The sequence below is a fragment of the Poecilia reticulata genome, chromosome 7 (genome assembly GCF_904066995.2).
Source record: "Poecilia reticulata chromosome 7, P_reticulata-male-v2, whole genome shotgun sequence".
Classification (NCBI taxonomy): Eukaryota; Metazoa; Chordata; class Actinopteri; order Cyprinodontiformes; family Poeciliidae; genus Poecilia; species Poecilia reticulata.
Genome location: NC_088836.1, coordinates 6,434,903 through 6,551,519, shown reverse-complemented (window position 1 = coordinate 6,551,519; position 116,617 = coordinate 6,434,903). Strand labels below are relative to the sequence as shown.

The 116,617-nt window shown below is 39.6% G+C and overlaps 7 protein-coding genes across 18 annotated transcripts in view; 1 reads left to right on the top strand and 6 right to left on the bottom strand.

Moving 5' to 3' along the window:
• Positions 1-26,417: 26,417 nt before the first annotated feature.
• Positions 26,418-31,827, top strand: pex10 (peroxisomal biogenesis factor 10). Of its 2 annotated transcripts, none has more exons than XM_081608694.1 (6): positions 26,418-26,709; positions 28,219-28,299; positions 28,382-28,782; positions 29,732-29,933; positions 30,055-30,196; positions 31,004-31,827. In XM_081608694.1, exons 1-6 carry the CDS (start codon positions 26,598-26,600, stop codon positions 31,056-31,058), a joined length of 993 nt encoding a protein of 330 aa, XP_081464820.1. In that variant the 5' UTR covers positions 26,418-26,597; the 3' UTR covers positions 31,059-31,827. The 2 variants fall into 2 exon arrangements, with proteins under 2 accessions (XP_081464820.1, XP_008411142.1); XM_008412920.3 differs by having other exon boundaries at positions 26,425-26,709; positions 29,732-29,898.
• A 560-nt stretch (positions 31,828-32,387) lies between these two features.
• Positions 32,388-46,896, bottom strand: stk38a (serine/threonine kinase 38a). 3 transcript variants are annotated; one of them, XM_008412917.3, is made up of 14 exons: positions 46,748-46,896; positions 44,775-44,912; positions 42,930-42,981; positions 42,547-42,669; positions 42,103-42,186; positions 41,886-42,009; positions 41,320-41,474; positions 39,879-39,990; positions 39,151-39,212; positions 37,270-37,387; positions 37,069-37,192; positions 36,856-36,951; positions 35,511-35,605; positions 32,388-35,411 (listed from the first exon to the last, which is right to left on the bottom strand). In XM_008412917.3, exons 2-14 carry the CDS (start codon positions 44,903-44,905, stop codon positions 35,275-35,277), a joined length of 1,413 nt encoding a protein of 470 aa, XP_008411139.1. In that variant the 5' UTR covers positions 44,906-44,912; positions 46,748-46,896; the 3' UTR covers positions 32,388-35,274. The 3 variants fall into 3 exon arrangements, with proteins under 3 accessions (XP_008411139.1, XP_017161431.1, XP_008411140.1); XM_017305942.2 differs by having other exon boundaries at positions 39,888-39,990; XM_008412918.3 differs by lacking the exon at positions 46,748-46,896 and adding an exon at positions 46,367-46,444.
• Positions 46,897-49,004: 2,108 nt separating this feature from the next.
• Positions 49,005-76,705, bottom strand: dennd2da (DENN/MADD domain containing 2Da). 4 transcript variants are annotated; one of them, XM_008412915.2, is made up of 18 exons: positions 76,469-76,705; positions 71,790-71,856; positions 71,601-71,687; positions 69,613-69,675; positions 69,417-69,476; positions 61,294-61,344; positions 60,749-60,844; positions 56,318-56,496; positions 55,267-55,379; positions 55,101-55,170; positions 54,932-55,009; positions 54,637-54,777; positions 52,337-52,485; positions 50,964-51,135; positions 50,379-50,429; positions 50,200-50,281; positions 49,862-50,125; positions 49,005-49,533 (listed from the first exon to the last, which is right to left on the bottom strand). In XM_008412915.2, exons 1-18 carry the CDS (start codon positions 76,496-76,498, stop codon positions 49,469-49,471), a joined length of 1,818 nt encoding a protein of 605 aa, XP_008411137.2. In that variant the 5' UTR covers positions 76,499-76,705; the 3' UTR covers positions 49,005-49,468. The 4 variants fall into 4 exon arrangements, with proteins under 4 accessions (XP_008411137.2, XP_081464817.1, XP_008411138.2 ...); XM_081608691.1 differs by having other exon boundaries at positions 69,613-69,672; XM_008412916.3 differs by lacking the exons at positions 69,417-69,476; positions 69,613-69,675; positions 71,601-71,687; positions 71,790-71,856; positions 76,469-76,705 and adding an exon at positions 65,608-65,948.
• Positions 76,706-88,550: 11,845 nt separating this feature from the next.
• Positions 88,551-99,096, bottom strand: igf3 (insulin-like growth factor 3). Of its 2 annotated transcripts, XM_008412913.3 has the most exons (4): positions 98,032-99,096; positions 96,291-96,435; positions 93,471-93,682; positions 88,551-93,366 (listed from the first exon to the last, which is right to left on the bottom strand). In XM_008412913.3, the coding sequence occupies exons 1-4, from the start codon at positions 98,074-98,076 to the stop codon at positions 93,178-93,180; spliced, it is 591 nt and encodes a 196-aa protein (XP_008411135.1). In that variant the 5' UTR covers positions 98,077-99,096; the 3' UTR covers positions 88,551-93,177. The 2 variants fall into 2 exon arrangements, with proteins under 2 accessions (XP_008411135.1, XP_008411134.2); XM_008412912.3 differs by lacking the exon at positions 98,032-99,096 and having other exon boundaries at positions 96,291-97,071.
• Positions 99,097-100,895: 1,799 nt separating this feature from the next.
• LOC103466957 (uncharacterized) lies at positions 100,896-103,499 on the bottom strand. Of its 4 annotated transcripts, none has more exons than XM_008412909.3 (3): positions 103,369-103,499; positions 102,187-102,738; positions 100,896-101,507 (listed from the first exon to the last, which is right to left on the bottom strand). In XM_008412909.3, the coding sequence occupies exons 2-3, from the start codon at positions 102,724-102,726 to the stop codon at positions 101,145-101,147; spliced, it is 903 nt and encodes a 300-aa protein (XP_008411131.2). In that variant the 5' UTR covers positions 102,727-102,738; positions 103,369-103,499; the 3' UTR covers positions 100,896-101,144. The 4 variants fall into 4 exon arrangements, with proteins under 4 accessions (XP_008411131.2, XP_008411132.2, XP_008411130.2 ...); XM_008412910.3 differs by having other exon boundaries at positions 103,356-103,470; XM_008412908.2 differs by lacking the exon at positions 103,369-103,499 and adding an exon at positions 103,146-103,279.
• Positions 103,500-104,766: 1,267 nt separating this feature from the next.
• Positions 104,767-111,307, bottom strand: lrif1 (ligand dependent nuclear receptor interacting factor 1). Its single transcript, XM_081608690.1, has 3 exons — positions 110,149-111,307; positions 107,915-109,463; positions 104,767-106,110 (listed from the first exon to the last, which is right to left on the bottom strand). The coding sequence occupies exons 1-3, from the start codon at positions 110,154-110,156 to the stop codon at positions 105,379-105,381; spliced, it is 2,289 nt and encodes a 762-aa protein (XP_081464816.1). The 5' UTR covers positions 110,157-111,307; the 3' UTR covers positions 104,767-105,378.
• Positions 111,308-113,735: 2,428 nt separating this feature from the next.
• The window catches only part of renbp (renin binding protein), an 8,811-nt gene continuing 5,929 nt past the window's right edge, over positions 113,736-116,617 (bottom strand). The window contains exons 10-11 of one of the 2 annotated variants that reach the window (XM_081608684.1): positions 115,585-115,672; positions 113,736-114,285 (exon numbers count right to left, since the gene is read on the bottom strand). In XM_081608684.1, the coding sequence (XP_081464810.1) occupies positions 114,212-114,285; positions 115,585-115,672 (162 nt within the window). In that variant the 3' untranslated portion in view covers positions 113,736-114,211. Of the gene's footprint in view, positions 114,286-115,584; positions 115,673-116,617 lie in introns of those variants that run through there. The other variant, XM_081608685.1, reaches the window with a different exon arrangement.

Genomic DNA, 116,617 nt, shown 5'->3' with positions numbered 1-116,617 from the left:
GAAACTGGGTAATCGTGACATAAAATCGAATATGTTATGTTTTATATATTTGAAATGCACTAAAACACTGACTGGGAAATGTTTATTATATACTCTGAAAGCCCTCAGGCTTTAAGAAGTTCCTATGCAGAAGTTGTTGAGTCTGAATATTAATTGCTGTGGAAATGTAAATGCAACAAGAGTGTGATTCAATATAATCCTGGAGCCCCTGAACTCTGAAAGGTAAAAACTCACAAGCATTTCAAGTTCTATATTCCTCATCATTTCCTGCAGCTGATAACTAAGGACCTCAGGTGGCTGTTGATCTGGATGAGCTGCAGCTGATAACAGAGTTAAGATGAGGATTTCATGCCAGCACAACGCTACACCAAATACATAAAGCATGAGCATATCTGGAATAACAGAATGGCCCTAACAGTTCAGTGTGTGTGTCAGCCTGGTCTTGTTCTATTAGTATTCAGCTACAAATACTTGATATTCTGCTACACAGCACAAACAAAACATCTTACAAAGTAGTTTGTCTAGTTTATTGTGAAAATACTTTAGCATAGGAGCTTGTTTGAACTCAATAATGTCTAAATAATGAGTTTTAAAACATTTTATGATTCCAAAATGGGAAATCTCCAAACAACCAAATCTCTTTTGTTTCAGGAAAGGAAAGAGCTCAGGGGTTTTCTCCTTTATTTGGGTATCATATACACCTGGTTGATTGCTCACAGCAACAGAGTGGTGAGATTATATATTCTTCTCTGGGTCAGGATCTTGGGTTGTTTGTGTTGTTTTGGGTTTGATTATTTCTGTGTTCCTCAGTTTCTATTCTTTAATTAAATAAGATGTTTCCGTTTTCATTTGCTTCAGTCCTTTCTTAGTTGCTCCAGTCTATTTATGTCTCTTTTGTTGAGTTATTTTTTATTGTTAGAATAATTTTCCAGTCCCCAGTGTAGATCAGCTTTATTTCTCTTTTACCTTAGTTCAGTCCTTTATTTACTTTAGCTCTATTATATCCCTTGTCTAGTTGTTTGTTAGTGTTAGAGTCATATTCCTAGATACCCACTTTGTGTTCTCTCCCTCGCCCCCTGTGTCACTTTCTCTCTCTCTCTCTCTCCTCACACCAATCAGCCATCTGCTCCATGTTCACTAATCAAGCTCCCTAGTACATATACAGCCCATTCTCAGTCATTCCTTTCTGGTTTGTCCTGTTATCTCTCCATTATTCATATGTTAATTAATTGCCAATAGCCTGCTGTTGTTTCTCCTGGATTTATGTTTTTTGCTCTGCTTTGGCTCCCTGCATGTCCTGTGGTTTTTGTCGTACATTTTCCATTACACTTAAAGGATCTACTTTATGCCTCTGCCTGCTGAATTTGCGTCCACCATCACAACACATGTCTTGACACTAATCTACTGGAGAAAACGTCACTGTCTATAGAAACTCATTAAAAAGATTTTGAACCAAGAGTACATAGTGGAAACAATGTATATAATGTAAAAGACTTCAAGAATTGATGCAAATGCATTTTCTTAACCCCATCTTTACAGTTGATGTTTAATTTTCCTAACTAGGAAAACAAAAGATAAAGCGTAACTAAGACAATTAGCTCTTCAACTTTTTGAAGCAGAAATTGTCAAACCCATGATCCTGCTCCCAGCATTCAGAAAACATGCTGCTGCTTGTGCGACAAGAACTTTGAGCTCAGTAATATGAAGGTGCATTCGAGGACAAAATGTCTTTGTGCTCAGATGGCAGATGCTACACATTCCCTCCAGGCCTGTACAGAACACTGGAAACATCCTCTTTCTTCTCCTCTGATGTTGGTTTCTGTTGAAGATTTCATATCCGACCTCAGTTTGCTCCTCGTCCTCTCTGTCTCCCATTATTACCCTTAAATATTTTCATGGGATTTACCACTACTGTTTTTTAACTTTCTTCCATCTTTATTTTTTCTGACATCGCTTTCACACACAGTCAGTTCAGTATCAGTTCAGCACTTAGCTTTTTAGATAGTTGGAGAGATTCTAAATGCAGCTTGCCTCCTGAGTCTTTTCTTATATATTTACTTATGGACCCAGTGGAAGGTGACAATATTTCTAAAGTTTATTCAACAGTTATTGACACAGCAAAGAAGCAGCATGGCCGACAGCCACAGGCCCGCCATCATCAGAGATGAACAAAACACACTTTAGAAGACCAGGAATCTGCTAGTGAGCCCCTTATCAGAATTATTAGATCAGCTCAGAGATTAAACATGAGCTGAATGGCTTCGCAAGATACAAATTCTTTAATGTGCTTTTATTCTGTACAATTTAACTCTAAAACAAATCAGTAGTCTATCTGCATTAGTATGAAACTATTTTGTTGAAGCACATTTTGATTGAGTTTTGACATTTAGGCTTCTTTGTTAGGAGCATCCAACACCTTGTCTTGGCATTCTTCGCCCAATCAAATGTTCTCCAAAGATCTCAGATTGGGAGGGAATCTCTTTCATGTAACCCGTTCCAAAATGGCTGAAAACTCTCAAGTTTTCTAGGTTGAGAATAAATAATTCTGTGTTTCTCCTTCCATCTCGTTTAGCTAGTAGCAAAGCTAAAGGAAATGACATGTTAGGGAACGCCCTCATAGCTAATGGTAGAGGACATGACACACTAGGGAACGCCCTCTTTAAGGCCTAGCTAGATAGAGGCTAACAAAGGGAATGAAAAACTTTTGTTGCCATTTTGTTCTGCTAGCCTTAAGGAGAGTGTCGTGTAAACTGTGGGTGTTTTATTTTGCATGGCGCATTGCTGCCATCTGTTGGACTTTTAGGTAACGGCTTTACTTTTATGTTATTTAGTCAGTACGGTTGTTTGCTAGCGGTAGAGCAGATGAACCACGTGTCTGTTATGAACGCCGCATTCCAGGTCGAGTTCTTCAAAGCAATGCCTGTAAGTAGCAGCTTATACTTCAAAACGAGCCTTTATGTTAACATATGATAAAAGAAGCAACTTGTTTATTGAATTTATGTTTATTTAGTTTTGGAAATACCTGCGGGCGATTAGATTATGTGCTACGTCATTGCTAACTAGCAGGCCGCTAAGATTTCTTAGGTCGTTATGTAGCATTGCAGCTCATAGCATTCAGAGGTAGCTGTTGTATCAGTTGGACTTCTAATGTATGTATCTGAATGTAAAACTCTGTAAGCTGCTCTGAACTCATCCTGAGTCGTTTGTGTTTTGACAGTTTCACTCCATTCTACATGGAAATAAAGGAAGAACTAATTAATCCTGACTCATGTGAAAGGAGTTTGGCTGATGGTTAGTTTTGGTACAAGACACCATAGCGAGACCATTACACATGGCATAAACTATGAACTAGTTGTATTTTGATATTAATAAATGCAATTCATAAATTTAACTCGCTGTCTCTTCTTCAAACTGATACATGAAGAACTCAGCACGGAGAACAGATGAATTCTCCACAATATACAGGAAGATTACGAGTATTTGGAACTTCATAATGTTGATCAGCACAAAAACACCACAAAATGATGCTGCCAACACCGTATTTCCCTGCAGCTGTTTTTTTTTTTATTTTTTATGTTGTAACGGGTCAAAGATATCTTTTGGAACTGTGGCCCAGAAAGTTCTGTTGGCTCGTTATTTTCCTGCATTAGACTTCAAACTTCTTTTGATCCTTTGTTTTAGCTTTTAAAAGGACAGAAATAAATATATTGAAACCCCAGAATTGACAGATAATCTTATTTAACCTAAAATATTGAACTTTGCCTGTTCTACATGAAATATGTCCGTGACAGATTTATTCAGGTTTTTAGACATTGACATATGAAAACACTCACTGAATGTACCTTTATCATTGTCTTATGTTATCCAATCAAATTCATTTCCAGTTTAATTCAGTCTATATATAGAGCCACTTCACAACACATAATTTCAAGACACATAAATGTTAATTCAATTTGTTGATGTTGCAATATGTCAAATGTGTCAAACAATGCAGTCAAATTCAGTTTTATTATTGAGACTGGTTTAAGAGATTGCATCAGATCAGCACCATTCACTCCTGCTGGACTTTTTTTTTAATTTCTGTTAAGAAAATGTAAATATCAGCAAAAAACTATTGTTAAACTACATTGGGCCACAATAATCCACATAATTTTGTGTAAAAAAAAAAAAAAACAGTTTCTACCCCATATCTTCATGTCCTGGTACTCACAGAGGAAATGCCCCCAGAGACCAGTTTGACTGACTATAATTCAAACCTGGAAGCAATCTCTCTACATGTCTACAGCCGTGGTAGAGAAAATGAGGCCTCTGGTGAATCCAGGCCCTGTGTGCTGGTCCAGTGACAGCAGGTGAAATGAGGCTGAGCTTTAGCCGCATCCTCTCTCAGCAGAGCTTAAAGCTTCTGCACACAGATAAAGTTCAATAAATTCATTGTTCTTTCGTTAAAATGTATGCTGGCCCGGATTTTGTTTTCACATTGTTCAGGCTTATGGTGGCAGGGAGACTTATGATACTCCAGCGAAGGCTGTTTTCTGTAAAAGGAGTCTGGGTTTGCATTGTGTGGCAGTCTGCAGTGAGCTCAGGCTCCAATCACTGGAGAAAAGGGATTTATCACATGTGACTGACAGCCAAAAGAAATCACTTGACTCTTTTTATCAGCTGCTACTTTCAGACAAGAACGCACTGAAATAATTACTGTTTCTTCTCGTACCTGTATTTGTTTGACAGTATTTGTTTAAGAAGCCAAAACATAAAAGCATGAGAGTCTCCCTGGTTAGAAAGCAGGGTAATGTTTTAGTCAGCTTATCTTGAAGCCTTGAAATTCTCAAAAGGAAACTCATTTTAGTAGCTTAAATCTGGATTTTAGATATTTTCAGGCACTGCAGCTTTTGGGTGGGTCACCAAGACCCATCAGTCAAGTGACTATTAGGCCAAAATCAGACACCCGAGTACGTATTTCTGAGTATGAGGCATGCTGTCTGGTACAGGTGAGTTGTGAGTTGCTGTTTGGACCAGTATGTCAGGATCTTAGATTGTTATACTGTGTTGAGTTTGTTTATTATTTCTTTGTTCCTTCATTTCTATTCTTTGATTAGGTCAGTCATTTTTCTGTTTTCCTTTGCTCTAGTTCTTCCTTAGTTTCTCCAGTTCATGTTTTTTTAGGTCTATTTAGAGTCCAGGCTTTCTGAAAATCTTTCAGAGATTTGACTTTGGACTTTATCTGCCTTTCTCACATAGAAGTCCTGACCATACCTGACCATTTTCAGCTCCGACCAATCAATCTTTCAGACAGAAAAAAGATCCTAACCCTATGGGAAGGATTAATATCAGAAAGCCCAGCAACGTGTCCCAAAAACAGAATCTGTTGCCAGTTTGTTTGCAAGACCAAGACATTCACAAGGCTCTACTTCTGGGCTCAGCGTCAGTTTAGAGGAAAATTAAACTGCAGTAAAACATTGTGAGGCTTTGCATTAACATGGAAATTCACTGGTTATGATGACACATTTTTACATTTAAAAAATACATCATAATTTAACGTGCAAAGCAAATGAGAAAAAAATGTTGAACTGCGGTTTAAATTACCCAAAGAATTGCAATCTGAATATCAGCAGTACTGCCATGATGTGTTCAGGTGAAGTAGGACCCAAATGCAGAAGTGCCAGAAGTGGAGAGTTGATGTGAAACTAGAATCAATCAAACCAAAAACCCCAAAAACAAGTCAAAACAACCCGGGTCCTGACAGGTGCAGGTTTTATCTCTGTCCTTTGAAACAGGCTTATGAAACTCCAGCTGTTTTAATGAAATATATCCACAGAGAGAATGCATCACAATCTTTCTAACGCAACAAAATTCCAAGAAAATTTCAGTTTGCATTTCGACCATCGCTATAAATAGAACGGCTTCCAGAAACGGTTTGTTGCTGCGGTCAGGCACTGAGGGAAGCATCTCATTAACCCTGGAGCTCTTCATCCAGAGAGAAGGCAGAGCAACGAATCTCATCAGCCTTTCATCAGGAGAAATCTGAATTATTTAATCACAGCTCTGTGTTTTTCCTTCTTTTGTCAAATTACACTGAGAGGGTTTTAGGATAGCAAAGTGTCTGGCTTAAAAAAAACAGGTGCTTAACCGAGGGAGTTACACTGCCTCCATCTGGCTGTTTTCGTTTTGTAACACATTTAAAACTCATTTCTGCAGCCTTTCTCAGACTAATACAACATATTCAACATAATCATCTGAAATACTATAGATTTATTGCAGAAATAATGACAATTTAAAAAAACATATTTTGAATTACTAAAAGGAACAATGAAGAGTTTGGTCACCGGGACAAAGCTGCATGGCTGCACCTGTCATAGAGGTCCAGTCCTGAATGTAGAAGAGAATATAATAGAATATACTTTATTGATTCCCAAGGGGAAGTTGCTTATTAGTTGACAAGCTACTCCATCCAGGGTGCTAAATGTTAATAAAATATTTATTAGCATAAATGTTAATAAATTGAAATAAGGATTCACTTAAAAATGAATTCTGTTGTGCTTCGGTGCAATAACTACAGTAAAGCGTTCAGTCTTTCCTGGGTTTCTACAGGACATCTACTTCCTGAAGTAGTTTTTTAAGTGACAAAATGAACTGAAGCACCAGAAAAAGAAAAAAAAAACACACTCTTCTCAGGAATCTCTAGAGATCCAATCTGCCCAGACCAGCAGTAGGCAAGACTTCAGGGATCTGATTGCGAACGCTCCTGGTCACAAAGGCCACAAAGAAGGCTGGTTCTGGGACATTCAAGCACAAAGCAGAAGACAAGACGGTGAACCGCCGACTCACACAGACCCTCTGATCCCACATTCCCATAGAACACAACAACGAGCAGTAAGTTAGCAATTAACATGTAAAATGGCTTCATTTAGCTCCATTATGCTGAGTTAGATACGTCTAAGTCTGACAGAAATTACTTTCGGCGCTGCTCAACTTTCCGTGGCTTCATTTTCTTTGTGCTCTGTCAACATCAGCTCCTCGGCACACAGCCTCAGACTGACAGGCGACCGACGGCGCTGAGACACAGCAGATGGATTTTAATTACATCTGAAACAGCGTCAGCCTGCAGCAGATGCAGCAGTTGGACGTTTTGGGATGGAGGTAAAAACTGCAAATGTTTTCAATCGGTCTTCACGCACCTACAGCCATCAGCTCCAACCAGAACTAGAATCAAGGATTTGACAGATGTGCACACATGGCTACAATTCAAATTTAGAAAGAAAGAAGGGATGTTGAGATGAGATGGATTGTCAATCAGTGGAGGATGAACTATTTACTTGTTCTTCTGCTGCTCACCCTTTTCCACAAGCTGCTGCATTACTAATCTGTTTATCACCTTTTAAAAATACATTTGTAATCATTTACAATAATAATCATTCCAAAGGAATGAAGTTTCATTTTGACGAATGCATACTCCTTGGTAAAACACCAATAAGTACAATAAAGTTGCATTTAATTTGGTTTAGATATGAATAATAATTTGAATCCCTTTTATTGTTGCACCATACGAAACAAAAGTGCGTCTCGATATTTTTCAGTTTTTTATTCCCTTGATTCCCTTTTTAAATTTTTCGCAGAAAGTCAGTAAATCAGTCATAGAATAATAAAGTTCTGACTTTACTCCAAGAATATTGCCGGGGTTTTTGGCATCACAAAGCTTTGCTTTGAGAACAAGGCAAATATTCAATTTCCATAGTTTTAGAGTAAATATCTGAAATCACCTGAAGGGTTGTGAACATTTTCAAAATGCACACATTTTGTAATTTAGCAGATTAAAATGAAAGCAGACAAAAGTTATTTCTGTTTTTGCTGTTTGTCTTGGTTCCTTTAAGTCTAGTTATTAGATTCCTCCTTGTTAATATTCTCCAGTGGGCCTCTACCTACAAACACCATTTGAAGCACAGCCAGAGTGGGAGAGTTAGTGTATTCAGGGCATGCTCTGCTCTCCCTGTGGTGTTCCTGCAGCAGGACTCCACATCAGACTCTCTGACTGCTGCTGACTGACATTTGTGTCCTTTTCAGCCATTCAGACAAACAAAGCGCTGCGACTCCAACAGCAAGAAAATCAGTCTTTCCAGGACCACAAATGCTACTTCTGCCTGCTTGACCTTTATCGTGATTTCATTATTTAGGCAGCATTCGGCTCTCCAATGTCTTCACATATTTTTGCCTGATTAAGCAGCAGCAGTTCAGGGTTTTACTTTATATTCATTGAGTCTTGCTGATGCGTGCGGCTCTTCTGAACTAATGGTGCTATGAAATCCTTGATGAAACTAAAGGTCAGACTACTAATCAGTTCTTATTTGTAGTTAAAGGTGACAATGCTTGTTCACACTGATACACAATGTGTTTTTTAAAAATGTGTTAAATTCATCTACTGCAATCGGCACCATCAGCATGGGGCCTGCTGATGGGTTATATTTACATAATCAATTCTTTCACAATATTAAATCTGTGAAATGATCTAACGATGGTTTTCAAAAGCTGCTGAATAAAACGATGTATTAGGGATGTTGAATTTAGGAAAAAAAAGAGTCAATTGTTGCCTAAAAACTCTGAAATTCTGAGATTAATTTAAAAAAAAATTCTAGAAAAAACTTGGAAATTCAAAAAATTTAAAATGTGTAATGTTTTTTAGAAAATTTCAGAGATTAATCTCAAAATTTCTGATTATTTGGCCGAAATTGACTTTTTTTATTTTATTTTTTTCTCCAGCGGCCTTAATGTGTAGCTGTAGCTGGAGATTATGTTCATCTAAAACCAGGAAATGCACTGAGAGATGGCAAAACCAATTCTGTCGTCTTCAGAATTCGTTCAGATTGAATGAATTCAACAGATGGTTAATTAGGTAGCAGGACTTCAGTGTCCATGAGCATAAAGTGCTTTGATATCACTTGGCAAATAGTAAATGATTCATACATGTACTGATGCTTCACCTGGTCTGAAGGACACCAAATTCACTCATTCACACACACATTCACACGCTCGATAAATTATTCAAAACATCAGGCTGATTATTCTTGCATGGATGGTTCTGGACAGGAGAGGACAGAGGTCGGAGTCCCGGTACTGAAGAGACCATACCAAATCAGTTTCTAGTGATATTATGCGCAGGTACATTGGAATAAGAAGCTCTTGTGGATACAGTTTTATTTCAGACACAACGAAACCATTCCCTCATACCAGCACAGCATTCAAAACATAGCAGAGGATTATGAGAAGTAATTTAATCAGGAGACAAAAAGCAGTTCATGATATTCAGATGTCAACAGAACCAACCAATAAAACAAAGGTCAAGAGAAGAGAAGACGGAGAACAGGATATAAAGTCATAAATTAAAAAACTGAGTGAAGAAAGCTGTGGAGAGTGAATACATGAAGCAAACCCATCTGATTTGTAAAAAGTGATCAAGAAAAAGAAAAAAAAGTCAGATTGCTGAAAAATATGCATTTCCTCTTATGAGTGAAACTGTCACAAAAACTGCCTGTCTAAAAGAGCAGCTTTTGGAAGGACCAAAACAATGATGCAGGTGCAAACGTGTGTTTGTATTGAAGAAAAAAAGTATTTACACTCACACAGACCATGTTGCTTTGCTAGCACCGTCTTTGCTACAGCCAAAGCTGAAGTAAAGTTCCTATTTGTAAACCGTTAGCATCCACATCTGCCCCTCTAAGCTTTTCGGCTCTGATTCTTACCTTCTCTGCATGAATTGATTTTAGAATCTTTCCAGCAGAGAACATCAGCAACCCTGGCAGCTCCTTGACCTCTTGACCTCAGCACACAGAGAGAAACGCAGAGCCCACAGAAATACACAGAGGACAATCAGATGCACTCAGAGAGGGAGAACAGAAGCGGCGTAGCTGATGGTTTAAGGAGGTCCTTCGTTCCTGTGATAACACATTCAGGAGGAAGACGGTTCTGTGGGAAGACACAGATTTATCCAAATAATCATCTTGCACTATGTTATAAGTAACATAGTGTTGGATTGTGGATGGATTGTGCAATAAATGTTTGGTATTAAAAAACATTTGGTGATCTCCGATTCATATAAGTTTTGATTTAATCCGTATTGTTTACTCCCATCCGCCATCCTGTCCTTTTAGTTGTCTTTTTGTTGTTGTGTTATATCATTGAAAATGTTTTTACTTTAGATATGCCTCATTGTTTGAATTTTGCTGGATCCTGAACAGATTTGATCCTGTCAGTTAATAATTGTGATGTTATTAAAAAAATCCAAAATAAAGCACTTTTGCGCTTATGTTTACAATATGAAATTGTTAGATTATGTTCTGTCCCACCCTCCTTTTTTCATTGGCTGTGAGGTAACTTTGGGTCAGGAATGAGTTCATACTGCCGACTGTGTCCAGGTTTGTTGTTTTATGCAGCTGAGATTGTTTGGGGTTGGTTCTCCTCCCACCTTGCAGACTCACCTGTCTTTACTTCCTCTCACCAAAAAAAAAAAAAAACGTCTTATGGAGGGAACCATCACTTCAGAAGCTATTGCCACAAGAGAAAAGATATCAATAAAGTTAACCAAGTTAACTTTATCACTAGAACAGTGGTAGGCTCCAAGAGACAGAAGTGTTCATGTTAGCAGCTTCAGCTTTCTTCAACGCTGAAAAGTCCAGTAACTTTAGTTTGATTTCATCCAGAAAGCTACAGCACATCTAGTATCTTCAACATCTGCTCTATAATGTAAAAATAATTCACCGTAACTTCAAATCAAGCTTTTAAACGCAACAATAGGCTCACTTGGTGTTGTGTTGCATTCCAACCAACTTAACAGCATTAGCTTAAGCAACAGTTTGAACTCACCACAACACTCAACTTCACAGGTCCACACAACAACACACACACACACACACACACACACGCACACGCACACACACACACACACACACACACACACACACACAGAGAAAGAGCTTTAGCATATTGTCTTACTTAATTAGAGAAGCAAGCACTTATCATCACACTCAAAGCACCGGCAGGTCAGATGGGCAAACACTCACCAACAGCAGTGGAGTTTGCAGACAGGAAGTGGCTGCAGGGAAGGCTGACAGTGCTCACAAAAGAGTCTTCATCTGTTGTCATGGTAGTCCTAGATTTCAGCGACGGGTTGGGCGAGTCGGTCACCATGGCCATTCTAGCCGCCACAGATTCCATAATGGCTGACGTACAGTGTGGCTGGCAGCTCTGTGACACCGGGGGTCAAACGCTGTGATCAGATTGGAAGTGTGGCTGCTGACTTCACACCCCAAATAACCTGTCAGCGCATGAGAACAGTGCGATCCAGTCAAAATGTCAAAAGTCACTCAAGTCGGAACCCAGCAAACACCGAGTGGCGCTTTCAGAAATGTTCTCTGAAATCTGCAATCAAGGTGGAAAAAAAACACACGGAGGGGTTTCTGAAATTTAAAGCAGGATGAGGAGACTGAAGAAGTTTAGATTTATTAAATAAGCTCCAAGGCAGGTACTTTGAAATAGAAAGTATGGAATAAAAAAATCACATGTAAATGTTGTCGGAGCAAAACATCCCAAACATCACCCAGAAAGTGTTGATCCATATTTTGAACTTTTCCATTGAAATGCTGATTTGCGACAAAATCAATTCCTTGAGAGTCCTTTCAGACGACTGTTGAACATCTGTCAGATGCTGTCATTCAAGATCAGCATTAGTAACTTTAGTCCAAAACCGGCAGCTCAAGCAGTTCTCTTTTCCTACAGAAGAAAACAAAAAACAGAGTTTAAAATGAGACATACTTCAGATTGATTTTTCTTAGTACAAACAACATTTTGAATTAAATATCACACATTTGTGTCAAAAATAAATGTCAAGGAACTGGAGACATTTCTCTAGTGTGTCTGTTTCTCAAAGAACCTCAGATCCCTCAGAATACAGACCAGATTTCTGGACCGTGTTGCCAGAGGTTCCAATTCTCCCCCAAATATTGACTTCTCCAAAACTAAAGCATCAAGTCTGTGATTCATAAATGTGTCTCAGAAATACTTTTCTGCTATTCCACACTGAAGATTGTCCAACAACTATTTGCATATACATTTCTCTCTTTCAAGGATGTCTAATCTTCACCTGATTTAAGGCTTTAATTTGTTTGTTGTGTTTTTGAGCTCAATGAGATTTGAAAATGGTGGAATGCTGATGTAGATCCTCGGCTCTACAGAACGATCCAAAGTGTTTAAGTAGAAGGTAACTAGACTTCTCAAGTCTAGTTACCTTCTACAGACGTCAGTCTCTGTAACACACAGCTAAAGATGGAACCGGACATCCGTGGGTGTCCGGTTCCATCTTTCTAACAAGTAAAACAATGACATGCTTTCAAGAAACATGTGAGGAGTGATCTGCTATCATCTCAGTTTATTTCTCAGGGACAAAAGTCCTGGCAGGGGATAACTTCATTTGTTTAGTTTTTTTTTTCTGACTCTATTTTGAACAGAAACAGGGTCTCTTCTGCAGTGGAAATGAGTGAAAAGCTGCAATTCAGCTGTATGAACATAGGTGTATGTTTGTGTGTACGGTCCAAGCAGCTAACATTCATGGAGAGCTACGTCAAGGCCATCACACACCATAGCTCTGCAGTAACAATATTGTGGCATATTTTCATGCTGATTTCTTTTTAATTGAAAGCCTTCAGGCAGTGAAACAGATGCTTCCAGAGCTGTGATATACGGGGTTCCGGTGCTGCCGAAATTTGTGACTTTTGCGTCGTGTTATTGGCTCCGTGCAAAATGCTTAAAGATGGAAAGCACATTGTGACATTTGCCCTTAAGTTACGTTAGATTGAATCTCATCATCTTAGAACTGCCATCCATTACAGTCATGGAGCTAAAACGATTTAAAAGGTCATCAGCAGAGGCTAAAGGCAGAGTGGGTAATGATGTAAGACCTCGGTTAGAAGATCCGTGTCGTGTTCGTTAATGTGATGTTTTCAAATGATCTCTGATCAACTTTTATTGGTGGGAGATGTCTGTCTTAATCAGGACACACTGTGATCAACCACATCAGTGTTTTACTCAGACTTTTTAACATAATCAAATCCAAAATATGTCCTTTGTTTTGGTTTGCTTCTGTTACATGCAGAGAAAATTGAAGGTTATCTAGCAAAGCAACACCGCTTTCACACTTTTTGTCATAATGGATATTAAAATTGTCCTCTGTAAGAGCCCATAGTAATCAAAGTAAAAATCTGACTGTACACAAAACCAGAAATGGTCTAAATGAATTCAAAGACAGAAGGACCTGGACTGAACACATATCCTCACCTCTCCAACATAGGCTTCCTCTGTTTACCTACCTTCCTGCAATCATCCTTCCGGAGAATCTACCGACACAAAGCTGAACACACAAGAACGCAGCTGCCTCCCAGGGTGAAGGTTTCCAGTGAAACCACACCATGAGACCCACCACCCTGCTACAGACTAAAGAAACGGGTCAACTATAGCGCTTAAATGATGTGTGGCGTGGGTGTCAGCTAGAAGTGGAAGGTTGGCTGGAGAACATGTTGGGATTTGTCTTACAGAGGTTGTCCGTCAGCATTCAGGTATGGGCACGTTTCCTGCCAGAATCCAACACACACACACACACCCCGCCTGGACACAGGACTGGTTGTGTGTGTGTGTGTGTGTGTGCGTGCGTGTGTGTCTGCGTGTGTGTGTGTGCGTGTGTGTGTGTCATTCATGTGCAACACTTCAACTTGTTTTCTCTGGTAAGACATTTTCTGGTGCAGACGTCAGTCTCTGTAACACACAGCTACTTGGATAAACAAACACACACTGTGATGTAATGTGTCCTAGATAGGAGTAAAATGTTAGAGAGCCTTATTTTTTATTGATTGATGTCTGCTTGATGAACCCAGCCTCGCTTGAATTAAAACGATGCATTATGCAGTGTAATGTGGGCTACATTGATAACCGGCAGATATTTTGGAGGAAAACTTGCTCTGATCCAAACAGACAGCATCTATCCTACTTTGGATGTAGGATAGATGTTTCCTCTAGGAGTCAGGTTGGTTTTATTAGTTCTCCAAAACCCTGACAACTCAGGGTTTGGACCAGGAAGCTTAACACCACCTTTTAATTATTCACATTCATTGAGTTACTGGGAAAAAAAGGTGTCATTCCTTTGAAATCAGCAACTGGGTAGAGGTTGTTTAAGTCTTCAGTAGGGTTTTTATGGAGATTGATCCATAATCTCCATAAATTATGGAGATGTCCCAGTATCAAAGCTACTGGGACATCGCTGGCACCCAAGAGCTCTCAGGACAGAATCATTAACCATGAAGCTTAGCTTACATGATCTGTACAGATGATTGATAGCTGCAACTTGTCGTCCATCAATCATGGCTTGATGGATGACACCAGAAGCGTATTGGTTAACTTTGCATCTCAAGTTTTCCCACATCTCTTCATATAAGCTCTAGATCATCATTAGGGGAAGAAGGTTGCGTTATTTAACTACCAGTGGGATGCGTCGTTTCCAGAGAGTTTTCCAGGCTCCTGTAATGATTCTTACACCACTGGCACATGTTTAGCAAGGCTGTTACGAAGAGTAATCGCTGTCATCTGGAACAAAAGTTTCTGAAGCTCTTGGGTCAACACCCTTTTGTTGCACCGTGTAACAACTTCCAGGCATGCTCAAGCATGGTCGGGCTCCTCTGTTTCACAACCTCAGCTCTAACTAAACCTACGGGGGGGAAAGACAGCTGCACATTCATTTGATTTGAGGAGGAAATACAGAAATACCAGTTCCATGCAGCCTGCTGATAACAGTCCTATCGGTCCAATCAATCACACAGGATTCTGATAGAGTCTGAAAGTATAAGAGCTTTAGAATAATGTGCTGGGGGTGAGTCAGTCAGCTTTAGAGTGTTTCAGCTTGTTGCTCTGATTGTTGTGACTACCTGCTTGCACACTCACTGTTTTCCTAAGCTGCGGAGGAATGAGCAAGAGGCATGTGCAGACACACACACACACACACACACACAGGAGACACACACGGTGATGCAGTGAGAAAGCTGCTAACAGTGTTTGGACGATTAGCACCCTGGCAGTTATTTCATTCACTTGTTTACACGGCTTTACATTTTCTCGGTCAACATTATAGGCTGGTATTTGAAAAACACAATTAAAGTGTCTCCAACACATACAACGGGGGTTAAAAACTTTGGGTAGTTTCTATGTTGGTTCTGTGGCGCTTTAGGACATTAAGCATCCTCCAGGCAGTTTGTATCTTTCAGAGAAATGTCTTCTAAGAAAAACATGAAGAAAAACATGAAGAAATTTCCGTAGAGAAATTTCCCAGCAACTCGGTGTTCATCATCCTCTGTCCATTATATCAACTCTAACTCCTCTGTGCCTGTCCAAACCATCTCAGCTTTGGCTGGACCCACTTGCTCTAAAACCTTCTGCATGTTGGAGCTCACTAAGCTACAGCAGACTGAATGTTTCTATGTCAGCAGCAAACAGACAGTGGTGCCGTCCTGGTTAAATGAAGCCTTCAGTTGGTTTTATTCTGCAACTCAAATCCACACAACGGCCTCCCTGGAGGTGGCTTTTTCCTTCTCTGCCCTTTATACCAGGTAAGGTTTTTGGTTTCAGTGTTGTTAAATCCCCACTGACTGAGCTGAAAGCCGCTACAAACCAACTCCCGGCTGAAAGAGAAAAAAGAAACTCCTCCACAAAGGGACAGAGAAGAGTCTTTTCACATCAGGTCACAGAGCTCTGAGCTGCAGGGCTGCTACTGTTGACCGTCTCCGTTTGGTTCAGAAAACACACAGAATACTTTTAATTTGATTGAGTCTTCAGACGTGTACGTAAATGTGTTGGTGCAATAGGAAGGAAAATATTCAAATCCCAGTAAGTCTACAGGAAAAATAAAAAATTGCACAATTACAATAAAACTGACAAAGCCAAGAATATTATCAGTCCCTGATGTGAGGGAAATGGGCAGAAACGTGTGAAGATTGATTAATAAAATGACTACATCAAAAAGGGAAACAAAAGCAAAACCATGAACCATTACTGACTGAGAATCCAGAGAGGAGCGGGGGAAAAGAGGGAGTCTTTAAAGTCATAGTCAATAAACTGGAATATAATTAAAAAGTTGAATTATTTCTGCAACTTTATTCACCAAGTGAAACACATTATATAGACTAACTATGCAAAGACTGATGTTTTTACGCTTTCATTTTAGTTAATTATGATAATTTTCTGCAAACAGCTGATAAACCTTAAGATTACAGTAATCAGACCAATACAAAGAAAATCTGAATGCAGAAATATGGGCTAAATAAAAAACAAAGTACCACTTTATAGGTTATTTTTCATATTCTTTTAATCTGACATAATTATAATCTATATAATTCTATATAATCTATCAAATACGACTGAACATTTGGAGTAGTAATTTCTGGATGCTCAGCTTTTGGGTTTAAGATCTAACGGCTGATAAAACTAGGGTGACTTTGTTAAACACCAGTGAACAAAAGGGGAGCACAGGAATTGTGGATAAACTAAAATGAATATAATAATGTAGAACAATGACAAACAGGAACCACAATCCTTCACACAGTGAAGGATTGTTTTTAACCAAATACTAAATGAAATAAATGCTTGACCAATAAAAACAATACACCTATGAATGAAACATTTTTTAATTATGTATGTTATATTTTCTTTTGTTTACGACTTGTTGCTCAGTGGGCCTTTTGTCTGTCTTGTTATTTGCTTAGTTAAATCCTTCACAGTGTTAATAACTCTCCAGTACGCTGTCGGGTTGAAGCCGTATCCACACCGAGTCAAACGTTAGAACCTCCTGGCCCAGTTGGCAGCTGCCCGGTCCTCTCGCTGAGCATGTCCTGTTTATTACCTCTCTGTCTCATCTACTCACATAGTGTTGACTGTACATAAGAAAATATTTTTTCCATGTAATACCAGCATTTATTTATTTTATTTTTATTTTTTTTTTAACCAGCTTCCTGTGGGAAGATTTTATTTTGTCTCATGTCACTTCCTGACAATGTGCTGCCATGGGTGATCGCCCTTGTCACCCATATCAGAAACCGCCGCTGCTCAAGGAGCTGTTGGAAAGGTTGGTGATTGTGGAGCCAATGTGAGAGTTTTACACAGAACCCAGACAGACGGGTGACTTAAAAACTCCTTAAGCACACATGCAGGAGCCAGTGTGAATCCTGAAACCTGCTTTGCAAACCTACACTGATTCTGTTCACACCATCTTACTTTGCAAACCTTGTAAACAAACATTACTCTGCCATATTGAGCTAATCTGAGATTTCCCAGCCTCTACTTTCTTTGTATAATGATTAGTAAGAAGAACCAACACTGGCAATGTTTGGGGATTTTTTTTAATTATTTTTTTTTTACATCATTCAACATTTCTCCTGACCATGTTAAAATTAAAACTAATCTGTGTGTTGAATTATTCATGTGAAAGAATGAATCATTTTTTAAAAAATGAACAGCTGTACTCATCTTTAATGTGTGTTTTGACACATCTCTGGTGTTGATGTCAGAGCCTCTTACTGTGTTATTTTATCACATGTTCATTCTCTTTAACAAAGAATCATTTTCCCTTAAAGCAGAATGAAACATTAATGTATGAATGTACTAAAGCTGTATATCCAGTCTGGATAACCGAGGACAGGGAACAATCAAAAATCACAAAAACTCATTTTGCTGTTCCTGTTCACAGCATCAGACGTTTGACAGCCAAAGGAAGTTTGTGTCAGAAGTCAGATGTGGTTTTATTCGCCTGGGGTCAGAGCAGCCTGCAGTGAGCGAAGTGCATCTGTAAATGTCAAACCAACTGCTGAGCAGATGGACGAAATAAAAAGTAGGAAATGATTTGATATATAACAATAAACAATCATCTGCAACACCGAAAAGGTCGTGAAATGAGCCTAAAACTTACGGAAAAAACTGAAGGTATGTGTTTAATCATAATTCCCTTTAATATGTAGAGAAGAAGAAGAAAATCCCGTGCCGTCTCTGCGTGTGAAAGCAGTTGTTGTCATGTTTGAACCTGCAGGAACTTTCATCCTTGCTGCTGTTGCTTTTAACGCCTCAGACATGTTAATTGCTGCTCTGCTTGCACTTCGTTTGAGCTCAGTAAGACTGACTGTTGTGATAACCGCCGGGTGGTGGCACTGCAGTTTGCCAATGGACTCACAAAATCAGTGCTGATGACAGATACATAGAAAGCCCTCTGAAAACATTTCTGTGTTTTGGACTAAACAAAAGCTGAAACAGCCTACTTAGAACAATATGTTGTGATTAAAGCAAACTGGAGGTGAGGATTCTGCAACAGAGGAATTGCTTAAACTGCTAAAAGCAACGGAGGAGGAAGAATTTGTGACTTATAGCTTAAATTGCTCATTTTGCTTGGTTTATAACTCGTCTCCTTGGGTTTCCACTCTCTCGTTTTTTAATTTGCATTATATTTATCTATAATATTTCACAACTAATATTACCCAACAAAAACATTGGGACTAAATATACTGAAGCCACTCTCAATCAGTAAGATTTCCATCTGTTCAAAGGAAAGTCTTTGGTCGTGACCTCAAAATTGGCAATCTGAGATTGTTGGTGGGACATTCAAACCCGCAGCTGATTTACCCTCACAAAGACAACATTTCTAGAAAAACAATCTAATAAGATGAGCACAAAGCCATAACAATCCAGAACAACATAACATCAACTTTATGTGAAAATGCAATAAGGCCATCCAATGCTCTGCTTTGTTTGCCTCAGTTCTCTTAAATGTTGAACCATCTCTTGGTGTTGAGCACTTGATGAACAACTTCTGCATAAACGCAGACTGTGGAAGAACCACAGTGCTGTACTTTTGGACCTCAGTGCAGCATTCAGTGCCTTCAACGATGTTCCAGCTGGAGAGCTGGGCTGGACGCTCTTGTACAGATTGAGTAACTAGAAGGACTAAACAAAGAAATAACCTAATTAAACCTAATTAACCTGAACCCAGCCTAATTAAAACAGTTTCTCTGCGTTCACTATTATTCAGCCACCTAGCAAAATTCACAATTCATTGAGTTTAAAGAGGTGGATTATTGCATTTGACAATAAGGATACTTCAACTCAAACTACTATTAAACAAATCACACAAACATAAGTGATGTCTTTGGACAAGTTATAGTTTGGAAATCTCTGAGATTTACATAATACACCTCAGAGCTTCGTTATTTAAAAAGCTCTGTGTTTTATTATCTCTGAGCTTAGTTTGTTGAAACCTAAGGACTAATTTAGGTTTTTGCTTTAAAGTACCTACTGACTGCCTGACCATAAGCAACATTTTGGAGGAATCATAGACACAAAACCCCGTCTCTGCAGCAGCATATGAAAGTCCTATCAGCACACAATGCTTGTTTGTTTTATCTTATGGCCTAATAAAAGTCAGATAACACGACACCGATGAGGTAACCTCACACAGTCTGCATGGAGGATGTGGAACAGGTCTGCTCTTGCCTCCTGTTCACCGAAATAGGCTACTTACATTAAGCCAGGGGCTACATAAGATTTGCAATGAATACAGGCACTGTCTGCATGTTATGATGTATGACTTTCCTGCCTCCGGGTGCTGCCAGAGAAGAAGTCGGTGGTCTAACACAACATAATTACTCAGGATGTAAAAGATGCACTTGAATGAGACTCCATGATTCATTTGTCTGCAGTGGCACCTGACCAGATAAAGAGGCAGAATGGGAGGATAAAACCTTCTAGACGTGACTTCTTTAAAGTTAGAGATTGTGTTCCACTTATGAAAGTTGACAGTGGGAGTTGTGTAATTCCTTGACAAACACTGCATGAAGTGCACATAATCTGCTGTCCAATCAGACAGTGAGGTTTTAGGGGCCATCAGATCAGACAGAACTGTGCAAATGCTACTGTTACCTCAAAGTCACCACTTTGCCGAAGCTTATTTATACTTTCAGACAACTTCACATCACCCTCATGATTGTGACACCTGAGCTGAGGTTGCGTGGACCTGCAATACTCAAGACTATCTGGTAAACACAAACAGAAACTACCCTAGAAACCAGCCATCAGGAATGAAACGTTAGGAAACCGGGAGGCTGTTTTCGTGTTTGTTGCGTCTAATCTGCTAGTTAAAGCAGATCACTTACAGAGACGGTTTTTGTTTCATAAAAAGCTCTGAAACTAGACTCCGGACATGGAAAATTCCTCTTCAAGTACCAAGATATGCCTGTTCTGCTCTGATCTGATTGGGTGCAGTCTAAGGTGAGTGAAAAGCATGCTGACATTCACGTTATAGTTTTACTCTTATTCCATTTGAGTCGTCATGCGATACCAAAACAGGAACGTCAAAGAACAGAAACCCTTCAGCGAAGTCTCAGAATCGATAGCATTTAGCTTAAACCGCAACATAACTTGTTCCCTTTATGGTGGGACTAAATGTAAGGGGTTCTGAACAAAGTTCAGAACAAAACAACAACTTGAGTCCCAGACATGACGAGCCGGTGATGCTTCACGTGAAGCAGATGTTCCTGAGGTCATTAGGGAAACTTCCCACTGCCAGGTGTTGCGCTTCTTCTTTCTGACGAGTTTTGTAGGAGCATTAGTTGTTATTTGTTCATGTGCCAGAGAGGCTTGCTCAGGATTTCCCTTTTGCCAAGTTCACAAACAACCTGCCCACCTTCACACTATCTACAACAATGTCTACTCTGTTAGCATAGTGTTGCACAAAACAATCTCTTCAAACAGAGCCGCTAGCAGCGGATGTGAAAAAATGTAATTAATCAGTAGCAAGCAGGAACATCATTTTGTATGAAATTAGCAACAATAAAAACAAAGAAAAATGTAAAAGTAAAGAAGTGTTTTCTGATAAATCGGATGAAGATGAAAGAGATTTTTTTTAAAGTTTTTTTTCATTGACTGTAACCCAGAAGAGAATTTGACAGTATTTCTTCTTACATATTGTGATAATCAATCTCCTTCTTATGTCAGAGCTCTGATTGGACCACTTTCCTTCCAGACTGCAGGATTACTGCGGATTCCTCGAGGATCTAAAAGTAGAATAGGAGGCAGATCCTTTAGTTACCACACTCCTCCATAACCAACTCCCAGTTTTATTTCATAAGGCAAACATCCTGTCTTGAAACACTCCTTTTTGATAAAGTCTATGGTTAGACTGGCTTAGCCCTACAGCATTAGGGCTGCTGTAGGGCTTAAGCTGCTGGAGAATTGTTTTTCTCACTCTGCTTTTTTCCCATACTCTCCATTTATATATTGCTTATAGTCATTGTTGAAATTGTCTTTATGATCCTTTTTTGTTTTTGTTTGATTTTAGAGATTATTTCCTTAAGTATGTGCATTTCCTCTTGAGAAAACAATGGCGATTTTACTGAGATTACCAATGTCAACCTCTTAGTTTTTTCTGGCTCAGCACCTCTCTTTAATTGACTCCAAAATGAAGCAGCTAACAAAGGAACTATTCTTGTGTGTGTGTGTGCGTGTGTGTATGAGAGAGATAGAGAGAAAGAGAGAAAGAGAGAGAAAGAAAGCAAAAGTATGATGAATTAATTGGAGACATCCAACTCTCAGCCACCAACACCAGCAAAGGGTGCAGCATCCTCAGCCAGCCAACAAGGTGCTACCTCAGAAAAGCCACATGAGGTAAGTCATCAGTAAAGCTTGCTATGCAGGTCGAGCCTCAAACTGGTGCCCCTCGCCCTCCGTCCCCCAACAAGTAACACATTGGACTGGCACCAGCCAGAACTCTGAGGGATTACTAGGGCACATTACCTGTCCTTCGGGTTAGCCAGCTCCAAAGAGGTCAGGAGGGAGGGACTCCAACAAGAGCCGCTCCCTTAGTCCCGACATGCAACTTTCAACCTGACACATCCTCAACATCACAGTCACCCAATGGCAACTCAGTGGTTGGTTACCATTGGTGGCTTATGATCTGAACACCCACAAAAACAACACAACAAGGGGGGTAGACTCCCCCTACTCGTAGCTTTATGCGATCAGGTTTCCTGCTTCTACATAATCAGCTGACTGTAATTACACACAGACAGCATGGAATTGGAGCTAAACGCAACATCATCATGGATTTAACTAGAATAAACTGGAATTTTATACTTTTACTAGTCTGTAAACAGACATGAAGAAAATATCTGTTGTAAATGTGCAATACATATTTAAACTAAATTGAATTCAATTCTAAAATGAAGACATCGTCTTTGGAAAACAAAAAGCGTATTGTCTGATTACAGCGCGGCATGTCCTCCAAGAGCAGATTTGCATCGAGTCGTTGACTTGGAGGATTGTTTCCTACTAGATCAGCATGTAGTCACAGTAGATAATCGATTGAATAATGTTGCTGACTTTGCACCAATCCCTCATACTGCGCATACTCCCCTTTAACAGGAAGAAACATCCTGCAGAACCAAAGCAGTGTGTACAGCCATCTGACACAACTGACCATCATCTGTGTGAGTTGCTAAAGTTTCATTGAGCAACAATTCAAATGATCTATTGGCAAAGATGAGATATTCCTATTGTTATTATGTTGTTATCATAGAACTGACAGAAGCCAACTAACTTTACATAAAGCACTGCACCTCCTGTTCAGTCATGCAAACCCACAAATCAGTGAATTCATGAGATATGCCTCTTCTGGTGATTTTTCTTCAATTGATCTTACTCTAGAAAGTGCCAACATTTTAGATGCTTAGAGCGCAAACAACTTTAAAAAGCATTCAGTCACATTCCTGTATCTTTGTCTTCAAAACTTTCCCAACAAATCAGTTTCCAGAGTTGACGTTCTGACTAATGGACTCTCTTGACAGCACTGTGTGGCAACACAATCACTGTTTCCCATTTGATTTGTATGTGATTTTAAGTTGCCGCTCAATAAAATAAAAAAAATGTAGTTACTCGTTCAGCAAAGAAGTGTATGGAGTAAACTTCGTAGCACAATTTTCTTGATGAATGGATGTTTCTTATTTAGAAAATAATTCACACCATTGACATTTGTTACTTTATATGTTAAGAAGTCTGATGATTGTTTTTCCTGCTTGTCTAGCTGTCGACAAGCTCAAAGATGGTGAATAAAACACCTTTATACTGAATCATAAACATCCTAGAAGCTGAAGTGACTGATTTACCTTTCCTCAACACGACTGCAGCAGGAGCTCAGGTATACGCTGCAGATATACAGCTGCTGTGATCAGTAAAGCATTCTGAACCCTGAGGCTTTAAGTCAGAAACCTACATGTTGATTCATAATGACGCTAACTGGAGTAAACGCAGAGAGGCTTACCTGTAAAGTCACAGACTGTTCCATGGACGGTCTATTCCAAACACTGAAGCACTTCCCACACCTTCCACCTCTCCTCTGCAGCAACTTACAATTAGCTGCCAAGTTGAAGGAAGGAGGGAAAGGCAATCCGTTGACTCCTCCCCCCTCGCTTTGAACAAAGTTCAGCTTCCTGGTGAGTGGGATGGACGGGGCCCTGATCCAAGGGTTGATTCAAGCGCTCCGAAAAGTGTCTGCAACAAGATAGGAGTGGGTTTATAATGGGATGGAGGTTATAATACACCACCCTGGCAGCTCTGACTAGACAAAAGAACTGGTTCTGCAACTTTCCAAGCAGATCTCAGCTGCTCCGTATCAGCTCAGAATGAATGTATGAGGGAATTAACAGAGAGGTGAGCAAGTACCTCCTGGCAACGGGTTCATGAAGCCGGGTTGTATATCTGTAGGGCATTTTCTTATTTTATTTCACCCCATTAATGTTTTTACTTTATCTCAAACTGATATGAAATCTAACCCTCTGCTTCATTTACATGACTTGGTTTAACAGACACAAGAATTTGGATCTTAACTATTCATTTATGGAGCAGAGACATGAAACAAAACGTTCAGGCAACAAAAAACAGTTTGACCACTTTCTGCTGTTATCTGTGTTCAAACCAGGGAGACGTGATGCACTTGGCTGTAACGGTGTGTTCCCTTCATGCTCCACGCTTTGACCAAACTTGGATTCTCCATAAAACTCTGAAGTTAAAGCCAATATGGCCGACCATCTCCCCTTGGAAATTGCACCCAAACGTCTGGAATTAAACCATTTCTACTCACCAGATCACTTCAGTAGGTTACTTCAGTAGGTTTTTTTTCAGTAGGTACACTTGTTTAATTGCTTGTCAGCTCAGATGGTTATTGCTAACCACTGTTTTTTCTTAGATATGTTGGTGCTACTGTGTGAGTAATTCACGACATATTTTGCAAACTAATCTTAATTAACTTTCAGCTATTTAGACCTCATTTCCAAATAGCTGTAATGAGGTCACGAGAAACCCCTGAGTAAACCTGGTTTCTCATACTGAGAGTGTGACATTATTACATTGTTGTTGTTTTTTTGTGCTTGTTCGTTTTTTGTTTTTTTGGTAATTGGTTTTATTCTTATTTCTGTTAATAAACCTTTGGAGGAAAGTTGTCTTTGTTTATTCCTTACACATCCAGAGGCTTATAGCTTAAGAATGTCCGTTCTGAACTTAATCCTTCTTTTGTCATTTAATACCTAAACCTTCTCAGGCAGGTATTCAAAAGCAATAAGCGAGACTGAAAACTATTTGGCTGTTATTTCCAGATAATCAGGTGGTGACTGACTTGGTAATTAGTAATTTTGTTAATTATTCCTTTCAGCATTTATTATTAGTTATTCATAATAATAAAAAAACCTGTTTTTCACAACATCACATTATGGCAAATCTTTTTTTAAAAAAAAACAACTCTTCCATGAACATCTCATCCTTTCGCACATCCCCTGTAATTCCCTTCATGCCTGAATTCTCACACCTGATTAGTGATTATCCTTTTGAGTAGCTTATTGCTAGATTTAATATTGACACCATGCTGCTGTGTACTGGGATTATATTCAGTTCTACCTAATTCTGTTCATTTGGATGGTTATTTACACTTAAATTTGCTGCATGTGTTACATTCCAGTGAACTGTCTCTCCCTCATTTAGCATCTGGAATGCAGCAGTCAAATGAGAGTACAACAAACACACAAACAGCCTCTAGAACTGCTAAAGTGATTTCATCTACAGTTTGACTCCCTCCCCCAAACATCACAATCATCCCTCTTCCAAAGCTACAAGGAGTTCTCTCAGACGTTGTTCATGTTGTTCCATTTTGCTCCTGATTTAGGGTTGGGGCAACGAATAAAAGTTTACAATTTTCTGTGAAAGAAAATGACTAATACAAACAAGAAACAACCTGGTGTTTCCCCAAGAAAGATTTTGGGAAGTCTGTTTTGTCAGAGCCAGATGCTTTTCGCACTCGAGTACCGTGTTAGTGAGCAGGTAGGGGCAGTGAAAACTCCTCCAATGTGCAGTGTTGAAGGGCGATACAGGGGGATACGAGCGCTGGCTCTGCAGAAAACTGCTGGAGGCCAGTTAGTTATCAGCTAAATCTAAGGAGACATGAGGCGAGTCCTTCAGCAGTAAGCAGCTTAGAGGTAGCCGGAGAGAGAGGAGGAAAGCTAAGACACTGACTCACATTCACATGGAGATGGGAGAGACATGAAAACAAAGGAAAGGTTACTGACTTTTAATTTTGCCCACTGGTGTCCTGGGAGAGCAGCAGATAATGTAAGGTGCATGTGTGGACATGAGGCCACTGAATGTCTAGTATGACTAATCACTTTTAACACTTTAACCACCCACTCCCTTCCCAACCGGAGGAAAAACCCTTGTGGTTCTGGTGAGGTGTTTTCTGACAATACATACAGATGTTCTTGTGTTCTGGTCACCAGGAAATTCGCAGAACGTTTTCCATATGGGGTGAAAAATGATCTTTTCACTAACAAATTAAATTAAATTCCTTTGTAATACAGACATAAATAAGTGTACACAGTTACTAAGAGAGAAAAACAACATCCAGTGTCAGAGGCAAAAAGTGACGAGATCCACAAATTGAAATTGAAAGAAATATTTGGCAGCAAATCGCAAGTTTTCCATGTAGGTCCAGTAGGTGGCGGTAATGCCCTTTAAAGCTGGTCTATTACTGCCTAAATGGCTGAAGAACAAGAACTTTTTACTTTTTTTTAGCATTATAAAAATTAAATTAGACCTTATAACCCGAGATTATTGCAAAAAAAAAAAAAAAACAGGAAGTAAAAGTTATTATTATTATTATTATTAATAATAATAATAATAATAATAATAATAATAATAATAATGATTTATTTATTTATTTATTTATTTATTTATTTAATTTTTAAATTTTTATTTTACTACTCGTTATTTGGTCCACACTCCTTACCATAAACATGAACTCTCACTAGCTGGTGGCGGTAGTGTTTCCTAACGCTGTTTACCAACCGCCAATAACCAAAAAGACGAAGAAGAAATCAGGAAGTGACATCAACCACTCTGCTGTGTCTGGATACAACCCATGTTCTCCCCGCTACACGGGCGTTATGTCCGGAGGACGTGACTGTGCTGCAGCGAACCTTCCCGTCTGAGGTTCGGGGAAGATGCCTCTGGCTCCTGCAAACCAGGCCCAGCTGATCCGGTCCAGTCAGAAGGATGAATTCTACCGGAGCTTCCTGAGAAACAGCGCTAACGAAGCCTGCCAGAGTGTCGCAGGTAGCTGATCTCTGGCAGTTTCTCCTCGGTTTGGATCCAGAGCCAGAAATCCACTTGCTTCTGAAATGTTTCGGAAAGATCAAGAGAGTAAAACTGTCTGCTTTGCTCAGAAAACTGATCGGACTGGTCTATCAGTCAGCCCGCTTTCTTCTTTTTGTAGAAGGAACAACAAACTTTTTAGTTAACTTCATATTTATTGTCTCTCTTGGGGAATATGGTGTTGGACATTCAAAAGGGAACATGGCGTTGCTACCTTGACTTGATTTAAATGGATCTAACAGAGATATGTAACATTTACAATTTTATTTTCTTAATTCACATCCTTTCTTTTTTCATAGTCCTTCAGGACATTACAGGATGGCTGTAAACAGAGCGTCAGCATTATGGTCAATGCTGACGTTTGAACAGATTGGCTGATATCTGGTGCTTCAAGCTGAGTTGTTTTCATTTCAGTTTAATTCAGAGCTGCTTTATTCACCCCAAAAGAAAATGACTTGTTGTCATATTTCATTTCACCCAAGCACCTTCAAAAGAGTTGTTGTGGACGGTGATGCTGTGGGGAGGAAGAATCTCCAGTAGCAGTCAGTCTTCCGACAACTCTGAAGAGGCCTCTGACTGAAGACTGTTGCTGTATGGCAGCGTCCTGACTGTCATGACATGGTAACAGCTGAACATCAGGTAGCAGAGACGATATTCCACAGTAAAAATGTCGTTGGTCCTTATGAAGCACTGCTACTCCATCTAATTTGTTTTTGCTGCTCTCTTTGCTTTCACTCTGTCCGGTTAGAAAGCTGAGCAGAGAGACATTGGAGTCGGGATAAGACTCCGTTTCTCATTATGATACATGGAAGAGATGGTTTGAACTTCGTTTTCTACTCCTCCTTGGATTTGTGGCCGCAGTTTCCGCTTTTGAGCTTTGAGATGCTCCCGGGTGTAAATACCTGGGGATAGGTTCCCCCACCTGAGCTGTGGATCTCTGCAGTTGATCCAGAGTCACCATGGGCCTCTTGGCTGCCTCTCTGACCAGTGTTCTCCTTGTTCAGCCTGGAAGTTTAGGTGGACAGCCTTGTCTTGAACAGCACTCTGTGAAATCTGGTGTGTTCCTTGGACGTACGATGCTGTTTGCTCTCCGTTATTCTTTTAACTGACCTCTGAGGCGACACAGAGCCGTTGGATTTGTGCTTAGATTAGATTACACACAGGTGGACTCTATTCAGTCATTAGCAGTCATCGGTCAACTGATGGGGGGATGAATACTTAAGCACGTGACAACTTTCAGTTTTTTAGTTGTAAAACATATTTTGAATCATGTATAATTTTCTTTCTACTTCACAATTGCATGTGCCACTTTGTGTTGGTCTTTCACATGAAATTTAATTTATGTTTGTGGTTGTAATGTGAGAATATATGGAAAAGTTCAAGGGGTATGAATACTTTTACAAGCCGCAGTAGCATTTCCTTACAGTGTTTTTAGCTGGTCGTTGTGACAACTTTTTATCTTTGCTGCAGGATCCAAACACTGGCTGGACTGGAGGAGGGAGGTAGAGCTGCTGTCAGACTTGGCTTACTATGGTTTAACCACGCTCTCAGGTCATTATTGAATTTAAAAGTTGAGCTTTAACCTCATCGAATGAACGAAGCCGGCTAAACGATGGATCCGGACTGTGCTCAGGTTACCAGACTCTGGGCGAGGAGTATGTGGGGGTCGTCCAGGTGGATCCCTCCCGGCGGCAGATCCCGTCCCGGGCCAGGCGCTGCCTCTTCGTCCTCTGTCACGCCTTTGTGCCGTACCTCCTGGAGAAGGCCCTGGTGTGTCTGGAGAACGAGCTGGAAGGCGGGCCGGAGACGAGGAGGCGCCAGGCGACGTCGGAGGCCTGGAGCCTGGAGCGCTGGCTGCGGGGGGCGGCGCAGAGGGCGGTGGGGCTGCTGACAGAGCAGCAGAGGAAGGCCTGCCAGCCGGCCGTGTTTGTGATCCAGCAGAGCGTGGCCCTGCTGCACCGACTCCATGTTGCTCTGTTCTACGTCAGCAGCTCCTTCTACCACATGTCCAAGAGAGCAGCTGGGATCAGCTACGTAAGTCAGACCAGACAACCGACTGCCCCACCAAATACTTTCCATCAAACAAACAGGTCTGAGTCAGAACCAGGGAGCAGCAGGTCCAAGTCAGTTGATTTCCATCTCTACGTTAACACCAGCATTCAGTAAATTATTTAACCTTAAAGTATTTTTTCCCCTATTACAGTTACTTACACGTTAGGAGTTCAGCGACTGCAGTTTTTCTGGAAAATCGGCGATTACCCGATGTTTTAAAGCCTGATCTGCCGATTCCGATTTTAGTCAAAAGCATTTTTTTTTTCGTCTGAAATATTGTTAAGTTTAGCAATGAAGTCACTGAGTTGGCAACAGTGAGTTGACTATTGGTAACGGCAAACGTGCAGACATGACCAGGTGGGCGGGGCCAACAGTCAAACCCAGCAATAGCAGAGCAAAAGAAGATGGCGGCTGATTTTCAGCCTTCGTTGAGGTAGATAAGACCAGCTGATCGGCTTCACATGTAACTATCAGTCGATCACCGATCTCCCATAATTAAGGAAATCGGTTAGATAGATGAACTATTCATATTTATTACTGGGTGAATAAAATAATAAAAATGCAAATGGAAAATGTAAAATCTTTATTTTACTGAAATTATATTTGACATACCCGTTTTTATTTTTATTTTATTTTTTCAAACAAATTAACATTTAGTTGTTAGTTTTACTTAATTAAATATTCAACTTGAAGTTGAAAGTACCTTCCATATGATTCCATTTCTATATATTTCCTCCTGAAAGAAACTATTTCATGTATGTAAGTTCAGTCTTCTTCCACTCTGTTATTTTTAGGATGTAACTTTCAATGTTTCCAGTCAAATGAAACCAAAACAGCAACAGTTACAAATTTCAAGATGCTTTTAAGATCAGGGAGGGAACTAAATGTTGAGTTGTCGGTGGCGTGTGTGTGTTTGTGTGTGTGTGTTCAGTTGTGTGTGACGGGGCCGAACGCTGATGACTCGTCCATCAGGAGCAGCTACCGGCTGCTGGGTTGCGTGTCTTTCCTCCAGCTGCTCGTCACTCTGAGTCTGCAGCTCAACAACCTGAGGCAGAGGCAGAGAGCCAGGCAGGAGTGGCAGCTCTACAGGAGCCTCAGGTGGAGCGCCACAACACGACACGCTCACTTTCCTGGTTAAAAAGATTCTCAGTCATTTTAGAGCTTTTTTTTTTGGATAGAAATGTGTTAATCTTTCTATTTAAATGAGAACATTGTCATAAAAGGCCTTCATAAAAGCTTCCTGTGTGTCATTAGTCCTCGGCACCCAGCGAGCTCCGCCTCCACGCCCCAACCTGCGCGCTGCATCCTCTGCCTGGAGGCCCGCAGGAACTCCACCTGCACCCCCTGTGGACACCTGTTCTGCTGGGAGTGCATCGCCGAGTGGTGCAACACCAAGGTCAGACTCTCTGGCCAGCTCCAGACCTGCTGGATGTCACAGCTGACCCACCTCCATCCAGCCGTCTGATCACAAACACCAACTTCCTACTCTGCATCACTTCTTCTTCTGTGAACTCTCCTTTTCATTACGTGACTCAAACTTTTCCTGTTTTTTTATTTATTTATATATATATATATATATATATATATATATATATATATATATATATATATATACTGCTCAAAAAATAAAGGGAACACTTCAGTGTTCACTTAAATGTTAAAGTGTTCCCTTTATTTTTTTGAGCAGTGTATATATATATATATATATATATATGTGTGTGTGTGTATATATATCTCTAGCTCTGGAAAAAATTAGGAAACCACTTAAAATTATTCATTCTGTCGCTGTTTAATATTGCAATGACAATATTACTCACAATTAACCCATATTTACAGACACTTTTTGTTTCCGTGTGCAGAATTTTAGCTTTAGAAACCCGAGCAAAGGTTTCCTTCCCCTTCCCTCTCCCAAACCCCCTTCTTCAAATGAAACACAATTGGTGTCCAACATTTATGCAGCAAAAGGTTTTGTTTGTGCTTTAGATAAAATGTTAGTATATGTAGAGATAACCAAAAATCATCCATCTGATTGGGGTTGATCTCTGCTTACATCTGGGAACTCACAACTTTTTGCTGCACGAACGTCACATGGTTGTGCTGTGCAACATACACAAACGGCAATAAGATGGAAATAAATATTGTCTACAGAGAAGTGAGGTTATATGACACTGGTGTGTGTGTGCGTGTGTGTTGTGTGTTCCAGGCCGAGTGTCCTTTGTGTCGGGAGAAGTTCCTGCCCCATAGGCTGGTGTTTCTAAGGAACTACAGCTAGACGTCCAGCTGGAACACACACAGCTGGACTGAAGCTCGTCCTAATTTGTGTATTCAGTCGTCATGGAGACCAGAACCTTCCAGCCTGCTGAGATTTATCCGTCTGTCCTAAAGAGAGCAGGATATGTTTGGATTGTATCAATCAGATGATGTAAATGTCGATATCTGGGAATTCCATTCCATTGATTTAAATGTTTAACTTCATCATATTTCTTTTATGCTCAATTTATGCTGCGAGGATGTGCTTACAGTCAGCATTACTATTTAGAAATACTGAATGGATGATGAAACGATTGTTTTTAGCTTGTTCTAGTTCTAAAGTGGAACTTTTTTGGATCGGCTCTGCAGGAAGTTCAGGAACTGAGAAAAATTATTCATGAAAGATTCTGATTAAAAAATGAGTTTTTTTCTTTGACTAGCTAATTAAAAAATAAACATGTCACAATTGAAAGGAATCGTAAGGAGTTAGACGGATTGTTCTTGTGGAATATTTTTAGCGTCATAACGCTTCTGCTACATTAAGGATAAACTCGGATCTTTTTTGTGTTTTTGTTGTGAAAAGCCTAATATTTCATCTTCCTGTTCCACCTTGGATGCTTCATGGAAAACTCCATTCTGCAGTTTTTAATTACCATTAGAAAATAAAAGTGAAATTTATTTTTCTAAAAGTTTAGATTCAAATAAGATTTTTTTCTTGTTGAAAATCTTAATTTGTAAGAGCAATATACATTTAAAATAAATGAGCCTTTGTACTAATGTGACTGATTTAAATAACATTTTTACTATTTTCATGAAATTGTTTTGATTCTCTGATGGCAATGATGCTGACATTGGCCACAAGTATGCTAAATATGACTAAACCTGAATTGAATTTTATACCTATAGTTAAGTCCACAATTATTTATACCACTGGGAGGCTTGGGATTAAAGTAATCTTTTCATTTTACCAAACTGCTCGGCAATTATAACTAGGGCCTGTTTGCGGTTTTCACAGATTTTTTATATAATTTTTTTTAACATATAATTTTTAATGTCAACTTTTTTCTTGAGCTGATGCTTAATTTACGTTGCATTATGTTTTGAGCGATTCAAACAGAAACCTTGGATGTGTTGGATATGAAGGCGAATAAATCAAAAAAACTCTTTTGGGGCAATAAAATGGTAGCTGTTAAATTGGCTCTATTTGCCCATGAAAGTCAGTGTTTGGTTCTGGTCAGATCCATATGACTATATGTCTGATGATGTCACACACACACCAGAGTCCCCAGTAACTTCTAACCCCAATTAGAGCATGTGAATGAAAACAGGAGGCCAAATTAAGTGCAGAGTAATTCATTGTCAAATAGCAGAAAACAATACACCAGTCACACAATACATACCAAGTAGTTTAAATATTGTACACTCAGCTTCCCAAATCCCATCCGCCCCACTCAGACGCAACATATGTTACATGCACACATGAGCAACTTCTGCCAAAAATAAAGAAAAACAAAAAACACTCCACACAGACCCACATGCCATCCTGTCCCAGAGACTTAAAATCTCACCCACACGTTTTTCAGAAATCACTCCATGTGTTGTATTGCTTTCAGCGTACATGTTGCTGTTTGGTTAAAGCCTGAAAAGCACGAGCTCTTCAACAGCACAAGCAGTTTAAAAAATAGATTTATATTTATATATATATATAATTAAATAAAAAGCTCCACCACATGCTTCTCTAAAACATTGTATAATGTGCTGCTTCCCATCTATACACACTACCTGAACACACTATAGCACAACTGATATGGAAGACCATTCCTGCTGGACTGGATAGATTTTTAAAAAGTTGGAAATTAGACTAAAAGATACACATTGTAGGTCACTTAACGTTCTCTCTACATATCTGGAAATATCAGATTGTCCCCTTCTAAACATTTTTCATTTGGGTTTCTTTGTCACTTTTTTATGTGGGGAAAACGCAAAACATTTGACAAAAATAAAAGCATTTCCTACTTCCTGCATCTTGCTGGTGTCACGGGGCGGAAATGGGCTTCGACAGATCTTCACCTCATAACTTAAAGTGTCAAAGTCCAAATAAAATGAAAACATATGTGGTCCAGGCTTCATTTACAGCAACATATTTAAACTCCTGTGAGTGAAACTAAAAATCAAACTGCAAAAATGTACATTCATTTGTAAAAAATAAAATAAGACAGCATATTGGATATTGTGTTCACTGGAAAGTTTTCAGCCCTGTGCTACTAAAGAAACATCCAGACTGGATGTTCGTTGCTGTGCTTGAAGCGAATGCTCAGGAGGATTTCTTAGGAACAAACCAGCAACATGTGCAGATCCTCAGAGAGGCGACCCGACAGCTCGACACAGCTGGACCCTCAGCTAACGTTCCAGCTAGCTAAGCTAACGTGAGCAGGTGGAGAACGACTGCAATGCTGTGAGCAGTAAGAGGTTAAAGCAGCAGAAAGAGGGCGGGGCTTAGAGGGAAACCAGGAACTCTCTGCATGTGGAACCAACATTTTTCTTTAGGGGGTTCATTTACCATATAGTTACGTTAAAAATTATTAATATGCCTAACAGATTTACTGGTAGTTCTTTAGGATTATGGTTTATGATTGGAAACAGGCACTTCCTACAGCAGAGCCACTAAAATGGGAGATGAAATAAAAATGTCTTACAGTTTAACAAAAAAGAAAAACTTGGTAATCAATGGAAAAGCCTTTACTGGCTCTATTTATATTTGTTGACCAGCTTCTGCGTGTTTTTGCTTCCAGGTGTTTCTGATTTTTATGGAGGAGCTTCACGGTCCTCTGCTCCATCACTCTAATCTTTGGTTCTGTCAGATTCACGTCCCGTTGAGACCAAAAGATTACATTAAATCGGAACCTGCCAGGATGAGCAAGTCTGAGCCTAAATGAACGTGTTTTACTTCTTGTGGTTAATAAAACCCAGCAATTCATCTCTTAGGTCAAAACAATTCAAAGTAATGTGCTTTTTCTTCTTAATCTCTTTACAGGTTTATTAATTAGCTCCAATTAGCCATTTATCAATGAGTCAAATGAACTGTTTTAAATTAACCGAACCCCTTTGATGAACTGTTGGAGAACAGCAGGGTCAGAGGTGTGTGTGTGTGTGTGAGAGAGAGAACGTTCTGCTGGAAGAGCTTCTCAGCTAGAAGGCAGAAACAGCCGTTTCCTAGGCAACGAGCAAGTCTAAGCTGTACGTTTACTGAAATGCGTTCATGCGTGTATAATCTGATCTGGGATCTGATGTCACTTCTTAAAAGTAAAGAATGGTAGAAGAGTATTTATCTTTTTATTTTTATTTTATTGAAGCTTCTTCAACCAGGACCTGAACTATGAAAGTCTCTCGTTTTCATAGCGACGCCATTTACCCATTTTAAAATAATGAAATCCCCCTACTTATTATTAAAAGGTAATATTTTTAAAAAAGCTTTTACACAATGCGGGATCTAGCAGGCTGGGGGCGGTGCTAGCTGTGCTGGAGCTTCAGCCACTTCACCTAAGGTGCTGAAGTTTACATGCTTCATCACAAAAATGTAACAAGACCTTGTGTTTGTTCCACAAAATGCATAATTCGCCCACTTTTTGCATTCGTTAAAGAGCGAACTCGTGCAAATCTGGATCCTAGAAAAATACAAAGTTGGAAGTTTAGAAAAAAAAAAAAGTTCCAAGAGGAAGATGGAGCAGAAGTCCTTTCAGTCTTTGGTTAGGTGATGTTGAGGAAGAAAAGAATGAGGACAGGATCCCTGAAGAGCGCCCGGTTCACTTCAAAGCGATGACTCGATACGATGTCTGAGCTGATGAAGCCCCCAGAGCGGGCCGAGAAGAGAGCGCTCCCGTCTGGAGGAAGAGCCCTTAGTAGATCCGAGCCAAACGATGCTGGTACAGAGAGGGAATGTGATGATGCTGGTTACCTGGAGACAAAATGCACCATTCCCCGGTGCAGAGGAAGAAAGTCCGACTCATCCCAGTTCAACAGGAAGTGGAGAGGTACCCTCAGAAGCTTGGACTAAAGTGAAGGCAGCAAGTTTCCATGAAGGTTCCTATGGAAAGCAATGAATGAGGATGAGCTGTGTTGGTTCTCTGCTGGCTGCTGCTCTGATAACTGAGCAGAGGTGGGTGTGTGTGTTAACACACACACACACACAGCAGCAGCACTCCTTCAGGGTCCGCTTCCAGCCAGTCATCTCTTCCCTGACTTCATGTAGGATGGGATGGCTCCTCGAGCCGTCAGACCCTCAAAGCGCTTGTAGGTGTAGTTGATGAAGACCCAGTCCTTGTTCTTCAGGTCAGCCTCGCTGTGATTGGACACTTGGGTGGCTGAAGAAAAAAAACAAAAAAAACAGAAAGAATTTAAACCACTTTCCCCATTTGGGCACAAAGTGTGACGTGGTAACCAGAAAACGGTGTGAGGCTTACTAGTTGGAGTGAGGATGTCCGATTCGGGGAACTCATCGAAGTTGGACGTGTCGTCAATGCTTTTGATGTTTATGGGAATGGCAGCAGGTCTTTCTCTGCAGGACGAGAGGAGGAGAGGGTCTGCTGACTGGGAGGCACGGCTCATCTGAGACGCAATCACGTTAAACAAAACGCACAGCGCAGCGGACTGGAAAACGTATCGCCACGTAGGGGTTTCATTTCACGCCAAATACAGAATTGTCCATTATTTTTGTTGCAATAAGCAATCAATCAATTAATTGCATGTAAGCGTTTTATATCATCATTTCTATCATGTAAATAGACATAAAAACAATTTCTCTTGCCATAATTTGTTTTTCTGTTTTCTCTTTTCTACCAAAAACTGGATAACAAAAGTTATCAGTCTGGTGCTTTGGTCTCATCTAAATATACTATATATATATATATATATATATATTTTTTTTAAGGGTGATTTGTTTACAGGAATTTCATAATTCATTTATGAAGCATGTTATTTGTTGTTTTGTTTATTTTTTATTTTCGACTTCTTGCTTATCCCACCCTGTCTGATGCCGCCCTGGACACATGCCAATACAGCCCATATCAAAAACCGTCATTTTATTCACTTTTTCAAAAAAAAACGCACGCACAGTTTTTTGAAAACATTCATACATTCTTAATGTGCACAAAGTTAAACTGTTTTATTGTCTCAAACTAAACATTTCTGAAGATTCTCAGGAAGAACTGATCAGGTGAAATCTCAATAACTAAGAATGATTTTGTGTGTTAAATGTAATGAACATGTTTTGAACAGGCCACAGACTATCTTAGGTTGTTCAATGGAGCACAATAGTGAACCTTTACACATTAATTAAATATGTCTCTGTCCATAATTTCCTATGGAATTTGTATGGTGAAGCGGTAGCTGCTTGTCCTCATCCAGCTGAGTGATTGACGTAATTCGTGCATGTGAAATTTTGAGCTTGTGCATGTAGACGTGCACACATGGGCTAATGGAGCAACACAAGAAAGTTGAAAAAGGTTCAACCTTTTGCTGTCACTCCTCTTGTGTGTAGTCCATAACTGAGCTGAACGAGGCAGCCCTCCATGAGAGAGAGGCTTTCAGGTCAAAATAAGGTAGTTTGATTAATCTGCACTATGCAAAATTAACACCTTGAAATCTTCAGGTTAATACGTTAATGCTGACCGGCCTAGTAAAACATAAGACATCCATGTATAAACGGTAAAGTCCCAATTAGTCTGAAGACGCAGAAGCCTTGACCCGTTTGCTGAAATGCTGAACATCAACATTTGTTTCACGGCGCCGAGCAGCCAGCTGTCCTACCTGATGTGGTCGTAGTCCACCCCCTCAAAGAACGGGTTGGACTTGATCTCCTCCACGCTGGCAGCACCGATCCTGTTCTCCTCCTCACAGCAGAACCTGAACACACACATCTGATCAGCAGCTGGATCAGCAGCTTTACTGCACATTCTTTCACAAATCAAAACTCATCATTCAGTAGAGCTGGTGCAAAGTGAATGAGGTCTGTTCTCCTGCCTGAGAATGAGGTCTTTAGCCTTCTCTGATATTGGCACTTCTGGGGGAAAGCTGAGCGTCTCTCTCCAGTTCATCACCTTCCTGTAGGTCTCCTGAGGCGTCTCGGAGCAGAACGGAGGGTACCCTGCAGCAGACCGGCCGCACGTCACTTAACACCACAACAACACACTGGCACACAGTGGCAGGCAGCCCCAGCATTACCTATCAGCATCTCATACATGATGACACCAAGGCTCCACCAGTCACACAGCTTGTTGTATCCGTTCTGCATGAAGACCTCAGGAGCGATGTAATCTGGGGTTCCCACAGTGGAAAACGCCTGAGGGAGAGAGGAACAATTAAAACACATTTGTTATCACAAGGTAATAAAGCAGTTCAGACTAGAAATGGGGGCAGAGAGAAACGGCTGTAACTGAGTAATGAGCCAGAGTTGAAGACCATCTCTCCTTCAGACGATAAGACGCACAGACCGTATTGTGTGGTGAAACTACCACACAATACGGTCTGTTGAGTTCCTTCTTTGGGTAAATTGGCTTCACGTAGTTCCAAGGAATCCAAAGCATCCCATTCAGAGTTAAGACTGTATGTGAACTTAAGACATTCCTAAAGTTGACATCAATTATTTGGTGCTAAAGTGACTTAAAAGCCTTGGGATGAATCTGGAAGAATTACGTTTTCATTCATGTCCACAGTAGGCCAAAGTAACTGATTATTGAAATAATCGTATTTAGTAATTGATTAATTATTAACTGGGGTATTATGAGTCATTTACTGGGGGGGAAAAGCCAGTTTAAGATTCACCTGCTCTGACACTGAATTTTAGACAATGTTTAATTTCTTGAGTAATTGAATTATTTGTTTACTTTCATCTTTTAATCTAATTCTAATATTGCATAAAACAAGGCGTAAGTGGTTAAATGAAAAGTCTGTAGAATGAGCCTTTTTTTTAGATATATATATCCGACCGACTTGTCAGACTCATCGATTACCAAAATAATCATTACACACAGGTGACCATCAGGCCTACAGAGGCTTTAGAGGTTGTGTTGTCTGGGGGAGGAGAAAAAAATAAAAAAGAAATCACTGCACAATTAACCTAAAGTGCAGAAACTTTGTGACTGGTGCAGAAACTTTCTGAATTAAAAGTCTGTCACCATAGCAACACTGACTTCCTCCATCTGTGACCTCATCGGGGTCATGGATATTCTACAGCTTCAGATTTTAAATGTTGGGGTTTCCCTCCACTGCTGTGTAATCAAATGACAGCGCGATTAAACTGTGTTCTGTCGAAATGTGCTACCCGTCGATCATCGCTACCTTCAGGCAATGCTGCGTCTTGATCTGATCAGCTGCTCTCAGCCTCTGGCTAATCACAGGGGGGGAGGCTGACTGTTTACACATTATTCTGTGCTGTTCTCACTTGAACTCAAACATTGGTTACTTACTCTCTCTCTCACACACACACACACACACACACACACACACACACACACACACACACACACACACACACACACACACACACACACACACACACACACACACACACACACACCAGTTCAGCCTGGAAGTGTGAAGAATAAGGTGAACTTGATGTTGAATTAGATTTGTATGACTGAACTGAAGAAGCCTTGAGATTATGTGTTGCAGCTACATAAATAAACTGCAATTACTTTCATTTACATTCTACAGTGCATACTTTAAATGTTTTGCATTATTATTATTATTATTATTATTATTATCTATTATCATTATTATTATTAACGGATTGTTTACATAGTGAACGATCTGTTAATAATCCAGGCTTTACTTTGTAAAGGAGAGATTTGGAGCCGAAACCTCGACTCCAAACTGAAAAAAATCAATTTGGTAAGAGCTAAATCTCATTTTCACAACCATATAAAGCTTTCTGTGAAGCTTTAAAGACATTTGGTGGTACAATATATATATAAATAAATGACGTAGTATTACTCATGTTAGCAAGTATTTACAGATTCTTATAGTCAGTCTAGACAAAATACCACTTCCTGTAACATGCAACCAAAATGTAAATGAGGTGTAGAAGGATCTGTTCAGACCTACCAGCTGCCTCCTGTTCCTCTTCCAGGTCTCGGCTTTCCTCTTAGAGTTCATGTTCTGAAAGGCTGCACAGACAAAACATCAGTTTTTGAGGATCAACCTCACTATAAGTTAAGGACAAAAACATTTTTTTTTAGTTCTGAAACAAAGCAAGATTGTTTTCCTTCTCTTCTCCGTTTGGCTAACTGGGAAAAAAAATCAAGCTTATGATGAGGTTTGTCTCTTCCATAACCCATGAGAGAGATTATTAACACTGGCTCTTATACAGTTGCCAAAAGCTGCAGGACAAATTGACTAACAGAAACAATCTAAAAAGTTTTTAGAAGAACATAAACAAGCAGAGCAGCCAAGCTGGTTACCCAGACAACACTAGAAATCATAACAATACACTGTGTGTATAAGTAAGCTCCTGTAGGTCGCAGATAAACTACAGGGAATAGATGAGGCATATTTCAATGCAAAATTTTATGCACTTTGCCTCTTCTGACAAGTGCAGATAGCAATATTGTTTGAAATTTTGTAAAAAAAATAAATAAAATTTTTTTTAAAAAGCCTTAACATACTCACCTCTTGAAAAAGACTGATAAAGGTGACAAGTTACCTCTGTTTACAAGTCTTAATGTGTTTTGTCCTTCACATTAAATGACACACCATGCACAGACACAAGCAGCTGAAGATGCAATGACGACGGCAGCGACGGCTGGAAGAAGTAAAGTGAAACGTTGCCTGACTTTGCTTACTGAGGTCACTGGGCAGGCTGTGGTTCAGGTTTTTGTAGAAGTCTGTGCGGTGAGCCTTCTTCAACCCGGTGCACAAGCCGAAGTCCGACAGCTTCACGTGACCCTGAACCGACACAGAGCTCTCCGTTAGTGGACGAATTATAGATAGGAGCTGGAAACAGTAGAGCTGCACATTATATCAGTGTCACTGTATGCATTACGCATAATGCGAAAGGTTGCGTTGACCATAATAAGTGTTTAAGTGGCCAGCAAGCATTCAGACTGAGTATGCCTAATATGCCTGGTGACAACTGTTGCTGGATTCTGCAAATAAAAAAAAAGTTTTGAAGGTGAAGGTGTCTTTATTAATCCAACCTTGTTTTTGAGAGGAAAATATTGAATATTGTTTGATTTTTCCCAGAAGCTGGACAGACCAATAATGACTGGGCTCTACAGTGGGCACAATTATTAGGCAAGTGAGTATTTTGACATTTTTAGGAATACTTTCTCACTCCAGGCTGGATTAACTTGAATGAAGAACGGATTTAAACATAGCAGACGATGTGTATCTGTGTAATGGGACTTCTGTCATATCCTAAAACTCCAACCTACCTGGAGTAGCTACCTGAGTGAAGTCGCCCCCTCATTTGGTTCAAGTCTAACAAAATTGGTGCCAAATGTTTGTGCCACAATTTGTGCACCATCATTTTTTGTTTGTGCCGCCATCTTTTTAAAGATATTAGTAAATGTTTCCAGAGGTCATGAAAGCTCTCTCCATCTTCCTCAAGTCAGACAGAACTGGTGTCAGTCAACCCGATTACGTTTGTGCAGTACAAATTTTTGTTTGCTTTGAAGATATCAATGAAAGTTTAAAGGTCAAAAGGTCAACCAGCTCCCCCACATTACCCAAGACTAACAAAACTGGTGTCAAACTTTAGTGCAGCAAAGATTTTCCTTTGTGCCGCCATCATTTTAAAAATATTAATAAAAACGTAATACGAGTGTTTATTGGAAAGTTTTGAGTTGCTTGCTATTCTCACTTCAACAGATGAAAATAAAGCAATATGTGAAAATGTGGGCTTGTCATTTAGTTGCATAATAATTCTGCACAATAATAGTAGCCCAATAATCATGCACTCCGTCATTCTCCAAAGGAAGCCAAAGCCTCACTTTTATTTCCTTCGTGCGTGAGGCTTATTGACATCTGGATTAACCAACAGCTTTGAAGTTGGAAATTAATAAAAATAATCCTCAAAAATAAGACTTGGTTAATAATTGTGCACAGTGCATGTCTGCAATATACCCAAAGCAGAAAGACATTAACACTATATATTAATTTGTTAATTGCAACAATCACTCATATAATCGCATTTTGCACATTTTCCTAGAGATATTGGTGTTCCTTATGCCTGTATACAGAAATGCTGGCAGATAAAGGTCAGACTGGACTCACTCTGGCGTCCAGCAGCAAGTTGTCAGGTTTGATGTCTCTGTGGATGAAGCTCAGCTGGTGGATGGAGTCGATGGCCAGCACCGTCTCGGCAATGTAGAACTGAGTGGCTTCCTCTGACAGAGTGTCCATCTTCATCAACAGAGTCATCATGTCTCCTGCAGCAGACAGGAGGACGAGGACGTATTCAGTTACGTCTCTTCTTCCCCTCAACAAGTTGAAACACCAAACTTTGCACCGAAAATGCAGAAGCTATTTTTTTCTATGAATGAAATTATTTTTTTTAACTAAACATTTATTTAAAAAATTTACACTTCTATGCAGGATCTATCAGTCTTCAAGAGGACAGGAGTAAGGACAATAACTTGGAACGTTTAGTCCCATGTTCTCGATGTGTTTATAATCCCTTACTTTAGCTGATGACGGTCTACCCGACTATTATTGCTGCTGCTATTGCTTACAATGAGGACTCCTCAACTATGTTCGGAACTACATTTAGCACCGTTCAAAACCGAGCATTACATTTGAGTTGCCATTCCTTTTTTCTAAGAATCTTCACAAAGTTGTACCTCCAGGGAGAAACTCCATGATGAGGTAGAGGTTCATCTTGTCCTGGAAACTGTAGAACATTTTCACCACCCACAGGCTGTCTGCTTCCACCAGAATGTCCCTCTCAGCACGGATGTGGCCCACCTGCAGGCAACCAATGCTTCAGGTAAACCCAATTCGTGCAAAGGAGCGTACCGGCGTGTGTGTGTGTGTGTGTGTGTGCGTGCGTGTGTATACCTGTTCTTTCTCCAACATGTCAGCTTTACGGAGTATCTTCATGGCGTAGACGTGACCCGTGTCTTTTTTCTGCACCAGGCGAACCTGCAAACAGAACAACACAAATGATGATCTGAAACAATTTGTTGAAAACAAAATGTCCCGTCTATAAGAGACAGTCTGTTTCAGACAACTTGATCTCAAGAATAAGTTGCTCAGCATGTTGATGATGGTTCACAGCAACTTTGCTGGTGTAACAAGAAGTGAATGTTTGACATGCAGACTGGACAGCGCCTATAGAGCCTGAGGCCCGTCCACACCGACTCCCTACCAGGGCGCAGCTGCTAAATACTGATCAGAAGGGGTGTATTCCATTCTTACTCATGTTTTTTTGTTGGTCTTTTAACACATTTCGTTCTTGAATCTTTGTCAAAACCTACATTCACTTAAGAAGTAAAAATGTACCTCTCCAAACGCTCCTCTGCCAATCACCTTCAGGGACTCAAAGTCCTCCAGTCCCAGCCGAGTGCGTTTTAAACGCAGGAACTCTGTTTCCTTCCGGGCATGCTCAGAACGCCGGATACGTTTCTGAAAAAAGAGCATTTTCAGACAGAATGAGTTGTTTTCAAACAATTGCTGGCAAGCCTGATACACAGACACTGGGATTTTTAATGATAAAAACTTTATTTGTAATTGTCCAAAGCAGCATAAATTAAATAACCCATTAGGAATTAAAATACATAAGCGCACCAACACAAAAACATTCCTGACACATTTGGTCAAAGTTACCCAACGTCTACTTTAGATGAAACTAAAGTATTCATCTGAGTTGTGTTGTAGAGTCTCACCTCTTCATCAGCCAGCCCCTCCTGGTCCATCACCTTCTCCAGCTTCTGCTGTCTGTAGAGATAAGTTTATTTGTATAGTACATTTCAGCGAAAAGGGAAGTGCTTTACACCATAAAAGCACAAGACTAAAGAGTCATAAAAACAACACACAGTCATCGACCGAGAAACCAGAGACAAACATAACTGGGGATGCAGAACAGACCAGAACCAGGAGACCTGAGAGGTCTGGAAGGTTGAAACAACAGCAGATCTTTAATGTTTTGTGATGTTGAGCCTTTCAGGGATTTAAAAAACTAGCAATAATATTTTAAAGTCTTTTCTCTGAGCTACTGGCACCAGAAAGATTTACACCAGGAAGATAGATGTGCTCCATCTTCCTGGTTTTAGTGAAAACGTGAACAGTAGCGTTGTGGATCAGCTGCACCTGTCTGATTGATTTTTTTTAGACAGATATTTGAAGACGCTGTTGCAGTGATGAATGCGTCTAAAGAAACCCATGGGTGAGTTTCTCTAAATCTCGCTGAGACATCAATCCTCTAGTCCTGGAAATGTTCTTCAGGTGATAGAAGGCCGACTTTGTAAACGTCTTTATGTGGCTCTCGAGGTTCACGTCCGATTTCAGATTTCGGGCCTGATCACTAGTTTCCAGCTGTGATAACTGAGTCTGTGTGCAGTCGCTAGATTGTTCCTCTTCAGGCCCAAAAATAACTTCAGTTTTGTTCTTCCTCAGTTTTTATGTGGGTGTTTATGTGGGTGTTATTGAACACTTTGTGTTATTCCCAACCAACAATTAAAGGTCTGGGAATACTCAGATCTGCTCTCAGGTCCAACTCTGATGTCACGACTGACACAAAATATTCTTCAGGCTTAAGTTCTGATAAAGGACAAATTCATTCATCTTCATTCCGGCTCTTGGGTGTAGCTCTGCTCTGCACTTTGACTGAATCATTGCATCACGTTTTCAGATTTGGGATCGTTCACTTGTTTTTAATCCAGATCCAGAAATAATTGAAATACGCTATGACAATTGGCCAAATGTCAATATTTTTTAGCTAGCACATAATTTTATTTTTTTATGAATGTTGTTTTTAGCAGAAGTTAAAGCCGTTTGCCTCCAGTGCAAACATGTGCAGCACCGACATGTACAGCCTGCACATGCCGGTCATGTTCAGCCCCGGTCACTGATCTGGTTTAGAAACTCATTTAAGCAAACATGTTGTGTGAAGAATCTGATTGGATACCAACTGATCTGGATTGTAAAAGCGGTAGACAGAGTTATGAAATCAGGAAGTATTTCAAGTTAAGCAATGAAAAGCAGAGGATTGGGAAGCTGTGTCAACTCTAGGTGGTTTGGCAGCAAAACGAGCCCACAGCATCAGCCCTCCACCATAAAGCATTAAAACATTTTACTTGTTGCAATGGTTTCTGGGTTTTTCACTTAGTGTGGAAAGGATAAAACAATAAAACAAATGATTAAAGTACATTTTTAGAGCCCCTTTCAACCCTCTTAATACAGCCTCACTGGTTAGTTCACATAATATCTACAATTTGCAAGAAAAAAAGTCCTTGCATGTATTGCAGAAATAAAAGCCTAAAGGGATGATGAGTGTACTCTGTGATGCAACCTGCCACAACAGGAAGCAGCCCTGCCCTTACTTCATCATGACATAGCCCACATCCTGATGAAGCATGTTCCTGGTTTAAGCTTAAAAAAGCAAAACAAAAACCAACTCTGTTTTTTTTTTTTTTTTAACTTAAGATGGGTTTTAATAGAAATCGTTTACATGTGAGTTTTTCCTGTAACACATGAGTGTCGTGTGCAGAGCTGAAACATTCAAGTCTCACCTCATCTCCCTCTCCTCATGCTGAGCAATGAGGTTACTGTAGAAGTTCTCCAGGGTCACTTTGGCCATGGTGACCCGTTCCTTGGTGTGGTTACTCATCGAAGCGCACGAGCTCTGGCCAGTCATCGCCATACTTCGTCTGGAAACATACAAACGTTCAAGTGAGGAGAACAATGGAGACCAGCTGTCTTCACAATCAGAGCTTTCATTTTACAATTATACAGGCCAACAAGATTTTTTTTAACTGTACAATGAAATAAATGAGTTGATACGTCCATCAGTTATATTTAGTATACTGAGTTTATTTGAATCCTATTTAAGTCCTAAAAATACCAGGACAACAGACACGCAACCAGGGATGCTCTCTCTGATATCCCAAGTGCAATTTAGAATATTTAGTTAACCTAAAAATCATGTTTGGACTGTGGAAGGAAGGCAGAGAACACAGATGCACAGGGAGAACATGTAAACTCCATGAAGAAACCCCCAGGCAGGGACTCAAGCCCAGGACCGCACTGCCCTGATGAGCACTGTGATAATACCACACAGGTTTTATACCCATTTTTATTTTCCTTGATTCCATATTTTAGAATATAGCCGCAACTGTTTCAGAATTTATTTTTTAAAAAGAAATAATTTTGGTAGGACACAGTGGCTCTGAGGCACCTTGAACTATTCCACTTTTAATACCATAAAAAAAAAGACAGTAGAGGTCAGTAGGTTTGTTTCTTTGGATAAATGAAATAGTAGAATAACACCAAACCTACAGAGGAGAAGTATTTAGCAACAAATTGTTGGAAAATGTAGAAAGGTTCCAATCAGGGACAGCTAACCCAACTGGTTTCAGATAAGCTGAAAGAAATCCACATATCTGATCTGCTAAGAGCTTTCAGTCCTATTAAATGTTTTTAACAATTTTGGGAAGAATTTTAAGCAGATGCTGGAAAGGAAGCTAGGATCTCAAAGAGAGCAACAAAGGTACAAATAACTCTGCATTAAATCAGACATTTTGACAAATGTTAAAAGAAGGAGAAGGGAAAAAAGCATGTTACAGAATCAGAGATGAAACAATGATGTTACACAAAAATGAGGAAATCTTTTTGTGCAACATCTGCTGCTAGCTCCATCCCAGAGAGATAAGACGGTTTCACATGCAAATACAGAAACAAAGTGGTAAAATACAGAAAGTCAATACACCAAATTAGTGGGTTCTTAAGCACTTACAGAAATTAAAACTATCAAATATACCCAGCTTCATTAATAGGAAATACAAACTTAGTTTTCGACTTTATTGGAAGCTGCCAGACTTCTTGAAAGGAAACTAAAACCAAGCCAAGTCCCAGCTCGATGATAAACTAGAGGAGGAAGCTGAGCTGTTTTATGGAAACAATAAAACTGAGCCAGCCACTGAGCCACAACACGGAGCTAGTTTCGGTAGCAACGGACCAAAAACACTTCTCCACCAAGTTCATAAACGTGAATTAGGTAGCAGTTCAAATCACCATTTGACGCCCTTTAGCACCCTTAATCATATTCAGAGACAATAAATGTATATTTTCACCAACTTCCAGGTTCAGAAACCACTGTCTTTACCTGCTAACATCAGTTTAGCTAGCTAGTTAGCTTCTAAAGTTCCTGGCTTTAAAGTTCACAGCAGGCGCAATGACGATTCCGGAAAGGCAATTCAAAATAAAACCGACATGCAAAGACTTCAACCTGCTTTCCCAATTTAGACCTTTATTTTGACAGTCTCCAAGGGAAGCTCTGCATTTATTTCGGTTAACTGCAAAAGTTAAAGTTCTCTGAGCAAACAGCTAAGTGAAAGTTAGCTGATAAACGTTAGCTACCCAGTAGCACACCTTGGAAAACAGACAACTTTTATTTTATTCGACAGTGAACTACTTTAAAAGTTCATCACGCTAACTCAGCGCGCCTTCCTCTTGTTTCTCCATGGTCGGGTCTTTGTTCGCTTACCTTGATCGAAGGTGCGGTATCTGCTCTCTCTCTCTCTCTTGTTCTACTAATCATGAAGGCGGCGATCGCCCGGTCTTTGAACTCAGTAAGACACCTAGCGGCTCCAACCCGCCCTTTCATAGGATTAAAGACATGTCAACACTGACTTGTTAGGGCAACTTCTGCTGTTTCCTGTTGGGGCGATCGAAACGAATGTAGGTTATGTAACAGGAGACCGATGCTGTTGTCCTCAACAGCATTAAAATGTATATTTTTTACAATATCCAAATATGCTCAGGAATGTCAGTACTTAGGTGTGAGCACATTTTTTGTGAGGCAAAGATGTCTGGACAATAGTCAACTATATGTTTTGGGGGAAAACAAATCTTGAAATTCTAAAAAAAAAAGAGAAAATAAAGTAGAAGGAAAAAATTGGAGCAAAGTTATTTTCCTAATGAATCCTTCTTAGACATCACAACATAACTTCTACGCTGAAGAGAAGGTGAGTATGGAAGCCGGTTTCCGCCACTCTGTTAAAAAAAATAAAATAAATTGTCTCAAAATAATGACATAGTATCTCAAAATAATGAGATAGTATATCAAAAATAATGAGATACTACCTCAAAATAATGAGCTAAGTATTAATATTATATATTTTTTTAACAGAGTTGCGGAAACGGGCTTCCATAGGTGAGAGCTATAAATCTAAGTTATGCAATCCATGTTGTCGTTTTACAAATTACATCAAATTTGGGAGGTAAAATTGTACATTCACACAGTATTTCAACTGCAAAATGTAAATCTCTACTTAATTATTTTATCTGGAAGTAGTTCACTTCATAGCTATGTGGGGCTTATAATCTAATGTTTAATTGTCTATCTGTATAAGGAAATGCATTCATAATAAAAATGATAATCATTCAATGCATTGTTTTTTTTCTTTATCGTTCTTCCACCACTAAAAGAGGCAGAAGGATTAGTTGGAAGATGCGTTACTGTAAGTGTAGATACATTGCCTGAATTTCAAGATTTGTTACTTTGTTGCACAGAAAATCCCAGTTTAAGATAAAAAAAATCAAGATTAAGTAGAATAAATTTCATAAAGCAAATACCTGTCAGAAGAAGCTCTGCACACAAGTGTTGCTCCAACTAAGTTTACAATTACAGTCTCCCTAAAACAGACCAAGTGACTTGAGAGTGTGAGGTAAGATTAATGTTCAATAGAGTTAACATACATTATCTGAGTTCTTAATCTCATGATTTACATCAGTAGTTGTCAGAATCTTATATACCGGCTAGGGAAATAAACCTTTCAAATAGCTGTTAATATCACTGATGCTGACTTTGTTCACACACACACACGCACGCACACACACTTTGTTGTGAAGGCCTCACAAAGTCTCTAAGCAACCAAGAAGAAACTGTAAACCAACAGATTGGAAGTCAGAACATTTGCGCACCACTAGAGGGCGCATGTGTATCAGGGATGATGAGCGTTTGCGCAGTGGAGCTGCACAAATCGAAAATTACCTTATTGATTTTCAGCAGTCATTAGGCAAACAATCAAAAACACAACACACACACACTCACGCACACATACCTAAGGGCAATTGCAGTTCAATTAAATTCAAAAATACCTCATTGATCCCAAGGGGAAATTAAATGTTGTTGCAGCTCATATCAATCTAATGTTTTTCAAAGAGCTGTTGTAGATGTTGATGGCTGTGGGCTGGATGGATCTCCTGTAACAGTCTGTTTACAGAAAATTTGAAGAAGCCTCCGACTGATGACAATGTTTTTGTTTGTTTTTTATGTAAAGAGGATGTTCCGGGTTGTCCATAGTTTTCTTGATTTTATTTTATTTTTTAAATTGGAGGGACCAATTAAGCTAGCAGTCATGTTTTTGGACTGTGGAAGGAAATCGTAGTACACCTACACCTACACTTGCAAAGGGAGAACATCTAAAATCCATGCAGAAAGACTCCAGGACGGGACTGCCAAAGACGCAACAGTCCTGCCAACTGCTTCACGGTGAAGACCATGACCCCAACATGTCACACATAAACTGTAAAATAGATTCATAAAATTTTACTATCTTGAATAATAATAATAATTAAAAAATCCAATTTAACTGTTTTAATGAAAGGCAACCTTCACATTTTGCTATTTTTTTTTATTGAATAAAAGGGTCCAGATGACCGAACCTACAACAGTCTTCCTCTCTCGGGCGCTTACTGTAGCTCATGTGGAGATGTTTGTGGAACTAAGTGACCAAAAGCAGCTTGCATTTCACTTTATTATCAGTTTTGTATCAGACGAAATTCTGCAATATGTCAACTCATACACATCAAAAAAGTCAGTTGTTAGATGAAATGTGAGACTCTGCTCAGAGAGGCAGAAAACATGAGCTGCTTTCTTAAACTGTACTCCTCAAGCCTTAAAATCACAGCAGGAAGATCCATGGACTTAAACTAATCTTTATTGGAAATGATTTTCCTGTTCATCAGCACCGCCATGGAGGCCACAGGCTGAGAACACCTCTCCCATACACCAGTGTTTGACACTGTGAGTAGCAGCAACGCATACAGTAATTCACACTTTGAAACATAATTATTTAAAAGCAAACTTAAAAATAATTACAAAAAAACACAGTACAATATTCACATCTTTTCCTATGAAGGTCTTGAAATATTTATATATCTATACATATTTATATCCACACCCACAGTCCCAAAGTGTCAGCTAGTGTTTCTTCGTTTTCTCGTTTTTCTTCTTCTGATATTCTGTGATCTTTCTGTGGAATATACCTGCAAGAGCAAATGACAAAGTTTCAGTTAGAGCTAAGCAGAAATATAATCATTAAAATGTATGATATTTTAAGCAAGCCACTGTGTTTCTGAAGTGAAAGATAAGATCTCCCTTTTCTGTTAGCTCTGTCTGACAGCAATTAACTAAAACTCCACCGAAATGCGATACAAGCTGAATTATCAGCGACTCACAACATACTAAAACAGCTAATCTCAGCCAAACACTTCAGGTTACACTTCAGGCTCTGATTAACAATTTCATCAAAATTTGAGTTTATTTAAGATGGAGCTGTGATGAAGTAAGGCAGCCCGGAGGCTCTGCTCTCACCTTGCTGCCGTCCTGACGGCTGCTGCTGCTCCAGCTCCTGAACGTACAGGTCAAACATCTGCGTCTGGATGAACTTCTTGACAAAGTGTCGAGTCGTCTTGGACTCGATGGCCTTGTAGAAGCGTCTTTTCTCAAACACGCCAGGACCTTCTTTTGAGTATTTGACGTATGAGCTGTAATGACCGACTGTTCTGACAAAGAAATGGAGGAAGGCTTCAGAAACCACCCGGTTCACCTCCTCCACCTTCTTCGCCTCGTCTACATCTGAAAGACAAGAAGAGAAAAGGGATGTAGGGATCTTCCACGCCGACACTCCTGTTTGACTTGAGTCCACTCACCTGAAACCTTTCTCCTCTGACTCAAAGCGTCCAGTATTTCTGCCTGGAGCTTCGGGGGAATAATCGAATCCTCATCACCAATCTGCACAGGAAGATTTTGCTAAATGCAGGAACTTAACAGTTTTCATACATTTCAAATTAAGTTAAAGCAAAAATACTGCAGTTATTGTAGCACTTACAGTCACCAGAAAAGTCTTCTCCTTATTCTTCGACAGGTCAACCAGCATTAGCTGTCACAACAAGTTAAAGCTTTGAGAAACTTAGACTGAGGAATCTGGATGATGTCATCACATACATATATACATATATCAGTTTCTGTCATCTACTCACATCATTTTTCAAATCCGTTTCCTGCCATTCTTTTGTGATTTTTATAAGTTTTTTGTTATTTAATTGTTTTCATTAAATATTCAATATAACTCAACGTTTAAAGCTAGCTGCGTTTTGGGTCCATCTACAAACTCGCATCATGATAATCAATTCTGAACGTTTTCCTTCATCTACTGGATTCAATAACAAACCCTTAGCAAGGTAATAATGTTGTTACTACACAATAAATGAGACTGAAAATGTTTTGGCTAATATTTCCTTATTAACGAGATGGTGGCCTGAGTTGGTCATTTTGATCTAATTAATTATTAACATCATTCATAATTCAGCAGTTGTTCGTAGCCGAATCAAGTCGTGAGTTTGCGCAACACTTTGTTCAGTGAGCTACAAAAACACATTAAGGTTGAAAGATGTGATAAACAAAGCGGACTCACATCACTCTGGTCGGTGACCTGGTCCAGCAGGCGCTTCTGGACCCCCAGCAGGTAGGGGGTGGGCGCCATCACCACGTCGATCAGGATTTCTGGAACGATGGAGATGAAGGTGTGCTGCCAGGTGAAAGGATAAAGGAGGGCTGCTACTGCATGAAGGACCTGAGATAATGTGCTGCAGACAGACAGACACAGACATCTTCATCAACAAATCTGATGGCACATCATATTGCATTAATGTATGCATCTACAGAAGATGAGTCAAAATGAAACACACACACACAGATGAAGCAGAGCCAGATTTTCTAGTTTGCCATGATTGTTTTCACACACACTTAATGGGGCAGTGTTATGTATTTTCCTGCCACATAGATTCCTTTTATAGCACAGTCAAGTAAATGTTACCATCAGTTATGAAATTCAAACACGACTCAAAGAAAATTTGACTTTGTAATTTAGCGCCTTAAAATTGGGCCTCTGTCTCATTAAAAATTCTGGCTCTTTCTCCAACTCCACCTACAGGAAGTCAGCGGTCCTCGCACAACATGGCTCCTCTATTAGCCCTCTATAAACGTTTTCACCAGCGTGAAGTAGCTCCTATGAGCTCAGAAGTTCCAGTTGCTAATAGCTGCTGGCTAGTCTGAAGGAGGTGAGAGTGAGGAGGACTGCTCTGTCGGAAACTTGTAAACTGCAGGAGCTGCGTCTCGAAGGAGGTGCTTGGTCCACCCAGGCTATTGCACAGCTGAATGGTTGTTACGGAAATTAAGGGATTTTTTTCAAACATGCATAAAATAATTAAGGCAACACTCCAGGTAGGTTTTCCATGAGGGATTAGCATTATAACATGATGTAAGGCTTTAAAAAAAAAAAGGTCAATTTTACATTATAACGATTCTTTAATATTTTTATTTAAAAAAAATTCATGACCTCAAGAAGTTTTTATGCTTAAAAAAGTTTTGTCTGAATATGTTAAAATTGCTCCAATCCAATGTCATGAGGCATTATTTTATCTCCAATGATAATTATGAAATTTTTTTGTTCGTCACGAGTCGAAACAATCTTTTTTCTAAAGAAAAAAAAAAAACTCATCTGATTGGTTCACCTCGTGACGGCTCCTCTCCCATAATAAGAGCACAATGATGAGATCTAAGCTGTATCTAATTCTGTATCATATTTGTAACATTGATGTTTTATTTATACACCCTATAATTTAGTGTGGCATATCATTGCTACAATTCCTTCCAGAGAGTTCTCCTCTCAGTGAGATGAGCCCAGAAAAACTCCAAAGGGAGAAAAGGAGGAGACATCCTGGTCGGGGTCCATCTGTCCTGATAAATACCAAACACTGAAATAGTTTACTGTGTGAGTTCATTTACCCTAGTTCTTCTGCAATGAAAATGATCCGTCTCTCGAGAACGGCAGCAGCAAACACCTGCAGCACCTCCTCGTTTGTCAGGCAGTCAAACAGAGTGCAGAAGTTGACGTGTTCCAGCCAAGAATCCAACGGTCGGGTCAAGTGTATGATCTGTGGGAGAAAACGCTGCAGTCATTATGTAACTCACCACAGGTCAGACTCGATATGTCTGGATGAAATCATCACATTTGGACAGTATTACATCCAGGTGGTCACACACTCCAAAATGATTTATTTATTTTTTTGTATTTATGATTTATTAGTTATACCTATCTCAGGTATTCAATCAGGAACTGTTGCTGGGTAAGTTAGACGACTGATGAAAACTAGGGGTGTCCCTACAACCTTCTCAGTTCCAGCTGGGTTATGGACACTGGCCAGACATTGTACCCCATATAAAACTCACTGGCCCATTTCAGGTGTGGTCTTTTTATATTGAAGAATCTTTATCATTATTTTTGAACATTTTGAAATGATAGTAAAGCAACGTTTGAGACATGCCACAGCACAACAGGAAGTTATGCTAAAACCTTTTGTTTTTGCATTTTGTTGACCCTTCTGGGCCACCGTATGAACCAACCAACCATCAATTTGTATCAGCTAATGTGGAAACCTACCTATAAATAATCTGTAATTTCCAAGAGTAAATGTGGTTTTTTTTTTGGGATAGAGCAACAAAACCAGCCCCAGGAGCCCCTATTCTTCTAAATTTGGTCTTGAGTCTTGCCTTTCTGCTGTTTTTGGAGTTGATTTAACCTACTGTTGTTTAGTTAGGAGACAATGGTAGCAATAAAAGTCTAATGCAATATTCATTTAACCCTCCAATATTAGGGGGCAAAAGTCCCGGTCAGACAGCGGGGAAGTGGACAGGTTGTCCCGTCAGACTGTCAGTTTTCCGAAACCACACAAGAAAAAAGGTTTTGATACTTGGACCACAGAATTCAACAGCATATTAGCAGCACAATGGAAGCAAGTCAGGGAAGCGTGTGTGTGTGTGTGTGTGTGTGTGTGTGTGTGTGTGTGTGTGTGTGTGTGTGTGTGTGTGTGTGTGTGTGTGTGTGTGTGTGTGTGTGTGTGTGTGTGTGTGTGTGTGCGTGCGTGCGTGTGTGTGTGTGTGTGCGTGCGTGTGTGCGTGCGTGTGTGTCCTCCTTTCGCTGTAGGGGTTGGTCACAGAGAGGAACACAATCATTGGTCAGCATCAGTAAATACTTGAAATGGCTGTGAGCTGTTGAAACATGGTATATGACCTGATGCAGACAAGGGTTAAGGTTTTGATCAGGAGCTTCTTGGGTAACACAGGACAGGTTTAGACAGAGCTCCATGTGAACACATCTGCCTGGAAGATCTTATATCCAAGTCGCAGTGTTATCAGGCTTGAATTGAAAATTGTTCTGTAGAATTTTAACATAAAAACAATCTGCCTTTTTAATCTCTCTATCTGTTTTGCTCCATGTTTTCCATGTTTGCAACTAAATCTGCTTCCTTCAAGATGTCTGAACTGGTTAAACATAAATGTTACAGACGGAGTTCCTGCATACACTAAATATTTTAGGTATGTTGATTTCCATGACATTCCGCCTGTATTGCAAGTGCCTGACATACCAGAATTCTGGTACATACATAATTGTTCTGACATACCAAGGTTCTGCTGTTGTGGATTTTTTTCAACACTTAAGTCTAAACATTTTAAAACGCTTTAAACCTACTGAGTTTAGAGCACAACGCTTACATTATTTACTGTAAGAATCGGGATTTGATATCAGCAAATACGTAAAGAAAGTCCGACGGAGTTAAAGTGGACTGTAAAGGTCAGGGCGGTGACTTTCAGTTTCTCTTCCAGTTTGACTTGCTTTCCAAGATGCCTGATCATGTGGCAGTTCAGCCTCATCTGACACGTGGATGGTGTTTCCGGATCTTGGCCATAACTTCGACAGAACAATGTTATCACAAGCTGATAACAGCACAGCCTGCTGTTTGGAATTCTCCTTGTAAAACAGATAGTTTTCCCCTAAAACGACTGAGGACATCCTTTTCTTTCTGAGTAAGTAAGAAGGAAGTGAGCTGGTCAACACATGAGCTACTGGTTTTATGTTGAAAACTTCAACTCCATGTGAGTTGTTCTGATTCAGCCACCGTCCTGCAGAGTCGTGACGGCAGCACAAGAGAAACAGACCTTAGACATTTTCATCAGGAGAGATGAAGTGCTGAGTTCACAGCGGGTGGGGGAGGGGGTGTTTTTTTTTTTCTTTTTTTTTGTCTGACCTCGGTGCCCGACTCAGGAATGAAGCTCTTAATCTCCACTGTTTGTCCTGGAGCCGGGAATGAAGCCTCTCTCAGCTTCTGCATGAATGGGTAGATCAAGGCCATGGAGATCTGCCGCCGCTTCTCCACTTCATCGAATATCTGCGCACGAGATGTTGTCACACGCCACGGTTACATACTTTATGTACTGTTGCTAGGATCCTGTTTGTGTCTGTTACTCCCACACAAGTTGCCAGGATCCGACACAATAAGACTCCAGCTATGAAGGCTCTTCCTTCCGCGTGTTGCACCGTACCTTGGAGAAGAGGCCGAAACAGGCCAGCGAACTGATGATACAGAAAGCCTCTGGAGGTCGAGCTCCTCTTCCTCCTGGCTGAAAATCGGAAGAAATTAAAGCGTAGACATTTTGAACTGGCACTGGAAGTATTTTCAAACAGTCTGAAGACTTTAATCCTCAGACTCACCAGTAATCTCCTGCAGTATCCGTTTCGTCTACTGCCATCGATCTCAGTCAGAACAAAGGAGAAGGTCTCACTGCATGTTAAGAAAACGAAAAGCAAAAAACAACCCTGCAGTTGATGTAAACAGCAAAAAACTTAAATGGGAAACAGCCAGATGAGTTGTACTCACCTGTGGTATTCTGTCAAAGGAGCCCAACTGATGCCCTCTGGGAAACAAAATAGTGTGATTGCCTTTAGGGTCTTCTCCTCTTCCTCCTTCTGATATTTGGCCATAACGTCTCTCTGACAAGAAACCCACATGGTGTGATAAACATGTTCTATCCGATGTGCTGCACTCACTAGAAATTCTTACATGCGTCATACAGAAGTTACAAGCTTTCTTCAGGTTAGCAATGTAGACCTTAATCATTTGAATATAACATTACAATAAAAAAAAAACTGTTTGTTTTTTCATTCAGGCAGGCTTTGGTTTGAATCACCACCAATCTTAAGTTTTGTAAATGAATATGCTGTCACTGGTGTGTCTTAGTACTGATGTTTAGACAGAAGAGGAGTGTTCTGGGTTCAGATCTCTGTCTGATTTGGTTTTTTTAAACAAAGACATATGAAATAAATAAGATTCCAACGTTTGGGTTAGGATCACACCATGCTTTGTTGACTGATAGACAAGCTGCCAGTTACCGCTAAAAAAATAGATGAAAAACTTGCAATGATCAAAACAAGACGTAATGAAGGTTTGGACCGCCACATCAAAGTCATTAAACTTAAAATACTTTTACTTTTATCGCAAATAAACAAGATTATTTTATATATACACTGAAATAACTAGGAGGTTGGATTCTCAAACAAATCTTATGTTTTGCTTTCATTCACAACGTGGCATTAAATAAAACATGATAGCTATCAGTTAATCAGAAGGTTATCATAAAGGTGGTAATAAAGTATTAAATAAATACTAATGTCAAGTTTCTACACTGTTACTTGAGATGAAACGAGAAAATCCGGAAAACAAACCAAAAATTTATTTCTGTTACAAAAGACAGTTGGTGTTGCAAAGTTTCTTCATAAAGTTATCAATTTAAAGCTTTAACAACTTTTACTGCAAATCCTGTTCATGTCAGACTAACACAAATTCAACACCCTGACACACATTATTTAAAACAAGAGTGTGTCAAAGAGCAAACAACCTGCGTAAACTTGGATTTCACTGTGTGACTGACCTTAGGAAACTGGTAGGTGATTTGAGGCTCATAGTTGCTGCCATCTTTGTTCTTCTTCAGGCTGACCACCACTAGATACTCAAAGAAGTACTGGCCGCTGACCCGGCGGGGCTGAATGGGCACATTGTCCATGACTGGCAGGTTCTCCCTCGTCTCTGCAAGATCAGGCTCTTTGATTTCTACGCAGAAACACAAATATAAACTGAGTTAGAGAGCAGATAGGGAGGCAGGCTGAACTATTGATGGCTAAAATCAGAACAGCTCCATTCTCTGCTTATAGGTGGAGGAAGGTGCATGACGGGGGTGGATAAAATGACCATGGGGACGTAAAGTGGAAGTGAAGAGATAAAGGATATATTATACATTAGATAGAACATGCTTTTCATCCACTTGGACAATACAGGACATAGCCATATTAGAAACCCATTTAGGGCCTTTAAGTTAATATTGACTAAAGCAGATCTTATGACAACAGGGCGTAAAATAGGGTTTCACTTGTCGATGGATGGATGACCAGAGGAAGGGTTGGAACTGTGTTTAAGGAGAAGTTTAAATCTGAATCACACTTTGAGCTTATTCACTATAAATGATCAATCGATAGATATACACTTGATAAGGTATTGCGATTGGCAAGAACATCACCATCGGGTTTTTTTGCAATGTGTTTTGTGTCAGACTTTGTATTTTGTCATTTGTATTTCAAATGACACATGGTCACTCCACCCAGAGTTTGTTACCCCACTAGTGAACATGGGTGCTGAGCAATGGCCAAAATGCAGAGCAGCTTCAGATCCAGATTTAATCAAAACCAAAGTCATATTTCAGGGTCTCGACAGAGCTCCGCATTTCTCAGTGGATCAGTATTTAAGCAATGTAATTCTTGTCTCAAGGATAGAATTTCACTGACTGGTTTCAGTCAGTCGACTCATGAGTAAATGCTCTTCATCTTCCACAGAAAAACACAGCGTGATGTTGTCCTTTTTGGATCTGATCTTATTAATCCCTGCTGCTTAGCACTTTATCGATTAGTAAGGTCCAACATGCCAGAGGGAGAGGATGGCGTTCCTGAGCTGAAAGCTTTCAGGTGGATGCTGTGGTGGAACGGAACCAGAACCACCACCAGCAGCAGCAGCAGCAGCAGCAGCAGAGTGAAGCAGGAGGTCTTAAATAGAGCGCCCTAATTGGTAAGGTATGTTCACATGTGAAGGAGTCAGAACTCTCAGCTTTGAGCCGAGTGCCTGAACAGGAACACAGTGTTAGTTCCTGTGTTCTGCCTGAGTGCCATCTTCACCTGCAGGTAAAGATCTGGGCCAGGATGAGATCAGTGAAGCCTCAAATGAAAGTTACTGGCCTTGCAAAGAGCAAACTTCAATAATCCATCTTTATAGGCTGCTTAAGATCCGTTCCTAGCATTTGACTCAACCCCCCCCCACCCCCCCAAGAAAACAGTAGTAGTCTGTGTAAAAGTAAGCCATGTCTGTATTGTAGAGCAAGCTGCAAAGCTACTAGTGGAGATAAAATGTCGGCGTTCACGGTTAAAAATAGGGAGTCCAAGGAACAGCTGCTGTTTACAGTAAATGCTACCAGTGCCACCTCATTAGGTCAACACAGGAGCTCACCTATTATAGACGGTGAGTCAGAAGGCGTGTGGACACCGTCAAGCAGAGTCTCAGAAAAAAAAAAAAAAAACCAAGGTGCAATACATTTTTACAGTATGTCATCTCCAGGTCCGTTCCCAATCCCCACTCACTGCTCACATGTCCTGCATGTTGTTTATCTACAGTTCAGTGGGTTTTCACGTTGTTGCTGGAGGCGCTTGGTTCAACAACCCCTGAAACAACATCAACTATGCTAATGTGCAGTTTGGTTCAAAATAAAAGCAGTCCTATAACCAACAGACCTAACAATCCTGACAGGCATGCTGCAGATGTGCTGTAACTAAATAATAAATTGAAAGTAATAGCTGTTTGGCATTTAGTCATGCTGTGGAAAAACAAGAAACAAACCTTTATTTAAGGGTGAAGGAAACAAATGTTTTACATGGTGGTTATGGAGATTTACTGTCTGATTATCATTATGAGTACTCAACAACTCTGAAATGGGTGTTTAAAACAGACAGTTATGAAGTAGCCAATTTGCCACTGGACCTTAAATCCAACAGAAAACCCAGGGACTGACATCAAGCATGCTGTCACTGAGGTACAATCAATAAATACAGAGGAGCTGTGGAATGGACTCCAGCCATTCGAGGCCGGAAAACACGAACAAAATGAAATCTTTAGTTCAGTGACTGACAGGAAAGTTAAGTCCTCAAGCTGCGTTAGAGAGCAACGTAAACTGCTACTGATGTTACTTTCCTCACTGTGTGTAGAACCCAGCTAACCCAGTTACAAAGATGTACTTCATGGTTTGTTTCAATGCTCCCAAAGCCTTTTCATTTAGTGATAAAATATTGTACGGATTTTGATCTTTACTCACTTTTTTAAATACATCACTATTATTTTAAAAACTAACTCTTTGACATTAGGGCTGCATAATATTAGAAGATCTTGCAATGGCAATGATATTGGTAAATATTACAATATTACAATAATATCAGATGTGTTATATGCCTATTATATACTTCCATCACTCTGTGACCTTTAACCTTTTCTGCATTATCATTAGTGTCTGACAGGGGACTCTGTCCAAACGGCTAAATATTCCATTAGCAGATAAAATGCACAGAATGAACACTTACGAGCCAAGAATGATCAGACTCCAAACCTTTGTCATATAAATACTGATATCTTAGTGTAAGACACGACACTCTGCAGAAGTTCAGGAGAAGAATACGACTACATTGAGCTGCATTCTGCTCAGCACTCACAATAAGAGATGATTTAACCACCACCAACCACAACAGGAAGATGATGTACATTTTGACATGTTTCTGATTCCAGGCGGAAACATCTTGTTACACAACTTTCACAGCATGACTTGAGTCCTAGTGCAACTTCAACAAAGATGTGGACACATTTTTTTGTGAAAAAGTGCGGGAAATACATATTTCTTTGGAATTGAGTTGCTGAAGCTCTACTTCATGCAGAAATGACCTCTCTCTCAACTTTCCAGTTTCTGTGTGAGCGCACACCCTAGCACTCTCCTACCTTTTAAGGGGTTTGGCAAAGAATTCATCTGTGCTTTAAAAGCTACAGCTAATATTTTCCAAGTTTACAAATCCAACCGCAAAAAGAAAACAGGTGTAAAATTTGTAAAGGGCTTAAAGATGTTATAAAGCTGTCAGTCCTTTTGTTAATTTTTCTTTTTTAGATGCAAAACATAGAAACAGGGTTGAACTGTGGGCCAGGGTTGAAATGTGGTCGATCAGTTCCAAGTTACAACCTCTGACATCTAATAGGATCATCCTGACATGCGTTGCAAATGATCTGCATTCTGTAGAATATGGTCCTTTGGTTGATGAACACTTTTCCATTTAAAAGGAATTGCTTCTTGGTTTGAAGTGCATTTTAAGGAATTTTCAGGAAGCTCAGTAACTAATAGTCCTACTCCAAAAAAAACCTGTACAGCCTTCAATGGTTTTCCATCACCACTGAGTAACAACTATGGTGGGTGGGGTCATCATATAGTGGTTGGGGAGGTCAAGAGTCCAAAAAGTAGCGCAACATACTCTGTAGGCGACACAAACACAACGCAACACTGGAGAACACAGAAGCCGTGCTGAACATTCAACTCAGTCTGCAGCTTTTTGTCAAACTCAAAAACTAAGTCAGGCTGTGGGTGGTGAGACATAACACTGCAGAAGTATGGGAGACTCTAAGACACAACACTCTGCAGAATTGTACGGGAGCGTGTGAGACGTAAACGGTGACTTCACCCTGAGCCAGGGAGTGATCTACTGTTCTGAAACAACCCGTTTCTTACTTACATTCACATCTTCATTGTGAACGTAAGTAACCTGGTGGTCATGTAACGCAGATTTTTATGTTTATGCAGATACAACAATGTCATGAATCCACAGTACTCAAAGTTATCATATGACTAATGCTTTCTCTGAATAAAATAAAATAAAATAAAATAAAATAAAATATGTTATATTTTCAATTGAAAGTTCCTAACAAATTACTTTGGTACTTATGCATCAAGTTGTAAAATATCGGTGACTGCTGCTGCTGCTCATACTTCTGGCTGTTCATACATGGAGCTTGTCTTTGCAGACTGGCATGGAGGTGCACCTTTCACCCACTCCATGCACTTTAGACTCACTGAGCCCATCCAGCCGTTGCTTTACGAAACACTCTGCTCCATACTCAGAGAGCAGGCTCATTCTGACTTCCTGCACTCAGGCATCAAAGGAAGAAAATACAAAAGAAAACCACCTTTAGCAACATCAACAAAACCAGACAAACATCCACTTGACACGATACTCACTGTCCTTTCTGTCCTTTCTGCGGAAAGAGGGCCACATAGCACTGAACCTCTTGAGGGCCCCTTGTCGTCCATCGTCGTCCCCTGGTGGTGTTGCACCTACGAGGAAAAGGAAAAAAACAAACAAACAACGCAGCTCAAAAACACCGAAACCACACATCAGCTTCACCACGCTTCCTGTGCGGCTTTCAGCACTCAGACTGTTTGCAGGTAGTGCACCTGAACGCGCTGCACTGCCTTCTGCACCGACAACACTCTAACACGGGCGACCAACCATCATGAAGACGTTAAACGTTTGTTGGTTCATGAAGGATTCCCGGAAGATGGAGTCACAGTAAAAAGAAAGCACACTCCATGTGAAAAGTTTTCCACACGCCCCAGGTTCTGGGGTTTGTAACTTTCGCATCTAAACAACTGTTGCTTTGTAAGGTTGGATTTAAATAATTGAATAATTAAATAAAAATTAAATAAAACAGCTCACATACATATACATACTGGATTTTTTTTTTTCTTATCATGAAAAGGCTTTAAAATCACCAGAAACTCACAGCGTTTTCCAGGCACATCAGCGGTGGCGAGGTTATCTTTGGGCTGCTCACCTGCACCGGACAAACAGTCTGCGGTTAGTTAGGGTCAACATTTAACACACCAATCCTCTCACATCCCAGGTTCATATGAAATTAACTGAAATGGTCACCATGAGGCTAAAGCCAGGCTGCAGATGGTTGGGTTTTCACTGTGGACACCACCTGGTCTGAGGCAATGCATTATGTTGCATGTAAAAAACGCAACATAATGATTGCGGCTCAGCGTATCTGTGCCATAACTGATAAGACGTACAGTCTGTCCTCCCTTCGTCCAAGTTGAGAAAGATACTGATTGGTCGCTTGTCCAGCGTGTCTCTGTGTTGCCCTGTGATGGATCTATGGCGTGTCCAGGTGAACAGGAAGATACGGCTCAAAATTAACTAGAGTAGAACTGAGCTTGTTGGGGTAGGAGGACTTAATCACCATGGTAACCACTAAAACGAATAATCATAAAGAGGCTCGGTTAATAAAGTTTGGCTCCTGTCAGTAATCCTGCCTCCTGAAGGACCGAACAGCAGACAATCTACACCCTGTGTCGACCACTGCGCAGCTGAAAACACTGCTCTGTTAAAAAATGCTTTCAGGTAAGCAGAAATAAAATCACATCTTTTTTTTTCATACTAGATACAATTCAATCTTTTTTTTATTCTTTATCAATTTCTTTTCAGAAAAAGAAATTAAAAATGTCTGACAATATTTTCAAAGAGTTACTTTTCAATCATTCCTTCTGTGAGTTGTACGGCGGAGTGTTAGGGTCGGGTTTATGAGAATTTTTGTCTAATCGTGAGGATAAAGTCGCTATATTTGCAGAATAACAAAGACACAATTTTAGCCAGAGAATGGCAGGAAAACCACATCCTGAACAAAGAAATTTCCCAAAAGATTTGAATTTCACACGTAGAGAGGAAAAGTAAATAATCATTTAATGAAAGGAAAAATATCTGCATTATTCTTCTGCTGATCGTCTGAAGAATCTTGTTGGAGAATCTCGCCTTGTTGGGGCTAATATTTGACTTTTCTCTAAACTGTTTTGATGTTTGTTTCATAGATTTAACAAAGCGGATGGGAAATAATTGTGTTAACCAAACACTGAAAGACGTATTAACTGTAAGATAACGTGGAAACACCACTGTCATGGTTTGTTTCTATACCTAAATGATTCTGGGCTGAAAATAGGCCAGATAACAGGTCCAGCTCAACTGCAACAAACCTAAATAAATGAGTGTTCGCTCAGGATTGTACACAGCAGAGTGGAGCAGTAAATAACACAAGAACAAGCATCATTACCAGGTCCCTGTTGCCCAGCGACAAACCTCTGTCCACACTGTTTCTTCACCACTCATCTTGTGAGCATACTGCAGTGTTAACAGTCTGCTGAGTCGTCTGTTTACTTCATCCTCCAGAGAAAAATTATCATTCTTGTGTTGCTTTCAGGTGATGCAGAAAAAAAAAGGAAAAAAAAAATTTTTTTTATGTGAAATTGGGTGGGAGTTCATTTCCAACAAACTTTACAGTTTATCAGAACAGGTCTCTGCAGCTTCTCACAGACGAGAACCGACATGCAAACATGCCTCTCATGCAAAGCTGCCTTCAGGGACCACAAGAAACTACAGCATCTGAGCTTTACTAACAGTGTGAATGCACCAGCACACACACACTCTGTACAGATTAGCAGCGTGAGCGACATAAAAGTGGAGCGGCACTAATTTGACCATGCTGTACCGCTGTAGATGGTGCTAGCAACTCTTTTTACAACCTAAAAGTTGGCTTGTTACTCCATGACTAATGTATTGTTTTAGACATAAAACAATCAGGGAGCAGATGTGACCTTTCTCTACATGAAAGGCAAGAAGATTACAAAGAAACATGTTTTTTAAGGGGTGATTAATTCCCCAACTTTAACATTGATCTTCTCCAACATCAGCCTTTTGAGGCAGGCAAATACTCAACACCTTAATAAAATGATTTGATTACTTTATGTATGACATGACTCAAAGACTCTCCCTCGTTGAGATTTCCAGAGAAAAAGGGGAGCAGAAAGAGAAAGCAGAAGCTGGAAGTCTGGTTTATCCTCCCAGTTTGCTCCAAAACCAAAACTAAAAGTTCCCGATTTCCCAGCATGGCCAAGTGCCCTGAGGTTTCACTGAATCTGTCAGGTCTGTTCCATTTCAGCTCTGCTTTCTGTCGTTTTGAGAGGTTTACACAGGTAGTCTTGTAAAAAGTCTTGTTGTAAATTGGTGCTACATAAATAAACTTAAATGCTTTGAATAAAGTCAGGGGTCTTTCCTGGGGCCTGGTTATTTTGTACATTTACAGCTTAATCCTTCTGGACCCGACACTTCTGGGTCACTCATAGTTCATTTCTATCGTCCATGTATCGTCCTCGGTGTTAGCCCCCCAGGTAGACTTTGCAACCAACAATTTGAAATCATTTAGAATAATCCATCTATACTCAGCTCTTATGACTTGCTGCTAACCAATATTAGCATCACCCTTTGTCATATTTCACTGGAGCCAAATGGTCTGGAGGGTCAGAACCACAATCAACGGAAAATAACAACTAACATCAATAAAGGTTGTCAAAATAAAGGTCTCGATATAATCAATGCTGGAAAAATGAATTATTGAAAGACACTTTTGTAAAAATCAATACAAACAACTTGTTGTTGGCCCCGCCCACCAGGTCAGTCAACAATCGTCACCCCCCCTACAGTGTTACAGACTCAGCAACTTTCTTGCTATGTTTAGCAACATTTCAGACAAAAAAAAAATCAGTATTAGGAAAAAAACTGAAACAAGCTAGCCCTATCTGCTGAAATATTGTCTTCACAGACACAAAAAGCAAACTGACGGCGTTCTGTTCTTTAAATTAATGGCCTGTTTGATGTCCACATACTCCACTTAACGATAAATCGATTATTTCAACAGTGGCAAACTAAACCTAGGAAAAAATTTGACATTGTATTATTTTAAAGTATCCTCTCATTGTTCAGCTCACAGAGCACATTCTTCATTTTGAGTTTAATAAAAATCTGGTATTAAAAGGACCACACCTGGACTACAGCTTTACTACCAAGTAAGTCATTTCACTCCAAAACTTTGTTAGCACAACCTGCAGTTTGAGATGTGCTCAAGCTGCTGATGCAGCATTTGTTTTGACAAATTACTTAGACGTTAGACATTTGGCTATACACACAAGCAGAAGTGACTGACTTGGAAAAATGTCATCTGGAGCAAAGCAGAGTAACAAATCCCACTGGACGGTGTCCAGGCTTCCCTCTCACCCTAGTTCACCTCCCTGGTTTTTGACGGCTCTCTTTGCTGAGTCTAAAATCCACCATTACTGGCAACAAAAGGTGTTTGCTCTCTGTTGCAACAATGTCAACATCAACAGCAGTGCTTGCAGCTGCTGCTTCTCCACCCACCAGTTGCACAACTTTGAATTTCAGCAAACGCAAGGAAAGCGGACAAAACTCAAAAGCGGAGAATGCTCTACTCCCAGGTCTGATTTTGAGTGTAATTCCTCTTTAACAAGCGGGCTGGGATCCTGCTGAGCAGTCATGCTAACCCTGAATTGTGTCGCTCCTCTCAGCTATGAAGCTTGTGGGTGGAAATAACAGTCCTGAGTTAAGAGCTTCAGGCCTGAGGCTCCTAAACAAGTTTCAACTGCTTGTTTCTGTTTGAAAGCCTGAACGCAGAGCGTCTCTCCTTCTCAACAAGCTGAAGTCCAGACTTGATTCAAATCTGCTCGTGGATTCTGGGTCACTGGGAAAGTTTGGTTTCATCATCATGTTCTTGTGTCACCAGATCTAATCCAGGGATGGCGTGTTTCTGGTCACGCAGGTAGGACGGAAGGGGTCCAGTCGATCCTCTAATGTCAAATCTTATTCATAATAATGATAATAATCCTACATTTAAACCCAACAGCCAAGAGACGGTGAGTGAGTTAGGTCTGTAGACGTTACAGGTGTCAGGTTGAAATGACAGATGTAGAGAGAGCCACCATATCCGTTTGCCCTGGATCTCACTAAACCTCACGGTGCATTTTAAAGCAGCGCAGAAAAAGATAACAGAAACACAAAGATTTGGGTAACGGTTCAGACAGGTAACAACTAAACACCCTCTACATTTACACTCACAACTATAAGCGCCAATAATCAAAAACAATGTTGAAAATTCACCCAAGTAACTTATTTGGGGGGGCTTTTTTAAATTATTTCGCGGGATTTCCACACCAATAACACCCCGACAGTTTCACAGTAGCTTTAAACTCACTCCATCTTTGCTTAAAGTTCTTCAGCCCCACTCCTTTTCTTCTCCGAGTCACAACTTCACTCATTGCTGCTAAGGTCCACCGACACGCCGTTCACCTCTCAGCGGCTTGTCTCTGACGCTCCACAGCGACAAGTCATCGTCTCCATCCCCGCTCAAACCACGCATCCGTCCGGTTTCGCAGTCAGAGCGAGCACCGCACCGAACTGTGGGGAGCACGGCTCCTCTGGTGCGTTCAAAGTCAGGTGGAAAAATGAAAACTCCGCTCTCCAGAGTGCCCTGCAGAGCTGATGTTGTTGTTCACCGATTAAAGTGCAAAGACTCGATTAAGTAGAACAGGGATCTGCAACCTGCATAATGATTATTTGTAATCATTGTACATAAAGAGTATATATAGAGTATAAAGTATATAAAAAAACTGTTTTTAAACTGTTTTAAAAAACGGTTTAAAAACAGTTTTTTAAACTGTTTTAAAAACAGTTAAAAAAACAAATATTTTTATATTTAGATAAAATAGCACACATATTTTGCATCTGTTATTTTCTTCTCACTAGTTTGGAAAATATGTGATTTTTACAAATATTATTTCAGAATCCATTCACATATCGTCTTTTAGAAAGTGTCTTATATCTTGTGTGTATATATATATATATATATATATATATATATATATATATATATATATATATATATATATATATATATATATATATATATATAATGTTTAAAATTACAACAAATTTGCTATATTAGATAGTCATCAAAAATCATAAACTAACTAAGAGTAAAGATGACACTCAGTTCAGAGGACTGTTCATGTGCAATAAACATCAGATTGTTTTTTTTTAACCATGGTGGTCCATCACCGTTGCTGGTGGAAGTTGCTTGTGCATCAGATTCTCAAGCGTATCAGAAACATGTGATTACAAAGGTTCTGGATGAAGCAAAAATGTAATTAATTGCGTTAAATGTAATTTAGCCAATTAAAAATGTAATTAATTAATCAAAATGAACGATGGAATATTAATTCCATCCTTGTGGTTTGTGTTCTAAACCACAAACGGCATTCCATGCTGTTTGCACCTTTACTTTAACTACAGTCACCATGCAGCCCGGTTTGATGTGAACATTGCTACAATTTATTACAATGTTGCTCTGGACTTTTGCCAACTTCAGTGACGTTTGTTATAATGCAATCTGCAGATCAACCCTTGCGGACGCTGAACCATCATAGTTGTGGACTTGCAACATTCAGTCCTTCTGGAAGAGCATGTGGCGACAGTGGAGAGGAAAAACTCCCCCTGACTGGGAGAACATCCAGTAGAACACAGAACCGTACGTGTTAAAAGGATGGGTCTCAGACCAGGAGTCCAAATCCTTAAAGAATAAGTCTGAAGTCTTTTATTTTTTGTCTGACTCAAGATGGGAGTCAACAGCACACAAATTTGCTGTTGACTCAAACTTGCGTCACCTTTGTAGACATAACAGCTGCTTTGATTGAGTTTTATTCGTCTCCTATTTTATTTTCCTCAATCAGGAAATCAGGGTCATTTTGTCAGGTTTGTTTCCTGTTTCACCTTCAAAATCCTGCTCATGTTCTCATGTACTCAGTTCACGTTGATTTAAGCTTCTGTGCTGCTTCATGTGCTGTTTGCCACGGCTTTTCAAATCTCTCTGCTCTCCTCAGCCTCTACATTGTCTTCGTTTAGAAATTGTGCGTGAATATCTCAAGCACAATTGCGTGAGATATTGAGATATTCGCAATTGTGCAATTCTGTTTCTTTCTGTCTGATTCGTGTGAGAGTATGCATCACGCCTCTTGGTTCTGTAATCGGGGTTTCAGAAAACACAACGTTGACAAGATTAAAAAAATAAATAAATACACTTTTTATATAAATGCTGAAATTCTCAACAGGAAGACAACAACTAACACTCAACAACAACAACAACAACAACAACAACAACAACAACAACAACAACGTGAACACCAGCGAAAAGAATTTGCTGCAGTAGGAATATTACTATGTGCTTGGGGAAGAAAGAAACTTTAAAGCTAATGATGAGTTATTTTTGCATTTCTGGACATTTCATCTTCATAATAATATAATAAAAATAAAATGCCTTTCTAATGTAGTGATTTATTTTCATCATATAGATCTTGCTACACTGAAAAAAAAGGTGAATAACTCAAACGAGTCATGTCCAAAGTGAAATTTTTTTTCCATGAAGCTTATTTCAGTGCTATTCCAGTGCTAAACACCACTTATTTCTGTTCCCACACTGAAAGCGCACATTCAAGCATTAGAAACCGGTTTTATTGCGGCTTCAAGCCTTCCCACAGTCACAGGAGTCAACCAGTTTCTTCAGGGGGTTTGGAGGCACCTCAGCGCGATTAAAACTGTTTATCTCAGCTCAAAAAGCATGAACTCAAAAAGTTTTCTTATCACAACAAGTAACACTTGACATTTAACACGGCCCACACCCAGTCATTCTTTACAGCTAAATCTCGTGAAGCTGTCTGCGATGCTGTCCGTGAACCATGTTGGGTTTGTTGGGATCATCAGGTTAATTTATCCTTCATTAAACAGTGTGTGTGAGCTGCCTGCAGAGCTGTGACCCTCCCTGTGGTGTTCTCACAAACACCACCTGTTGTTAAAACAGCATTTATAATGTAGGCTGCTGATATTAATAATATTTATTGTAGTGCAACATCTGTTTGCGGGGATACTGCGATAAAAGCGGTGATTTGTGCAGACAAGCTGTCACCCTGCGCTGTGATCCTCTACAGACTACAACAGAGGGATGGTTAAACATTCTGCTGGTGGCAGGACGATGTGGCTCTGACGTCACTCTCCGGCCTCGGGGAAACCGAGACGGTTTTGTGCTGCGTTTTAGAACCCGTTAAGAATCACTTCAGGATCGATTCACTGACAAATTTAAATGGCAGTGTTTATATTTTGGACAGTCGTACATCCGGCCCATGTTAGCTGTAGTTATTTGTGATTTGCATGTAATTATTACTCTCATCATCACGAGCCCTGTTTGAGAAAAACAATAAGAACAGCCTCAGTCTCTTGATGAAAGGTTTTCTTACAACATTTGGTTTTAAACTGGATCTTGACAGGCTGCCTGGAGAACCCCTCAGTTACAGACGTGTCAGGTAGATAAAATACATTGCACTGATTCCTGTGTTTAAATGTGGTGAATCTGTTTGGTCACTCTAATTCTTTGAACTTGATCTCATTTAAAAATTTTGTGACAATTCTCTATTATTCCAATGTATAAGCACGGTGAAATGCCTGTTCTCTGTTGCTGCACTTTACACTTGGGAAGTATTTGTGTTACAAATGGCTGTTCTCAGCATGCTCTTCTCTGGCCAAGTCTCCTCCCTCCTGTTATTGTTACTCCTCTCTCTCCTTCACTGATAAATGATACATTTAATAACTTAATGATTTTGTAGCTTTGATGGTGAGGGTGTGGGGACTGAAGGCATTTTAAAGCCTTCGGTTTAGTTACACTAAGTTTTCTTGTTAGATCAGATAGTCTTTTTCCCATTGTTTATTTTAGAGAATTTTTGAAAATCCTTTCCTTTAAAAGTAAGGAATTGAAAATATTTCAATATGTTTCTGTAACCTGTGTCTCCTGGGTTTCATCCCACCCCACAGACTGTGAAGGACACGCACAGCCTCTGATACTCAGGCACCTCAGATCAGATATTCATTACCTCTTTCTCAAGTGATAAGGTTCAGTCAACAAAAACAAGAGTTTTATGTCCCTGACGAAGAATAGGCTTATATTAGCTTCATACGTACCAAATTTTTTCAGCAGCTCTTGAACCCGACTTACTCCTGGAGGACCTGCTTCATCTGCAGCTGAGACAAGGTTTGAGAGTGAGAAAATACACAGATGTTGGCATTTCTTATCATGTGCTCTCGTTAAACATTTTAACATCATACAGGATGTTAAAATGAATTTCTCAATGAAGCTCATTTGTCAGATTTTAAGTACCTTTAGAAAATAACCTGGTCTGTTCAACCGGTTGGCGTCTGGTAGGAGATTCCACAGGATCTGCTGTAGGACAGGCAGACTCAGAAATAGTTACATCCCATCGACCATCAGATCGCTCAACACCAATAATAACTCCACAAAGACTGTTTGAAAACACTAAATTATATATACAGTATTTGTATATTTATGTATTTATAGGCACGTTTGTGATTTTCCTGTGTTTTTTCTGTGAGCTCTGGCAGCCAAACGACAACATTTTGTTGCCAATTTCATTGTCATGTATTTGTGCTACGATAATGAAATAAGTCTAAGTCTAAACTTTAAGCAGGTATTAAACATACTTTTCATGAAGCCACATTTTTGTATTAGAAATTGATCTGAAAAACTTAATGTAATTCCAAATCTTAAATGTTGTGTTTTTATTAGCTGTAAGCAGAAAATCATCATAGTTAACAGAAATAAAGGTTTGAAAACATCAGCCTGTGAGGAATCAATCTATGATAACTGTTTCATTCAATGAACTGACTGAATGAACGCCAATAATATTCTGATTTACTGACTATGACTGAATGTTTCTGACTGATGATTTTGTCATCAGTCAGAAAAAGTACTGCCTGATGACAGTATGTTTTCTGTACTGACTGTTTTCTGTTCTTGAATCAATCTTCAATCAATTGAAGATTGAATCAATCAGGATTGAAGATTGATTCAATCAATCAATCTTGATTAAATCAAGATTGATTGATTGAATCAAGATTGAACCAACCTTCATGAACCTTAGACTTTGTCGACACCTCTGTCACATTGCTTTGCATGGTTGCCTACAAAGAAGTCAGTGGTTTCAATGGTTTCACAGTCCGTCTGTGTGTCTAATCTCCAGTTTGTATCAGGACTTTCCCACATGAATCATAATTTAACAGAAGTTGTAAATTAAAGCACAGAACAGGAATCTGAATAGTAACTTGCATGTTTTGTTTAGGTCTAACTTTAAAATGCCACTGCAGAAACAAACACATAAACAAAACCCCCTCAAATATAGAATATTGCTTACTGATTATTTTACATTGAATAAACTCTCAGAGTTTGTGTTTGATTGTTGATGTAGTTGCGTATTTCATAATAATTGAATGAATCTCTGCCATAACTGAACTACTTCCCTGTCCCTCTCTATGTTTTACTTAATTTGACATGTTTTACACAAAGAAGCTTTTGTATTTACCAGCAGGCGGTTTGGTCCTCTCCACTTTAAGGAACCAACACATCTCCACATGTACATTTTGTCCTTTCACACTTTGATTTGTTTGTTTTCTTTCACAGACTAAACTCATGAAGATATTAATGACCTTTCATAATGACCTGATAAAGAAAGCTGGTTCAGTACTGAGAACAATTTTCTTGATTCTACGTGAAAGCAATAAATTCATGGCCAACCCTGAACATCCTCTTCATGAGACTGTAATTAATAAACAGAGAGTCTTTAGGCTTCAAAGGTTTCTTCCAATTTGTTGTAATACAGACCGCTAGGAGATCTTTTTCTGCCTGCTGCCACAAATATCTATAAACCCCTTCAGTGTGATGTCATGAGCACCAGATCCCGCTGCTCCTGACGATGACTAATATTCATTTTAGCTCTTATATTGTCAATATAACAAGCAAAATCTTAAATGTACGCATGATATATAAAAGAAGAAGACACACAGTGCTTTACTACTAATTGTCAACTCTTCAACAACCAGACAATGTCTTTAAAAAGTGTTATTTAAGAAAAGAAATAGGGAGGGAAGTAGGTCAGTTATTTGACTTTGACAACCATAAAACACTCAAACATTTCCCACACAAAAAACAGAACATTCAGTCTGTTACAGTTTTATGTTTCTAGGCTTTATATTTACAGTATTTTGCGATTAAGAAGTATTCTTTGTGGTAGATTAGCTACCACTGCTATTAGCTGATCTAACACAGCGGTGGTAGATTAGTTCACAATTTACCTTTTCTGGATGATTCTCGAGCTGATGAAAAAGATCTCAACCCTCTCCTCCGCTCAAATCCACCCTCTTCCTCACTGTTGTTCCTTTCTGTAGAAAAAAAATAACAGGTTTACAGAACATATGAGCGAAGCTTTTACTGAATAACAGAACAGCAACGTGATTGAGCCTCACACTGATCCACTGTCTTACTTTTGATACGAAGAGATGAAAAACTGAAGGCCCTTCGAGCGTTTGGAGAAATTATTTGTCCACTTTCCTGGAAGGATATGAAAAAGGTGTTAGGAAAAAAAGAATAAAGGAGAACAAAATATCAAAATTAATTTGATGGCAAAAAAACAAGTACATGTGAAATATTTTAGCCACCGCTGCAGGGGTACATTCATCAAAAATAATCACACACCAAGTAATTAGGGGATGATTGTGAAGTACTTGATAAAATTCTAGATGTTTCTGTCCTGGTGGGGTTTTATTTGTGATGATAGCTAACAGTAATAACTAAATAACAAAAGAATTGACTGTTTCAGAGCAAAATAAGAAACATTTTTAAATATAATGGTAATAAAAAGGTTTGGGTTTTTTTGTCAGACTTTAAAAGTTTTTTTTTATTTCAAACTATATGCTTTGTATTCTTAATCTTTCTCCATGTGATTGTTTATAGGAAGTGCTCATCAAGCTGACTAGAAAAAACAAGCACATGGTGATCATGGTGATTCATTTCTTTCACAAAAAACTTAAAATAGAATTTTAAATTTTCTTAGTTTGTCAAAAAAAAAGGAAAAAAATGGGGTGTTTACAAAATATCTAATTTTGTGGCTCTAGATAAATTTTATGTTGAAGCAACGAGGGCAAAAACAGTTTCTCATTTTTGTGAACAAGTTGTAAATGTTTTTGCAACTATTAAGTACAATTCTCAGCTTTTTCCCACACTTCCAATGTCTTATGTTATACTGATTAAAGTCCATTATGTCGGTCTCTGATGAATAGAGCTAAATGTGTGAAGGATTAGATCAATCAATGATCTACAAAACTCCTGAAATAGCTGAAAGATACCATAAACAGTCAACCGCCAACAAATATGTACATAGTGTATGAAGATGGAGCACAACACAACGTTATATTTCTGACAGTGGAAGGACGAGGATCTGGATGGGTCAGCAAGCAGAAATTAAGTTACACCAACATTTATTTTCCCTTTGGGAACAATAAAGCTTTTTTGAATTTGAATTGAATTGATTTGATGGAGTTCCTCTCATCTTGCTCCTCATCCATTGAGCATTTTTTCTCAGTGTGGAGTTGGCATAGATTACAGTAAAAGCATGTGAATCTTGTTTAGTCTCTATTTATTTCCTGTAATTACAATTTACATTTGTGGTCATCAAAACTTTGGATTTAGTGTGTCAAATTATCCCTCCAGAGAACACAGTTGCACATGACTAATAAATTTGACTGTCTTATCCGTAAGAACTTGTTATTGTGGAGAACTGACATGTTCACTGATACAAATATTTAATGTTGAGAGATGAAATGAGGATTTTGAGAAAGAAACTGGATTTTACAGGTAATACACACTGTTACGCTGCTTTTACAAATTGCTTGGACAAATGCACATACTGTTTTGCAAATGTCGAGAATGATTTGAGAAATGCACCAAAGCGACTGAGAAGAACTGCAATATCATGAGTCCCCAGTAAAATGTACCTAAAAGATATATTTTTTCTGATTTGTGTTGGAGTAAAGATCGCAAGCGTAATATTGAATCAGATCACGAATGTGTCATAAATCAAACACGATGAGGTCATATCATTTTCAGCTTTGTTCAGTTTGACCCAGTCATCTCAGGGTTTATAAGGATTTAGTGACTCGTTCTGACTTTGGAAATCTGCCACTACCATAGTTACTCATTTATTCTGGAAAGTCTCCAAAACTAACTGGATAACCAGCAATGTTTCCGTCTCACAAAGCTTGTAGAGAGCGAGGCTTTCTGCGCTGACCTTTATGACTGTTATAATCGGAGGATTTCGCACAAAACTATTTCATAACTGTGTGCAAAGAAGTGTTCCACGCTGTGATTCACAGCAGATGCTTCCACTCTGAACTGGATTTCTCAGCCAGATTCTCAGCTGAAGGCTCGTGTTGCCTGCATTGTGAGAGAGCCTCGTCGGTTCTGGATGAGAAGACACTCTCGCTGTTTATAGCACAGAAATGACAGGACGTGTCCCTGTCCTCTGGGAAAACTCCCCGGCGACACAAACCACTACTCTACAAATGGAATGTGTCAACGAAAAAACAAAGAGTTGATGGAGCTGAGGAAAAAAGCAACGTGTTTCACTTTCTTCCTGCCTTTATTTCTCATTTTTTCCCCCCAGTTTAAATGTTCCAGTTTGCTGTTCAGTGCATCATTGACTGTTCTTGGGAAGATTCCTCTCTGTGCAGGAAGTGATGAGTTTTGTGTTTCTTATTTGTTTTGAATGGATTACTGAGCGGAAGGTCTAAGAGAGAGGACTGGACAGTAAATGACATTATTTATGCAAGGGGTTGCAGAACAAAGCAGCGCATTAGCAGCTCTAAAAGGCCCCAATGATTCCTCTCAGTCTGTATTTAAATTCCTGTACTTGGTCGGGGCTGCGCGTAGTTTACTGTATTTTTAACCTTGAACATTAAAATAATAAAACACACACATGAAAGATTAAAAGATTTATTTAAAGTCACAGTCAGTTAATATTATGCTGTTTCAACTAAGTATATATGAATAAGTAGACAATTATTGACTGTATAAATACAGCAATGACCCAAAATCGCCTCAAACCGAAGGAGAGAACAAGCTTAGTGAAAATAAGTGGCTTAACTTGTTAAAGAACAAGCTTCACATTTGGTCGGTTTGTTAATGTCAGCTGGTGGAGATACACTTGTTTAAAATTAGTTGATGTTAAAAAAAAGATTAAGAAAAAAAAACATAAAGATGAAAAAAGATTTCAGCTCCGTCCAGAACTTTCCCAAAGCTGATGATCAGCTGAAGTCTCTGCCTCAGTTCTTTCTGAACTGATGATCTCAGAATCTTTTGTTGAGACTCTAAAACACTTTAATAGTTGTTTTTTTTAATAAATCTTGGTCAAAACCTAAAATTATTCTAACAAATTTGCTCCTTATGGATATACATAGATTTTGTGTTGAAGAGGCATTCTGTGAGCTCAGTATCAAATATTAATGAAGATAATTTTGAAATGAAGTTTAGAGTTTGAAGAGTTTCACTTCCAGGACTTGTGGGTAAAGCAGAAACAGCATCACAACAGAACTATAACCGAATGGTGACTGAGGAGAAGGTTATTTCTGTGTCTTATGAAAACAGCAAAAACATGCAGAATGAAAACTGTACAGCAGCCAATAATCTTCACCTGGAGTTTTTATACTGTATCTATACATCTTCCTGTTTTTCTTGTTGTTCATGCATCACAGCATTATTTTGTGAAAGGGGGAAAATCAGATAAAGTGTTTATCCAGTGCTGCAAATGCTACCAAATTATTTTTTGTTATTTAAACAGAATAATATCGAAAAAGTCATTAGTGACAGCAGCTTCAGGGACCTATGATCCCTTTTTTACTGATTACCTTCGGCTTGTTGTGACTTGAAATTGGTACAAAAAGGGACAAACCCGAGAAAGGATATACTGCGACGATATAAGGAACTGGAATTGAACCTGTGGTTTGAAAATAGATCAAATCCACTAAATCAGTATTTCAGGACAGACTTTATCTGCTTCGATGCAGCTTTTGTGATTTTTACTTCGAACCACAGTCGCCAAGTACTTCAGAGTAGCTCTAGGAAATATTAAAAGTAACTTTCTGTCATCTTAAAACTCTTTCCTGATTGTCTGCAACAAGGATTATTGCTTAAAAAAGTCTGTAAAGTAATAATCTTTAAGTTTTTCAGGAACTTATTGCAGTGGTTTTGGGTGGTCAAAAGCTTTTTAGAAAACTGCTGACTCTTGCATGTTTACACAAGCAATTATCTGCCTGTTGTTTGAACAAAATCAAAAATGGTAAAAAAAAAAAAAAAAAAGAGCAGTCCAGTTTCACACTACTACTTCCCTAACACTGTTTCATGTTAGCTGTGTTGTAGTGCTAATGCTAGCTTCTGAATGAACAAAAAAATTGATTAATTAACTTGTTTGTTTTTTTTTTTGTCTGCATCTACAGCTGTTTTTAAATAGTTCTGTTGGTTTTTCTGCTTACGAATGCATCTCTTGCTGCCCCGGCACAAAGCGAATGTTAATTTAAATGTCTGTCTTTCAGACACACAAATACAGACCCAATTTCCAACGCCAATACCTTCAGCAGACTTTATATTAGCGGACTACCTTGCTGACCTTCACTGTTCTGAACATAGACAGTCCAGTGCGTTATGGAGCTGTAGCGTGGTTCAAATGGTTTAAACTAATGTGCACTAGACTTGGTTTACATTTCCAGACTGCATTCAAAATAGTTAGGTTTCATCGTAGATTTTATCAAGCCGGTAAAACGTAACGTTCAATAACCGAGGAAAGCAATAAATCACCCATGATCACCCAGAAGTAGGAAAGCTAAACTCATCTCCCCAATCTCAGCAGCTACAAAGCGTGCTCTCGTAATCGTCACCACAGGAAGCAAAAGTTGTCAAGATCAAAGTTCTGTGTTCCTTGTGTCATATGATACAGGGCAGAAAATGTCAAAAGGTGTCATTGATCATATTTTTAGATTTCTACAGCGTAGGTCTGTTTTCACTATGACAGCCGGACTAAGTTTCTAAAGACAGTAAGGCTGCAGATTTACTGGGAAACAAATGAACAACCTTGACCTCTAAACACTGTGACCCTTTGAAGGAGAATACTCACCACCTGTGCGTTCCCTGAGGCTTTGTCCATTTGTCCTGTGTGTGCAGAGGAGACAAACGTGTCCACTGGATCCAGAGAAAATGTTACAACCGTGGCATGAGTCTGCTTTTATCTGCTCGGCAAGACACATGTAGAGAAATGCATAGGACGTGCAGAGCTGACACGAGCGCTAATGAAGAGACAAGTGCACACGCATCAGGAAGTGCAGCTGATGAAATGTGCAGTTGGTGGACTTCACTCTGATGCCAGGATTTCCTCTTTTAATGTTAAACCAATACGCCGCGTCACAGCCTGGGTGTGTTGTGAGAAAGTATTGAGAGGAGCAGAAAACCTGTTGAGCAGCTCCTGAATCCAGTTTGGCGAATAACTGCACATATAATAAACAATAGTCTTTATTCACCCCCAGGCTGCTTTTGTTTGCACTCAAGCAAGGTGAGCAACTGCACCATTCGCTGTGGGCAGCCAGGTTAGGAGAAGGGACAGGTAAAAGTTTCCCATTTCACAGCATAAAAAAAAAAAACCAGAGATGGCCCTCCTTCACAGAATGTGAGAACAGCCCACACCCTGACACATGAGAATACTTATGCTGCTTCTCAGCATATTCATTTACCAACACAAAATGTACTTTTTATTAGCTGGTTGAATTACTCAGCTTGATATCGATTTGAAAGAATCTGTTCTACATTTGTTGTAACGCTTTGTGTTTAAAGCCACTAATTCTGAGGCACGACGTCTTTCAGTTATTATACATGTTACAGTTTTTCTCGGTTGCTGTGACCTGCTTAAAGGCACTGATCCACTCGGTTTTCACCAGCAGAAGACAGATACCAATTTTCACATAGACTTGGCACAGTAAAGAAAAACAGGCTGCTCCAGGGAGGCGGGGTAAATGAAATGCTTTACTTTGCAGAATGTTTATCGGCGTTGGGGAGGAGCTGAGGATCTAGAGGTGAAATCAGTAAGCAGGCAGGCTCTTCTAAAGCTTCCTTATTATTAGTGCTGAGGATTAAGGCAAACTTTGTTGGATGTGGTGTTCAAATTTCAAATTATGACTAAAAACATATTTAAATAAGATACTTGAGTCATTTTTGTTGCAAAATCTAAAATGTTTAATTTTAACATTAATTAACCTCTCCTATTGCTCTCATCCTAACCCTGGATGTAATAATAACAACAACCACAGCCTCAGCAGCACCTATTCAGTCTACAGCACCATGGAAAATGACCACTTTATTTTAGTATTTAGTTGCTTTGTTTTTACAAATTATTTTCAATCAGCATGCTTGGCTTAAATGCATTTCATATTTTTGTCAATGTGAACCATTTGTCTAATAAGAGACCTCATTAGACAGCCCATCAACCCTGGCCGCATGTTGAAGCCACCAGAAAATTTTCCAACAGCTGCTTATCTTTTATCTTTTAGTTAATCAGTGTGGATTCACAAACACCATCTTAAGCGCTCTTAAGCACATGTTTATGTGCAACAGGGTACTCGTATTAAAAGCAAAACCTGGCAACTGAGCCTGTTTGGTGTTTGTTTGTTTTTTTCTGACGCTAAAAGCGAAAATCATATACGGCCAAAAGACAATCCTAAATAAACAAACAACAAGCCCAGCTAATCCTCACAAAGCTCTGTATGAGATGGGATATTTAATTCCAAGCGGTTCTCCACGTGTCACCGCTGATGTCATTCCACTCGGCCATTGTCCCAACACGTCGCTGCAGGCTGTCCAATTACAAAATACCAACACAGTCATTTAATAGAAACTGATAAACTGGTGAGCATTTGGTCAGTGACATAGTATGTTGCTGCTATTTCCTCTCTTTATCCTCATGTTTTCTGCACCCTTTGCTTCTGCATTATGGTTAGTTAGTGTAGTTTCACCATGTGATGTGTTAATGCCCCATTATTGGGCTAAAAAGTGTTTCCACAATGCAACGACCCGTTTGGCTGTTTGGTCTGCTCAACACAAAAGAGTTTCAGTTACAGTTGTGTCACTTCCTCGCTGGTCTGAGGTCAGAACTGAAGTAATATGGTTACAGTTATAAAAACAATGTCAGTGCTGACATTAGCATGCATGTTGAGAGCACAGACAGCTGTCCCTACAGCCATAAGACATTACACTTTCAAAACCAGTCTGGACAGTGTTTTTTTAAATCAAGTGAAGAAGGCAGCCAAGAAAAATGCTTAAGGTTTATGGCAATATTAAACGAAATACTATATTCATATCAACAATGTGATATTTAAAGGTTATCTGTTAAAATCCAAGATGTAAATGATGGTTAAAAAAATAACCTGATCAACTGTAACTTTAACTCCATATTCAAAAGTCCTAAGATGAAAACCAACCTAAAAAGTAATTTCTGAAATTACAATAAACCAAATCCGCTGTTTTGTTTTTATAAACTGTTGACATTTTGGAAGTGTGGCAGATATAAGGGGCATGACTGAAATCCCAGATATGATGTTGTGTCTGAAACGTAGCATGATGATGACATCACACAAAGTGTTGATGATAGCTGATGGTGGAATCTGAGTGGTCGCCAAAATAACACCGGTGAACCTTCTTGGTCAGTTATTTGAAACAAAACCAACTGGTAACATTTCAGTATCTGATTTACATAAACAACACTTCATGCCATGGATGACACCATCGTCTGTTACTCACAAGCCCTGCTAATCCACCTCCTTTGCTTTGCTGCTGCTCGTTAACGCTCTGTCTGCTTGTACGGTCAGAGAAACACTGCAGTCGGGGATATGATCCTACAGCCATGTTCAGTGAAACACATAATGCTGCAGTCCAATCTCGCAGCCCTTGTTGGGCTTTGAGTTCATCTGATTTGCTTTCCAAAGGTCTCACGTTGCCAACTGTGATCGATCGAAGCGACAGTTTGAACTTCATGTTTCTCTCTCTGCTCTTTGCTCCTGCTCTGTTTGTGTCTCCTTTCAAACTTATGTAGGATTTAAGGTTGTAGATGAGTTTTGTTTGAGCTTCTGAGATGTCGATTAGTTGCTTCTTGTTGAAAAACACCTTGTGATAAGCCAAAAAGAAGGTTATCATTGTTTGTATATTTTAAAAAAGTAAACTTATTAATTCACTGAAATGAAATCGAAATAAGTCTTAAAACGTTATTTGATCTCTAACGAAACCATTCAACGGTATTCTCTTTCTCAGGATATAAACATTTTGGATTAGCGGTCTGTGCTAACACTGAGGCATTTATTGGAGTCCCTGATGGTTTGGAAGCCCTCGGCAAGCAGCTTAGTTCGCTATGCTTTGGGCCGGCTCCGCATGCACGTTCAATGAGATGTCATTTTCTGTCATTTTCATACCTGCTGTATATTTACTCACATGGTGTATTGATGATTGTGGTCAATGACTTTTCCTTACATTTTCTTCCAAAGTTGAGCACCATTTTCTCAGCCCTGGGCAAATGCAGATAAGACATTACATGTTTTACAGTCACCACTGTATGGTAAAATAAGATTGATTTTTTGTGCATTCACTTAGTGAAGAAGCAATTTATCATTCCCAGCAGTGCTGTTTATTCCAACCTGTTTTTATTCAGTACTAATGAGAGATTCTTTTATCTCTTATCTGAAGCAGTAATCTGACACCTCTGTGCCATGCAGCTGCTGCCACAACATCCTGGAGATTGTGTTGCTCTTCAGTTTGGTTGTAAACGTTGCACCTCTGCCAACTTCACTGAACTTCTTCTTTCATTTCCCAGTCGGAGCATGTGTGCCTCTAGTCTGAGGTCTGTTCCTTCTGCACGATCCTGTGTGAAGGCATCTTAGCCGACGGAAGCAAACAATGATTTACCCACTTTGTCTGGTTATTATTTCAATCTGTTTTGTCATGTTCAAATAAGATCTAGGCAGAGAGAAAAGGAACCTATGCAAATGAGTGGTTGTTGCCACTAACAACAGGTCAGGGTGTGTTCCTGTCAGCTTACACGCTGCATGCAGGGCAGGGAAAGTAAAAAAAAATGAGAAAACTTTATCTAGCTGCTCAGGCATGACAGAACATGTTGAGGTCTGCTCAGAGGGTAGAGCTGCATGGACAGGTTATGTCGGTCCAGGTGTTTTAGAAATGAAACCAGTACAGTCTGAACCAGTACAGCTGCTGGAGCGACAGGGCCAGCACCCGGCGCGACGCAGGGCAGAGTCTGGTTAGGGTGAACAAAAAAACGATGATTCATTCTGCAAGTTCACAAAACAACAAAATAAGCAACAAGACTCTCACACTGAGTTACGCTGTGACGTTGTGCTGGATATTCTCAAAGAGGATGAGTTATTAGTCTTGTTTGAAAGATATTTTCATTGCCAAATTGGTTTTATAGCACTAAATAAACAGATTGTAAATGACTGCAGTATAAACCAGTTTAAACATGTTAGAGCCCTCTGGGTCTATGGTTGAAGCAGTCTGAATTTTCTATTTATACTTTCTTAGTTATGACATCACTGCAAAGATAGAAACTCAATGTGGAGGTGGCCCAGCGGTGGAAGCGTTTAAGAACACCGCCACCTGCTGGCGCAAACGCAGAACGTTTTTGTTCGTGAAAATGAATGAAAGAGACACGTGGGAACAGTGAGCACAATAAATACCAAAACAAAACAAGATGTATATATTTTATTTTGTATATTTTATTTTGTAGGCCACATAGAGAATATGCTAGTGAAAGAATGAAAGAAATGAAGAATGGAGTTAATGAAATGTTGAAAAAAAATAGAAATTGTGAGAAAACTTGCAGGATATGTAGTTGAAATACGCTTCATTGAGTTTACAATTTTAAAGATTTCATTTGCCTTTAAAAGTCTTTTTAAGAAAATCGTTTTTAAAGATTTTTAAGGTAAAAAAAAGATTTTAAATTTAATAAATGTTTTATTTTTCTGTTACCTTAACAGAAGTTTTTTTTTTTTTTTTTTTTTTTTTAAGGTAACATGAATCCAACATGAAAAGACAAGAAGTTGTTTTTATCAGATAATATTACTGGCTATTGCAAATAAATATTCATACTCGTTCTTCAGCTTGGTTTCTTTATATTCTGCCATTGTTTAGGTTTTGTTGAGAAGTTTTTTTCCTTTTTTTCCCTTTTAAAATCACATCTATATAGAACAAAATGTCTTTTTGGTATCCTGTTATATTCTGCTATATTTATAACAGAAAATCAATTACCAACTGTAATAGTGACCTGTACTTCTTTGATATACAGTCACTGAGGGAAATGATTTTAAAAAATATAAATAAATAACCCTCATCAGCACTGCAGATTGAACATCATTTTCCCCACAGGGGCTCCGGGGGATGAGGATGATAGTGAGAAGGTGGAACGAACAGAGCATTGGTGTTGGTTGGCATGGCGATGAGAGCAACAGTGTTATCCAACACATGGAGGTGTAAACTGGCAAACTCCAGAAACTGATGGTCATCTATCAGAGGTCTCCCTCCACTTAGTCCCTACAGGCAGAAGCTGCATGCTCCACTTTTGCTCCACTTGTGGTAGTTGCGCCCTCTGGTGGGCATTTCAAATATGCAAGTTGCTTGCAAGAGGAATCATTTATGTGTTCCTAACTGGAATTTATTTTTGTCAAGAAAGCTCCCTTTATAGAAAATATGGATAAAGCAGCTATTCAACCTTATCATTTTTGACTTCAGACAGAAAATAAATAAATAAATAAATAAATAAATAAATAAATAAATAAATAAATAGTCCTCAGTTTGTTGGTTGTCAACTTTAAATCCCACATACTGCAATAAACCAGGACATCAGGCCCAATGTTCAAGTCAAACATGTGGAATTGTAAAGTAAGTCCATATTTCAGGTTTGTTGTTTGCTAATATAGTAAATAGTATAATACATTTTACTGAAGCTGAAGAGCAGGGTCAAAATATGACAGATATTCAACAAACAGCACCATTTTCCCTGCTGACTGTCTTCAGTCAGCTTGCTATTGAAGAAAATAAAGTCAAAATTCAATCCATTTAATTTACATTAAGAAATTTCCTTCCATGAAAAATCGAGTCCTTTTCCATTCTTTCAAATTTAATCCAGTTCTGATTCTGTCAGGTTATTAATTGTTTGTATTGAGATTAAAATGAGAAAAAAAGAAGCTGCCCCAAAAATCAACAGATGTTTATTTTAATGATAAGGTAGCAAAAAATTTCAAAGCTTGAAAAAAAAATCATTACATATCACTTATTAAGTTTCAATTATTTCGACTCAGCTTTTTAAATCCTGCTGCAGAAGTACATCATTTGGGATATTACAAATAGAACATTTGTAATATAGGATAATAGGTCATGCAGAGAGAGTTGGTGAAAACCCCACAGATATCCCAAAGACAGCGTTATCTCTCCCTCCAGGCGCTTCTGTTGGTCAAACTTACAGTACGGTCCAGATTTGATAAGGAGCTGCTCAGTCCGAGGTGCCACTCAGAGCCACACAGTCTGGACATCTACAGAAACGGGTCAGAGAACAAGAACTAATCACAGAGTCCTTGCTCCACATCCTGATGCTTCATCATGTTTCCATCATCTGACAGCACAACACAGAGCACACCACAGATAAAGCTTTGCATAACCCATGGTGAAGTTCAAACATGACATCATATCAGACAGACGAGTCCACTTAGTTGAATCCATTTAGTTTTGTTCTGGATCTTATCAAGCTCACATCACTGGAGATTTGGCTTGTTAGGAAAATTCCAACCACTAAACTCCTGATTCCAGCCGTTTCTAAAAATGGCTTAATTTAAAGATGTTTTGCTTTGTTTAAATGAGTCTTGGTTTTATTCAGATTAAAGCCATCTTAAGAAAACCATTTTACTCATAGGTATGAACACACTTTTTACCATATTGATGGGACTTATGTGTTGACCAAAGCAGCATACATGTTTGTATGCTTGCATAGAAGCTGAATGCTGCTTCTCCATGTTTGGTTCTGGTTCTGGGGATACAGAGCAGAACCACAACCAGAAGACCTGAGTGGTCTGGAAGGTTAATGTAACAACAAATCCTCACTGTATTTTGGTGCTAAGCTGTTGAGTGATTTATGAACTAGCAATGGCATATTAGAGTCTATTCTCTGAGCTACAGGGAGCCAGTGGAAGGACTTTAGGACTGGGATGAAGTGCTCTATCTACCTGGTTTTCATGAGCAGCAGAGTTGTGGATCAGCTGCAGCTGTTTTTATTTTATAATTTTTCCTTAAGGTAGACCTGTGAAAATGTTATTGCAGTAATCAATGCGACTAAAGATAAGTGCATGGATGATTCTCTCGAGATCTTGGGACATTAGTCTTTTAATCCTGGAAACGCTCTTCAGGTGACAGAAGGCCAACTTTGGAACCATCTTTATGTGGCTCTGAAGCTTCAGGTCTGAGTCCATCACTCAGATTTTGCGGCCTGATGATTAGTTTCTGACTGCAATAACTGAAGCTGCGTGCTGAGTAACCGTAGATCGTTTTTCTTCAGGTCCAAATATCATAACTCCAGTTTTGTTACTGACCAGCTGGAGGAAGTTATGGCACATTCATGCATTGATTTCTTCTCTGAATCTGCTCAAGCTTTTCTACTGTACATTTCAGCATTTTTATTGCAGACAAGAAGAAAAGCAATTTGCATTTCTATTCATTTTAATTTTAATTTTGAGGTTTCGCAGCGATAGGTTGAAACCAGACGCAGCTAAAGAGCATGCATCTGGCTGGCTGCCCTGAAGGTCCAGGATGTGCTGAGGAACACACAGTAAGCCGTGTTTACCTTGGTGTGGGCCTAATGAGGGGGCAACGGAGTGGAGCAGGTGTCGGAGGCCAGGTTTTCCCACTGCCTCCATCAGACACCACAGACACGACAAGCTGTAGCCTCACGCAGGAACAGCATGTGAATCCAGATTAGACTGAGCTTTTGTTTTACTACTGTACAGTACACAGCCAGTGTTTTATTTAACCACCAGCATTATGCTAAACATGTCTGAAGGTGATCAGTCCTGCTGATCTGAAAAAGTGTCATTTAAAGAATTCTCTTGTTTTTTTTTGTTTTTTTTTGCAAACATGAACAATTTGAGCGTGTTTCTATCGTTAGCTATATTAGAGCAGTTTGTTTTCCTGCTCTAATATAGCTAGTGTGTCTGGTGTGAATTAATTTCACCCATCATGTGACTGTGAAGCTGATATTCCAGATTTTCAGTCATATTTGGTCCCAGTTGTCACCATAACCTTTTGGTTTCTCCAGCATATCTGAATTCTCTATGGTTTTATTTCTATTTTTGAATTTAATCTCTTCCCTGCTTTACAATAGCACTCCCAAAAAGGAGCCCTACCAGGCCTTTGGAGCCCACTCCACTGACCTTCAATATCACTTGGTTTGTTTATGTCAGCTTCCCCTTCAGGTTGGCAAAAATCAGATAAAATCACTTCACAAATGTTTGTCTTTAGCACAATTTATATTCAACTGAATAAGTCCAGGTCCCCATTCCTGTCTTTTCTCCAGTAAATATAATAATATTGTACATATATTGATCCTTCTTCTCTTCAGCTAGATTTTTTTTTTCTGAAATTATCTTTTGTAAACTGCATATGATCTAGTGTGAATGCGCACACAAAGCCAAAACTCCTCAGAAAAAGTATTTATTCCCCCCCAAATCAGTACATAACCAGCTAAAACCTGTATAGGTAATTAGCTTTATTTGTGATAGAGCATGGTTTTGGTGGTACACAGTTTTCAGCTTTTCTTCTTTTTTTTTTACAAATTAATTTGTAAAAAATTTATTTGTAAATTAGTTTTTTACAATTAATTTAATTGTAAAATATTAAATTAATTTTTTAATTTAATTTATCATTAGTATACTACTTTTGCCCCTGAACAATATTAAACCTCAATTAAGGTCAGGGTTCAAAATTTAACAGTGTGTTTGTATGCGTGTGCTTGTTTGTAATACTTTGTGGGGACCATTTTCCTGACACATACTATGTTGTGGGGACCCACTGCTCCTTGTGGGACCGAACGCTGTTTTTGGGTCAGGGGTTAGATTTAGGACTAAGATGTGAGTTGAGTTTTGATTAGTGTTAGGATGAGGGTAAGGTTTAGGCTGTAGAAATGAATAAAAGTCAATGGAAAGTCCCCACAAATATAACCACACAAACATGTGTGTGTGTGTGTGTGTGTGTGTGTGTGTGTGTGTGTGTGTGTGTGTGTGTGTGTGTGTGTGTGTGTGTGTGTGTATGTGCGTGCGTGCGTGTGTGTGTGCGTGCGTGCGTGCGTGTGTGTGTGTGTGTGTGTGTGTGTGTGTGTGTGTGTGTGTGTGTGCGTGTGTGTGTGTGTGTGTGTGTGTGTGTGTGTGTGTGTGTGTTGTTTTTCTCCTTATAGTGGTCTGATATTCCTACATGGTTGCCCTAATGAACATTAAATAGAGTATGCAACAGAGGTATTATTTCACTGCAATCTGCCCTTAGATGAGAAATGCAAGCAGACTAATTGTTCTACTTGCCTAGTTGGAGCTGTGACCAAATAACACACACACACAAAAAAAAACGTCTGCTATCAATCCAAATACAGAACATTTTTGCTGTCTTGATGATTTGTTACAAACCAATAGAAATATCATATAATAATGGAGAAGTTTCTTATTAAAGAAGAGTTTTGTCATAATTCATAGTCATTAGCCATCATCTCAGTAGCTTTAAAATGACATTTAGAAGCCAGAGCTAGAGTTGTGCTCAGAAAACGACTGATTCTAAGAAATATGTTATTGAATTTTGAACTGAAACTACAGCCGGTCCCTGTGTTGCTTCACTCACAGCTATATTATTTATCACGAACAAGGTCTTCTTTACTGAGTGTTTTTATATTTGTATATCCAGAAAAAACATTTTGTCTTCTTTGCCTTCATCTGTTTAAAAGTGTTTACTTGGGAATTGGACCAAATCCAGTCCCGTCTAAAGTGTCTTCACTCGGCACTGACACAATGTTGACTTCCACCGCTTCTGTGCATTTTTGTTGCAGTTTAGGTTTGTGCACAGCATGTCAGGAGGTCCACCTGTCCGTGTCTCTGACAGTACACCCAGGCAGACCTTTATCTCTCTGTCAAGGCTGCTGGATGAACTGAATGCCCTCCTTTTTCCTGCTGCAGTGTTAGCAGGGTCACATCTGCAGCAGAGCAGCTGCAAACAGGAGATGCCAAACAAAAGGGCAGAATTCAACACAGACCATCACAAATCCTTTATCTGGAAGCAGCAACTCAGCTGCAGCACGCAAAACAAGACAATAAAACAAAACCAAAAAATCCAAGGCCCTCTGTCTCCATGAGCTTCGTAATAAACATCTGGTTTTGGAATCTAAATATACCGTTATGAAAATACGTTAGTCGCTTCAGTACAAATTTAACTGATATGGACTAAAGAATCATGACAGAAATATGTCATGATTGTTAAAACAGACAAAGTCTCTGTTTTGGAGAGATTTATACTGTAGGATTCTATTTATAAGCATGTTGTTTTTTTTCTAAAAGAAAAAAAAAGAAAGATAACAAACAAAAATAAATGAAGCTCAATTTCAGCTTTCAGACCTCTGTCAGATTGTTCTTCTGGATGTTGACATGACTATTTCAGAGCTTTTTCTATTTGTTTGTTTGTTTGGACTTACTGTTTCTCTGACAAATTCATCTCCTCTTCATCCTCAGTATTCAAGCAGACACACTTGCAGTTTCTGTTAAAAACTGGCAGGTTTTACGGACTTCTCATAACTTCCTCCACCTTGACTGAATCATCAGGTCCGTTTCTTTTGGTGATGCACAGTCTTGTTTTTCCTAAATATACCTTTAGCCCCAAAAGGTCAAGTTTGGTTTCATCAAATCATAGCATGTCTGTCTTGTGATCTTACTCTTTTGTCCAAAGATAATAAATACACTGCAAAAAAAAAACAAAAAAAACCCTTGTGAATCTACCTTTGTCTGTTTCGGCACGAGGTTTCAAGTTGCTTTCAAGTTGGCTGCCTATCTAATAAAACAAGTGAAATGTCTAAAAGACCATCACACAATCTAAAATATAAACCCTCTAACTGTAACGCAACCCCCTTTCAGACTATCAGAAAATAATCCTGCCTCTGTTTCAGGAGCTGCAGGTGACCTTTCCAGGTGGCGGTGTCAGAGTGTATCATTCTACGACATGAAAGGAGTAAAACACTTTTAGCCTTCATCAGAAGCACAGAGGGACTCACTCCTTCTGCTGTTATCGAAAAACAAAAAAGGAGACGCACCGCTTAAAAGCCGAGCGCTGCAAAACTGATGACGCCACTGACACAGGCTACACTTTTCATTGAGCACAAGCTTGCTAATCTCCTGCCATAAAAATATTGTGTGCAAAATGTTACCAGCAAATAGCTGAAAACAACAGCAGCCTCTTGGCCATGAGAATCAAACAGTGTGCGTGCGTGTGTGTGGTGGGGGTTTGGAGCATGGCTGCTTGGGAAGAAATGGGAGTAAATATTGCTATCATGTGTGACGCAAGCTGCCCCAAGAAGAGAGTTCTCCACCCGCTCCTTATCGCTGCCCAGCTGCAAAAGCCTCTCTGAACACAAGAGCTTCAGCACTGGGCTGCTGGCTCCAGTCAGAACTGAACCCCATAAAGATGAATGCTTACTTTTTTCACACTCAGTAGTGTTGTTGCAAGAAGATTGTCTGTCAGATTGCAAGAAGAAAAAACAAACAAACAACCAAAACAATTCTAGTTGATCTGGTCTTCAATAAGAAATCACATTGCCAGGCTGGTTACATTTACTCAGTTACATTTACTTCAGTAACTTTTTTGACAAAAAGAGAAAAACTTTTAGGAGTATTTTTTACCTCCCTCTACCTTTTACTTTTACGTGAGTCATTTTATTATGATACAATAATTCTCTACCCACTGCAGGAAAACAAATATTCACCAGACAGAGAGACTTAGGAAACTTTAACAAACTTAGGAAACTTTAACAAACACTTGCAATTTCTGTTAACGTTTCCTAAGTTTTATACTGAAAGAAACTGATTTGGAAAAATGTTCTTTTATTTATTGTTATTTATAGGACACGTGTACTGCACACACACACACACACACACACACACACACACACACACACACACACACACACACACACACACACACACACACACACGCACGTACGCACACACACATCCACATGTTACACAAACAAATAAAACCCACCCTCACACATGCTCACATTTTTATAATATACATAATATAGAACGTCAAAGCTTAAGTCATACCAATACTGGTTTACATTTCATTATGCAATCTGTCTTCTGTAATGCCAACCCTGATTTATGAAAATTAATCACATATTTAGGATAACATCGACAAAAAATGGTATAAAATGCTGGCACATCTAACTGGCCGTCTTTGTCTTATGGTGTGTCTGGGATGTCGAGGTAAAAACAAATAAAAAAATTATAGAATCTACTCAACTTGACTGCATAGATCGAAAACTAAGACAAACCTGGTGAATTACTTTTTTTTTTTACAGTGCCTTGAAGCAATATTTGTTCTTAATTGTCACTACAGTAAATAAAGGTGTTGATTATTTAGGGTTCAGATCTTCAAGACAGCCTGTTTCTGCAGAAAGAACTCTGATAAACACAATCAAAGTCTTACAGCTGGAAAGGAATGAGCATATTTACACCATCCATCCATCCATCCATCCATCCATCCATCCATCCATCCATCCATCCATCCATCCATCCATCCATCCATCCATCCATCCATCCATCCATCCATCCATCCATCCATCCATTCATATTTTTAACATGAATCGTAACTGTAAAAACATAAGTGTACAAATATATTGTTATTTTCATTTTTTATTTAACTTCTTTCACAGTTTGTATATGAACTACTGAGTAAAGCTATGAACAAATAAAGGGAACCACGAAACTACCAAAAGGTAAAAATGAAAATTTAAGAATAGAATCAATAAACCAATCAAAATGATGTAGTGATGTCACAACTCAACATAAACACTGAATGTTAAGAACCAAGTTTATTAAAAGCGTTTGATTCTCATTGAGGTATTCTCTGTTGGATTTTGAAATCTTTAGTTCCAGTTCTCTGCTTCAGTTTGAGGGATTTCTGGATTGTACGCAGAAATCAGACTTCGGTCCGGCTTTTGAAACTGACCTTTGTTCTGGAATAAATCTGATTATATGCATTTAGTTCATGACTTAGGAGGAGCATTTAGTTTTTCACAACAGGACAGGTAGATTTGACAAAGCTTTCTTCTCTTGATTCTCAAAATCTTTATGCTCAAATAAATATTGGCTCTATGCAAACACGATCTGAGTATGACTTCATGACTAAACCCTGGAGGTATAGATTTGACGTAAATTTCAACCAATTCAACTGAACTAATTCATTGAATTTTTAAAAGTGCCTGGATTGAAATCACCCCTTTTGACCTGTAAAGGCTGCTAGTGAAGGTGGCGCGTCACCGCTGCCCTCCAGCTCCAGACGCTACTCTGCATCAGCCCGGCTCTCCTGAAGCTGAACTCTGCTGACTGGACACACGATTAGATTCCAGCTGCGAGTTCGAGTTCGAGTTCGTGTCGGGTCACTGACAGGATGCCTCTGCAGGAATGCTCCAGCTGACACATGGATCACTGCTTTCTGCCAACAATTTGGAACAAGATTATTTTTATTGAGTGCCTCACCTCTAAATCAGTAAACGTTTTGGGGTTTGAGGGAAGCCGTCGCTCAGATAGCCACGCCGTCACCGTTGTATCCAATGGTTACCATACATTTATGCTGGCAGGTTGGTGGTTAAGACACAAAGGTGAGACAGGATTACTTTCATTCTGGCAGTTTTACTGCTGATACCTAATTTTTATATGCATTAACCAATGACTACAAAATGTAATAATTAGTGATAATTCATAGCACTAATCACTGTGCAACTTAGTAAATAAATTATCTTGGGATTACTTTGATTTATAGTGGAAAGAATGACTAAAACCCCTTAATGAAGTTCCTTTTTTCAGCCCAATCTCCAGCCTTTTTTCCTAATAAAGCAGAGTAAGATCACCTAGAATTGCAATGTAATATTTGTGGTTTTTACATTGCATTGCTTTTGAAAAAGTTGTGATTATTGCTGTTTGCACAAATGATCCCAGTGAGTAATTTGTACCTGTCACTGGAGTCACTTTGACTTTTCTGTCCACTTAGTCAAAGAGTTGATGCTCAGAGGCTGGTCTTCTACAGGGAGGATATTTAAGGCCCAAAAACTCTCAACAGAACCAGAGAGTTACAATGTTCTTCAGTCGATCATCAGCTGCAGCCTGCAGGTCACGTTTTTAGCAAGCACCAGTTTAAGAATCAAGTTGCTTGGGGTGTGCTGTGGTGGCTCAGGGGTTAAGCACAACCCACATATGGAAGCCTCAGTCCTTGACGCAGCCGTCGCAGGTTCAATTCCCAGCCTGGCGACCTTTGCTGCATGTCTTGCCCCTTCTCTCATTACCCTGTTTCCTGTCAATTAACTATGAAATAAAGGTCACTAGAGCCAATAAAACCTTTAAAAAAAAGAATCAAATTGCTTTAGTTAGGGTGCCATTTTCTGCCTGCCAAACTAAGTTGACTATGACTAAAGACATTAGAACAAATTGTCTCCAAAGATTGAGTTGACATCCCCTGGGTTTGGGAACCTTTTTGTCATGAATAATTAAATATGACGTGTTAAGTGGAAATATTTGGATTCAGGACAAATAAATGGACACAAATTGCATGAAGTCCAAAGAAAGAATCTGAAAGATCTCCAGAAAGGGTCCTGAGCCAACAACCATGAGGACATAAAAAAAAAAAAGAAAAACAACAACAAAAACAAGGAGGTTCAGCTGCTTGAATCCAGACTCCACCTTCTACCAGATCAGATAATCTGTTCCAGGGATTCTTTAGCTGATTCTGTTTTCCACGAAACTTCATTTCCTACAGCTTTGAGGCCAACAAAAGAATTATTTATATTTTCTTTTGTGGAGGCCATCTTAAGACTGACCTCAACACTGGCCTTCACACTGTCTGAGCAGTCAGATACTGACAGCCTGCCACAGCTCCTTAAACAGACTTAACCAGATCAGCTGGAGATGAATCCACTTCTGGGTTTGTCTTTCATTAGAGGCTTCAGTCAGGAATCCACCACAGATCACCTTTCATTAACTGATGGTGATTTGGACATAAATGGTCGTGTACCTTTCATAATATTTTTGAATGTATCCATTATTTAGCACTTGGATCAGTTCTTAAACTTTTTGTTTGGGTTTATTATCCTCTACTAGAGGACTACTTACCTTTATTCAGAGTTAAACATTTTTTAACAATGTTATCATTTCGTTTTCATTGTTTGCAAAAACAATTATCAAGTACAAACATGAACTGGTCAGTTCATACACTTAAAATGATGCCCTTATATGGCAAAAGTTATAATAGAAATTGTGACTGCTTATGTAATCATAACCCCATGTGTTATCTTGAGCTTATCTTCCTATGTCAAAAACTAGATTCAGGAGCTACGGTTTATGTTTGCTTAGTTAGTTTTATCAAATCACTTTAATTTAAGCATAATATAAATGGTGGTCAAGGTTCAATTATCTCAGCAGAAAACAGACAAGCTGCTACAAATTAAATTTCTATCAATATGTTGTTCTTTTTCACTTGTTTACCGACGCTGAATAGCATAGATAAAAAAGTGAAATCAAAGCTCTTCATTCTTTTCTGCAGAATAATCCTCTCCACTAATCTTTCTAAAATGTTGCTTAAGCTCGCCGGTTTATCAGGCTGCTCCACACAGACACGTGTGATGACCTCCAGAGCTCTTCCAAACCGATCGCCGCCCAAACGCTAAGTCGCCGCGAACCAGATGTTGTCGATTCTGCTAAATGTCACGTCGACTCGTGTTGAATCGGTTCCGACGCTCAGGTGGAAGCCAAGAGACAAAGAGCGTCACATTCTCCTTGAGAATTACAAGTTTTATTAAAACTGCAACATTTGTTCTAGTCGTGGTGAAATAAATAAGTGAGTGCAACAAATTATTACAAAATAAAAAGGTTTACACTTCAAATGAAATAAAGCTGAACGAAAACAAGTCAGTATGAAAACGTCTCTTTGCATAGGAGTAAAAAGTGCTAAAACACACATAAAGGCCTACAGCGTTGTGTAGCCCACTAAACATCTACGGTTTAACGCAAAACAAAAGCTATAAGCCTAACGGAGCTGACCAAAAAAATGTGAACTAAAGTGGCTAAGACAGGTCTTGGCCTGTAACTCAACATGTGCAAACTCACAGAGCAAACAGCAGGTTAGACATGAGGATGTCGAAACCAAAGCAAGGCTGGCAGGAGCAGCTTCAGGCATCACACACACTAAGCTCCCAGTCACACCAGTGCACGGACCTGGACATCCTGTGTGGGAAAGTGAGGAGGAAACCAGAACAGACGGTAGCAGAGGCTCGTCGCGGTGATACTGAATAGGGGGGGGGGGGAGTCAAGGAGGAAGTGACAGCTGGTCTGGAAGCAGCTCAGCAGTCTGCTTGTTCCAGATCTTACAAAGATCTTCACAGCCCTCTCCGTCTGGGTTCTTGTCTGACTCGCCAACTTCGTGCGAGAGTTTCTTTGAGCTGTCGTCTAATCTTTGATATTGAAACTGTCCTGCAGATTTGGAGTATGCTAAACATCTTCAGCCGGAACGTCCCGAGGCCGAGGGAGGCCAGCTGGTCGAGTTCTGCGTGTTCACCCTCACGCGTGACGACGACATTTTGCTTTTCCACGGAAGCGACGAAGGAGTTTTCTTTCTGTAGGCCTCTCTCTGTGGGCTGTCGGGAGCTCCCAGGTTCTCCAAAAGCCTCTTCCGAAACACATCTTCAAACTGCAAAACCAGGTAAGATTTAAAGTTCAGTGGAGGATGTTAAAATAAAGATGAAAAAAGAAATAAAAAAAGTTAAAATAAATGAAGAAAAAGCAGAGCCTCACCATGTCTAGCACTGCAGTGGTTGTGTGTGTTGCTGTGGTTGAAGTCGTGGTTGGGGATCTTGTGGTTGGGGATCTTGTGGTTAGCTGCTTGGCTTTTGGCTTGGCACAATACATCTCCAGGTGGGATAGTTCACAGCCGGAGGATTTACAGCACTGGTCCACTATTCCCTTCCCCCTGGGCCGAGGGCCGTAGCCTGACCAGGAGCCTTTACCTGCAGGGACAGACGCACAGCAAGTCAGCTCACCTGGAGCAAAACGCTCATGTAAACAAACCAGGGACTGCAAATAACCATTATGGGTTAACAGAACGTCTGCAGATTTTTTCCTTTAAACAATATTAGGAATGAAAATGGAAATGAAATATTCAATTCAGCTCATCAGTACAGTAGATTAGTCAATTAATAATTGGACACTAGGTCCTAAATAAGATTTTTTTTTTTTTTTTGGTGAAGCTAAAACTGCCATTGGACAAGTTCTGATAAAAAAGATACAAAAATTTTTTAATCTGAAATGCAAAATGTTTTTTTTTTGTAGTTTTGACATAATTACTGTTCTGTGTTGTTCTTTCATTAAATGGCCCTTTTTTTTAGTCAGTATACTCTAATTAGGCGATTACTAAATTAGTCGACAAATACTATCATCAATTCATCAAGATTAACCCGATTAATTGTTTCGGTCTTCTCTTTTGCAAATATGATCGCATTATGGCTCCTGCTTTTCTTACATCCTCTTAAGCAAACAAACAAAATATCGGAGTAAATCCAGAGATTTGTAGGACAAGATGCTACATGGTTAATAATAATAAAATACTTAACTTGAATGTACTCAGTTTAGGCTGTTTATATGGTGTAAATCTACAAGAGCAGCCTTAGGGTGAGGATGTCAAATCAATGCAATCCAACAATCAAATCCGAAGGATTTTTTTTTTTTTTTGACATCTTATGCTTTCAATCTCTTATTTATTTAGTTGCTCTTGTTTATTTAACTTTTGCACGGATTCAGCTGAATCATCAAATTATCAGTAGTTATCTTAATCTTCTGCACACTGATTAGTTCGCCAGACAATCAGCCTGACTGGCTGCTGCTTGAAGCTCTCCTGGCATCCATAAGGTATCCGTCTACCCCCTTCTGCTTGCTCCAGAGTTCACGAGGGAAAAAAAGTAACAAAATGTGTTTCGCGAAGAGGGAAAGCAGCACGGCAGAGGTTAGCACAAAAACAATATGCTCATGTGGAGTTACAAAAAAGCTACTTCGAGTATTTTCTGCAAAGAAGATCGTTCAGTCACTCGACAACAACTCTCGCTTCAGTAAACCTGAATACACAGTTTTCACGTCGACTTTTCGGGAGAATTTGGTTGGAGAATTTGGTTGGAACTGGACGCCACACTCAGCTGTCCATCGTCTCCAGAAGCTGAAGCACAGATAGAACCGACTGTATCGTAGTTCCTCCTCCACCTCCTTTTTTCTGCACCTTCTCCACTGTTTTCAGTCGGAATGCTGAGCTGCTCTCAGATAGCGGCTGTTTTAACAACAACGCTATCACACACCGAAGCACAGTGTTCTGGAGAGTCCACCGCCTCGTCGGTGGACCCGCAGCAGTCTGATAGCGCGTGCAGAAAGTGGCCTTGGTCAGAGCGGGACGAAAGGCAATCGGGTGAAAGGGCTTCTGGGTAATTGTGTGGGCGCTAGTAGAGGCGATAGAGTTTAATTAAAACAACGCAGCTGGACACACGGAAGCGGAAACCCGGATGATTGTCCAGCGGGAGATGCTGCTCAGGGTCGAGCCTCGGCTCCGTGTATCAAAGGGAAGTGTTTGTGTTATTGAACTGATAACTTCCTCAGAGTTACATTAGTGTTTTCATTCGGACATGTTGACCAGGGCCACAACAGTGGAGGAGCTCTGTGTTGGTGTGAGCAGACAATAACCAATAATGTTTATTTGAACCAAACTAAAATAAGCCTGCCTTTCTGTTGTATCCTGATAAAGTATCTTAATTGCCACTTTACATTTTTATTATCAAAGTTCTGGTTTATTTAGAAACATTTTTTTCTCTTATAAGAAGCAAATGTGTATATATATATATTTTTGACATTTTCCAGGAGACATTTCTCTCTTTTTTTCAGTCAGAAAACTAATTTTACGTGCAGGACAATTGATTTTGTTCTTGTCGTTTTCCATGCATGTTTTGCCCGAGCAACAGTCTTCGTTCTCCCTTTGCTCACATCTCAGTTAACTAGATTGTATTGGGTACGTCTGCTTAAATATTTCTGGTGTCTGCCTTGCAAAATGTCTTAAAATGATATTCATTGAAGCTACAAAAATACAATTAACGTACTGGAATTAAATGCACCTGTAGCAACTAGACAGTGAACCAGGTTGTGTCCAAAAAAAAAAGATACATTTAACAATCATATTAACACAAACTAATATTGTTAATTATAGTATTGGTTTGTGAAAGTGTCCAATTATGTTTAAATTAAAGTGAATTTAATCTACGTGTTATCAAAGCTTTTTGTCTGTTTTTACAGAAGTTGGAAATGTAAGATTCCTAAATCCTATTACTTGAATTTTCACCATAAAATGTATTTTAAAAAACAGCGTTTGTCTGTATTTTTGCTAAGTTTTTTTTTCTTGTAAACGAAATGGCATAGTTCATCAACCTAGTCTTCTAAGGAAAACAGTCAGATAAAGCAAGGAAGTCTTCTATTTTTCATTGAGTTTGACCAGTTTGGTTAAAATCCACCCCAAACTATGAACTTGCAGGCTGCAGAAAACACACAAAAACAAAGAAACACGTGGAAACAAACAGGGAGACTCACCTAAGTAGATTCCCCGATCCCCACAGACGAACAGGAGGTCACTGAGGAGCTCGGAGCCGCAGCGCAGCCGGGCCCCCTCCGAGAACAGGGGCCAACCCGCCAGACACATGCTGCAGTAGAACACCCAGATCCGAACACACAACACCTGGAAGCACAGGGGAACCTTTAAGGTCAGCGCTCCGACACTCTGATAGCAGAACATAAAGCCCCAGGCGTGAAGCTGCTGCTGGACTGCAGAGCTCCTTCTGTGACACACTGCTGCTTTCTAAACGTGCTCCGGAGCGTCACAGCAGATCACAGACCTACTGCTCCCAGTAGGGATTCACATCCATGCTGGTATCTGTACAGCTTTACTCATTTCACATAAGATTTCTGCTTTCACTGTCCCTTTTTGCAAATAGTTGTTAGTTTTTAATACTCAAACACTTTTTTTTTTATTAACCTGCCCATGCATATTCCTTTGGACTTAAGTACACTATTTTTAATAAGTGCAGAGAATTTATGTGGAAATTTTCCCGTTCCTGTACTGTCTACTCATTTTTAATTCTTTTTTAATATATATTTTATGTTTGTGTGAGTCTACGTTCTTAGATCGCCTGTCACTTTGCTGCTGTGGCATCAGAATTTCCACTCTGTAGATGAAAAATAAGGACATTTCTATTCCATTATATTATCGTTGTTATTGCTATTATTATTACTACATGTTGGCCTTATGATGCCACATAATAAAATCATTATCTCCTGTGTGTGTGGACCCCTGACCTGTAAGAGGAAGGTGGACTGGCTCTGCAAACCATAGAACAAGGCTAACCCATATGAGCTGAAGCTCATGATCACTCAGGTCTGATCAGCAGCTTCATCCTGGGTGGTTCTAGGTCTGGAACCCAAAATCACATTACTAAAATAAAAAAAAAGTAAAGAATCACTTTAACAATGACAATGTTTATAATAAAGCCTTTTCTGCTTTGATTATACTGAAAGAACAATAAAGCACATTTTTATTCAGTTTGTCTAATCAAAATCACACACAGAAGATAAATGGCATCTTAAGATTTTTAATAACTTTATTGCACACACACGCACACACACAGAGAGAAATTGACTTTTAAATTCTGTTAAAGGTAGACATTAATTGGATCTACTAAACTGAAGCTGATGTCTGAAACTGCAAGATAAAGAATAATGATATTCTTAATGATATGTAGTATCTCATCTAACAATGACAATCTGAAATGTCAATAAAGCAACAATCAGATGTTCATTTCATTTTATATTTGGAGTTAAAAATAGCAAACAACAGCAGCATCTTAATTTAAAACCAATGTTTTCCACATGGATCAAAACATTAATTCAACAATTCATCAGGACTCGTTGAATTTAAAAGCCTGGTTTAAAAAAAAGGCTTTCTGTAATAAAAATGTAATGAGGTGATATATTAATCATATGATGAAACAACCTCAAACTGAAACAAATGCAATCCATCTTTCTATATTGTGTAATCTTTCATAACTCATCTATCACTCAATGTTTTTGCAGAAATTCATGATCCTTTACGCAGGTGAGGCTGATGCAGAAGCTGAACAGTGATCTCCCTCTACTCCCATCTGAGCAGATTGTCTTATTTTTCCACCATATTATTGATTTAAGCATTGATCTTCCTGCACCAAGGAGAGGTGACCGTGTCTAGTAGAGAACCTGACTGGTTAGGCAGTGAATGAGCAGCGGAGCGGAGGCGGCTTACCTTGAGTGTGAGTGTTGGGGCAGAGTGGCGGCATGAGGGGTGCATCCTGTCTGGCTAGACGGACTTCAACCGACCTGCACACTTATACAGAGAGAGCCAGGGGGACGTCCTCTCTCTCTCCCTCCCTCCCTCACTCGCTCCTGACGTAGTTTCTTTCTCCGATCTCATCCCAAACCACTATCAGAATATTTACTGGGCCATATCATCGTCATGTAACTGGTATCAGAACGAGAACACAGAGGAGTCAGTCAGTTCTGTCCACCTCTAGGCAGGATAGGGGTGTCGTTCATGGGCGTCTTCCAAAAAAAGGAATTCAATCAGATTTCTCACTTCAACACGAAGGCTTTTAATGGGTGAAAGTGCTCAGAGTGAGGACGTGCTACAGACTCATTTATCTAGTGATTCCAGCCACAAGCAGCCATTTTTAAAAGTCGAAAACAAAAGTAAAGTGCAAGAGTGCTGTTTCCTTTCTGTAAAACAGCTTTTGGTCAATAGTTACTTAGACTTTCACTGAACATGAGTAAAAGGAAGCAATGTCATGAAAAATTTTATAACCTGAAAAACTCTTTGTCCAAGTTTTTCATTACACTGCTTCCTTTTACTTGTGTTCAGTGAAATTTCAGTCCTGGTTATTTTTAAAAGAATGTGTTTTGTTTAAGATAGCCGAGTTTTAAATCATACAGTCTAAAAAAAAAAAAAAAAACTGAAAATTCATTTAAGAACCAATTCTTAAAGATCCAGTTTTATGTACAATTGACTTTTTTTTTTTATTTACATCATGTCATTCCCTAACAGAAAACATTCCTGTAGTGTTGCCTTGATTCTTTCATGCATGTTTGAGAAATCCCTCACTCAGCTCCTTCAGACTAGCCAACAGAAATTAGCAAACACCTGGTGGGACTGCACTTCTGCTGAGCTCCTTACAGCTTCTCAGTGCTAACGGGTTAACAGAGCAGCCAGGTAGGGATGACTTCCCGAAGGGGGAGTCATCACAATAGTCCTGAAGAACAGCAGTTTTTAAAGACACAGAGGTCCAATTTCAAGGCATTAAGTTACAAAGTCTAACTTCTTTTAAGTCAAATTTGATATATAGATGTAGCTTTTTTTTATATAACAATTGTAGATAACATAGTTACCTGCTTGTGCTACAAAAATTACACTATGTGCCTGGAAAACACATGATACTGCCCCTTTAACAGTCAGTCACAGAAACCCAGGTTGTTTCAACAGCTGTGGCTGTAGACTTTCCAAAAATTAAACCATTTGGCAGAAAGAAAGTAGGATTTCAGGTCCAGCAGAGTAGATAGCTGCCAACCTGGCAACCCATCCTCAATCTGAAGGATGGAGCACCTGTCTGACTCTGCTTCCTCAGTCTGCTCAAATACTCCTCATCTGCTAGTGATGGACTGCTGGACTTGTCTTGTTTCCTCACTTCTGTACTATCTGGCTCTATAACTGCAGAGACGTGTTAACAAGGTTTAACAGGAAGAACAAGAGGGTGAAAAGAGAACAAAAAGAAGTAATCAGATTCAGAAAACCTGAAGGACTGATGAGGAGCGCCTAAGGACTGGAAGGAGAACGCAACAAAAAATTTTAATAAATGTTAGAAACACAACCTGTGGTCTAGACGTTCCACCAGTTTATTAACGTCAGAACAGCAGCAGCTACACCCACCGTGAGGAGAACTTTATAGAAATGAACAGAAGAACCAGAGTTCTGTCAGCTTTTCTGTCTTCCATATCCTGCCGTCCAACCTGTGAGGCTGGCCTCACATTAAAAACCGTGACACAGAGCACAGCTGCTGGATGAGGCCTTGTGATGCAATTTAACGGGGCAGAAATAACACTAACTCCCCCTGGTGGCTAAACGTGTGAAACAGCAACGTCAGAAGTGTGCTTTAAGTTGAACTGCATTAGAAAATGGTCACAACTTGTAACAGAAACCTTAAAACTCCATTATGTAACTTTTTTTTACATTTGTGTTAAAACTGTCACCATGTTGTGACACTATAAGACAGATAATCTGTGAAAAGATCAATCTTTTGCACCTTGTCCCTGAGCTGCTATTGCTGTCTGAAGAAACACACCACTGCTGACCAGAGCCAGGGGGAGGAGCTTAATGCTGTCAATCACAGCTACAAACGTGCTAATGACAGAGAAATCACTGACAGGAAAACCATTTATCCGGTGCCACTGGTAGTCATGCTAACTAACCTGAGAATTTATGACAAGCTATGCTGGCTGCAGTGTAGTAGAAAACAAAGGGAAGCAGGAGAGGGGGTGTGAGCAGCATCAAGAGGATGATTGACAGCGCTAAGACCCACCTGCTGGCTATCATTGGTTATTTCTAGTTAGCACAAGGACAAGGCAGAGGAGCTGTTTGACCAGATTATTTGTCTCATACCTTACTGACACCACATAGTGACAGTTTCAACAAATATGAATGTTTTATTATTAATAATAAAAGCTGCATTCTGCCACTTCAATAATGGTGATGTAGGAATCGAGAGGTTTAAATTGTCCAACTCATTTTATATAAAACGACGTGTTCATTTTTTTTTGTCTTAAGCTGATTGTTAACAATGATAGCACATGTAATTGGTTTTAACCCATAAAAGTTATATAATGGTGTCAAAATTACATTGTTTATTGCAATAACAATTTATTTTCCAGAAAGGTTTGCAGAAAAACCTAAATAAATCCAGCTGTCTGTTTACACAAATCTTAATGTTAAGATAAAATGTTTCAATGCTAAATTTCGACAGAGCAGCAAGCTACTGATAAAGTGTTCAGTGTTTAAACATTATTTAGGCGAACTGTGTATTTTAGTAATTGGACTTTGGCTGAAATAAAACAAATCTGAAGGTCAGTTCATCATAGTTTATTTATGCTCATTTCAAATGATTCAAATAACTGATTAATAATGTCTATGGATCTGAAGAGTAGCCGTTACAGCATTAAATAAAGGGTTTGTCTTTGTAAAGTTTCTATGGCGACATCCTCCAAGTCTGACCATAGTGATCATGGGTTTGAAATGAGTCCAGAATGAGCAGAAGAAATCCAGAGCCAAGAGTGTACAAAACACAAATGCTACACCATCTCATTATTTAACGTCTAAATTAGCTGATACAGGTGAGCGATCTCCTCCTCCCGCTCCAGCTCTTCATACTCAGAATCTCTGGATATGGAGGCGGCAGCGCCCCCAACAGGCTCTGCTGGTGTCCACCACTGGCTGCCACTGTGCTCATCGTCCTGACTGTTCACCTGACTTCTGTTCATGTGATTGGTCCAGACAGAAGCCTCTTCCTGGTCTCTTCCTGGACTGTTACCGTCTGCTCTGTGTGTGTCGTCAGAAGGCCGAGGGGCCGAGGACTCATCCCTGACAGAGGAAACGCCTTTTGTTTTCAGCGCAGCCTTCTCACAGCGCTTCACTTTACCTGCAATGGTTTTTGTCTTCGGTCTGCCACCAATGAGCTCCTGGAAAACGGGCAAACAGAACATCAGCCTCAGATTGTTTTATAACAGGAAATGTTTCACAGTAAATTCCTCATTTTAACCTCTGCTTATTGTCTCCGATGTGCAGCATAGAAGTGAAGTAAGGAAAAGAATTCATGACACATTTACATTCTCCAAAATGCACATCAAGATCCACCAAGCCTGGCTTAAACGTACTATTAAAAGGAAAAACTTAAAGACTGTTCAGTTCCATCCCCTCTGAAAATTACATGCCTATAAAGTATTTTAGTGCTCTAGGGTGCGACCAATTTGGTCACAAATGTGACCGGATTTCTCAATAGTACATCTGGAAAAAAATTCTCAAGTCCCTCTGGTGTAACCAGACATCAGAGGTAAAAAAAAAACAAAAAAAAAAACTGGGCGCAATATGGGACACATTGGGCCTATATTGTAGTCTAAACCAATCAGAGATAGTAAAGGGTGGGATCCCCCTCTGATTGGTCGTGGTTCAGCTCTTCGTGAACCGTTCAATGTCTGTTTCCTGTAGTCAGAGGGGAGTAGGCTAGGCTAGGCAGGCAAACAGAAAAGTTATGACCTTTTCTCTGTTCCGGTATGACCTTAGGTTGGTGTGGGCTCCAGAGGCAAGAGTGAACCATTCAGTTTTTACAGACGATACTGCCTGTTTTGCTAAACTATTTACCCTGGTGTGGGTTGTAGATGGCTGGCCTGATGTTGAAAACATGGCAGCCTGACATACCGGCTGCTGTTTCCGTGTCCTCCGAGTTCTTCTCTTGGCCTTCCTGATGCACAGATAAATCTGCCCTTTGTAGACAACGACAGCATCATCATTGGCCAGCAGAGCCGAGTCCTGACTCAAAAACTCTTCTTTGGACGAACGTCTCCCAGAGGAGATGTTCTTGAGCACGTCTCTGGCTGCTCGGTTGGAGGATACAAAAGACATTTTCAAAGGACTGGCTGGAACCTGCGTGCCTACAAACGGGACCACGTTGTCAGCCAAATGTCTTCCTGAGCCTGAGACAGATTCCTGTCCTTTCCTTCTGACCACCACTGGGCAGATCCATGTCACATCTGTTGAGTCACTCTGCTTCCGGACGGAGTCGCCCTCAGAGACGGGGAGGCCTATTCTTCTGATGACCGAGTTCGGTAAATTCTTCAGGGGAACGGTTTTCACCTCGGCCTCCACAGGAATGTTAATTTCCCAGTCTCCACACTCTTCCATGTTTAGATTTATCTAGGAAGAAAATAATAAATTACGATAAATGCACTTTTCATGTCAACTAAACCGTGACTCAGCCAACATTACTGCCTTCCATTGATTAAAGAAAAAATAAAACATATTGTTTTAAGGTTTCTCCTGTGCCCAGGTGTAGGCTATAACAGGTTGCACAGACAAAAAAACACTACTTAACGAAGACTTAATTTTTTTTTCATCAGTGAGGAGTTTTACAATGCAGCTCCTGAAGGTAACGTTTAAATAAATATAATAACGGGTTTTAATACTGAACAGGTGAAAAGGAAATAACGTTTTGAAACGCCTTTAGTGTTTAACCCGGAAGAGTAGGAGTGGACTCGGATGTTAGCTTTTAGAGGGCGTCAGAAAATATGTCTGACTCCAGGTTTTTAATAAAGCGAACATACCTGAGACTTCTGACTAAAAGCCATGAGTATCCTCTGTTATCTCAATTTAATAAGCCAGACAGACATTAGACAGTAAGAAACTAAAATCTTATTCGCAATCAAACGTTAGAATGAGCTAACGGGGGGGGCGGGGGGGGCTCCTCATCGAACCAATATTAGCCGTTATAAAGCTAAATATTACTAACAAGCTCCTCTCACAAGAACCATTACCTTTTCCACCTACCTTGATGTGGGCGGTAGCGGACGAGTACAGTTAAAGTGTCACACGTTCACGATAGTACATTTTCGATTTCCCAAGAAAAAAGACAAACTTCCGGTGCAGACTTTTTCAAAATAAACGCGGATAAAACCTTAGAGATGCGACTAAAAAAAAATGCAGGTTAGAGTAGTTTTCCATTTTAACAAAAAATACCAGAAAATATTTTTTTGACATTTATTCTTGTTACTCGTTTGGACAACATATGTGCTTTGTTGTTCAACAACAAAGCACATACAAAATATATTTTATCTAAAAAAAAAAAAAACCTGAATATTGTGTAAAAGTGCCAAGCTGATTTGTGTTGGTAGACTGAGAGCAAAATGACTCGGATTAGAAAAATTAGAAATTTCTGGATTAGAATTTCAGATTAAAAGCACCTTCTGAAAATAAAGTGGAGTGGGGTATGAAACACACTTTTCCTTAAGCCTACATTTATGTAAAGGTCTGAGCTAATATTGTAATCTTAAATGTTTTCTTCATTAGCTGGACACAATCAACATAAAAAAGGCTTATAAACATTAGTCTTTATGTAATTAATCTATACAATGTGTTTCACTTAGTAATTTAGTTTCTGAAAAAAAATGAATAAATAAAATTAAATTACTTTAATATGAATGTACATTGGTTTGGGAATATTTAGGCTGTTCTCAGAGGAATTTAGACTAATGAAAACATCTTAATGTAGAAATGTGGGATAAATTAAAGTAGATGAATATTTTCTACATGTAACGTTTTGGTACCTAGTATTTTACACAAACGTTTTCACTTTGGCTTTGTCAATTAAATGGAATGGACTCACACTACTGTAGGAACATTAAAACAACAAACTCACAAAATGTGTGCTTTCCTATAAATTGGAAATTTATAGGAAACTATAAATTGGAACGGCAATTTATAAATTGGAACGGCAACATTAGCACTTTAATAGTTGTTAGAAAAGAGTTAGTAAAAAGAGTTAACTTTATAGAACCAGCACAGACAAACTAGATGGGCAATCTGATGTTACAACCGAGGTAGACCGTCATAGATTTCTTATTTTACTGATAAATTAGACACAGCAGAAACTTTTCTATTACGCATAACCACATCAGAAAGCACTTTGGGTGGAGCTTTAATCCATAGGACCAGAACCAACTGGTGAAATATTAATGCATTATGCATCAGTACTGATCCGCGCCATTTTCTCAGTAACGCACAACTTTAAAAACCTGAAGACTTCCACATTCCCTTAGAAAAGGAGTGTTTAGGTCTCGAAAATAATAATTAAAAAAAATAGAATCAGCACAGTATTCTCAGTAGAATGAAGACACACAGAGTTTCTCCTATTCAAGGTTGTATGGTTAATCAGTTGAAGCCATAGTGTAGTGACCTAGTTCTATATATTTATTTTTCTAAGAGGGGGGAATAGTACCCTTTTAAAGTGTTATTAATGCAGTAATATAATGCAGTAGAGATGGTTAATATTAATGTCTTATGTATCTGTACTGATGCATAAGGCATTAATATTTTTACGTCAACTGTAATCCCAAATATGATAGGTCTGTGATTTAGGCATCTTGTTGGCCACACTACACACTACTGAGGTTAGTAAGTGTTGCATGACTCCTAAATAATCTCCGACAATTAGAGGCAATAAGAAAGCAATAATAAACTCAAACTCTAGACCTACATTAACAGTAAAATACTAACATGTCTTATTAGAAACCTTTTAGTGCAGCTATCTGTAGAGTCCTGTACATATACAACCAAGTTTATAAAAACATGTTGCATATTTCAGAAGAGTGTTTAGAAACGGAGCAAAGATGTTACATGACTAACTATTCCTTCAGCTAGGTAGAACGTGAGGCTCCTGTCTGTCCCTGTAGTGTTGCTGTGTCCCAGCAGTGGTACGGGTCATTTGTGTTGCTTCTTCGCCTGATGTTCATTGTGTCTCCTGATTTGTTCGTGTCTTTTTAATCCCTCAAGGATGGCGGATCAGTCACTGCCGGTGGGAGGCTTGTGTACTCTACAGCTGGGGTGGCCGATCCTCGTGGAGGTTTTCCTCGCACCCTTCGTTCGTCCTTCTCGTTTACTCGCCGGCTCCGTCGCCGACATCCACATCTCCAACTCTTCCAACCTGGTGCCGGATTTGATAGCGGGAAGCAGAATAGGGGGGACACAGCACAGACACATGGTGCGTTTCCTCGTCCGCCCCATTCTCCTAGTGTTCGCGTTGACTTCCACACGTGTCTGCGTCTGAGGATGGACAGGCGTGTCCTCCTGTAACTGGGGAAGGTCGTTTTCATCGGGGAAGTCCTCATCAATGGGTTCGACGTAGCCGAACACAGGCTTGGCCTGAGGTGAAAAGGAACAGCAGTTCTCCTTTGAGACACACGGACTTCTCAGAGTTCTGGAATGAGGAGACGGTGAGGTCTCCCGTTCAGTCTGGACGCTAATGTCCAGTTTATCTGGACTGGGAAAGTCGCGCAGAGAAACCTCTTTGGCTTTTAGAACGTCTCTCGATGGGTCATCCCCATCCACTGGACCTTGGGTCTTTGCTTGTACCATGCTTGCTGAGACACACCAATGTGGCATTTCATCAATCTTTTGAAGGCAAATTTTTACATCAGCTGTAATCCCAAATATGTTTCTGAGCTGGTGGTCGGACTTTTGACAGGGTTCTGGTGCTGATGAAGATGTCCCCACAGAAACAGGAAGTTCAGAGTTCTGAAGGTTGGAAAAAACAAAGCAATTTTTCAACAAGGCATCGGTTATGAACTACTAACACATCACATCCAACATATCAATGAATACACTTTCTGCCTTTTCTTTTAAGTTATTCTATCAGACATTTCTCTGAGCAGACGTATTATCAAACTGACAAATGAAAATAAAACAAATACACAGGGGAAAAAAAAGACTTAAAGGGAAAATCTGCTGGGTTGGACAGAGAAGAACATGGAGATGAATATTATGATTCATATTTGAAAACAAGAGAAAACTGCCTCTGGGAAGCACCAGCCAGGACTTGTTACAAGTCTTGCTGAGGTTCTGATTAATTCGTCTTTCTGGTATGAATTGTCTGGCTGGTGATCAGGTTTTCACAGGAACACTTGGAACCAACGTTCCTATTTCAATATGGCCGCCCCAGGCGTCTGATCCTGATTTGTTTCTTCCTGCACAGCAGCCCGAAAGCAAAACTTATTCCAGAGTCTTACAAATACACAGTGGTGATAAATCGCAAGATTTCTACTCTGGTTCACATCAATCAAAGCAGCTCTGGCCGAGAACAGTCCAGCTCAGGATCGTCGGTATGGCAACAGCAGGAACATTTCAGTGAATTAGTAACCCTATAGTCAATCAGCCGCTTTCCGCTTAATGAGGTTCCCAAGTGATCAGCACTTTATTAAATCAAACAGCATGCTCTGTGGTGCCTTTGAGTTCAGTAAACATCAGACATGTGCTTAAGGATAATTGCTTTTATGCATAAATTAGGAAAAATCTTACGCCTTAGTTTTCTTTTGGATTCAATCAAGAAACTTCTGTTGATAACCTGAAACTGGTAACAGGTTGATATTAATAACCAATATTTATTTCCCTGTTGTTGTCATTTGTGTTTATCTTAAAACTTAAAAATAGTTGCTGTTTAAAAATTACAACAAATTTTCTGTAGTAGATAATTTATCAGAAACTATAAGAAGGTTTGTGGCTCTATGCCTATATTATTTAGCTGAAATAAAGGGAAAAATGGCTTTTTGGACTGTAATGGTTGCAGACCCCTAATCTGACCCCATCAGGCTGAAGTTGACTTCTGGTTCAGGAAACGACATAAGATAAATTCCACCTAAGGCAGGGGTGTCAAACTCCAGTCCTGAAGGGCCGCTGTCCTGCAGTTTTTAGATGTGCCACAGGTACAAAACACCTGAATCAAATGGCTTAATTACCTCCTCAGTTCTCCAGAGCCTTGCTAATGACTTAATTATTCTATTCAGGTGTGGTGCAGCAGAGGCACTTCTAAAAGTTGCAGGACACCGGCCCTCGAGGACTGGAGTTTGACACCCCTGCTCTAAGGTTTTGGTACCTTGAGAGTCTATAATCTGCTTTTCAGTACCAAGTATTGTGATTTCTGAGATGTACCATCTCTAATGCAGTCCAGGTGTAAAATTGCACTAAATTGCCCTTTGTTGAACTCTCACACATTAAATAACGGTTTTACAAACTACAAATTGGCTTTACACGATTTTGTTACTAGTATAGAATAAAGTAGTCTAAGTGTAAAGAGTCTAAGTTTTGTTGTTTTTAGACTACCGCAGATTAAAGACTCTTCAGGCAGTGATAAATGAGGTGGAATAGCCCTTTACCTGTGTTTTGAATCAGAAGCTTCAATAGGAAGCCATCTTCGAAGCCCCCTACTCTAAACTGAAGACAACAAATGCAGCAAGCCTCTATCAGGTCAGTATTTCCAAATGTTTTCTGGATCCGTAAAGGATCCACTGGGATCAAGACAGCTACATGATCAGAAGACCCTCACCTGTACAGGATGTTCTTCCTTCCTGGGACTCCCTGAGCATCCCGTCTCAGTGTCCAGATTATCTGGACGCTGCTCAGTGATTCCTATCAGACACTTTGGGTTTAAACCCTCAACTATGACCAGCTCTGCTGGACCAGAACCATCGAGGCTGATGGGGGGGCTCTGGACCCGACTTGTGTCTCTTCCAGCCGTAGCATTAGTCCTGCTTCCTCTTCCCAACCCATCCTTTAGGCCAGAGCCAGGCTTGGACTTAGGTGGAACATAAGATACAAAGATCACATGGTCTTCCTCTTCACAGCAAATGGAGGACATGTTGGAGGACGGAGAGCAGTCATCGTCACAAAGGTCAATCACTTCATTTGTTAGCGATCCCGCTGACCCGACTGGTTGTTGTGAAGATGAAACTGAAGATGGAGGAAGTGACTGTGTGGAAGTAGGGGGTTTAGAAGATGAGCGGCCCGCTTTGGTTCCATAAAACATCCTTCCATCATACATCACCCAAGGATTTGGATTTTCCGACAGGGTTTGATTGGGAACATCTTGCTTTTTGGAGAAGTGGGCAGATTCAGAAGAAGGCAGCTTTATGGAGGGGTCTATGGCTAACCGGCTACCCATCTCCTCTATGACCCACCGGGTTGGACTGTTAGGTCTCCCCGACGCCTTTGGAATCAGTTTTAATCTGGGGGCTGGTTCTCTCTTTAAAGGTGCGTCACAGGTGAAAGGTTCTGATCCTGCACTCTTGCGTAGCGAATCACAAGCGTTTACCATCACTGCCAGTTCTCTCAGCCTGTCGGCCGCAGAGTCGATAGTTTGGGTCACCTCTGAGTTCTCCGTGCTGTCTGGTGACACATAGATCACAATGGGGGAGCTGCTTTTGGCAGAGAAGCTTGCCGAGGGAGAAAAAGTCTGATTCTTGACGCCTGGCTGATGCTTGGATACGGAAACACTCGGGACATGTGCTTCGGTAGGGAAATTTGGGACTTCTGGCTTGCAGAGTGCTGGAGATGTCTCTGATGCTGGAATCTCACTGGCACCTCCTACTGAAGGGGATCCGGTCTGCTGAGGACTTTGGGTTTGTAAAGAATGTGTTTGACCGGCCAACACATTCGGCGGAGAAACAAACGGCGGAGAGGCGCTCTGAAGCACGGGCTTAAACACTGTAAAGACTTTCTGAGAAGCCGTAGTCAGGTAGGGTGCATCGGTCCTCTGGAAAGGCATCTGCATCGGGGTAAACTGTCCATTAATTATCTGGACAGGTGTCTGGATGGGAAAAGACTGGACAGGGATCTGAGTCGGGAAGAACTGTGCATTGAGTAACTGAACAGGCGTCAGGGTCGGGTGAGACAGTCCGGTGGTCCTCAGGACGGGCGACTGAGTGGGGAACGACTGTCCATTGATTACCTGGACATGCGTCTGAGTCAAGTAGGACTGTCTGACGTCCTGCTGGGTCGGGGGAGGCTGCCCGTTGCTCCGTTGGACAGGAATCAGCTTCATAATATCCTTCCCATCGGCTCCAATAGCAGGCATTACCTGGTAGAGGACACTGCTCCTACCCGCAAAAAAAATAGCCAAAAAGCACGGACACATGAGGAAAAACAACAGAAATATCAAAACTACACATTTTAAACTAAAAGAAACATTCTACTGTTCAGCAGTTATTGTTGCTTCTCTAATCATCTTCTCTAAAAAGCATTGTTGCAAAGGTTAACTGCAACCAAAGGAGTAGATTTTTGAGCTTTAGAAAATATCACAGAGCTTCAGTAATTAATTACTTCATTAGCTTTTCTGGCAGATGTGGCCGATGGAATATGTGGGATTTGAGAAACCTTCAGGCTCTGTTGCTCTTGTTCCAGAGTTCTCGAGAACATCTCAAGGCTGTGATGGTTTCACAGGCTCTTTATATGCGATACATGCCATGGTAATGCAAAATGGTGTTGAACATTCATACAATTCATTCCACTGAAATAATTAATTATAGAATGTAACATGAATGACAGCAAGTTATTTAATGTTAAAAAAGAAGATTCGGCAGAAATAATTTCAAAATACTCACTTCAAGAGTTCAATTTGTGCTTAATAATTTAGCACTTTATAAAAGAATCAGCCCTTAATTAAGTTTAAATCTGTCTGAGTGCCATTTTAATGACGTAAAGGGGCGAATCAATGCTCTTTCCTGCCATTTCGTTTTCGTTATTTTATTTTTCATTGAACAGCAAGAGTTGTCTCCAACCTACCTGTCCATGTCGCTCTCCTAAATTGATCAAACCTGGTTTACAATGAAGGAGCAAGCCTCGGGGAACAGGCTAATTCCTGCTTTCTGCGGATCACAGGTCAGCACATCTAATGACGGTATCCATCACTGACGTATCAAAAATACCCGTTCATCGACACTTCACAGCTTATATCTGAACAAACACCGATGGCTTTTCTTCCAATACAGTTAACTGAATTGTTGAGGTTCTTCCTTTTCTTCTACTACCTTAACCAGGCGAGCGGATGTTTGGTTGGCGTGTTGCTGCCACCTGCAGGCTGGAGTTTTAGGATGATTTTTTTTTTGCGTTTTTAGTTTTCTTTTTTCTTTTTTTTTTTATTAGATGAACTGAATGAAGAATTTCCAATAATTTTTTAACTATTGCCCCCTTGAGGTAAGTAAATAAATAAATAAAATGTTATGTTATTTTTAGCTTAACTTCCGTTGGAATTATTGCTTGGTCATCTGTAGATGTTTCCAAACCATCACAAAGTTACACCTGCAGAATAATATTTTATAAACAAAATTTCATGGAGTTTTTACATCTTCCACAAGAAATACTGGAGGAACGTTTGCCTCACCACAGCATTTCTGCAGATGACATAAATACTCAGGTTCAAAATGCTCAGAACTTTATATTAGTCTATGCATACACTTAGACGGTACATCTGTAAATCCACTGTATATTAGTGTGATCAATAGTATATTTAAACTTTTGTTGAAATGACTATGACGATTATTTGGGTGTTATTATAGTGACAAATACTTCAATGTGCTGTGAAACACATTACATTTACTCCTCACTAGTTTCTCCTGTTATCTCTGTTACTCCCTCATTGAGTTCCTGCTGTACTTTTACCCTGTCTTGTGATTTTTTTTTGTTCTTAATTTTTTTTAAAAACTTCATCACCTTGCCTCACTGCATTTGTGTCCACTTTAAAACCAACAATTACGACAGCTTTAGTCTTTGTATTTGGTGTCACTACTGAAAAAAAACTTCTTTCAGTAATTAAAATATTTGACATTTGGAAATTCATAATCAATGAGCGGTTGGACAACACTGAAATGTAAGATTTTATTTCGTATTTTTCGGATCGTAAAAGACACCGTCAATCCAAAACGCAGGATGAGAACCTGCGTGAAGCTGACACCCCACCCACGTCAAAAAATCCAGCAAATAGTCTGAATGGTTAGTGCTCCGTTTGTGCAGGTTTGTGCCGTTAAAATTTTCGTTTGTGCAGCTTTCATCTTTGAGATATTAAAAGTTATAATTTTGGCCGATGACGTCATCATCCCCCCATATGCTCCAAAACAAACCAAAGTGGGCTAGTTCGTTAGTGCTCTGTTTGTGCAGGTTTGTGCCGTTAAAATTTTCGTTTGTGCAGTTTTGGTTTCTGAGATATTAAACATTATTTTTTAGGTCATCTAGAGTTCACCATCCCCCCATATCGCTCCAAAACAAACCAAAGTGGGCTAGTTCGTTAGTGCTCCGTTTGTGCAGGTTTGTGCCGTTAAAATTTTCGTTTGTGCAGCTTTTGTCTTTGAGATATTAAAAGTTATAATTTTGGCCGATGACGTCATCATCCCCCCATATCTCTCCAAAACAAACCAAAGTGGGCTAGTTCGTTAGTGCTCCGTTTGTGCAGGTTTGTGCCGTTAAAATTTTCGTTTGTGCAGCTTTTGTCTTTGAGATATTAAAGGTTATAATTTTGGCCGATGACGTCATCATCCCCCCATATCTCTCCAAAACAAACCAAAGTGGGCTAGTTCGTTAGTGCTCCGTTTGTGCAGGTTTGTGCCGTTAAAATTTTCGTTTGTGCAGCTTTCGTCTTTGAGATATTAAAGGTTATAATTTTGGCCGATGACGTCACCGTCACCCTATCATGTTCCAAATCAAACCTAAGTGTGGGCTACTTCTTGTAATTCTTCAGATTCTCCGCTGTTGTACAATTGGTACATTTTGTTTTGAACTTCAATAAAGACTTAGAACAAGAATAAATGTGTCTCATTTCAAGAAATGTTTTAAGATAGCAATATTTTTTCACGAACGTAGCGTTCTCTCCACAATAATTGAATCCTAATAAAGGACATGCAGCCTGACCCTAACGTAATGTGTATAACCTGTTCAACTGTGCTTTGTTTCGGAGGTGGTCTGAAGAATTATATTCACATTGTTGATGTACTGTCTGCTGATTATGCAGCAAACGTGTAAAAAAATTACATGAGCCTATAAAGGCCAATTTGCTAGTTGCTTGAGCAAAGTTTTTGCAGAGTAAAACGGAAATGTGTCATTATTTCAAAGTTCATCCAAGTAATGTAGGCTACTTAATATTTAGTAAATATATTTTCAATGCAACGACTTTCATTTCATCCAATTTCTTACATTAAATGTGTATGGGCTTCAAGGATTTTGAAAAGCTCCACATGTTTTGCGAACTTTGACATAGTTCTCACACAACTGGCATTGGCTCCACCCACACTGTAGTGAGCCCCCACAACCCCCGATCTTGTTTTGGCGGCAGAGCAAGTGTAATTTCAACCTCTTGTTAATATTCTAGCGGTCTCAAATCGTTTTGAATAAGTCATTTTTGGAATTTTTTCAACCCCGATTTTGATTTTTGAACAAGGTAAAATCAAATTAATGCTCAACTAGCAAATTGGCCTTTATAGGCTCATGTAATTTTTTTTACACGTTTGCTGCATAATCAGCAGACAGTACATCAACAATGTGAATATAATTCTTCAGACCACCTCCGAAATCAAAGCACAGTTGAACAGGTTATACACATTACGTCAGGGTCAGGCTGCATGTCCTTTATTAGGATTCAATTATTGTGGAGAGAACGCTACGTTCGTGAAAAAACATTGCTATCTTAAAACATTTCTTGAAATGAGACACATTTTTTCTTGTTCTAAGTCTTTATTGAAGTTCAAAACAAAATGTACACATTGTACAACAGCTGAGAATCTGAAGAATTACAAGAAGTAGCCCACACTTAGGTTTGATTTGGAACATGATAGGGTGACGGTGACGTCATCGGCCAAAATTATAACCTTTAATATCTCAAAGACAAAAGCTGCACAAACGAAAATTTTAACGGCACAAACCTGCACAAACGGAGCACTAACGAACTAGCCCACTTTGGTTTGTTTTGGAGCGATATGGGGGGATGGTGAACTCTAGATGACCTAAAAATAATGTTTAATATCTCAGAAACCAAAACTGCACAAACGGAGCACTAACGAACTAGCCCACTTTGGTTTGTTTTGGAGCATATGGGGGGATGATGACGTCATCGGCCAAAATTATAACTTTTGATATCTCAAAGACAAAAGCTGCACAAACGAAAATTTTAGCGGCACAAACCTGCACAAACGGAGCACTAACGAATTAGCCCACTTTGGTTTGTTTTGGAGCGATATGGGGGGATGGTGAACTCTAGATGACCTAAAAATAATGTTTAATATCTCAGAAACCAAAACTGCAGAAACGAAAATTTTAACGGCACAAACCTGCACAAACGGAGCACTAACCATTCAGACTATTTGCTGGATTTTTTGACGTGGGTGGGGTGTCAGCTTCACACAGCTAGGATGAGAAGGTTGGAAAGATAAAGCCGTTTAAAGAACAAGGCACGTTTTAACAAAAGAGTTCAGTTTTGTGTGTTAATGGCTGTGTTTGATGATGGAGGTCTTCACTTCGATAGTGGTCATCTTTTCAATCAAAAACAGTATTAATTCCATAAAAAAACATAGAGCAGCAGCAGTAGCGACACAAACAACAAATGTCTACCGTGTACCCGTCGTCCATCATGGATGTGTTTGGAAGTTAGTTTAGCCAAGCAACAAATCTTACCCTAAATTCACAGTGTAGATCATTTTTCTGTAGCTCTTTTTGATTTCAGACAGACATGTAAAATATTGATCAGTTTCAATTTCGTGTGTGTGTGTGTGTGTGTGTGTGTGTGCCTTGAGTCAGAACTCTGGACTACAAGTCAGATGAGTTCAGATGAGTTCCTTTTCTCTGAACACTGATGTCTGAATATTCAGCCATGTTTTCCCAGCAGATCATCCAAGAGGCTCTCACACATGTACAGACAGCGAGGTACATGGAAGAAGCCTGGAGAGGAGACGACACACAGATTATAATGTGAAAGAAAATGTTCTTAACTGGTTTAAAAAAACATGAACCAGCTTGGTTTCTAGAATCAGAGATCCGGTTTGAAATGGCATCCTTCAGGATGGAGGCAGCTCGCTGGAAACACATCATACAGGGTATTTCTGAGCTCCTGATGAACCCATCCTGAACTGTTCAGTGTCGGAGAGCTCCGGTTCATCTCCAGATTCAACCGGAGATGAACATTCCTGAGCTCCAAGATAAACCAGAACTGTTTTGGAAAACTCCCTTTTCAGGGGAGGTCTGTGGATTTAATAGTGATGTCTCTCTTTTTCTTGCCTTACTTCCCTGGACTAGCCAGGGGAGGCATTGCTAATTTTCTTAGCTTGATTTTCTAATAAAATAATAATCAAAATGCATTTTGATTCATTCTTGATCGACTCAGTATTTAACCTTTATGCCTTAAGACACTTCTAATTTCCACTTTCAGGGGAGCTGGATTTTTTTCTGTAAAAATGGTTGTTTCCATAGTGTGGTTTGTTCTTCCCCGTCAGTTCCTGTCCACACAACAACATAATCCCAAGAAAAAAAGCAAAGCTATATTGAATGTGGGCACAGGCTGCTGTGGTAACTCTGATCTATTCTTTTCAAGGTGCAGAAGCCCTAAAATCAAACATGGTACATAATAACCTTGTATTTCTCTGCTTTTAGTAAAACCCCAGAGTTTAGAGGCAACCTGTAATAAAAACAAAACGTCAGAAGATGGTGACAGGAAGTTGAAAAGCTTCTGCAGAGTTGATTTGAGTAAAGACTGGGAGGCAATGTGCCAGGAAAAGCCACGACTCCTTTAAGAAACTTGTATAAAATGAGCTACAATAACGTTTCATTTCTCTGGATTAATATTTTCTTTATTAAATTGAAGGGAATTGAAATAAAAACTGCCCCACTGATACATAATTAGTGTCTTTCATCCCACTACTCTAACCTTTACTTCCAGTACAGAAACAGACTGACTAGATTTTTACTCACTAAGTAACAGGTTTACAATGCTCTCAGGTTATTGGGAAATAATTTGCCAGATCCATAACTACCAATATGCAAATGTGAGGTGTGATGCCAACTACCTGCACATTAATACAACCTTAAATTAAAGTGGCAGCAAAGCCGAGCCCATGAATACTGTGTTTAATACATGTTCAGAATCAAACTGTCTTGTCTGACTGATCTCTCAGTATTTTAAGCAGCACATGTGACTTTGAATGTCACGAGTTTTCTGAAACTGTGAAGGAATTTTCTGCTTACCTTTAAAGGGCCCTCCTTTAAAATCCAAAGCTACTTTCCCTTCTTGGGTCAGATAGCCAAACCACTCTCCGCTCTCAGAGTCAGGAAACTGGACACAGACAGAAACACCCCAGTGGGTGGAGAGTCACAGAGTTTGTTGTATATTCAAAATCAAAGTTTTAAAACAGTTTCAGAGGTTGTAAGAAAAACCAGTGAACTGATTCACGATTAGAAGACAAGCTGTGATAGTTTCTACGGATTAAACTGGTTCTATTGATCCTGTATCCAGACAGAGGGATGAACAGTAGCCCAGCATCATGACCTGTTTGTTCTGAAGATCCTGCAGCTTCCACTTCTCTTCCTAACATGGTACCTCCTCACCCTGACTCTCATACTGACAGTAGGAACCACAGAGCTCTGTTAAGTTAAAGCTCATCTTCTGAAGTTGGGATATTTTTCCTCCAACAGGTTCCAGAGGAATCATCTCAAACCAGATGTTGGACTGGATTTTATTTCAATGTCATTTGTGAATGTTAGAGCCTCATTTTCAACAGTGGAGCTATAAAGGTTGAAAAAGTTTATTTTGGAGAAAGCATCATCAGCATCAATATTTCCACTAAATATGGGGCAAAACAAAATTTGTTTGATATAAAGGAAAATCCTCTTAGACTCTGAGCCCAACAGCACCAAACTATTTATTAGACAATTCATTTAATTTCACACAATTATCGCGGTAGAAGCCATTTGTTTGTTAAATACTTAATGTAGCATATTTACCGTGTTTGATGTTTGTTGTGATTGACTTATACTCACAAAGAACGAGGTAATTAGCCCAAGTTTGTCGTTTATTTGTTCAGAAACTACAGCAGTTGTGATGCGCCAAGATAAAGGTAAAACAACCCGAACAGGTGATCCACTCTAAACCACTCGCACCTTTTTACTCTCCGTCTCTGTCATTTAAGCACACGAGTTGCCATGGCAACCTCCTGCGCTCCACAAGCCGACCAGAGATTATGTTAAAACATTCAGTCCGTTACAACATTAGGTTTGCAGG

Coding starts and splice junctions, on each gene's coding strand:
- pex10 (XM_081608694.1), top strand. CDS start 26,598: ATGCCTCTGGCTCCTGCAAACCAGGCCCAGCTGATCCGGTCCAGTCAG. Junction 28,783..29,731: donor GAGCAGCTGGGATCAGCTAC/GTAAGTCAGACC, acceptor GTGTGTGTTCAG/TTGTGTGTGACGGGGCCGAA. Junction 29,934..30,054: donor ACGACACGCTCACTTTCCTG/GTTAAAAAGATT, acceptor GTGTGTCATTAG/TCCTCGGCACCCAGCGAGCT.
- stk38a (XM_008412917.3), bottom strand. CDS start 44,905: ATGGCGATGACTGGCCAGAGCTCGTGCGCTTCGATGAGTAACCACACC. Junction 39,991..41,319: donor ACTTGCTGCTGGACGCCAGA/GTGAGTCCAGTC, acceptor GTGTCGGTTCAG/GGTCACGTGAAGCTGTCGGA. Junction 37,388..39,150: donor AGAGGAACAGGAGGCAGCTG/GTAGGTCTGAAC, acceptor TCTCTCCCTCAG/GCGTTTTCCACTGTGGGAAC.
- dennd2da (XM_008412915.2), bottom strand. CDS start 76,498: ATGGACAAAGCCTCAGGGAACGCACAGGTG. Junction 56,497..60,748: donor CAGAAAGGACAGAAAGGACA/GTGAGTATCGTG, acceptor GTTTCTGCGTAG/AAATCAAAGAGCCTGATCTT. Junction 55,171..55,266: donor CCTTTGACAGAATACCACAG/GTGAGTACAACT, acceptor CTTAACATGCAG/TGAGACCTTCTCCTTTGTTC.
- igf3 (XM_008412912.3), bottom strand. CDS start 96,492: ATGTTCTGCTATCAGAGTGTCGGAGCGCTGACCTTAAAGGTTCCCCTG. Junction 93,683..96,290: donor GGATCGGGGAATCTACTTAG/GTGAGTCTCCCT, acceptor CTGTCCCTGCAG/GTAAAGGCTCCTGGTCAGGC. Junction 93,367..93,470: donor CCACTGCAGTGCTAGACATG/GTGAGGCTCTGC, acceptor CTGGTTTTGCAG/TTTGAAGATGTGTTTCGGAA.
- LOC103466957 (XM_008412908.2), bottom strand. CDS start 103,169: ATGGCTTTTAGTCAGAAGTCTCAG. Junction 102,739..103,145: donor CTTTTAGTCAGAAGTCTCAG/GTATGTTCGCTT, acceptor TTTTCTTCCTAG/ATAAATCTAAACATGGAAGA. Junction 101,508..102,186: donor CATCTACAACCCACACCAGG/GTAAATAGTTTA, acceptor CCCGTTTTCCAG/GAGCTCATTGGTGGCAGACC.
- lrif1 (XM_081608690.1), bottom strand. Junction 106,111..107,914: donor AGGAAGAACATCCTGTACAG/GTGAGGGTCTTC, acceptor TCCAACCTTCAG/AACTCTGAACTTCCTGTTTC.